The following is a 115,605-nucleotide window of genomic DNA, read 5'->3' on the forward strand; positions in this document are numbered from 1 at the left end:
GCGGTGAAGTTGTTGAAGCTGACGGTGAACGTGAAGTCGCCCGCCATGGCCGCGAAGTCGGGGATGATGGCCATCTTGTTCGTCGGGAGAGCTGTACGCACACCCCCTACCTGGCGCGCCACTCTCGACGAAAGCTAGTCGGCAGTCTACCTTGGGGTATACCCACGGTAGTAGTTTATCGGTAGACGGTGCGCAAACTACGAACTCGATGGTGACGCAAGACACGGACAAGCTTTTTATCCAGGTTCGGCCGCCGAGTTGGCGTAATACCTACGTCCTGCGTCTGGTTGTATTGATTTGTGCTGAGAGAATATGATCTGTATGACTTATCCTCTAGGGGACCCCTGCCCCTCCTTATATATCCTGAAGGGACAGAGTTACAAGCAAAGTATCCTATTTGGTACAAAATCTTGTAGCCTTGCGGTGCACGCCGACCAGTCGTGCGCCGCACGTCTTCATCTTGTGGGCCGAGCCACCTCTGATGGTGTGGCCCATATAGGCCCATGAGGGTATAGGGGTTTATACCCCCACACGCATAAGGGTACACCTTATCAACGCTGCCGTCCTCCAGAGTCTTCGACGCGGCGGGGGTTTTCACGTAGAACCAGGCCCTCATCCAATCCTTCTCCCACTTGCCCTTTTGGCAATAAGAGATCTCGCACCTAGACCCAGGCATTGTGCGGCGCGGCATGAACGCGCAGCTTCCAAACTGCGCAATGTGTTCGACTCCTTCGGCATCCTTCACCTTCTTAGGCTGACGCTGGAGTTCAAAGTACGAGCAAAAGGTATCAATGTGAGGCACGGCTCCGTATGATTCACACGCCCAGGCAAATTTGCTAAGGGTCAGTATCCCATTGGGGCTGAAATGCTGTAGCTCCACATTGAAACTCTCCATCACTTCGCGAAGGAAATGATACGGAGGCATCCGAAGTCCGCAGGTGAAGAAATCCCTGAATACCATCGCATAACCCTCTTCAGGCGCAGGTACCGTCTGACCCGCAGGAGGAGCCTTCGCTTGACCTTCCTTGAAGAACCTAGCCTCGACCATGTCGGCAATGTCCTCCGTCCTCACAGTCGACTCACCAAACTCAAAAGTGATCGCAGACATCTTCTCAAACTCCTTCGCACTGACTAAATCACCAACAGAAGCTTCGACGTCAGACAACGTCTCTTCCAGATCTTGAGCCGCAGCCACCTCAAGCATCCAATCTTCGAACCTCCGCAACCAACCACCTGACCTCACACTAAGGAAATTACGCAAAGGACCAGAAAAATCTGACCTTGAAGGACGAGACGAAGGAAGATGAGCCACCTTAGATTCTCTGATCACACTTGGAACTAAAATCAACAAAAACGCACGCGAGCAACTCAGAGAGCAATATGTGGCGAAGGAATGTATGCAAAGAGCAGGCAGCAGGGGTGAGAGCCAAGAGCCCCTCCCCCACCCCCTTTTATAGGGGGGGCCTGCAGCAACATGACCGTTGCGATTCCCCGCGCCCAATGTCTATAAGCGGAGGAATCGGCCGGACCGTTGCAATTCCCCAATGCCAAACGGCTCACTCCAACGGCTATAAAATCCTCCGCACTCTAACGCGCGAAGGATATCAGGCTATCAGAACAACAATGATCGGAGGATCCTGGCAAAAAAAATGGCTAAATAAAAGAAACATTTTTCCAACAATGCTAACAAACACATCCTGCGCACCAGGGGGGAAGGCAGCAACCATGCTCATAGCCTCTACATCGTGGCATGTTTTTGAGCATATGGACCGTAGGAGTGCCATTAGCCCAAAAAGGGGGGAACTGTTGGGGGATGGCCGCATCCTTCCCCCTGGTAGCGTCTAAGGATACCCTTCTCCCGAGGAACCTCCGACTTCTGAGGCGTCGAAGGATATCCTTCACCCTGGGAGAGACTGACGTTGATGACTCGTCTCGTCGTGCTAAGTGTGTGCAGGGACTGACGTCGGCGGAGGCCCGCAAGCGGGGAAAGGAGGGACCTCCGACCCTCCCAGGTCCGAGGATGGCTAAAGACGCGGCGAGGGCAGGGAACCTTCGATGCGTCCAAGCTGAGGAACCTCCAACAGAGAAGCGTCGAAGGATCGGCGACCGAGCGGGCTGAGGAACCTCCAGGGCGGCCTAGCCGAGGAATCTCCGACGCGCCCAAACCAAGGAACCTTCGACCTTTGAAGCGCCAAAGGATCTGCGATCGGGCGGAGGATCCGAGCCTCCAACCGGCTGAAGCCCTAGATAGGGAACCCGTGTGGAGTTTGTAGTGTGAAATTACGCATACGATTTAGGGCCAGTAGACTGTAATTGGAGAATATGCCGGAATATTCCCCCGCCGTCACGGGGCATTTTTGTAAATGTCATTAGGTCGGTTTCTGAGCCCTATATAAGGGGCGTGATGCCGTCATTAATAAAGGGAGAGAGGGCATTCATTGTTTTCATCCACTGTAGTGCTCAGTGTTTGTTACTGTTCATCCTCTCACGGCACCGAGTGAGAAGGTTCTCGTTCAGCCGCGCTGCTGGGGAGTGCGGTGAGCATTTTCCCAACACCCACCTAAAGCATGTGGCTTTTGAACTATTCTAAACATGAGAGTTCAACTCCATATAGCTTCAACTAACTTCAAATGTTTATGATTCAAATGATTACTGCTTTTCAATATATGATTTCTCATAGCTTGGTTGGCCTCTCTAAATTTAGCTAATCTTTTCTTCCTCTCCATCACATGGGCACCCTAGTGCCAAGACCTTTGATTTCCACTTCACTTGCACGGTCCTCACTGCCAAGTCATTGCCAACCCTTCATCATTTTATTATCTCTTGTCAAATATAGATTTTGCATTGCAATAAACATTCATTTAAAATTTGTGTCTTCAATCTTGATCAATATCAAAACATGTTGGGTATCTTTTACACTTTGACATTGTTGACCAAGCATGCTTTCAACTTGAACATCCTTGATATATACCCTCTTGGTCATCGATCGTATTCTTTGAACAAATTTCACTCATGTCATCATCAAGTAAACACCTTCCTTAGTATATATTGTCTTGTCATATCTCTTGATCACATATATCATCATCATTTCCTCAAACTTCAATGTTAGCCAATATCAATGAACTTTTAATGTCTGTTTCTATGTCTCATATCCCTTTATTCTTGGGTTGACACAACTTCAATTAATATAATATTTATATTCATATACCAAGTCTTATAGATAAGTATTTTATGTAAATAGATCAATCAACATGTTTATAACCATGTGTTCTTTATACTTTTGTCGTAGTATCTTGTCATTCCTTCACATGTTTATACTTGATGAGATCTTTCACTTGTTTTATCCTATTAAAATATTTAGTCCTTCACGTAATATAGATTAACTATATGTTGATCATAATTATATTATAGGATTTACATGCATCTTCCACAACACTTAGCAAACAAGTTAGCCATTTAATCATGTTGTAATTTAATCCACAAAACTCCATAAGGAACCCTAGACACACTTTGTAGTTTTCTATTTCTTGACAATGCAAACCTACAATCCTTCCAATGGGTCATTTATTAGAGCAATAAGTTGGCCAAAATAGAACTCAAATATACAAATTCACAACTTGGCCACAATAGAACTCAAATATGCAAATTCGCAATGACAGAGATCATTCACCAAAAGGGTGAGTTCCATGAGGACAGTTTAAGGGGTTAGATTGATTGCCAATTTAAATAGGTAAGTGGGGTAATTTTCAAGTTTTCCTCGTGCATGCAAGGATATTTTCAACCGATATTCTAATAAGAGTTCCTATGTTAGTGTATGATATCATTTATGCATTGGATGGTACAAAATTGATTTCTACGTCTTGGATAAAATCATATGTCATTCCTACTTATCATGCTTATCATGCTAACACCTTGCACCCAACGTATATCATGTTATTTCACTTTTAGAGCTAAATAGTTTTTGCTGCTATTAGCTGGATTTAGCGCTAATCAGGTGGGAAAACCAAACAAGACTACCAAACCAATTGGACAAAGATAATCATGTATGAACTTATGTGTTTGTCATATGTATCTTGTATAAAACTGATATGGTTGTCAGACTATAACTTATTAGTAGGTATTTATAGTATTTAGTTCATCTTTTAGGTTTATATATATGTTAAACTCTCTAATGTTTAATATTCTTTTTTCAACTATACAATGGGTTTAGCCCACAATAGCTTTTTTAGCCTCTAAAAAAATAGTTGCTAAAGGCTATAGCCCGCTATTTAAAATATTGGTTCCTACATTTTTCTTATATACGTGCATTTGGCATCTTTTCTCTACAACTAAAAAGTAGCAAAGGGAATCATCCACCCGACTTTGCTTAGTCTCCCCCACACGATTGCTTCCCCTAGCCTTGTCTTGCCTCCCCACACGAGCACACCACCCGGCTAATTCCACTATCACCACTCTGTAAAAAATGAAGGCATCCCAATCTCCACTCTAAGTCTCATCGGTTGGCCCCACCCTCGACCCTCTCACTCTCGGGGGGACTTGGTTGTCCTATGATGTTGACCTTGCCATTGCATGCCACACTTGCTCCTCACATGCCTTAGTTGGCAATTTTCATGCCCTCGCTGACCACCTGCGCATCCATAGCTTTTTTTGCCATTTGTCATATATATATAATATTATGTATTGTGAACCTAGCAATATATAGTTGCTGCTCCTACCAACAAGATCAAACTATATCCCGTGTCCCCACCCCCGTATTTAAACTATCAATTAAATAAACATTCTACTTCATTTGTTCTAAATTATAAGTCGCTTTGATTTTTTTGGTACATCCATTTTGCTATACATCTAAATATAATAGCATGTCTAAATACATAGTAAAATGGATGAACCAAAAAATTCAAAGCGACTTATAATTTGGAGCGAAGGAAGTACAATTATAGGTGGTTCATCAATATCAAATACAATAATATGTACACCATGCCATCCAAAAACTAGAAAATGATACTAAAAAAGAAATGTTTCTGAATACGACAGAAGCAGTGAGTTTTTTAAATGTCAATGAGTTTCTGAATTCGATTTAGGATAAAGACAAAGTGAGATATAATTTAGAATATGAAAGAAAATAAGTATTATGTGTCTTAAATTGTTAGACGACCATGCAGCAAGAGCACAAGTTTTGATAGACTAGACTAGTAATAAGATGTATTATAATTGATGAAGCAGCATGGTCAAATGACAATCTACTAATGCAATACCAACCCCATGTGAGAACAAAATTACATGCAAGCGTAGAATAACCTTTTTTAAAAAATATATATTGATTGCACGACTGTGTAGCGCATTGTAATGTCACGTGGGACTTATGCTGGGCGTGTTCACCAGTTCGCGGTGCCTGAATTTTTTTTTCAAAAAGGAGCACCCTACATCAAGTTTTTTATGTATGATCACATCAGTGAGCATGCTTTTATTTTATATTTATTAAAAATTACAGGTACAATAATAGAAAAAAGATGTGTGCTGGTTAAAAACCCGTGGCACGAATGAGCAGTTTGGTTTAATTAAGACCATGTGATACGTGATTGCCAACTCCGTAGAACTGAACCGAGGTGGAAGACTTGTAATGTGGGCTGAATGGATTGACCCTGGCCCATGTAGTTACAGTGACAAAGAGAGGGCTACTAAAGCCCAGGGCCACCTTGTAATGGCATTGCTTCATTGAATGGGGGGAAGACCCAACGACTGGGCCGGGGCCGCTACCTGGGCCTTATATGAGCAGATGTGAAGGTCGCCAGGAGAACTATAGGAGTTTCCTCTCAAAAAAAAAAAAGGAGAACTATAGGAGGTGCATTTTCTTCGTGATTAATTAGTGTTTGCATATGTTTCAAAAAAGAGTTAGTTAGTGTGTATGCATGCAATTTGTGGAAGGCATTATATACAGTTTTTATCTTAGGAATGTGCATCATCTCTTGCTAGCTGCATCCCATATAACAAATGCACATTTATATGTATAATATATTTCTAAGTTATTGCAGTGATCGAGTGCTACTCTCCTCAACGCAATTTCTTTATTAACAAAATATATATGGCTGGAATGAACATGTGTTATACCGCGCACGTAACACAAGCTAGCTTAAGTTTACTACATGATTAGAGGCTAGCTAGGTATAGGCGCGCACACGCACATACACGCACGAGATTATGAGTGGGCTAGTAGTAGCTACAATAATTGCCCATTCCGATCGAGGCTTGGAAGGAAGGAACAAAAGTGCAGTGGACTATATACATTGGCATCCAGGATGCCACTCAGACTCATCAGCAGTGTCACGCCGGCCCTAGTAGATGGAACGCGCTCGCATGGGCATGGCCGCATGGCTGGCCGGCAATCCCATGTCGATCGAGAGCAGGGGGAGGCACGAGAAGCCGCACGCGCGATGGTGATGAGCGAACCGGGCGCATGCACGTGCGCATGCGATGCCGTACGGTGCTACTAGAAACCCATCGTTCCTTTAGCCCGGCCGGCGGCCGCCGCCGCCGCTGCACGACATGCCGGCCGGCTGCCGCCGTGCATATATGGGGCTCTCTCGGCACGGCCGCGCGCCCGCCTAACACGTTGCGACACGTATATATCGCCTTGGCCGCCAATGCAAGCAAATGATCGGGCCACCGGCTACGTACGCCATGCATGATGCATCCATCCAAAGCTAGCGGCAACGGGGCCGCATGATGGGACGAAACAGATGAAAAGGGCCGGGGGAGCATCAGGGGCACTAGCACACAATGCAAAAGGTGGATGCCGCGCGCGCATTATTCGTCCCGATATCACGGCCCAATCACTTTTGTTTAGCTGAAAAAATTACGGACTAAAACTACTGTTCGCTGATCTATTGTACGAGAAAAACACGGTTAAAAAATTGATAAATTTTTGATAAATAAGCTCAAGCAAAAGCTAGGTCGCCCTCGAGGCCTCCGGCGCCGGCCGCTGCTTTGCGTTGCTTGCTGGTGCCGGTGCGGGTGCCGGTGCGGGTGCCTGGTGGGGTTGCCGCAATACATTGCGCATGGCCGTGGCCGGGGAGCACGGATTCCCTCCCCTGCCCGCCTTTTGTCACTTCTCAAAATAATCCTGCCCTTTTTCCCCCGGACCTTATTAGCTTTTTCCGGAGTGATGTTCGGGATGGGGCTAGCTAAGCCTAAGCTATGGCGACGCAAGCATGCACGCACGAAAATAAGTCTCTAGCAAGCACATCTCCATCTCCATCCATCCATCACTTTTCTTTTTCTTTTTTGGATGGTCACCTGGTCTTGTTTACTTCCAAATTTTTTTACAAAATGTGAATAGTAGCACTTTCGTTTGTATTTGACAAATATTGTCTAATTATAGACTAACTAGGCTCAAAAGATTCGTCTCGTCAATTCCGACCAAACTGTGTAATTAGTTTTTATTTTCATCTATATTTAATACTTCATGCATACGTCTAAAGATTCGATATGACGGAGAATCTGAAAAGTTTTGTAAAATTTTTGGGAACTCAACGAATGCTTCGGAGATGCACTAGCTCGGTTCTAAAAAGAATGTAACTAAAGTGGTTCACGTTTGATAAAGTTTCTAATGAATAGTACGTACTCACATTTATAACTCCAAATTAATTTATTATAAAAAATACATTTTGTAATTAATCTAACAGAATTTATTTGGCATCAATCATATATTGATACTTTTTATCTATATATAATTGGTCAAATTTAAGGTACTAAAACGTGACACTATGTAAAAATTATATTTTTTTTCTAGGATGAGGGTGTATACTGCTTGGTTTTTCAATGTCGAATTGGCTTTGTTACATAATTCTTTGATCCGTCAGCTATATATATGCTCAAATTAATGAGGAGACTAGGTTGTGCGAAACTCACTACTACAGAATTGATTTTGCGTGATGTTGCATTCTAATTACGGAGACTATCATAAAAATCCAACCACCTCAGCAAAATTCAGGACGATTAACGGAGGCGAGCATTTTTATTTATAGAGGCGGTTATTTTTTGTCGTCTTATAAAATCGATTTATGGATACGGGCAAAATATTAACCCCCTCCTAAAATCAATTTACGGAGGTGGGTACCTTAAGATGCTGCCTCCAAAAATAATCTATTTTCGAGTCAGTCATCTTAAGGTACTCGCCTCTGTAAATTTATTCTTAGAAGCTTGCACATTATAAGGTCCTCCTCCAAAAATGCTACCCCAGCTTGGAGCCTAAGCAAAAAGCCCATATATGTTCGCCTATCAGGCTTAAATATAAAATCAAACTTAGGGTTTTTGTCTGGTCAGTTCATTACTCTCCCCCACTCACAGTCGACGCTCACTCCCTCTTGATCTTAACGACGCACCCTATCTATCCTCTCCCCCTTCAGCTCTCACTACCACATAAATTATTTTCCAAGGCGGGCATTTTGGATTAACCGAGGCAGGCAATCAAAACGCCTCGGATGAAAGGTCACGGTAAATAGAGGTATTTTCTAAGGCGTTTTGCTACCCGCCTCTGTTAATCAAATAAAAAATCCATGGATAGGCCCGGAGAGCCCATCCACACGCCGCCAAGCCAATCTACGAGTCACTGCCGCCGTAGCTGCTCGTCGGCGCCTGCCACCACCAGGGAAGGCCTCCCTGAGCACCGACGAGGGGGGGACAGGCGACGCCTCGCCATGCCATGGATCCAGGCACTGCGAGGCCACACATCACCGCACCGAAGGAGGAGGCCGGCCCCAGAGAGCCACGCCAGAAGAGGAGGCCAGTCCCTGCGTGGTGAAGGCCTAGATCCGGCCCAAGAAGAGTGCCAGCGGAATAGATCTGGTCGTAGGTAAAGAGAGGTGGTCGGAGGAGGGGCATCGGGGTGCCGATGGTTGGTGGAAGAGGGAGCTGGAGCTCATCGTCAGGGCACGGCCTCCTGTTCGTCGAGGGCAGGGCCTCCAACCTGCCGACCGTGTGGCCTCCTGCCTGACGGGGTTGGCATGGGGGAGAGGGTGAGGTGGGGAGAGGGAGAGGGGGCGCCTAGGAGAGAGTGGATGAGGCTGAGAGACCAACATAGGGAGAGGGAGTCGCGGGGAGAGAGAGGTCGACGCCTGGGAGAGAGTGGTTGCGGGGGTGAGTGAAAGAGTGGAGTGACTTAGGGTTTGTGTTTGGTTTTATATGCTAGAGTGGTAGTGGGCTGATTTGGGCTTGGAAATGTTAGCGGGCTAGGCAAGATTATAGGAGGTGGGTCTTATAATATAATCGCCTCAGTCAATGATTTACCGAGGCAGTTGAGTTAAGATGACCGCCTCGGTTAATATACATTAATCGAGGCAGCTACGTTATAATGCTCGCCTTAGTCAAGGGATTTTCGAAGGCAGTTTCTTCCAACCGCCTCGGTTAATAAAAAGTAACCACCTCGGTTATTGTCAGACATTAACCGAGGCAGTTCACATTCTTGCCTGCCTCGAAGGGGCTTTTGAAAAAGTCACATTCTTCTCCAACGTCGGATGCTCTCTCTCCCTTCATCACGAGCCCGATGGTGTTAGCAAAGAGCTCTCTCCCTCCCTCCTTCCCAGTGCCGAAGGGATTCCCGCTACCTTTGGTAGCCGCCCCTCTCCGACACGTGCAGCTCTCTCCCTCCCTCCCCGTCGGCAACACCGTAGGTATCCTCTCTGTAACACCCGGCCGAGGGATTAATAGGATTAATATGAGACTCATACCAGCAAGTTGCAACTCCTTTTCTCGAAGCCACTCCAAAGAATTCTAAAGTTAAGCGTGCTTGGCCTAGAGACATTTAGGGATGGGTGACCGACTGGGAAGTACTTTCCGGATGCGCGCGAGTGAGGACAAAGTGTCCAGAAAAAACTAGAGTTGGTTTTTAGGAACTAACTATATCCTAAAAAAGTTGTCAGATGTAAGTGGGCCCGGTCTCGTGGAGGCGGGACGTTACACTCTCCCTCCCTCCAAGATCCACTATCTCAGGTGGCTCCCCCTCTCCAAATGGTGGCGCAGCACCATCTCCCACCCCCCCCCCCCCCCGTCGGTGGTGGCACAGGGAGCCTCTCCCTCCCTCCCATATCCGGTGGGTGGCGGCCTCCCTCTCTCTCCCGACTGCCTCTCTCCCTCTTGCGGCGCACCTCCCGAGACCATCGATGGCGCGGCAAGGCCCCTAGAGGCAGAGGCCCTGGATTGGAGGGTAGGAGATCCAGCGCGAGGAGTGGATCCAGTAGTGGGGGCCGCACGCGCCCCATACAACGAGCAACGACGGCGTTGCTCAACCTCCACGGCCTCCAGATCCGGCTGCAAGTGCTCCACCGACACAGATCTAGTGGCCACGACGCGTCCAGATGCGGATATAGTGGTGGCGGATGCAGGACGGTGGTGGTGTGGCTGGGCTCAACATCGGGCCTGTATGGGCTGGCATTGGGCTCATTTTTAATTATATTAATTTAATTTATAAAGGTGGACAAAGCAACCATCTTCGAAGGTTGCGGATTAACTGTGACCTTTGATTGAAGGTTATTGCAAAGTCCGCCTCCATAAATGAAAAAATAGTGACTGTGTGAATCATTGATACACAGAACATGCATTATATATTGGGTCGTTGAAGCCTATTCCCTATTTCCCACGGGTGTCAAGTCATCAGATTCTCTCTCGTTTATTAACACTTGTAGTCCACATGTAGAATGACCTGCGTAACCCCTGAGTAATGCTACATAGCAGTATGTACAATACAAAGCATGCAGCTGCAGGATAAGAAATTCGCACTACTCCATTATTAGGGCCGGGCAAGCTGAAAAGAAAAGCACAGCTTAGCTTGTTGGACGGTCCAACCAATTAAGCCCTAGACTTGTCAAAAAAAAACCCATTAAGCCCTAGCTAGTAAATACTAATCGCAGCACGTACGCATGGGTGCGCTGTACATACGTGATTCACATCAGCACTTAAACAAGTAGTATAATAACATTAACAGATCGATGAGCACCAAAACCCACCCATGCATGCATGCATAGTTCATCGATCGATCGAGTACCGACTAACAAAAGCACAATATATACGCTGTTCGCTGTGCGCCATATCCTTGTGAACCAAATAAAAATAAATAAAAGCCGAGAGAGAGAGAGAGAGAGAGAGAGAGAGAGAGAGAGAGAGAGAGAGAGAGAGAGAGAGAGAGAGAGGAGAAGAAGCCGCCGGCCGCCGGCGCGCGCGGCCTCGAAACGTTACTCTCATTGACGACGAACACATACACATCGTTAATCAAAGTAGTAGTATAGAAAAATCCTCCTTATCCGCACGCGGAGGCCGCGGGCGACACGTCGCGTCAACACCTACACAGCCACCTTTTTGCGATTGCATGCGAGCAGTAATCCTATATTTATATTAGTCGGCGGCTAAAGACAGGGGTTAGTCGCATCATTGACGAACACACACACACACAGACGGAGGTCGTCAGACACAGACTATCTATAAGTACATAGGCCTTGTTTAGTTCCTCAAAAATTTTGCAAAAATTTTCAGATTCTCCGTCACATCGAATCTTTATACGTATGCATGGAGTATTAAATATAGATGAAAATAAAAATTAATTGCATAGTTTGGTCGGAATTGACGAGACGAATCTTTTGAGCTTAGTTAGTCTATAATTGGACAATATTTGTCAAATACAAACAAAAGTGCTACTATTTTTATTTTGCAAAAGTTTTTGGAAGTAAACAAGGCCATAGGATTAGTCTGGTGTGCATGCAATGCAATCACAGCGCTAGCTTAGCTTAGCTGCTGGCTTTAATAAAGCTACCTCATCAGCTGGCCCGGCCGGCCGGCCCTCGCGCACGCACTACTCATATGCTTTTTCTTTTCTTTTCTTTGCGCTGCAGATTAAGCAACCTAAGAATAATAATGCAGGCAGCAGCAGCAGCATTAGCGGATCGGAGCGACCAAAACCAAAAAGGGTAGAGGCCGGTGTGCGTGCCCCCACGACGGATTGACTCGCGCGGCCGCCTGCGTGCGTGCCTTTTGTTTTGCTGCATTGTTTTGTTTCCCTAGTAGCTAGCTTCAGCGGCCCACACGCACTATACACTAGTCTCAGCAGCAGCAGCAGCAACAAACGTTATCAATCCATTCATTAGTTAAAGTAGTGGCCAACCACACGCTTGCTTTAGCCTACAGGTACCTTTAATCCTTCCTGCTAATCATGCATCTCTGTTTTTGTGTGTGTGTGTGACAGTTTGAGAGAGAGAGGGTGGTAAAGTGGAAAAGCTGGAAAGGCGCAGCGGCCGGGCTAGCAGGCAAGGAGGAGTGCCAATGTAATGACGGTGGGGGGAAATAAACTATTAGTGCCCAAATCTTCTGCTTTAGAGGTTCTTTAGATTCGGCTGCATCGGCGTGCGCATCGCCTCCGATCCCTTTAATTTTCTGCCGGCCTCTGTTTTAAACAATCTTGAATGGTTTCTCTATAAATTGATATGGGGGCACCCCGCACCCTACTACACAAATTGAGTCATTGACATATTTGTGGCGGTACATACTCAACAAGATTTTTGACACGAATTTGGGGGTTGTTTGAATGGCAGCCATCATTTGCTACCCCATGTTTGGCGCACTGCGGCGGCGCCACAGCATGTGGCGTGGAAATCGTCCGCCACACTAGCCACAGACCGTGGCAAGTTTTCTCTCTGGAAGAACTGTGGTAGCCTAAAGTCGGCTCGTCAACCAAACGACTGACAAAAGTTGTATGGCGGACACACATGTGGCGTGACGTGTGAGGGCTGCCAACCAAATAGCCCCTAGATGAGTATAACATGTTGAATATGTGATACTCATCAAAGCTCTTGTATAATTGACTTCTGTTTGATGAAATATGGAATGGTACAAAAGTTAAAGTTACATAAACGCTCGTTTTCTTCGGCAACAGTAAGAACATGGCTAAAACTACATCCAATATTCCAATGTAATGGCTAAACTAGTTTGAATAATAAATTAAGTCAGAAATAAGCGCCATCTTCATGTCCCTAGTGGGATATTAAAAATTTTCACATCATATTTTATAACAAATTGGATGAAGAAAAAAAATTATAAAAAGGTAGCTCTCAACAAGGTCACATATTTATGATTGACAAATTTGCTAGTTAAATCATTTCAATGCCATGCCAAATGATTTTTATAAAATTTTTAGGGGCCCTTTATAACACAAAAGTTTCATGTACATTATACAACGATTCATAGAGATCAGTTCATTTTTTACGGTAAAAACATAGGGACAAGAGAAAAAAATCCCTTCGGTAAAGGGGACTTATAATTGACAAATGTGTTAGCGAAATGTTACATAAGTATTAATATTTTTTAATATATATTTAAGTAAAGTTATTTTCGAAAAACAAGAACGGCACCTATCTTGGGATAAGTACTCCGTACGGGAGCCATCGCAGCCTGGTACTGGCGGGGGCTATAGGCACGTTGTAGTTGTAGTACGGCGCACCAGGCGAAATGGAAAACGCTTGCGCCTGCGACTACTGAGGTCTCGTTTAGTTCACCCTGAAAACCAAAAAGTTTTTAAGATTTCTCGTCACATCGAATCTTGTGGCACATACATGAAACATTAAATATAGACGAAAACAAAAACTAATTACACAGTTTAACTGGAAATCACGAGACGAATCTTTTGATCCTAGCTAGTCCATAATTAGATAATATTTGTCACAAACAAACGAAAGTGCTACAGTACCGAAAATTTTTTCACTTTTCGGAACTAAACAAGGCCTGATAGACGGGAGGCTCGGGTTGGGATACGCGTGCAAGTACCGCACGAATCACGAAGCCGAGTACTCCTAGTACTCCTCCTCCCTTTGTTTGTAGTACGGTGTTGTGCATGCAGCAGGCCAGCGAAAGCGGGCGGAGCCGGAGGCCGACGACGACGACGACGACGGCGCGCGTGGCAGCATTGGCGTCCCACCCAGGGATCCATGCCATGCCATCTGACTGCACATCCATCTCGTTTGTGTACGCGCACTGCCCTGCACTGCACTACTCCTCGTACTACCGCTGTCGATGGGTATGGGCAAAAGTAAAAAAAAAATAACAAGTTGCCCAGCTTTGACCTAAAACTCGAGTAGAGTACGATCGCTGTCGATCCGGGACTTGTTTAGTTCCAAAAAATTTTGCAAAATTTTTCGGATTTTTCGTCACATCGAATCTTTAGACGCATGCATGGAGTATTAAATATAGACGAAAATAAAAACTAATTACACAGTTTGATCGAAATTGACGAGACGAATCTTTTGAGTCTAATTAGTCCATGATTGGACAATATTTGTCAAATACAAACAAAAATGCTACAGTGCCGATTTTGTAAAAAATTTTAAAACTAAACAAGGCCGGAAGTGGTTGGCGATGGCCAGGAGCTAGCTACTCCTACTCCTCCTCTCTGTGTTGGTAGTGGTAGCTTTGTGAAAAGCAGCGCGCGCGCCCGCCCGGGGGAAAAAGCAGGGGGGGGGGGGGGAAAGAAATGGCCGCCGTGGCCCGTGGGGTGCCCACCACCGAGTGTTCTGTTCCTCGTCGTGAAAGCGTGATAGCGCCCGATTCGAATGCTGCTGCATGGATTGTCAAAGGCTTGACACTTTTACTACTCGTGGCCCTTGCTTTCTCAACAGCTGATAAGGTCCACACACACATTATTTCCCACGCAGCGCGAAATTTGAGATACAAGGAGCGGCGCACAAACGAATGGCCATTAAGGCCCTGTTTAGTTTACACTGAAATCTAAAAAATTTTCAAGATTTCCTGTCACATCGAATCTTGCGGCACATGCATGAAGCATTAAATATAGACGAAAATAAAAACTAATCACACAATTTGACTGTAAATCACGAGACGAATCTTTTGACCTTAATTAGTCTATGATTGGATAATATTTACCACAAACAAACGAAAGTACTACAGTTCCGAAAACTTTTTAGTTTTCGGAACTAAACAAGGCCTAAGTATTGTTTTTCTTTTTGTTACTAGTACTATCTGCGAATAGTTGTTGTTATTTGCTTATTTTCTTACAATTCTATAGCTTCTCCGTCGAGGATCTTCAATTACTCCGTAACAATAAGGCATTGTTTAGATCCAAATTTTTTTTTATTTTGACACTGTAGCATTTTTTTGTTTTTATTTGACAAACATTATCAAATCATGACGTAACTAGGCTTATAAGATTCGTCTCGCGATTTACAGACAAACTGTGCAATTAGTTTTTGTTTTCATCTATATTTAATGCTCCATACATGTGCCGTAAGATTCGGTGTGACATGGAATCTTAAAAAGTTTTTTATTTTTGTGGTGAACTAAACAAGACCTAAGTCACATAAAGCCAAAAGGTGTTCACTAAACTTTAGTCACCTTATTAAACCAAACGTGTCCTTAAGGCCTCGTTCGATTCCACCTAGTAGTCGATCGATCAAGATGATCAAAGACTATACAGTACTATAAGGCTACATTCGATTACCTTGGATTTGGTCCAGAAATAATTCTAAATTATTAAAACTATATAAATTACTGAAACAGTTCCGGCTGGAATCATTCAGGGGTTCATGCACGGTCTATTGCTGGAAGCTACTGAACTTCCTAATCCGAGGGTGAACTTAATTTGAGCGTTGTCGCAGCTAACGCTAGGAAATAGGAGTTCCACAGTGCAGCGCAAAGTCGGCGGAGGTCCACATGCATATGCGTGGTGCACTGCCACAGCGATCGATAGCTACAGTACACTGCGAGATTGACGACTCCAAAAGAAAAAGCAGGCGCGGGCACACGCTGACACGCACACGCATTTAGACCAGTACACATGTACAAAAATGCGCGTGGCTTTACTGACCGGCACCGGCGCCACGGCAGGCGCCGTCCCTTGCGTTGCATGCTTTCCTTGTTCCTTTTGCTGTTTTGCACCACCCCGTCCCTCGCTGAGCGGTGAGGCCTTGTTTAGTTCCAATTTAAAAAAAAACAGATTTTTTTTATCATATTAAACCTTAGACACATGCATGAAGTATTAAATATAAACTAGTATATTGCTCGTGCTAATGCTACGGTAATATTTAGGTATATGCAAATTAGAATAGAAATATTATTATTGAAAAATCTTGACAATAGTGCAAAATGTTATTGTTGGCTTAAAATTTGAGAGACCAATAAAAATAATAACTAATTGTATAATTTGTCTATAATTTGCGAGACAAATCTTTAAAGCCTAGTTAGTCCATGATTGGACAATATTTGTCAAATAAAAATAAAAATGTTACAATATCAAAACCTTTTTATCTAAACAAAGCCTTAGAACAACTCTAGAAGTTGAATCTTTTAGAGATAGAGAGAGGAGCCTGTTCGCTGGTCTGAAAAGTCATGACTGAAAATATTATTCGCTAATTTATTATGAGAGAAAAGCACTGTTGGCTGGCAGAAAAAATAGGCATATAAGAAAAAGTACATGGAAATAAGAGATAAAAGTAAAGATTATTTTTATATATTTTTATTTTTCTATTTATTATTAGACTCGCATATTGCTCTTACCGATTTTTAAACTACGTAAAATAGATAAGTTATTTATTTATTGCTAGAAACCATTCTCTGTTACTTTTTCACATCATATCATTGGGACACCCTCGCAGCTGCTTCGAGTTCGACGGTCGTCTTCAATTCGTCTTACATCACAGGCGTAGTGGCGGATCTATGATTTTATCACAGGGTATACCGTTAAGTTTTTTTTCTGATATACAACGAATGTTGGAGTGCAGACTTATAAAGCAGACACGACATTATACACACATAGCTACCAATTTCCATTCAATTACATGGCGCATATCTCACGGGACACAACAAGATGGAATGAAAAAATTACAAAATAAAGAATGAAATATAATATTTTAGTTATCGTTTCTAGAGGTGATAAAAAATGAAAAAATAAATAAAACAAAGACTTAATTTTAAAAATTGAAAAAATAAATAAAGAATGAAATATATTATCTATACTTAATTTTAAAGGAGTCAAAAGAAAATGAAAATTTAGAATGGACATAGATGCAAAGAATGCAAAATGGATGAAGTATATATAGTTGCAAAGGAATGCAAAATGAAAAATGAAACAAAAGTTGAGGCAACCTACAACCTCTTCTCTTCTGGGTTATAAAGCAAGAGGCTTACAACTAGACCACTAAGTTGTACAAGTAACTCTTGTTGCAAATTTATCTATGTAAAGAGTTGTAATCCTGTGTTAAGTAGTATAGGGCTGACCATAGGATATGTCGCCCCACAAATCTTTTCTTGTCACATCAAATATGTGGAAAGGATATTGAATGAGGTTTTTAGATACTAAGGCCACCCTTAAGCCATTCCTAGTAAGGGTTTCATGATATAGTTTTCAATACATACATATTTTGGAAACAGTGTAGAGGAGTTTCATCCCCATAAAACTGTCTCTGCTCCCAAAAAACTTTTATTACCTCTCTCTTCATTAATACAGTGCAACATCAACATACTTAATATCCATGAAACTACAATGAAACACCATTGAGACTAGCCTTATTGGGATTTCATGACACAGTTTCTAACACATCCATGTTTTGAAAACAGTGTAGAAGAGTTTTATGCCATAAAACTCTCTCTGCACCCATAAAACTCTCATCACCTCTCTTCGTTAATACGATGTCATATCAACATATTTAATATCCATAAAACTAAAATGAAACACGATTGAGACTGCCCTAATAAAAAAACAAATTACCACTACTAAAAAAATTGGGAGACGTTTACAAAAGGGTCTAAGAGGCGGGCACAAATCTAAACTATCTCGGTTAATGCCTAGGATTAACCGAAGCGGTCACTTTTTATTAACTGAGGTGGTTATGAAAAACTGCCTCGCCAAATCGATTTACGGAGGCGGTTAAAAATAAGAAGCCCGCGTCAAAAAATACTCCTATTTTCGGATGCGGGCTTTTTATACGGCTTGCCTCGGTTAATCAAGGTTGAGCCCAATAGCAATCGAAAAAGCCCACCCATCGCGATATGAACCCTTGGGTATATACGATCACCTAGGGTTTTGGACAACTAGCAGCCGCTTTGGTTCTCTTGCCTGTCTTGCAGCCACTTCCCTCCCGACGACGCCTGTCTCTGAATCAGGAGACTCGCAACGCCCCTTCTCCCTCCCGTGCTCGCACCTCTCCCTCCCTCCTAAGACTCCCTCCCACTGGCACCCCTCCTCATAGCCGGTGCCCTTCTCCCTCTCGTCGGTGAGCATCTCCCTCCTCCTGCCCGACGCCCTTTCTTCCCTGTGGATCCAAGGCGAGAGATCCAGTAGCTGGTGGCGGTGGCGGCACGGCCCTACTCCCTCCAGATTTGATGGCAGCGTGCCCGAGGGAAGAAGGGCGTCAGATTGAGGTCGGTTGCGCCCCCTCCGGCAATGGATGTCGTGCAGGCCGTCCCAGGGGGTGAATGCAGGTGGTGGTGCTCAGATCCCTGTGGCCAGAGGCCGGATTTGGCTGCGGGGCAACCAAATCTAGAGGCCAGCAGGCGGATGGGTTCACCAGCAAGCGGCGACGTGTGGATGGGCTCGACAGGCCTGTGGATGGGTTCGCTGGGCCTGTCCATGGATTTTTTTCTTTTTATATTATTAACCGAGATGGGCATCAAACCGTCTCGAAAAAGGTCTCATGAACCGTGACCTTTGATCCGAGACGGTTGGCCAAAACACCTCGGTTAACTGTTTTTCGCTCGCTTCTGTTAAAATTAGTGTAGTAGTGTACATAGCCCGCCTGAAAATTGTGACAAATTTATTAAGACTAACTAATCCATCATTAGCACATATGGGGTACTGTAGCAATTATTGGTTTTGTCTTTGATTACTGTAGCAGTTATAGAAGAAACAAATTAAGACTAATTCGGCTGAAAAGATTCGTCTCGTGATTTACAACCAAATTATGTAATTAGGTCTTGTTTAGTTCGTGAAAATTTTCTTTGGTTATGTAGCACTTTCATTTATATTTTATAATTATTGTCCAATCATGGACTAACTGGGTTCAAAAGATTCGTCTTGTAAATTATAGTTAATTGTGCAATGAGTTTTATTTTCGTTTATATGTAATACTTTTTGCATGCGTTCAAAGATTCGATGTGATAGTGAATCTTGAAAATTTTTGGAACTAAATCCGATTTTTTTTTCTGTCTATATTTAATACTCATACATATGTTTAAAGATTCGACGAGACAAATCAAATTTTTGTTTTTGAGAACTAAACAGGGCCGCCACGAGTATTTGGCTCGCTCCTGAGGCCGATTGACGAGCCTCGAGGTATGCGGTTGTTTTCATGCAGGCGGCCAGCGTGCCTCTCCGGGCCGCGGGACAAGTAGTGGATCCATCGGAGAGGGAGATGCATCGTGCATGGATCATGCTTACAAAACAATTCAACATGTATGCATGGTCCTGCCAAAAACGGCTGCACGCGTGCCCTGTGCTTCTTTTTTTTTTTTCCCTCACAACCCCAGCCTTTTCTTTCTTCTCTTATCTCTATTCTCTCGTACGTACGTATCCTCTCTTGTCAGCTGCTACATATCCTTCTTGACAGCGACGTTGAAAACAAAGCAGCTACACAAAGCTTTTTTTTTAATCACACTATATATATCACCTTTTATTTTGGGAAAAAAGGAGACACTATAAAGTTTTTCAGACCTGATATTCATTACGGAAAACAAGAGACATGCATCGTGTGATTCCATCCCCATCCCCATCCCCATACGCATATGCATCATGCCTGGAGCTAGAAGGTGGCTTGCCACGCACGTACAAAAAGGGGGCAGGTCGTTTTACATCATGTTTGCGGGTATTGCAAACTCGTCAACGTCTGTGCAAGTATCCATTGCGCGTGCGGACGGTTTGGTGCTCCCTAGCTAGGCCAAAAGAACTTGCCTCCGAGACTTCATGCCATGCAGCATGCGCGTATCCTACCACTCCTACCTAGCTAGTAGCACTACCAAACCTTGCCATTCACCCCACAGTAAACTATACCTTCCCCCTCCAAATCCAAAGGAAAAGAAAAGCAATGAATTCCGTTGCCGGCATCTTTCCCACCCTAAAAGAATTGGAGTAACATGATGACTAGATCATCGTGCACCAACTTTATAAATTAAATTCACAAGCGTCTCCGTATGTGTGTGTGACAACGTATAGTAAGGTTCACATACATACTCCAAGATTCAAAAAACTTGTGGCGTGCGCATCTGTTGGCTTGGCATATTGAGACGGGGAACCAAACAACATCTAAGTCATTTTAATTTTATCATAGATAAAGCTTACCAGATGGTCGTCAAATGACTAGAAACATAAATGCGCCAACCTAAATTAGTAATCTAAGAAACTACTACAGTAACATTAATCTTGTCATAATTTTGTACCCAAGAAAATAACCAAATAATCTTAGTCAAGGTTAGTAAAAAATTGAATCAATGACAGCTAGGCTAGGAGGTTAAAAAGTTAGGTATATTAGCTAACTTGTGGCTACAACGCCGTCCGGTTAATTAAAACCGTATCTAAGCTTATTTGTGTCGACATTAGATCATCTACAAGAGACTATATAGAGCTCTTTATCATAAACTTTAGGAAACAAACTAAAAAAAAATGTTGCAATAGACTCACTAAATCACTCTCTCTGGACCTGTTCGCTTGAGCTGGCTGTAGCTATGGTAGTTTTCTTAACAAGGCTCTCTAACTGCAACAAGGCAGCTTTCTTATGAACAAGGCTCTCTAACTGCAACAAGGCAGTTTTTTATGTACAAGGCTCTCTAAATGCATCAAGGTAGCTTTCTTATGATTTTTTTTTGTATAAAGAAAATTATGATAAATACTGGAGTATAGAGAAGAAAAAATGAAGACAGGGGTGAAGCCACATTGATTTTCACTGGTGCACGTGCATCGTGATAAAATGATAGTACACTAATATCTGCCTCAAAATTTTCATGTATTTCCTTTTAAATTTATAAATTCCTTTTTGCTTGATAGTGTGCGCACCGGGGTCGGTTTTGACATGGCTTCGCCCCTGATTGAAGAAGCTATTAAAATCTCGAAGGCACAAGAAAAATACAAAGAAAAATATTCATTAATAAGTCTCCTAGTAGAGATGTAATAAAGATCAAAGTTTATAAGCTCTTATTACATCATCAGTTCTACTCAAATAATTTGACTACGAGTAGAAACCAAATAGGACAGGGAAGGCACGGCCAACTGTGACCATTTATTTACAATACGTACCAGCTCCAGCTGCCAATCACGCTCATCAACAGTACAACACCGTCTACAGTATGTGTTACCATTTCTAACCAAGCTATAGCTTTCAAGTGTGACTAATCATACGCTGGACGTGCCCGTTTGTGGTATTCTAGAATTTCTAGAAATTTTACGTCGCGGGAGCTGGGAGAAATGATAGCGCAGCGCCAGCGGGTCCGGGTGGCCGGCCTCCTCAAAACCAAAAGCCACCGGGCACTCGGGCAGGCTTGCCGTGGCATGGCATGGCATGGCATGGCATGACTCGGACAGCCGGACGGACAGTGCACGCGCGGAAATACCAGCACTCCGCAGGGGCATTTCCGTCAAGCGCCGCCCCATAAGAGCCCTCCAGTCCACACGCTTGCCCTGCCCAGCCCTCCTCCCCTGCCTGCCTCCCGCAGCCGCCCTTTCTTTCTCGTGAGCAGCGCAGAGCAGAGCAGAGCAGAGCAGAGCAGGTGGCGAGGCAGCCACAGCCACAGCCAGCCAGCCAGCACGCGCGGCCGCTTCCACGCCCACAGAGACGCGGCACGCCTCCACCACCTCCTCCGAGTCTCCGACACCGAGGCGAGAGAGCACGCTCCGCCTCGCAGTCGCAGCCGCGCCTTCTTTCGCGCGCGTGCTCTACTACTTCCTCTTCTCCGTCCAGCTTGTCGCCCGCTTCTTCTTCCTCGCTCGGAAGGGCTCGCCTCGATCTGGTGAGTTCTGTGGCCTGCTCGGCTGCTCGTGTGGGGGGTTTTGAGTGCGGTGGTCGCCGCGATACTGATACTCGTGTGGGGGTTTTGAGTGCGGTGTCGGCGCGATACTGATAGGACAGGTTCGGGGCCAAATTTGTGGGTGCCGTCTTGAAGAATGGCTTAGTGATTCGGGAATTTCTTCTAGGTAAACTGGTGGGTTTAGGCATTGGTTTCCGTTTGCGCCCCCTTCCTCCCAATTTCATTTTTTAGATAATGGGAAGGGTTCCGGCTTCAGCTCTACGGCCACATCGATCGATCTGTTACATAGTTGCTAGAATCGGCCCTTTCAAGGCCTAGTACTGATTTTTAGTCTCATTTGGGAGTGTTCTGTGTATATACAACGGCCAACGCTACTGTAGGAAAAGCGTGCTGTTGGCATTTATGGTTGTCAACACGTGCTAATGTCAATTTTGCTCTTAATTAATCCTTTCGTTGAGCTACTGCAAGGGTTTAGAAGCTTATGCAATATTCCGCTCTATGGTCACCCGGATCTTGGAGCTGCCTGCCAATTTCACCCTGGATTGATTGCACATTACTGCCCAAAATCCAGTCAATTTGCCTCATTTTCTCAAATGGCTCTCAAAATCACATTCACATATGTAGTAGATTAGTAGACAGCAGTAGTCTAACGGATTGCAGAGCATAAATCTGATACCAGCACACTTTAGTTACGTTTCCTATGAAAGTATTGTTGTGTCCTTCAGTATATAAGGAAACTCATCAAGAACCTGGGTTTTCCATTCGCGCAGGTAGCTCTGGTGGGGAATCAATCAGAAGAACTGAAGACTTTACACTAGCACAGTCTGCTCATCAAGAGCCTTGGCAGAATGAGGTGGCTTGGTCTTTCCGTTGATGTGTTCCGCAGGGGGATCTCCTTGAACCTTTACTGCCGTGTGATTCTGTAAATCGTCTCCCCGGCTACCGGAGACCTTCCTTCCTTCGCACGCCTCCTGATTTATAGGCTTGTGAAGGCACCCCCCACCCGGTTGTTGGCGTTGCTGTTAGGCCGTTGTGGTTGTTTGGCCAAAGCTTTTGAGGAGAACGGAGTGGAGTACTAATGGTGTGGAAAGCAGCTGCTCAGCCGAGATTCCGCGTGTTTAAGCATGAGAACGGAATCACAGTGAGAGTAATTGCTTGCTTCCAGCTGCTGCAAAATTGCCAGGTAATGTAGCAAAATGCAAACATTTGTTAAGGATTTCCTTTCTTCACTTGATGGTCCTGACATTGCTTTGGTATATCTGCTGTAGGCCGAGTACTTCCGTCATCTCCTCAAGCCTGTGACGTAGCTTCTCTCTCTGCTCTCCATCTGCTGCTGAATAAGCTTGCTGCTTTAGGTTCTTCTCCATTACAATTGAAGTGGGAGAACTTCCCATTCATCTGAAATTTCTGCTGGTAAAACCATCATTCTTTCACTCATGTTGCTGCTACTACCTGCTTCTATTTGATATTGATATACTGACACTCAGTTTCTTCTTGATAATCTCAGGTAGTTCTGTCCGGTAGTTGTTTCATTTGTTCATGGGGGACAAGGTTAATCCCTGGTGCCATTGGCATAATCCTCCATGGAAATTCAACACTGAAGGTTCTGGCGGCAATCTCCGCCCACCTGATGTTGGGCTTGTTAACACCAATTCGGTGGCATTGCCTGCATATCTGAACACAGTTGCTGCACCTGTGCCATTTTTCACAGCATCAATTGCTGAGAGACCTCTTTCAATAGCTCCAAGATATGCCACAACATTGGCACCAAGTTTGGAGTTGCCTGCACTGTATCCCTCACGTAAGAGACCTCTAGTTTTCTACCAGAAGGAAAACCATGCTCCTAGTGCAGCTCCTTTGCTGAGCAAAGGGCCACTGGATCCTGTGCCAGAGCTCCAAGGTAGCAACGAGACTAATGTAACTGATGTTGGAGCAGAAGAAACTGAGGGTATTCATGAGAACTCAGATGAGATCAATGCACTCCTGGACTCTGACTCAGATGAAGGGTATGAAAAACTGCAAGAACTCGACAGAGTCAGAAGGCAATCTGCTGCAGAGAATGACACCCTGAGCGTTGAGTCAGTGGGCAGTGCTGGTGCTGCCGCAGGTTCTGCACCACCAGCCAAGAAGAGAAGACTCAGCTCCTGTACTGACAAGTCTGTTGTTGACACTGCCAGTTCAGCAAGGCCTGATCATTCCATCGAGCAGAAGCTTCTTGTGAACGACTGTGATGCGCAGTCATGCTGCGTCGGTGAAGTGGAAAGTGACCACAAGTTTTCTCTGGGGGAGGTAGAAGCAGCAGAAGGTGACAGCCCCGATGATCAGAAGCGAAGAAGAGAGAGGATCCAAGAGACTGTTGCTGCGCTCAGGAATATTGTCCCTGGGGGCATTGCCAAAGACGCCACTGCTGTTCTTGATGAAGCAATCTGTTACTTGCAGTATCTGAAGCTGAAGGTCAAGACGCTGGGAGCCGTCTCCCTCTAGCTCCTGGACAATTGTGATTTAGTTCTCAAAGCCGCTTGCTTCTGCTGTTCTACATATACGAAGTATCACATTGGTAATAAGGTGAAGATGCCAAAGATAGCTCAGGTTGGTGCTTCAGGACGCGCCAGAGGTGAATAACGGAAGAAGAAAAGGTTCAATGCTGCTTTCTTGGCTTCCCTTGTACCCACATGGCTCTAATGATATTTGTGGGCAAATGACTGGCACGCAGCATTGCAGTAGTACTTCATCTGAAGCAAAGGCGTGCGAGTTTTCCTTCCATTGTGGTTGTGGCGGAGCACCACGGAGCGACGCTGCGCTCCTGGCCACCTATGCTGCTCTCCAGTAAGCTAGCCTACCACCATCTTTGTGTCTGAGAGCTCCAGATCTTCTCATACCAGCAGCTAACAAGTATGTCACTGTCGGTGCCCCAGTAGTACCTGCCTGTATCACTCACTCACTCACCTTCCTCAAAAGGCCCTCGTGGGTCGGAGCAACATCTGTATGTTATGCAAAGCTAGAAACATCTTTTTGCTGAGCGTGATCCAAAGCAGAGTGGGGGAAAGGAAAGGAAAGGAGGCCCATTGCATGCAAAGCGCCCTGCCGTGGTGTTTCGCCGTCCATGGCTTTTGACCCAGCTACCAAAGGCGATGACACATGAGATGGCTGGAGGTTGGGTTCGTGTGGTATAGAGTTCCTTCCTGCGGGTCCAGCCGGTCCAACAAAGTGTTGTGTGCCTGATGTGGAGCTCAACTTCAGCACACACACACACACCGGTTGCGCTGCGCCTTTCATCATCTGCTGCCGCTGCCGCTGCTTTACTTTCTGTCATCAAACCCGCTGATGCATATGCCACCACTACCATTATAGAGTACGTATGTATGTATGTATTGCTTGTGGAATGGCTTTGCCACGCCTTTATACGCGCTGTAATGATACCATATACTCGTTGCTTTGGCTCTGACCTGCCCAGAATAATGTTTGCTTTGGTAGCTATTAGCTTGGTGTGCGTACTACTGTTTATACTAGTACGCCAGTGGAGGAGGCGCAGCATTATTGTACAGGTAGTCCTGTTTTGCGTGCACGTCCTGGAGCCAGGAGGAGGAGCCTTGCTCGTCAAGTGTGCGTGCGTCTATGCTGTCTCCTGTTGTCCTGTTGGCAATGATTGTTTGGGGCTGCATGATGAATCATCCTCTCTCTCTCCCTCGTCCCGTCGTCGTCCGTTGTTGAGGGTGCGTGCGTGCCACTGTCGCTGCCGCTGCCACTGCCACTGCCAGGTTGGGAACCACCGCCTGGGGTCTGCCGGCCGGGAACGGAGGGATTCCGAGTGCGGGTGTGGGCAGCGGCAGCAGCAGCACCGGGCGGCACGCGTGGGGGGACGGAGCGTGCAGCGACCGTCGCGGCGGAATGAGTGTCGTGGCAGGCGGGGGCGCCTGCTTTTCTTCGGTTTGGTTCGGTGCGCCGAGGGAGAGAGGTGGGGGCCAAAGCGGAGGGAGGGTAGGAGGAGCACGGGAGAGGCATGCATCATCGCATTCGCATGCGATGGAACGGAGGGCGGGCGGGCCGCGGATCCCGCCCGCCCGCCCGCCCGCCTTGGCAATGTTGGCATCATCGCATGCGATGGCTCGTCGCTCGCTCGTGCGCCCTCATCTGACATCGGGGATGTAGCTTTCAGCGTGCATGCGACGGCCGCACCATGAGCGATGGATCGGCACGCGGCACGCCACGCTTTGCTTGCGGTTTCCCACTGTCTGTCACCTCGGCGCGTGTGCCGCCCGCCATTCCGCTTCCGCCGTGTGCGCGGTGGCTCCAAATTAACACATTCCCTCCGGTTTTTTTTTTTTTTTTCTCTCGATCTCTGATCGGAAGTCACGCAACGGCGAAGCCAGGCCAGGCCTTATGGGTGCGGCCCGCGCTGGCCTGCGATGGGCCGGCCGGAACCCAAGTCTCCACAGTGAGAACAAGCTCGCAAGTTCCACATCTAACCCAAAATAACTTTCTTCTCCTGCGGTCTCTAAAAACAAGGGGGAGTTCGTTTGGTTGATAAGTCATGATACAAAATACTATTAGTTAATTTATTGTGAGAGAAAAACGAATGATTGACATATTCGGCTGAAGTCTTTCATTGTTTTTAGTATATGTTCGCTTGGCTGAAAAAGTCATGACTGAAAGTATTATTCGCTAATTTGTTTTAAAGAAAAAATAAATGACCAGAACCATATAGAGACATCTGAACAGGGATGGAAACTAGTGAGATACGTCTAAATTGAGCTTCACTCTCGGGCTTGGCTTGGTGGATGCCGGATGAAGGTTCTAGACCTAGTCTCATAAGACAGACAGGTCGTATCCATTCATATAGTCAACCAAATAGCATCCCATCTTTGTTGTATCCGCTCATGCAACTTCACCAGACACCTTCTTTTCTAAAATATGATATATACAATGCAAACCTAATTCGGCAATCGAACAAACCCACATTGTATATTTAAATGCATGATAAAAGCTACGTGTATCTAAAAAATTCAAAAACCGGCGAATAATATTGGAATGGAGGGAGTGTTAGATATTAGGAATTTTTAATGTTTTTATAAAAAAAATAATATGTTGGATGCAAGATGAAGGTTTTGGACCCACACATTAGTCTCTTAAATACATGATGAAGCTCTCATGTTGGAAGTCTTCTGTAGCAGAAGGTTTTTACAAAATTGTTGCTCTTTTTGTTACTGAGTAGTCCATAATCTTTCCATCCCCAAAATCTACTGGTCGTAGACGCAACTTGCCAGAAACTCTCATCTTCTTAAATACTATATATGTTGATACTCAACATGTATCTTAAAAAAACCTCTTAGAGCAACTCTAAGAGATTCTCTATATTCTTTTTAATAATTGTTAGGAATAGATATTTTGGTGAACAGATACCCTCCATTAGCTTCGCTAATTGGATATCTAAATATAGACACCCTCTATTCTGGATTACTCGATAGCTAAAGGTGGACATCGAGCTTGCCTCTCTAGATTGTGCACAAAATATAGAAAAACTGTTAAAGAATGAAAATGTATAAAAGTGATTTTTATTTAAATGATTTTCTGAACGATAGTTAGAGAATGAGTCTTAGGAAAACTTTCGAAGATGCTCTTGGTTGAAAGCCAACAATCATGTGAGGTGTTTGTTCGGAAACAGGAACAAGAGGGTTCAGGTTTCAGCTTTTAAATTATTCTGCTTTTGTTAACATATGAATCACAACACACGTCGATGGTATTTACAATAGTTGCATTACCACTTGACACTTGTCACACACACGCTGCTTCTCTCACTTGCGCTTCATAACAATAAATTAAACAACAATTCCACGGCGGGTGGTCAATATAATCGATGATTAAATCATGTGGTGAGGATGGGCGGGAGGATGTCGGACTTGTTGCCGAGCACCTTGGCGTTGTTGGTGTCCGGGAAGGATTCCGTCGTCGCCACGACGCTGCCGTCGTCGAGCACGCTGACCGGGTACGCCATGAGGTGGCCCGGGAGGTCGCCCCGGAACGCGTCGCTCGCGAACATGTCCCAGTGCTGCTTCGCCACCTGGTTCATCCGGCGCACGCAGGCCAGGCTCGACGGACGGAGGAGATCTCCGCCCGCCGCCGCCGCCGCCGCCTGGGCCAGGTGCTCCTGCCACAGGGAGACTCGGAAGCCGTGGACCTGGCCCCTCGCCGGCCGGTTCCTGGTCGCCAGGTATCCCGGCTGGTACGCGCCCATCGCGATCTCCGTGTCGCGGCCGCCGTCCATGGAGCGCTGGTTGATGTTGGCCGATCCCACGATGATGTACTCGTCGTCCACTGCAAACAAACATGAACCATCCTAATCAGCATATTGTTTGTTTCGTAATTGTAGACTAGATGAATCGGGACTAACTGACTGAACCTATCATTGTCTTGGCATGGACGTAGATCATGAAGCGCCTGGCCTGCTGCGCCCTCTCGTAGTCGGTGTTGGGGTCCGGGTGGTCCGGCGGCACGTACTCGCCGGGGCTCGGCGCCTCGCGGTTGCCGAGGCAGAAGAAGGTGAGGTAGTCCCTGGGGTCGTCCTGGAGCCCCTTGGCGCGAATGGCCAGCGTGACGTCCCTGTACATCATCTCCATGGTGCGGCGCTGCCAGTCGAGGATGGCCTGCACGGAGCCGCTCTCCGGCACGCCCTCCGGCCAGAGGGGCACCACCACGTAGACGGCGAACCGCTCGCCGGCCTCGATCTTGCTGACGATCTTGAGCGACAGCTCCTTGGGGATGAGGTGCAGCGCGTTGATGTCCTCCACCGTCACGCCGTCGTTCTGCCGCCGCCACGCGTAGGAGCTCCCCAGGAAGTACTGGTTCTCGATGTAGACGAAGTCCCGCGCCCGGCGGATGGCGTGGATGTACGCGTCCTGGATGCTGCGCTCGATCACGTGGTCCTTGCCGCTCACCAGCCCCAGCGCCGCGGCCTCCCTGGGCGCGTCGGCGGAGCCCTCCGGGAACCCCGCCGCCGCGCCGCCGTCGATGGACCGGAACACCTGCACGTTCCACGACTCTGCGTCGCCGGCGGCCGCCTCGCGCTCCGCCCACGCCTTGTTGAGCGCCACCAGCATGTTGTCGCCCTTGCCCTGCTTCTTCCACCTCTGCTCGAAGTTCTCCAGCACGTCCCACGCCGCGGGGCCCTCGACGCGGCAGTGGATGTCGTGCCACGGCTCCCTCGGCCCGCCCTTGCTGATGGACGCGCCGGGGAAGTTTGGCTGGTGGAAGTCCCTGCTGTGCGTGGTGCCCAGCGTGCGGAACAGCGGGTGGTCCTGCGTGTCGTACCTCCCGTCGCACAGGTCGATGCCGCCGAGGAAGCTCACGAGCCCCGGCGGCGACTCCGGCCCCGTCCTGCCGCCGCCGCCGTCGACGATCACCGTCTTCTGGTGGTGCGTGAACATGGTGGCCGTCTCGATGTCCTGCACGTAGCTCCGGTCCTTGTCGGGGTTCCGCGGGCACAGCACGCACTGCACGCGCGTGTCGCGGAAGAAGCTCTCCGTGTCCTGGTCGTGCGTGGCCATCAGCCCGTCGCGCTTGATGGGGCCGAGCCCCACCGAGGTGCGGTCGTCCCACACCAGCATCAGCACCGCGACGCCCTCGTTCGCCTTCCGGATGAGCAGCTCGCCGAGGTTCTCGGACGACGCCGACGACGGCTCCCGCGGGTCGCGCACCAGCACGACGTCCGTGTTCACGGACCACCCGGCGACGTACACCATCCGCCGGGCCCTGTTGATGGCGTCGAACACGTCCACCCAGCACCGGCGCGGCTCGTAGAAGCTGCCGTCCGCGAGCCGGACGCGCGGCGCGAAGTCGCCGGCGACGTGGGCGTCCTCGTACAGCCGAACCCGGCAGCCGCGGCGCTGCTTGAAGAAGGTGTAGGGAACGCCGCCGTACGCGCCGCTGCCGACGCCGGTGCCCCACCCGGCGGTCGGGTCGGCGGCGACGTTGGTGAACTGGAGCTGGACGCGTATCTGGTCACCGCCTTCCAGCGGCTGCCGCTTCTCGTCGCGGATGGGGAGCCACAGGTCCACCTTCTGGCCGGCGACGACGCCCTCCGTGGGAAGGTAGGCGCGGCCGATGAGCGTGGCGCCGATGGCGTTGTCGGCCTTGACGGTGAAGATGATGTTGCTGGCGTCGTGCGCGCAGTAGATGTGGAAGGACTCGTCCCACTTGGGGGAGTGCACGGGGGGCACCATGCGCGTCCGCCCCACGCGCGCCTTGTCGATGTCCACCGTCGCGTACAGCTTGCCGTCCGTGCCCAGGCCGATGGCATTCTCCAGCTGTTGCTGCGCCCAAAACGCATAGCGAGGGGGGGTTCATGTACCGTGCCATGGCAAGGATGGCAGGTGTAGTACCAAGTACCACAATTCAAGAATCGAGGATGTGAGAAAAACCTGGCCTTTGCAGAAGGTCAGCTTCCTGATCCATGAGAAGACCTTCTTCTTCATCAAAGTCTGATTGCAAACAAGTTCAAAATATTTGAGGAATATGATTGTTCCCGTTTGTACCAGCCAAACTTTCCAAGCTCGTATCATCATATATCAGTGTATAAACTGATAGACTGACAATGAAATGCTAGTATATCTAGTATATTCATCGTTAAAAACACACCTTTGTTTTAAATATCACATTTCCGTAAAAATCTACTAATATAATTTCAACCTTGTATAAATGTAGTCCATTATTGGAGCGAGTACTTATTGTACTCTAAGCAGTTTTTTTTTTAAAAAAAAATTACACGGTATACAACGCGGACGTACACCGGTTCAACGTATCACAAAATTATACTTAAACCCTCTATAAGGAGTATATAGTTGACACAAAAATTAATAAAGGTCGATTTATTTTTTGTGATGCATACAATTGACATTGCTGTAGTTCTATGACACGACCGGTGGCTAAAATTTCTAGTTTCCTCAAAGTGGCCATAGTTTCGGAAAAGTTGTTTGTACAAAGAAGGCCGAAAGTGCGTGGCTCTCCGTCGACCCAGCCCAACAAAAATCAGTTGGCTCCACTCAGCTGGCAGCAGGGTCATTCATACCAAAAGAGAGATCGTTATGAACTTATGATCAGCAGCAAGATCGACTAAGGATTTATATTTAAAATCTATATATATAGCTTTGTCTATATCTAGATAACTCAGTCTATATTTATATGTATATCTTTATGACTCTATATATCTATCTGTCTATTTATCTATCTATATTTATATTTACTCCGTATATCTATATTTATATCTAATCCGCCGCTTTTAGAAACCCACCTCGGTCCATCCTTCACATATATATAGACCTAATTCAAATTTGATATAGCAACCTTGTCTTTAATTACACCATCCGTGTCAAGTATGTGATTCAAAGTCAAGATTTATTATTGATGCTCATATGACTTAGAGCAATTAGCAATAGTACGAAGTACGATTCCGTATTGGGTATTACATTATAACACACGAACATGTTTGATATGCTAGTAAAAAAAAGAAAAAAATGTTTTTCTTATGATACTTGTGATTTCCTCTCTAAATTAGGTCAGTCTAGATAGAGAGTTGGACATCCTAGGGAGTTCCAGTCACTACTAGCCTACTCCCTCTTCTGTCTTAAAAAAAAGAGTCATTCTCGCTTCTCAAAAAGTTAGCAACTTTAAACTTTGACAAAATATATTTAACAAAATATTAATATCTATGATACATAATTAGTACCATTAGTTAGATCACTAAATATGCTTTTATAATAAACTTATCTAGAGATGTAAATATTGCATATTTTCTAAAAATTTAGTCAAAGTTGAAAACGTTTGACGAATACGTTTCCATAGCGACTCTATTTAGTAGATGGGTAAGGGCATCCTCCAATGGTTAGCTATTTGGCTAGCTAGATCTAACATGGCGAGAAAAAAGTAAAAGAGAGTAGTCACCGAATAAATAAATAGCTGATATATTTCACATAGTCTAAGAACATGTAAGGGCTTGTTTAGATCCAAAAACTTTTTAGATTTTGATACTGTAGCACTTTCGTTTTTATTTGACAAATATTGTCCAATCATAGAGTAACTAGGCTTAAAAGATTCATCTCGCGATTTACAGACAAACTGTGTAATTAGTTTTTATTTTTATTTATATTTAATACTCCATGCATGTGCCGCAAGATTCGATGTGATAGAGAATCTTGTAAAGTTTTGGGTTTTTGGGTGCATCTAAACAAGGCCTAAGATGAGCATACGGGTCCAATAATACAAGAATGTAGAAAATAGTTCTTAGTTATATCTGTTACCTCCACATTAACTAACTACGTAACTAATATATCATTGCGGACGCCCTAAGTGAGGCCTTTTGCTTTCTCTCAAGAAACAACATGCACAAGTAGAGCAGAGCGTAGCAGAGCATATACAGTGTATATACGTACCTTCTTGGTCGGCTGCAGCTTGCCGTCCGTGGTGACGGACAGGTCGGCCTCGAGGATCCTGGCGTCGATCACCCCGTGCAGCAGCAGCTGCGTCGTCTGTGGCTGCTGTGCCATCATCATGTTGGTTGGGCGCGGCTTCTTCGATCGAGATCTCCTCCTCCGACCCGATCCTCTTCCGCCGCCGCCTTAGCTAGACTCTGCTGCCTGCCCAAGCTAGCTTCTTGTGGAGGGCAGCCGGGCGGGCGAGCCGATGAGCATGAGGGAGGCCAACACAAGGTATACGCGCAGTATATATATACACACTAGCTACTGCCGCGCCCCTCCAGCACGACGATACGATAGCCGCCGACCCCAAGAAAGCACGCTACCTACCTGCGGGCTGCGGCTGGCTGCAAGGATATGATCTACTCCTACCATATAATATCCATGGTCCCATATGGATGCTGAGATGAGAGCAAAGCGGCGAGGAGAAGCTAGAGAACAAACAGAAACAGGGTGCTGTGGGCTGTGGGTCAGTCACTTGGCGCTAGCTTTCCCTCCTTCCTTGCTTCAGCGACAATCCGAGAATACAAGAGAAGCCCCGACAAGCTAATGAGAGGACTGCTCCTGATGGAGTATCGGGGCAAGGGATCGGACCATGACTATGAGCACGCACACGCAGAGAAGTAAAGGACAAGTCCGCCGATACTACTGCCTTTTCGTTTCCACCGGGACCGGGGTAGTTTCGCGAGATGCGCGTCGTCGTCGCGCTTGCTTTCTCCTCTTCGTTCTGGGTGCCTCGGAAGTCTTCGTCAGAATTCAGAAAGGTACCGAGGCCTTGTTTAGATCTGCGGTATCATTTTCGTTTTTATTTGATAAAAAATATCTAATTATAGAATAACTAGACTTAAAAGCTCCGTTAATTATGGACAAACTATATAATTAGTTTTTATTTTTATCTATATTTAATACTCTATGTATATGTCGCAAAATTTGATGTGACAAAAAATCTTGAGGCATTTTTTAGATGTTGTCGGATTCACCTCAATCCACATGTATTGAAGTGAATTGAGGTGGAATTTAGTTTAAGTTTCACTCCAATCCACTCTAATATATATATATGGATTGATGTGAATCCGACTACATCCAAATAAAGCCTGAAAAAGTTTTTAGTTTTTTAGGGTGAACTAGGCCCTAGATGATCAATCCAAGACGCGCACGCAGAGAGGCGTGCTATGACCAATCGCGCGCGCAGCGCGATCATACAGGGGTGACAGCTCACGTCGTCGTCGCTCCATCTTTTCCTCTCTTTCTCTCGATCCGGGAGACGACGGAATTTGACCCAGGCTGCTGAATCCTGGTTTTCCACAAAAAGATGCAGAAGAAACTACCTTTTTTTTTTAGCTAGCGTTGTTTGTTGTTCATGCATCGTGCAAAAAGATCGTATAGCTAATGTTCCAGGTTCAATGCTCCCGGCCGGCCGGGTCCACACGCTCCGGACCACTTTGCGAGCTGGGGCGACCTCATGGGCTACAACTACAACTACAACTACAACCGATGAGGCCTTGTTTAGTTTTTTTTTTTAAAAAATCAAGATTCTCTATCGCATCGAATCTTTGGATATATACATCGTTTAGTTTTTTAAAAAAATTCAAGATTCTTCGTCACATCGAATATTTGGATACGTACATAGAGCATTAAATATAAATAAAACAAAAACAAATTATAAAATTTGTCTATAATTTACGAGCGAAATCTTTTGAACATAGTTAATACATAATTGAATAATATTTATGAAATGCAAACGAAAATGCTACATTGACTAAAACCAAAACTTTTGGCGAACTAAACAAGGCGTGAGTAGTGAGGCCTTGTTTAGTTCACCCCAAAAACCAAAAAGTTTTCAAGATTCTCGTCACATCGAATTTTACGGCACATACACAAAGCATTAAATATAGACGAAAACAAAAACTAATTACACAGTTTGCCTGTAAATCATGAGACGAATCTTTTGACCTTAGTTAGTATATGATTAGACAATATTTGCCACAAACAAACGAAAATGGTACAATAGTGAAATCAAAAAGATTTCACATCTAAACAAGTCCTGAGTGGGCAAGCTCGTTTGGTCCTGAAAGGTTCACACACTTTTCCCTTTTACTTTTTTTTGGCTATCTTCCACCTGTTGCCGGGTGTGGTCAATACTGCATTATATTCTAGACTCTTATCTTCTTCGTAACCTTTTTGTGTTTCGTGATTTTGGTTTCTACACTCTTGTATTTGTTTGTTTTGCAATAAAGCACAGTAGAAAGCTCACATCCCTCCTGTTTTGGATATAGTGCATTCTAGAAATTTGTCCAGAATTTCATCGAGCCAAGGACCGAAATGACAACCACATAGAGGCGAATGAGAGCCAACCAAAATTTGTTTTAAGAATTTTGTCTATATCCCATACTTCATCAAATCTCCTCTCCTCTAAAAAAAAACTCAAGTCCCCATATCCATGACAGGGTTATAGAGATAATGGTAGGAAAGCCCAAAGATCAAGTAGAAGCAAAGACCACATAGAGAAACACTTAGGAACCTCATAAACTCAACATTTAGTACAGTACACTACTCCATAAATCTTTACAAAGGTGGGTATTTTTTATTTTTCAAGGCGGGCATTGTAAAACGCCTCGGATAAAAGGTCACTGTAGATCCGACCTTTTCCGAGGCGTTTGGAAGCCCGCCTCGGTAAATAGAATTAAAAAACAAAAAAAGCTTGCAGCCCTACTGGGCTTGGATATGGGCCTCGCTGTTGACACCCCTACTCGCGGGATCCACACGTCCACCACCATCCGAGGGGACCTGTGATGGCCGGAGACTTGTGCTAGCCGGATCCACAGCCGCTGGGACCGGATTTGACTCGAGAAGGAGGAGGAGCTGCTGCGCCATGACCGGATCTGCGTGCTGCCATGCCGAATCTGTGTGTTGCTGCATGCCGGATCCGTCGGGAAAGGAGTCGCCGCGAGGAGAGGCTGTAGAGGAGAATCCGCGCACGCCGGCCACCACCTACCCCGTGCTTGTCGGCCCACCTCCGCCAGGTTAGGGGCGCCGTTGGAAGGAGCCGCTCGATGTCGTTGTTGGTGGTGCCGCGCCGTGCGGGAGATCGAGAGGCGCGGGGAGGGGAGGGGAGTGAACGTTGGTGGGAGAGAGGGGCGCCGGTAGCGGAGGGAGCCACGAGGAGGAGAGGGGAGGGAGCGCGTTGAGCTCCGCACTCGACTTCATGAGAGAGAGAGAAGGGCGCAGCGGCTCTGAGAGAGAGAGAGAGAGAGAGAGAGAGAGAGAGAGAGAGAGAGAGAGAGAGAGAGAGAGAGAGAGAGAGAGAGAGAGAGAGAGAGAGAGAGAGAGAGGAGTGCGGGTGCGACCGGTGGTTCAGAGAGAGGGAGTGAGGAGTGGAAACCCTAGGCTTAGTATATATATGTGACTTTGGAACTGGGTCTCTTGACGTGGCGGGCTAAGCCTGATTTACCGAGGCGGTTGGTGTTAAAATGTCCGCCTTGGTTAATGATTTTCTGAGGCAGTTACGTTAGGATGCCCATCTCGGTTAATTTATTTTGTGAGACGATTGTTGTAGGCAGTTGAAATTCCTGCGGAGGGTCTTTTCAATAGGTCGCGGTAAATCATTTTTGTTGTTAGTGGTAGTTGCGATAGTTCGACTAAGGTCTTGTCTAGTTGAGGAGATGAAAAATTTTTGGGTAAACTTTCGTTTTTATTTGATAATTATTATTCAACTATGGTCTAACTAGACTCAAAAGATTCGTCTCATAAATTGCAGGTAAACTGTGTAATTAGTTATTTTTTATATATATTTAATGTTCCATACATGTGCCGCAAGATTCGATATGACAGGGAATTTTGAAAAGTTTTTAGGTTTTGGAGTGAACTAAACAAGACCTAAGGGGGTGAAAGGTTGACCGGATGACTATCTTGGACAGCCCCTTCCTTTATTTACAGGGCTGTTACACGGAGAGGGTACACTCTAGCCTTCTCCAATATCAGTTTTGGAGTTCCATACTCAGGCATGAATAGCAGAGGGCGGTTGCTAGAGTAATTATATATACTAATACTCATACAGGCTACTACAGCTTTAGCTGAAGAATAAAAAAGATGTACATGTGCTACTCTCCACCAGGTGATCTACTCCTCTTGTGGACTGGGAGGATGAAACCTTGGGATGAGGAGGAGCTTCTCTTTCCGGCGCACTGTCAACCCGAACACCTCGGTCATATCAATATTATGCACATCTTCAGGCAGCTCCCAGTCAAAGTGGTATACAAGGTTTGCCAACATGATCTCAATGGAAGCCAATGCAAAGTTTACCCCAGGGCATATCCTCCGCCCTGACCCGAACGGCAAAAACTGGAAGTCGTTTCCTCTGAAGTCCGCACCAGTTATGTCTCCCTTACTGTCTATGAACCTCTCTGGCATGAACTCTTCTGGGGCATTCCACATCCTCGGGTCACGCCCAATTGCCCAGGCGTTGATGAACACAGTTGTGCCAGCAGGAACCGTGTAGTTGTCCACATCACAATCCTCCAGGGAGAGATGTGGAACAAGGAGCGGCGATGGCGGATGGAGGCGGAGTGTCTCTTTGATGACTGCCTTTAGATAGGTCATTCCAGCTAGGTTTTCCTCACTGATTGTTTCCTGGCCGTCAGGCATTGTCTTCCTCACCTCGGCTTGTAGCTTGGCCAGAGCATCTTGATGCAGCATCAGCTCAGCCATGGCAAACTCTAGGACCAGATATGCCGTGTCAGTGCCCGCTGTAAACATATCCTGTACGTGGTTCATTTGATCATTTCAAGGTCAGAAAAGATTAGTCATGAGCAGATGTTTCAGATTGCAAATTCTGCTCTCCAAGAAATTGAGGAGGAAAACGTATGCATTTGGTCAACTCACAGCTAGGATACCCTTGATGCTGTTTCTGGTGAGTCCATACTCTTCTTGTACGGACAAGAGCACATGTATGAAGTCACTCTCTTGCAGGTCTCCGCGACCATCTGCACCTGCCATCTCTCTCGCGTGCTCGTCGATGAGGGCGTCAAGGATGTCGTCCCACCGGCGCCTCAGCCTCTCTGCTCCCCGGCGCGCTGGCCACGTGAGCACGCCGCCGGCTACCTTTGCCAGACGAGGGTAGAAGTTCTCGAGGTTGAATCCCCCCACGACGGCCATCCCGACATCGATCAGCTCACGGAACACCTTGTTCCGGCCCTCCACCCTGAACGACCTCCCTGCCACCGCGCGGCAGATTATGTCGTTGGTGAACGAGCTCAGGAGCTCGCTCATGTCCACAGGCGCGTGTGCCGCGGCCGCGCCACGGGTCCTGGCTATCACTGCGCCCACCTGAAATCATCATGCAATTGGGCTAGGCATCTATGAGATGAGCACGGTCAATCGACGATCAGGCAGTGAATCGCCGTGGATCTTGACGATGAGTTACCTCCTCCTCTCGGGCGGCGCGGTTGGACTGCACCTTCTTCGCGGAGAGCAGGTGCGTGGTGACCAGCTTCTTGCCCTGCCGCCACCACTCGCCGTAGGGCGCGAACCCGACGTCCGACGGCCCGTACGAGAGTATGTCGCCGACGACGGACCCCGGCCGCGAGGCGAAGGACGCGTCGTGCGTGCGCAGGATCTGCTGCGCGGCGTGCGAGGACGAGACCACCAGCGTCGGGACCGTTCCGAGGCGGAGCAGCATGAGGCCCCCCTCACCCTGCTGCCGCGCGGCGAGGTCTCGCAGGGAGACGTGCGGGAGCCCACCGGCGATGAGGTGGAGGTGCCCGATCAGCGGCATCGCTGAAGGGGAAGGAGGCGTCCTCTTGTGTTCTCGGTTGCTATTGCTTCTTGCGGCATCACTGAAGTGGCGCAGCACAATGAAGAGTAGGAGAGGGAGGAACAGCGCCAGAGCAGCCTTCACCGCCGGCAAGCCGTCGGCGAATCCATCAAGAACTACAGCCAGAGCCATTGCCCCTTCCCTAGCCTACCAAAAGTCTTCGGCGCCAGCAGTGGGTTCCCTAGGTGATAACACAGAATAAGGTGGTCTACAATAAGACAACACCTAAACAGCTCTAGAGCACCAGTGGATAACAAAATAAGGTTTTTTTTTGACAAAGAGGATAACAAAATAAGGTTGTTAATTTGTTATTTTACAGTAACATGACAATGAAGGGAAACAACAAATCGTTGTGTCACTTCTTGCTGCAGACAGAGGGATTTACTTGTCCTGTGCTCACCTACTCTTTTTGTTCTATAATGGGACCTTGGGATGCTTTTCTACTCTGTTCTCTCCTTATAAACTGCTCCTGCTCTTCCAAGTGGCTATTGTTATTGCAGAGCCCTCAATGGGCTTCATGCTACAAATCATTGTTGGCGCTGACATCACCAGCACAGTAGATTTACTGCTTCAAGTAAAAAAAAAAGGACAGAGTAGCATTTGGTCTAAGGTACAGGTACAAATCCATATATACTGCTAGCAGTGATCACATTGTCAAAGCACCAGGGAAAAAAAATAGATCCATCCTAGATAGGCTGCAATTTCCATGAGACAATATGACAATTGGGTTAGTTTCATGTCACCATCAAAGGATTGTATATGAATACTCAGATCAATGCAATGAAAAACAGAGGAGACAGCAGACGCTAATGGAACACATACAACAGTCAGATCTATGTAACGAAATCTCTACACCATGTCACTAGATTATGCCATTACGCACCTCGCAGTTAAGCCTACAGATAAAGTAGGCCATAAATACCATATGATGTTTAACCAGGAACTACTATGGTATTTCTCTTGTGCATGAGTTGGCTTTAATTATGACATTTGAACTTGTTAGTTGGATAAGAGATGACAGGCAATCAAAAAAAATATTTAATCCACATTTTCATGATTTCATCCTTGTATCTCTGCTTAAATGGGAAATTTTAGACCAAACTCCTTCAGAATCCTAAAATTCCCTAAGGAAGTTTACTCACTCCACCATTCCAATCAAGATAAAATGGCAAGTCCTTGTAGGCAAATGTAATTCACACTTCCCCAATCAACTAACAGCTCACATTATTTCAGAAATAAGGAGATAAACTTTTTTTTGCGAACAAAATAAGGAGATAAACTTAAGTATTCACATTCATTGCATTGATCTCAACTTCATTCAATTGGATATATTGAACAACTGCAACATAGCAAGATCTTATTGTAAAGTACTGTGAAGAAAAATTGAAGCAAGGCTTGTACCTTATTGCATCTAACCAAGATTGGTATGCTGCAAAAATTGCATGTCCCAACAAATCTTATCAGTATTAGCATCCACATTTTAGTCTTGTGGTCTGAATCTTTTTCCCCACTTAATAAGGAGCTCTTCAATATTAGCATCCATTCTTGTACCCCTACCTCCCCACACCAACATGTGAGCAAGATCACCGATTGATGACCCATCAACCTCATGAACTGCTTTGAAGCCCATCCTCGTGTAGAATCTAACAAGCTGACAACAATGAAAAAAAATATCAAATGTGTTGCTCGATTCTACCATGGGAAGTATCATTCAAAATGTGACATCTTGTGTCGAGATCAGGTACTCCAAAAAGCAAGCATTGATTTATGGATCTGTAATAATCTAAGTCTAGTAGTTGCAGTTTACAATTTTGATCATTGCATCCCATTAACTAGTAAGGAGTTAATAGCAAGAATGACTGGGAATTGACAAGAACAGGGACCGATGTTTAGTTTTCAAGCAAAAACGTATGAAGTAACTGTTCAAATACTGTGAGGCCACTTTCTTCTGGACGGACAGCTGGCTGCAGGGCTCCTGCATCCGTTTAATCGCGCCGGCAGTCTTTGAGGCAGTACCAAAGCGGAAGTGAGGGGTCACCGTCTCTGAAGCGCTCAACAACCACTCCTGGGTAAATCACATCTCTGGAGCTCGCACGAAGAGGTTGCTGACAGATTTCATTTGCCTCTGCCGTCGCCTGGAGCAGATCCACCTCTCGCCGGGGACACCTGATACTTTCATTTGGAAGCTTACTGCCTCACAACAATACTCGGCAGCTTCAGCATATGGCGCTATGTTCATCGGCTGCTCTAGTCCCTTGGGAGCAACTCAGATTTGGAAAACCTCAGCGCCTCCGCGTGTTAAGCTGTTCTTTTGGCTTGTCTTACATAAGAAGTGTTGGACGGCAGACAGAAGGTGGCGCCATGGCCTCCAGGAAGATAATCTGTGCATCATGTGTGACCAATTGGCGGAGACGATGGACCATATCATCTTAGGCTGCGTCTTTAGCCGAGAGGTATGGGCTGCCTGCCTTGGTAGACTGCGCCTGCAGCAGGTCTCTGTCGTCCAGGATCAGGATGTCATGTCTTGGTGGATTGATTCAAGAAAGCGTCTTCCCAAGCAAATTCGTCGAGGCTTTGATTCCTTGTTCTTCCTCGTCGGCTGGAGCCTTTGGAAAGAAAGGAATGCGAGGACTTTCGACCGTTCTTCCAGGCAGCCGGCGGCTCTTCTTCAGGCCATTCTCGAGGAGGCGTCCCTTTGGGTGGCAGCCGGTTACAGGCCTTTGCGGGAGGTCCTCGCCCTGTGACTCCGGTGTCCCCCCCTAGTGCAAGTTTGCTGTTTGTAATTTGTGTTCTCGCTGTTGCTTTGGTGTGGTCTGTTGGAGTTTGGGGGTAATCCTTGGATTACCGGCTCTAAAGTTGTTCTAAAACTCTTTTTCTCTGCTTAATGAAATACATGCCACGCATGTTCTTGAAAAAAAATACTGAAACTATTTATTGTGAATTATTATAATTCAAATAGTATTTTTAAACTGCATGAATCCTTGCTTCTTCTCCATGTAAAACATTTGCCACAGAAACTAAAGTAAATTTATAGGCCACAACACCACACTGCCAATACTGATTGATGTCGCGACTGAATTTAATGTCAGAACAAGTGAATTTTGACCACTACACTGCGAACTCTGAAGCTAACAAACAAAGGTATTTCATGGCATGCCTACACCAAGTCACCAACATTACAAAATCAACAAACATCTGAAGCACCAAGCGCTCACAAAAGTTATTCATCTAGGGGATAGAGACTGCAGTTATACCTTGTCGTGGTAGAGCGGCGTGTCGTTGATAGCGAGCAGCTCAGCGCGCTTGCAACCGGCGTCGAAGCCGTGCCTCACGGCGACGGCGCCGAGGAACATTCCCAGCCCGAACAGTGGCCGGTCGGGGACGCTCAGCGTGGCGCGCGTCATGCGCATGGAGTCAAGGTGCAGCACGGCGCCACCAGGCCACGGCCGGACGCCGCCCTCGGCGCGGCCAAGCTCCACGGCGTCCTCCCCCTCACCGCGGGTGGCCGTGACGCGGAAGAAAGGGCCGGCCGTGCGAAGGCACACGCGCAGACCCTGCGCGCGCGACGCCGCCATGATGTCCGCCATGGTCGGGAGGGGCGCCGTCGGCCGCGCGGCGGGGGCGGGGCTCGCTGGGGAGGTCGGTGCGGCCATATGAGAGAAGTGGAGCAGGGAGTGGTGGTGAGAGTGGGCGCGTCTGCACTCTCTGCAGTCGGGTGGATAATATGATTTGAAAAAAAAAAGTGTACTATGCTACTCTAGTAAATTCCGGACCTAAGGCCTTGTTCAGTTCGCGAAAACAAAACTTTTTAGTGTTATATGAGATATATCGACACATATTTAAAGTATAGACTAATCAAAAATACATTACATAACTCGTCTGAAAACTACGAGATGAATTTATTACCTAATTAGTCTATAGCACTTATGACTAATTATGAATTAATTAGTCTTAAAAAATTTGTCTTGCGTTTTATAATCAAATTGTGCAATTAGTTTTTTGTCTACACTTAATGCTCCATACATGTGTCGAAAAATTCAATGAGATGAATGAAAAGTTTTTAGGTAGAAAACTAAACAAAGCCTAAGTTAACATTTATATATCTCTGCCAATGCCCGTGCATCACAAACTTACGTACTAGTGCTATGCTTAGATGTTCATATACAAAATAGTTTTATTTTTTTAATTATGATGTTTGTATATTTACTCTCTCCATCCTAAAAATAGATTGAGTATATGTAACTTTTAAAATTTATATTAAAGTGTAATGCATTCTACACAGACTATGTTTCGATTTGACAAAGTTTGTTAAAAAGAAAGCCACGATTTGAGAAGACACTCTTTAATTAGAATAATCTATAAGTATATGCGTCATGAGTGTTCTCTTAAGTTGTCTTAAAATTTATAACATATTATATAACGGAGAGAGTATCTCGTAAGCATACCGTAGCCCCACGCATACCATGACCAAAGGTTTATCTAGATTTGTTTCAAATGTTTTTAAACTTAGTTTTGAATGAAATCTTATTTTTAGGTCTTGATGAGAAAATTACACCTCCGGAAAGATCAACACCTGTGGAAACCATCAGTTAGTTATGTCACCGTAAAACCAAATTAGAGTTGTTTTTTACATGAATTATAAGATTTTTCGACCACAGAGATGAGAAAGTTCACCCTACCCAATAAATATAAAGGTCACATCTGATTGAGGGAATGCAATGATACCAAAACAAATCAATTTACTGTATTTACCCTTATTCTCTTCATCCAATCCTTATATGTTGTTCATTCCCTAATCTTGAAGACTGGTGGTGGCCTAGCCTTGTTGGCTAACCTTGGCTGACCTATCAATGTCCATATCCTAATGGATCCGCTCTCAGGCAAGAGCTTCCAATATAAGATTCAATATATAGTTTAAAACGTTGATCTTTTTGAAATTCTTCGGATCAATGTTTATTTTCAACTCTCTGAAGTATCTCATCACTTGCTACACACTTTCTTGTCTATGGGGGCCTAGGTATCCATAGCAAGTCTTTTCTCTTTTGAAGCTCACCATTAATGTCAAGAGTCAAGACTATGTCGTGATAAGGTGCTACTAAATGAAAGGATCTTATCAATGTATATGAATATAAAATCATATATTGAACTAATAAATTGGACAAAATTGTCAGTTCGCTAGGTTGTCTCTTGCCTATTCATGAATTCAGTAGGCAATTAAAAAGCTTGACCTATCTAGGAATCTTTGAATCTATGCTTATTTTCAACTTGCCAAAGCATTTTGTCATTTGCTACGTCCTTCCTTATCTCTCAATGTCTAGGAATCCACCACAAGCTTTTTCTCTTTTAAACCTTTCCATTGAAATTAAGGCTATGCCATCCCAAGGGGCTACAATCACTTTGTTAGTTTGCCTGAAAACTATAGTCGCTTATTGCTGTAAAGTGTGATATTTATCTTTTGTTGGTTTGCTAATATACCTAGCCATCCCTCACCACAAAAGTGTGACAAACATCTTTCTCATTGCTTACACATTTAGTAACCATTATTTTTTTTGCAAATACAATAATCATTAAATTGAGATAGAAAAAACCGACCTAGTCGATTCCTCGGTCTAGCCAAGCCAGTTTCAGCAACAAATGCGGTGAGGGCGTGCTCAAGTGTCTGACGTGTTTCAGCGTTAACACCCACCTTATGCCTTGTTTGGATGTATGTGTATTCTCTTAGTCCATATGTATTGGAGTGGATTAGAATAAAATTTAATTTAATCGACTTTAATGTATGTGGATTGAGATGAATACATTGGCATCCAAGTAAGGCCTCATGGAGGGGAATTTTCTATAAAATTTCTATGAGACGGCACCACATACTGCTCTCCTATAAACAGCCGACATGTGTCCCCGTGGCCCAAACACCGTCCTGACATTTGAAGCGCTGGTAATTGTGAGTAGAGGAGTTTGAGCCATGCTTTCATGTCCCATGCTGACGCCTAGTGGGGCACCGTGACATATGTCAGCTATATATTGGGTGTCAATACATGAGTAGTACGTGGTGTCATCGCATAATTTCCATGAATAGCTTTAGGGGCTGGTTTGCATATCCTAAAGTTTAGTACTTTAGTCACCTCCTATTTTGGTGGACTAAAAATCTCTCTTTTAGTCTTTTTTATTCACCAAACGAAACATAGGGTGACTAAAATATAGGAGTTGGTTTAGGTTAACTTTAGGAGGTGTGAACCAAACATGTCCTAAAAGATACTAAAAGAGGCCATGTATTGGGCTCCAAAGTGACTAAAACTCTAAAAGGTGAGGTTTAGTTCCATTTAGCAACATTTTGTTGACTAGTTGGCTAAAGCCCATTCAATTATAGTGTTTAAGTAAAAAATGACTAAATAGGATTATTTAGCTGACTAAATTTTAGAAGGGGCTAATAGGCCCTTAGAATTCAATATTACATTGTAAAACAATAATTTAACTCTGTATACATGTATATGAACTACTTGATCTATATTGATCTATTTCTCGTCGCCTGTCTCTTCGGAATAAAATAAAATAAAATGAAATAAAATACAACAAGAGCTGCCACTCCAATTAAAATACACAATTGTTGCAAACTTTATACTCCCTCTGTTCCAAAATAGATGGCGCTATGGGATAAGCGGGTCAATTTTTCTCAACTTTGACTAGGTTTGTAGTATGTGCAATATTATATCTTCAAATAAGTTTATTAGAAAATATATTCAACGATCAATCTAATGATATTAATCATGTATTATAAATATTAATAATCTTTTATATATATTTAGTCAAAGTTAAAAGTGTTTGACTTCTCAGGAAACGAGAATGTCATCTATTTATATCCAACTGCTAATTGTAGACTCCAAACGGTCAACACGGAAGGCTAGATCTTAGTCAACTCTTGTGTATTTTAACCTTAATTTATTATGTTCTTGCATTGCTGTAAAACACGGAACCTTTTCTAGTTCAATTCTCCTACCGAATTAGTAGTTGGATATATATACAATACATTTCATTGCATTTTGCTGCCTAGGTAATCAAGTTTTCAAGTCTTCTTGACTTGGGTTTGGTTAGTCTAGGATGTATTAGTACGCTTGTAATGACCTGGATATCTAACAGTTTTTTTCCCTGAAATAATGTACTCCTAGTATATCATTATTTGAAAGAGTAGTCTCTGTCGGTATGGTTTAAAAACAAATTCTCTGCATCTGTATCATGCAAGATCATAAAGTATGAAGCTTACTTGTCTAAGAGGCCTTCTTTTTTGCCTAGATATGGGGGCCAATGGATCCACTGGCACTAGCTCATAGACTGCAACAGGTCAATTGCCATCTCAGCTGCATAATTAAACAGAGCACTTAACATTATTCAAGCTTAGCACCTTGACTTTAGATGCATAACTTGCTGTCAGCCTGATGGTTTTTACTGCTAATGAGGATCATGTCGGGCTTGTGAAGCATAATCGCTGTCTTCTGATTTTGAGATCTCAGGCGCGACAAGCTGCTGACTTTTTCCCAGGATTGTGATCTGTTACTTTACTCGAGAAATGTAAACAACCAGTTTCCAGAGTGCTAAGTGCTAACTGCTGATGAGCTAAGGGCACTCCAGCAGGTAAACTGAAATGGTGCCTCGATGGAATGAACAAAATCGTTACACTGAATCTGTTCGCTTAGCAGAACATACGGGGAAAGAAACCAGCAATTAGTAACCATAGCTCTACGTTTAGTATATTCTTCATAAGTAGGATTGGAGTATTATTCAACAACTCGGTTATACCTATGTACAAATTAATAGCGCACTTTCCATGGACAACTAATTAACATAACTCTAAGTGTACAGTTGCTGTGTATATTCATCGAACATGGCACAATTAATCTCACTACCTCTTCTAACTCTAGGATCACTGAAATGAACAAACATCCTTGTGATGCCTTTTTCACCGCTGCGACGTTGCCGCCGCGACGGCCGAAACGTCAGTCTTGACCTGAAAAACCTCCGGGTTCCAGTCGCCAGCCGCCACGTCGCCGTCGATGACGAAGCCAGCGAACGTGAGGCTGTGCGCGTAGTACTTGTCCACCTCGTCTCGCACCACCACCACCTCCACCTCCCCGTCGCCGGTACCGGTGGTAGGCAGCGGCACCACCCTCCGATAGCCGCCGTCCGGCTCACTCGTCATCCGTCGAGACGATCCCGACAACGCCCGGAACAACCCCGACCATCGCCGGCTCGGCAGTGGGCGAGCCGCCGACATTGTGCGCAGCGCTGCCGACGACGCCAACGGCCCGCCGCAGGTCGGTAGCGCCGTCGACGACGCGGTCACCGCGCTCAGTGCCCTGCGGAGGCGCTTGGCCTCGTCGATCTCCCGTCTGAGCCGCTCCGGCAGCCGCAGCGTGAAGCGGTCCACCCGCTCCTCGGCCGTCTCCTCCGCCTGCTGCTCCTCGTCCGACGACGTGGTGCCGTGTCCTGCTCCTGCTCCTGCTCCTGCAGCTGGAGGAGTTGACCCGTCGACCACGTTGACAATGACAACCGTGTCGGCGGTGGGCGCGCCCGCGTCCGCCTGGGCAGCGAGGTCAGCGGCCAGGACGTGGCCGGCGTCGGCGACGGCCGGGTCGGAGAGGTCGGCGCGGCAGACGGGGCAGGTGACGTGCGCGGCCAGCCACGCGTCGATGCACGCGGCGTGGAACACGTGGCAGCACCCGGGGAGGAGGCGGAGCTTCTCGCCGGCGTCGTCGAACGCGGAGAGGCAGACGGCGCACTCGAGCGCGCCGCGCCCGGCCTTCACCGCCCGCGCCGTCGCGTACGTGAGCACCGGCAGCGCCTCCATCGCGGCGGCGTCCAGCCCCGCCCCCGCGGCGCGCCTCCTCCCGCCGGCGGACGCGAACGCGGCGGCGGCCGCCGCCGCGACGGCGGCGTTGGCGGCGAGGGCGGCTCCGCCGCGGCGCGCCGTGTTCGTGTCGGCTCCGGAGCAGCGGCGGAGGAAGGACGAGAAGAAGCCGAGCACGAAGAGCGCGACGATCAGACCGACGAAGAGGAGCGAGGTGGTGAGGGTAAACCTACCCCCTCCTCCTCCTCCTCCGCCTCCGCCGCCGCCAGCGTCCATGAGTGGTGGCGACGGTGGTGAGAATGCACTGGAGACGGCGGCGCCGGGCGGCGGCTGGAGGAGCTGCGACGAGACGGGGCGGACAATGGCGAGCACGATCAGTACCACCAGCGGCCGGAGGAATGTGCGGTGTGGTGGAGAGAACGAAATGCGTGGTGCGTGCCTGGTCGGCGGTGGCTGGTGCGCGCGCGTGACGACGGTGATGTGATGATGAGGGGGAGAAAAATATGAAGAGGCGGAGGAGGAGGAGGAGGTGGTGGTGGAGACGTGGGACGGTGGGAGCGAGGAGTGACGTGGGAACGGTCGAGTAGGTAGCAGCCAGAGCTCTCAGCTCTCTCTCTCTCTCTCATTTGTTTGAGGCCAGCCATAGAATATATTTATATATACCCAAGGGAAAGGGAAGGAGTATCTAATTCATGGCGTATGTTTGGTATGGGTGCTGCGTTTGACATTGTTAACGCAGGAGAACCCCAGAGAGTTCAATGCTGGCATGAGTGGTTAGGCCAAAGTCAAACTCCTCCAATTCCGTGGGCAGCCGCGTGATAGATGCATGGCATGGGAAACCCTTTTCCGTTTTGTGGACACTAGACCTCCTTCTCACGTTGTCCTGACATCATTTTGGTTGCAGAGTTTTTGCTCTTTTCTTTTTTGATTGATTGACATAAACGAGGGTGCATGCATGTGCATATAATATATATGCAGCAAATAAGCTGTATATAATATGCTTAGTCTCTGGTTAATTATAAATATTTCATGCTTAGTCTTTGTGTGGTCTTACTTCAAGCTTTAAATTTAACCACCATTTTCTTTAGATGTGAGAGTACTTGTAGATAATTAATCAGATCTAGCATGTAGTATTAGATTGTGAAAGTACTCCCTCCATTCCAAACTATAAGTCACTCCAAGAATCTTGGAGAGTCAAACCATCTCAAGTTTGACCAAATTTATATGGTAAGATAATAATATTTATGGTGTCAACTTAGTATCATTATATTCTTCATTAATTATATTTTCATAGTGTATCTATTTGATATTATAAATCTTTGTAATTATTTCTATAATTTTGGTCAAAGTTGAGATGCTTTGACTCTCCAACATTTTTAGAATGACTTATAATTTAGGATGTAGGGAGTACACTTTCCGGATAAAACCACGCATATGGCTTTCATGTGTCCGAACAAACTAAATATTTTGAAACTAAAACGGATGGGTTAAAGCTTTAGGCAAGTCTCAATGCATGTTTCATGAAAGTGTTATGCACATTAAATAGGGTGCCACACAAGCATAATTGCTGACTTGGCAGAGTCATTAAATGAAGGAGTTTCATCAGATGAGAGAGGAGTTTCATCCCCATGAAACTTCTATAGCTCGGTTACCTAGTTTATAGTCTTGATAACTGTGCCATGAAAATATGCATTGAGATATAGATGTATTGCCGGATTTTGTTCAAAGGGCAAAGTATTTCTTGGCTAGTGTGGGAGCATGTGATGAAAATATCATCGTCATTATCCTCATCATCGTGGTAACTGAGAAGGAAGGCGTTTTCAACATGAGCTTGGATCACTATTTCTTGGCATTGAATCTAATTTATTTTATCTGATTTAACAATTCCATCTCGAAAAAAAAAACTGATTTAACAATTCATTAGACCCTGCTATTTTTACTAGCCAATCACCACAAGATACAACGCTTACCAATCCCATATTTGAGATGTGATCTATACTATGTGTCCAAGAGGCTTACTACCATATATACGGTAACTGACCCAAATCGTGCCATGATCCAGCCCCATGACAGCCCTCGATTTAAATTTATCATTTAGATCAAGCTTTAGATCATAGCTCAATAATTTGATGTTGATTATAAGTGGACAAGCAATTCTTATATCACGCGAATAGTGAGAAATCCATTGTCAATTTGTCTTCTACACAGTATCTAAGCAAGTGTTAATTTTTTGTTTAAAAAAAGTGAAAACAATCAATACTTCAAGGTAATGATATGAAGAACAAGGATAGAGGACCAACTGCTAGTGCTCATAGGTTCTAGTCATATTGTACATATAGAAATGCTTATATAACAATTATGCAACACTGTTATATTATGCTTAGGTGCCTACAATGCTTTCAGCCAACACTGTTATTAGAGCAAGTATTATGGTGAGCTGTAAGCTGGCTAAATGCTGATGTGGAGGAGAGAAGGGAGGAGAGAGAGGAGAAGCAGGCTGTAAGCTTACAGCCAGCTTAGACACAATAACCAAAAAACTTTATGAGAGAGATAAGTGGGTCATGTATTAACAGTGAATAGCTAACTATTGTATGGATGGGCTGGGAGAAGGCTGTAAATAACCTTACAGCCAGCAAGTAGGCTGTATTATTAAACTTGCTCTTATGGCACCTTGAAACAGACTATCTTGAGACTCGTTGTTCGTTTGGCTAATAAATTATGACTGAAAATATTATTCGCTGATTTGTAAAAATATTGTTGAATAACTAGTAGATTCGACGGTTATTCGAGCGAATAGACGTGTTTCAAGAGTGATATAGAGATTCGGCAGATTCAGGAGTGATATAGGTTTCTCATGTGCAATACGAAACACGCGCATTAATTAAACTGCAACACAAAACATGTCCTACCGTTTGCAAGTCCTGTGCTACAGAACAGCGTGCGGTATAGAGATGGACACAGCCACACAGAGGGGGGGGGGGTTCGTGTCGTTTACACTAGTTCCGTTGTTGGCTATTGCGCGTGCACGTCCGATCCGTCCGGTCATCATGACTCAGTTGTGTGGAGGCTGCTGGCATGCCACGCGACCCGACTTATTTCAGACTGTCGCGTGCAGCTCTTGCTGTTTTTTTTAGGGTTTTAGCTCGATGAATTGGAGCCAGAGCTGTTTTAGTAAATTATTTAGTAAAATACTCCCTCCATCTCAAATTAAATCAAATTATAAAACATTCTAAGAATTTTAGAGAGTCAAAAGTTTTTCAAGTTTGACCAAACTTATATAGCAAAATAATAACATTTTTGGTACCAACTAAATATCATTAAATTCTTTGTTAGTTATATTTTCATAGCGTACCTATTTTATGACATAGATCTTTATATTTGTCTCTATATTTTTTGTCAAACTTGAAAATGCTTTGACTTTGTAAGATTCTTGGAATGACTTATAATTTAGAATGGAGGGAGTAGTTTTTTTAAATATAGTATTACACAACGTCACATAGTATGAGGTGAAGCCGGAAGAAATCACTTTTTTTTTGACTCTTTCGCACTCATAAGCTCTGTGAGAGCATGTTTTTAGGGACTTTATTATCGGTGAAGCCATTTTATTTATCCCTTTGGTAGAAAACGGCTCTAAATAACTTTTGAAGTCGCTAGGGAAGCTCTATCAAACCGGTCTTAGGCCTTGTTTAGATGCGAAAAGATTTTAGATTTCGCTACCGTAGCATTTTCGTTTATTTGTGGTAAATATTGTCCAATTATGGACTAACTAGGATCAAAAGATTCATCTCGTGATTTATAAATAAATTGTGCAATTAGTTTTTATTTTTATATATATTTAATGTTTCATGCATGTGTCGAAAGATTCGATGTGACTGGGAATCTTGAATACTTTTGTTTTCGGGGGCCAATCGATCGGGCCACGGGCGATGAGTATACCAATAATCCACGCAACTTCTTTTCCCAGAAGCATGAGAATTAATTGCATATACAAAAGTGTTATTAATTGGCTGCGCCGTCCGGCGTGATTGACGAGCCGGGCGTGTACGAAGTAGATCTGGACGCGTGTGCGGTAGCAAGAGCAGCGCGCGACGACGTACGACGACGGATCGGCTGCAGGCAGCGTACAGTACGTCGAACGCACGTACGGCATCGAGCCCACCAGCCAGTACGGTGGCCGTGCTCCATGCATGAGCTAGCTAGCGCCACACGTACGCGGTGGTGGCCTGGCCGGCCGGTGGCTGTAGACCGTCGTGGGCGGTACCGGGAGTGGGCGCGTGGCGCTGCCGCTCTCGGTGAGACCATGCATGCATGACCATCCGACAATATGGACGAGGACACGCCGGTCTGACCATCGCTTTTAGATCCTACCCTGGTTAACAACCTATTAAGGAAAAAATGGGAGACCACACCCCTCTGGTGACCTAGGTGTTGACAAAATGCGCATTGCACTCCCTAGCTACACAGTACTCAACGAGCCCATTCAAGTGCTGCGGTGAGGGACTCAACGAACATGGACAGTAGGCTCAACAGTAGGTGGGAACAGTAAATGCTTTCTCTCTCTCGTAATGGTGGTTTCACTCCCTTTATGTAGGGCTCGCGAACCAACCTAAGACTATTACAAAAATGTCCCGTGACGGTGGGGGAATATTCCGATATATTCCTATGTGACTGCCTACTGACCAAAAGTCATTTATGTAATTTCATACTACGAGCTCCTCACGTGCTCCTCGCCATGGGCTTCAGCTTGTCGAACGCTTGAATCCTTCCTTCGTCCGCTGAACCTTCGTCGCTTTTTTCGCTGGAGGTTCTTTGTTCCAGGTGCACCGAAGGCTTGCCAGCTCCGCTGCGTCCTCCGTCCTTCCTTCGGCCATCCTTCATCGTGGGGAGATCCGAAGGTTTCGTCCTTCTCCGCTCGCGACCTCCGTCGTCGTCTTAGTCCCTGCATTTACTCAGTATTACAAGAGATGCATCAGCATTAGTTTTGCCCAGATCCTCCGTACTGTTTTATTCGAAGGTTCCCAAAGCGAAGGTTATGTCCGGAGGAAATCCTCCGGAGCAGCCAACCGGGGGAAGGTGGCGTCCATCCCCCAACACTAGGCCTTATCGTGGAGGTTGGTGGAGGCATAGACACCTGGCCCTCATGGAACATCACCTAGGAAACCCTCTTCTTCTCTGCGGTCAAGCGTGATGGAGGGGGCCAGTCGACCACATGCACCCACCACTCATCGGAGCAAAGCAGCATCGTCACTAGATGCCTCACAGCGAATCCACAGCCACCTATCACCATGCACCACCTCCCATCGCCTACATCTCCCTTTCTGTCATCACCGTCGCTTGAAGCCAGATACAATGAGGCAGACACAACCATAGTCACAAAGATTTCAGGTCGACGGGGTCAAGGTAGGTGTCACGGGACGTGGTATGCTACTCGTGAGATATTTTTACACTTTGGATCGAAAATAAACCCATGAACCCGGGTCGAGGGTCGAAGGTAGTGAACCTGTTTTATGTGACTATGGACACACCACTACGTGGCTATGATGATTGCCATGTGCCGAATCTGGAGCTATCCCATCTAACCTCTACCCGTGATCCAATCTATGGCTTACTAGCTTTTTTGGTATATAAGCCTAGTGCTCCAATGGGTCCGGTTTGTCAGTGGTTTCTTCATATTTCCCTCCCATAGACTTGAACAAATTGAGCTTAGCCAGCTCAGGCCGATCCCGACAGGTGGCTCTCCCATAAATATTAGTGGACAGGGCCTGGACATAGATCATGCTAAAAAATATTGGCCCAAGCACGGCCCGGAAGACTATTTTTAGCTATTTTACACTATCAAATGCGCAGGCGACCCGACTTGCCCAATAGGACAGTCATGGGTGGGACTTTGTCATCCTAAAATAACTAGATTTTGTTGCATAGCCCAAACCCAGCCCACATGTAAAATGCTTAGGTCTACTCCTCCGTTTGCAAAGAAGCCAACTATGATGAATCTCAAGCATTTCAACATTAGTGTGATACAAATATTTTCAAAGTTTAGCTCTACTAGCAGCTTTATTAATAGAGTTGAACCTATTGTGATCAAATAGTTGGTTGAACATTTTTATTCTTTTATTTATTTATTTTCCCTTCATCCTATTCATCCATCCACCATCCATTTCTGTGACTCGGTGACTCCAACTCTGCTCCGTCCTACTACCTTGGTTTGGTCTTGGGCCATGCCCCTCGCAACTCTGCCCCCACGCATGACTCCACTCCTACACTATGCATGTCTTGGTGAGGCTATTTATTGGGCTCTACGTTGGTTTTCTACTGCCAAATGTGCAATTCATGGAAGGAGCAAATCAAATGATTCAGTAGGTGGAGTCGTGGAGCTTCTCCCAGAGTGGCTCAAGGAGCACTACCAAACAAGACCCTAGTCATTCTATCGTTGAAATTTTTGGTATCGCTTTTTGTTGGAATAATTAACTACTTGCTACCCTAACAATATGAACAATAGTCCAATCAACACTTAGTCTAGTGTTAATGACTTAAAGTGCTCGACATGTTAGTGAGAAAGTGAACTGGGTGCTAGTTAAGGGTGTCTAATAATAACTAAATGTCCCATTCTTGTTCAACTAGACTAGGGCCTTATTTGAATACTACATACTATGAAATTAGATTATAAAAGCTAGATTAGAAGGCTCTTTGGATCAATAAACTCAACATAGTACCCTCATTATTTGCCAATTAGCTAGTGCTCTGTGCATAGTGAAATGTGAATGAAAGCTAGTTTTTTCAACTTCTCATATTGTGGACTCTTGACCGCTCTAGATTGTTAAAGTTGGGCATAAAGCGTGCATGTTTGGATCTCTACCTTGGGCCCACTTTGGTCTATAGGTTTCTCAAAATCTCCTATAGAGGTTAGTTCACCAAATAACATAGTATGGACTTTGTTTGAAAATGAAATGTCATGATCATGCTATGGTCATCGCTTTACTTTAGAGATATTGATGGTCAGAATTAGGGTTTAGTGACTGTCAACAATAGTATAACCCCAATTAAGCATGTCCATCATCAACCACTTGATACAAGAAACATATAACCCAAGCCCACCCCGTGGGAATACTTGAAACATCAAAAGTTTTCTCTAGGATCATATCCATAAGTATTTCATAAGCACTTCAAATCAAATGCATTTGAAATATATTACTATGTAATGTGAACATATAATTTACTTCAAGGGTATAATGAAAGAGTTATATGCATGTAACAGAAGTATGAATAATTTTATGATAGGGTTAACATAGTTTTTACACCAGTTCTAGAAACCAATTAGAAGTACAAAATAGCTCTTAACATAAAACTACTACTCCATGGGACTTGGAAAATAAAAAAAAACTACTACAACTACATAAGAATGATAGTCACGGCACGCTGCACCCACCACCAGCCTCTTGAACACCAGACTATGTTAGTCAAGTGAATGCAAGTGCCAGCCACTTCGGACATGCATTTGGCTCACTATCAAGGAGTGGCTCCTCCACTTGGGTCTTCATCTGCAACATGTAAGCACAAAACCCTGAGTACTCACTCAATATACTCAGCAAAACTTACTCAACCAAATGGGTATATACATAGCGCAAGTGTCAAGGGGATGTTGGGGGTTTCCAGAAAACTTGCTATTTTTGGATCCTTAACTTGCAAGTTTAAGTAGTAATTTTTTGTTTTTTACCTAATAGACTAAATGTGCAACCAATGCTAATCCAACCATGTTGATAGATAAGCATCCAACAATAATGTAAGTACCACTTAATTATCATCTATATTCAAATAAAATGTTTCACTTGTTTACACTATGATGTTGGAAATTAGACAAGGTTCTTGTTATTTGTGGGAGATGGCAATTCGAATTGATTTATTGTCTACTTGGGTAAACTAAAATCACATGACATGTGCACCTGAGTGGATCACATGCAATAACTTTTCCCTTGTACTCACAAGAATAAGGCCTATAAACTCACCCAACCACCCTGAAGAATCCATTTCCATGGATCATGTCCCAGACAAGTCTCTCAACCACGAGTTACAACTATGAATCTCTGCCTCCGACTACCACCAAAGGAGCTAGTGATACAATTTAGTAAACCGCATAGCAGACACCTTAGGGTGAGGAAGGTACATTGGTTTCCTAGTCTAATATTAGGTCATTATGCAATTAGTACATTCAATCTTGTCCAAGACACTCCAAAGATTGGAACAATCCTTAATCAATTCAAATGGGACTATTGCAATCAGAACCCATGCAACTCCATTTGCCTATAGTGACCATAACATTTCTTACCCAGTCTCAAGTTTACCATTCATCATCATGTACTACTATCTAGGAAATGATCATAATAGTAAGGGAGAATTGGCTGTGGGACATGCAGAATGGTGGCCATTTGCCAGCGGACACTAGGAAAAATTAGATTACTCAAAGACACTCCGTTTCTTAATAATGAGAGTAATGAAATCCTATCTCTCGCTAGTGATGAAAGCACTGCTTGGCTTCTACCAAGTTTTACTAGCATGGCAACAACTCGACTCTATATTCTAGTAAGACAATTCACTTTGGATCTTTTTGTGCAACTCTACACAACCAAATGTGTGTCATACATACAACTTGATAATTATAATTGTAGGGCAAAAAGTAATGGCATGCATTGGGGCTTCCCTTGGTTCAAGTCAAGGTTAATAGTTAACTCGAGGGTGGCAATTGGTATGGTATCACCATATATATCCTCCTCGACCACCTCCTCCATGAACTACTATTCTTCTAGTGGGAACTAGTTAGCCACAAGGGTTCCTAAATGCATGAAGATGCAATGCAATGAATATGAATAGATGCACTAATGCAATGGTCAATGAAGTTGGATTTTAGGAATACAAGAAGCCTAGTTAAATTTATTAGGTTTGGTTATCCCTGACTCTGCTAAGTTGTTGCCTTATGCCAACAAGTTTATACTCATGAAACATAGTTGTTATATACTTATGGTCTCCTACTTATATGATTTTACTTGGCTTATGCGATTTCACTAGGCTCATGTACAACTTACTCGAGGTTCTAGGAATCTAGTCGGTAGTACCTAAGAATGTCATAAGTATTATTTATACTTATGTTCACTCAAAGGCTTTAGAGCTCTATCAGAGAGTTTGTTAACTCAACTATAGGTGCAGCGTCAGCATCCAACATGTACCTATGTCTCCTTTTGATGATTTGCTACAAGGCAAAGATCACATCAGCAATTTCGACCACGTCTAGCTCAAGGCCAATGACAGGCCATGACCTAAGAGGAAGCCCAAGCCAAGTACCAAGGTGTTTGGGCCCATGTGGCAAGGTAGTATAAGTACTAGATCTAAGAGCTAAGAGGAACTATGAAAATTGTATCAAACCTATTACTATTAATGCAATCCTATCCTACTTCCTAAGCTCCTCTGCTTCCCCTTTGTCCAATTCCCTTTCCCTACTATTACCCTATTAACATGCAGTCTACTACTTATATTAGTTATCAGCTAGGTTCTCATTTTAGGATTCAACTTTTCCTTGTGGGTAAAACATTGGGAGGATTCAAAGGAAGGGCAAATTCTATATGAGCAATGGGCCATACAAGTCAAGGATGTTTACCTTGGTCTTTTGTTTGGGCCAAGCAAAGTAAAAGAACTCCAAACTTGATGGTCCCATGGGACTTCGGTGGTTGAAGATGGCAAATGTAGCTCTGACTGTGATCATTTATTACCACCCACAAGTGATGGTGGTCTATTAAAGAGTCATAGGTAGTAGTGGTGCTGAAGGCAAGGTGGAGTTGTACCTATGAGGCTTGAGCTGAGGAGGGGTTACAACTATGATAGTGGAAAAGCTTCTATGAGCGCGAACGAGGGTGAGTGAAAGGAAGAAGAAAATGCATGCTAGGGAACAAAGTGTGTGGGCGACTGAAGAGATGGTATTTGTAGGCGTGCTAGCTAGGGCATATAATGTAAGCCAAGCAAGAGTCACAAACATATCCTCAATCTGTGCATATCAGTGCAATGTGGTAGTGTCACACACTAGCTGAACGGAGTTTTTTTGCCCTCAAGGGCATATGCTCCCACTCTCTCCACCACTAGATTCGCATTGAGAAGTGTGCAAACACACATCTCAAAGCAGATTCGCATTGAGATGTGTGTTTGCAGACTTCTCAATGCGAATCCAGTGGTAGAGAGAGTGGGAGCACATGCCCTTGAGAGCAAAAATAACTTTCCCCACACTAGCTAGTAAACATATGCATCCATTTGTCAGATTTGAGCCGACATTAGGGATTGTGTGGACTGTGATGGTTAGATAGAATAATAGTTGTTGTAATAGTGGATAATATGGCTGGTGCGTACCTGTTCATGTAGAGTGGTGGTGGTATAGTGCTTTGCATAGTGATAGAATATTGTCTCATACTTTGTTCTCTTTATACCAGGAACATACATCCATAAGTTTGGTATTTAAAACTCTACCAACTAGGGACTTCCAACAATAGTAAGGTTGGCAATAGTCGGGCACACTACTCAGCCTAGTCGACTAAATGTATATAGGCACTCGGCTTGACTAACTGACTGAAAGCTCAGACTTACTTGAATCAGGGTAAGGCTCATTCTCTACACTCATGAGTCACTCTACTAGATGGGGCTAGTGCCTACGTGATGAAGACAAAATTATCACTTGACCATAGCCATAGCATCTCAACATGATGCCAGTTGATTTGACAATGACCTTATATTTTCATGGAAGATGATTTGGTTGATGGGCATGGCATGTTGAAAAGTGTTTGAGTTGATGTGTGAAATGATATGCATTTTAGCGTGGGGCTTTAGCGAGGTCATGATTGGTTGAGTTGAAAAGTATTTTAGCATGGGGCTTTAGCGTGGGCAAGGCATGTTGAAAAGTGTTTGAGTTGATGTTGATTTATACTATCTTTTCCTTTATCCTTAATGCAAAAAAGCCTAATTATGCACAATATTGACAATGCTCATGAAATAAATATGCTTAATACTTGGGCTGTTACAACTTGCTTGGAGTTCAATTCAACTATCTGATTACAATATCTGGAGGAATCAGACTAATGAAAACATCATTATATATTCCTAAGGCGATATTGGAACCACTGGTTAGGTATATATGATGGCTAAGGATGTGTCCCTCCTAAACCCAACCATATAGCTTGATGCTACCCATTTATTTGTTGTGTTACCATCCCTATTAGTAGTAATGTTTGAAGTTCTTCCATAATAAACTTTAATGATACATATCTCAGGAACAAAGAAGTTACTAATCATAAGATATCTTGGATAAGGTTTTATAAGTCATAATTGAATATGGGCAATTGTTTTTATTTGGACTTTTGATCTTACAAGCAAGCACATCCATTAGTTGCACGTTGCGTATTTGTATTGAAAATAGTATTACATACTATGACTCTAATATGGTCAACTTTTACTTCAAACAAGGAGGATAATGTGATAGATTACAAAGGAGAAATTAATTCAAAAAACATACCTTTATCTCTTTAAGATAAATTCATATTTTTGGACTGAATATATGAGTTAACTGCTATCTTTAGACCATCCTACATTATAATTTAGGAAAGTGTCAGCATATAAAGGGTTGTAATAACAAAAAAATAATTATGTAGAGACACCAAAAGGATTTAAGTTTAACCATGAGTGTCACAGTAGGTTTGTAGCCAAGTTCTTCAACAGCTCTGTTACAACTAAATGTTCTGTTAAGTGTCATATACTTAATCCTTGCTGGTGTTACCCTTTGAGTTTGGCATATTCCATAACGATGTAGAATCATGTATGCCCACTCAACCAAATAGCTTACTAGCTTCATGAGAGACAAAGGTATCCTTATCGTGAACAGTCTACAATAAACTTAAAACATGTTAGCAAAATCGTGTATCATGTGCTTTGAATTATGAAAAGTATTTAATAAATAAAACAAATAAACTATTTATCATATGCATAAATTAAAGTACAATTTTTTTTGAAAGAGCACCTTTTATGTCCAAGTTCTTCTTGAACCATATGTAGAAAGTCCCACAAATTGATTGGCTCCATATTAGTTATAAAGTAGGCCTAAAACATTCAAATATATATGTGATATTTTTTTATAGAAGAAACTCGAGTTCCCACTCAAATTAAAAACATACTTTTCCACCACTGGTTTTTGCACCCTCTATAGTAGAAAGAGTCGTATCAGCACATATGTGACCATATACCACATTTTCAACGTACACAAAATCATCACAATTCTTCCCATCGCCAATAATAAACTGCAGCAACTTAAAGCTGATTAGAACTGGATATTCTAACAGAGCATAAACTTTTTAATTAGTAGTCTCATTAGCTCCAATTGAGTTACAAAGGGTTAATAGTGTCTGCTGTTGATTTTTTGGGTTGATTTGGTATGGTATTTGGTCTGCCAAGCCCTATATGTAGTCCGCAGTCCAGGCTGAATCAAGCTAGATGTGATAATAAAGTTTGTCCCATGACTAAGGCTTGCACAACATCCACCACCTCTCTCTATTTGGGCAAAGGAGAAAAGACGCAACACATGGAGAAGAAGAAAGAGAATTTAAGGCTTGCTTTCTTATCATGCATGCTGGTTCCTAGGAAAAAATGAGCTACCTCTGTCCTCTATCTTTGTTTTACCATTAATTTTATCTAACTCATGGTTGCGGTATGTAGAGGCATCACTATGTAGTGTCAATGATAAATATAGGTATTATTTATTTTATTCAAAATAGTTTTATAATTTACTTTTCCTTGTTAGTTTTATAACATAAACCATAGCATAGAATATAATCCCTTACATTTGTCCTTCCATAACTATCTAAAGTTGGCATCACCATGTCACCTGGGCCAAATATGCTACCAGGACGTAAGCAACAAGTTAGAAGGTCATTAATGTCATTGGCCTTGATGACTAACTTCTCTGCTTCTGCCTTTGTTTGTGTATATGCATCAGGAAACTGCCAATAAAAAAGTGTTTGGTCAAAAATGTATACACGCATTCTAAGCAAAATAGTATAGGCAACATTCCAAAATTAAATCTCTTCATCAAATAAATAGTAACTTTGTCATCTCGTGAAGCATAGCTATATTGAAGAGAAAGATGCAGCGTAGGTAGTATAAAACATTGAGTGCCTGACTGATTATCAATATTTCTAATGCTTTTTCAGAATATGTATATAACGCTTTTTGAGTAAATCTTTAGGTGTAACCTTATCTGGGTATGGCAATGACTCATTTACATCAAAAAGTCCATGAACACCGTCAAACACAACACCACTAGAACTGGTGTGTATAAGCCTTTTCACCTTGCAGATCTTACAAGCATCAATCACACTCTTTGTTCCTATGTATGTGGTATACATAAAAGCTAATTAGTAAATTTAACTTCCTATATATGCTACTTTATAAAAGTGAACAAAAATATCCTTATGGATTCAATTGATTTTCTCTACTAAAAAGTTTATATATATATATATACATATATATATATATGTTAGTTATATGCAGTTGCCTAGTATAGCAGTAGCATAACATTTTCTTAGGCTTAAATTTAAGCTGAATACACATACAAAAGGAATGCTACCAATTTATGTTTTGATATAACATATTCCTTTTAAGCAACTCTCATGATAAACAAACTAATATGTGGCTCTCAAAGAATGCTAGCGCAGATATTCTCAACACATTTATATGTGAATAAAAAACAACTTTATCGAGTACCATGTTATAGAGAAAAACAACATAGGTAGAACCAATCAGGCATGGAATATATATAGCTAAATTCATGGAATAGTGAAAAACAATATAGGTAGAACAAATCTTTTTATTTACTAACCCTCGACATTGACCTTGTAGTGAAGTGGCAAGTTGTTCTTGATAGGATCCGCGGTAGCTGTGTGGAAAACAACATCTACCCCTTCAAAAGCTGCATACAAAAGAAAAAAATGAGCTTATATAACTAAGAAAACAACAAACTACCATATGTTGCATATTAAGGGAATGCATCACAACTGCAGTCTGTGGGCAGATGTGTTGTTAAACTATTATTTAGTTGAGTGGTGGTTTAGTCCAAAGAGTGCTCCAGATAATGGTTACCTATTAATGGCCAAAAGTTATCACCCTTTTTTCTATACATGGATGTTAATCACATAAATGCAAACAATGTTTAGGTCCGTATGTGTAGTGTAAAGACTTCGTTTCAATCATTCATTTCCTTTTAGGGCATGTTATAGCCAATGTAGAGTGCATTGTGTATTTGTGCGTCTAAATGGCACAATCCCTCTATATGTAAATTTATTTTAAATAAATGGTAATCTCATTTTTTATATCGGTGAGTCATGCCAAGTATAGTTGTGTTATGCGCAAAAAGTTAGGTTGTCAAATGATGATGATATGTTCATGTGTAATTTTGGTCACATGTCTATATGGTTGCAGTATAAATAAAGTATATGCTTATAATTGTGGATACTAATATTTATGAATACTCCATTACAAAATGTTACTTAGGCATGTATATTGCAAATAAAACTAGAAATTAACTAATGGTGTTACCTTTCGATTATTATATTACTACATACCACCATAATATGCCATCCTCGTTTATTGTGACACTATGAAACATAGATATAATCATGTACCCCATGATTCAAGTTTATTTTTGTTACAAAACTAAACAAAAAAGCATGTAAGGTTGAAGAGAACAACAAGCAGGCGCTAGTTTTTTTCCGTGTGTGGGTTTTGGCTACTCTTGCTGAACAAGCCTAAACTCCAAGCAACTGGAAATGCTACAATTTTGAGTCCACCGGTGTGAATAGGTGTGTGTATCATATCGAGAAGAGCAGAGTTCATGAGTTTAGAGGGTGTATGTGTGAAACGGCTAGCTTAGAGGCAATGGGTAGTGGATGAAGTATAGAGTAGGAAGGTGTGGCTATGCTGGTCTAGGCGGGGAACAAAGGAAGTATAATAATTTAGGCCCCTATGGCAAGTGATAAGTTTGGAGGTTAATGACAAATATGTTATTGTAACTAATTTTGTTTTGAAGGAACAAATCTGAAGTTAGATAATACAACACATGATGATTGTGATCCTCAACTTTGGTTGCAAGGCAATCAACGACTCAATCAAAAGGTAAGGACTTTTCTAGAGTTAAGTGTCACAAAGGAGATGAAGGATACTTAGGCAAATATGTTTTTCTAGTTTTTAGTCTTTGACTAGTTATAAAGGAGGGAATAAAGGAGATAGTAGTTTGACTAAGTGACCACGATAAAAAAGGGAGGACTTAAGCTTTCTACCCCTGAAGTTTTGAAGTGTGGTGATTTTGTCCTCGTCTTTTTTTTTTTACTTTGTGATCTTACCCCCGCGGTTTTTAAAAGGAGAGTTGACCCCTACTCCATGAAGTCTCTCTAATGGTGTTAACTTTTGGACAAAAGAACAGGCTTAGGTTCTGGACGAACGAATTGTCTATGTTTAACACTTTATTTTTTTTAAAAAAATAGTGTCTCCTCTTTTTAGTTAGTTTTTGTTAGGTCATGTCGCTGAACAAACTAATAAATAACATTTATATTCAGTATCAGGAGCAGAATATATATCTTTCGTTGGTTCAAAGAAACACACACACACAAGAGAGAGAGAGAGAGAGAGAGAGAGATGGATTTTAATTAGTTTATAATGAATCCAAGAGTATATCACCTGTAGTAAGCTGCTCGAAGTTGCAGACATCCACGGAGGCATAGACGGCTCGGCCGTCGCCGAGGGCATCCCGGAGGAGGTCCTCCGTCTCGCCGGGGCCGAGCACCAAGGAGGGTGCGAGGTCGGTAACCCGAACATGCCAACCGGAACGGAGCAACGCGGCCACCAGGTGCCTGGCCATGAATCCCCGGCCGCCGGTCACCGCGCACCACCTGGTCGCCTTCGCCTCTCGTCGGCCATCGTCAGAACGCGGCGATCCCATTTTTGCTATAGGACACAGTACAGTCACACGTTGTTAGAGCTGTGTGTATGTGTGTCCAAAAACATATACCTCTCTTGTAGGTGTTAGGTGTATCATATATACAGCCTGGACGAGGACGACCAAGGTTACATGAATCCGCTAAATCCAACGTCCACAAGAAAAACTTGGCAGGCACCAGGCAAGAAGGCCGGCCGGCCGGCCTATAAATTAAAGGTGCCTCCGTGCATTGTTATTTATATTGAAAGGGCAATCATTGTGATGCTTCTAGATCATCCAATCATATTATTATATTGAAACCTGCGAACCCAAATCCTTAATCCCTCCCTGATGAGGTAAGTAGCTGGGTCACCAATGACTCTGTTGATGTAAGCTTGCTGCGGTGTGACGTGGAGTTGGTTTGGTGTTCAGCTGTGGAGGCGGGAGAACCGGAGAAGCACATTACAATTCGAGTCAAACAAGACGCAGCGGGAGCGCTCAGCGCGCGCCGGGGAGCGGGGAGGCTGGTGACCGCGCCCACGGCGCGCTCTGGAGCATTGCATTGGCATCCCTTTGTATCTTGTTTTAGCAGTTTTTATTCTGTGTAACCAATGTATGTAAGCTATTGGTATAAATAGCTGGATCTTATATGTGTGTGTTAGCGCATTTAACTGATGTAATCGTGTCCTGTACTGCACATTAAAATCGGTGGAAAATAACACTGTTCGCCGATAGTTGCCGTTCGTGTTCACCTCTGTTCTTGCGTGTTCTTGCTTTTTCTAGGATAGCCACCGCGCGCGTGATATTGTGTGTGATTTGATCCTCGGTCCCAATAGACTCTGACCTTAATCCTCCAGTTATCGTTGCACCAGTGCCTGCATAGAGATTGACATTGACTTCATGATGAAACAAGCCTAAGGACAAAAAGGACAGAACCTTGGAATTGATCACAGATGGTTCAAAAACATTGCGGTAGCAAAGCCGGCAACGGATTCGCAGCTGGTGGAGGCTAGACGGCTAGCTAGGCCATGTACAAGTACAACGCAGAGATGCTTGAGCAGGCGCTTCAAAATAGAAGCTAATTTGGTTTTAGACAAACGTCCTAACCTGTACAATGGAACAAATTACTTCTGCTGCTAGGTGCTAACAACCCCCTCTCTCTCCCCGACCCGGCATCGCGCAGAAGCACTGCTGCCCCATGAGGGTTCGCAGCATGGACCACCAGCAAGAGAACAAGCAACCTTGCGAGGACCACTGCCAGGTGAAGCACAGCCAGACTCCCTTCCCTGCAAACAATGCTGGAGTGCCACCATGCCATGGGTCTCTAATGGCGAGAAGCAGAAGGCTTGTCAAGTCCGTTCTCCGTACAGTCCCAATCTATGCAATGATGGTAGAGAACCTACCGTCGTGACAAGGAAAGAAATCGATGTCATATGTAAGAAACTTTTTTGGATAGGATCAGACGCGTCTGTTCAAGGGAAATGCATATATGGTGGCTTGGCCAGCATTGACGCAGCTGGTAGGGCTAGGAGTTAGCAACCTCATCAAACTCGTAGGGTTCGCACTCCAAACAAGATAGTTCTGGCTACAAAAGACCGATCAAGATTTGACATGGAGCTGCTCATCCAAACGGCTCCTCAAGTGCTAGCCTTCTTCAGGGCTTCAACCTATAACCTGATTGGAGACGGGCGCGCCAAACCCTTCTTTGGGAAAACAGATGGATCAATACAGGATCGGTCAAGGACATTGCGATTGCGACATGCCTATACCAGCTAGTGCCCAGACGAACATGCAAGAGACAATTGGTGAGGGAAGGATTGACAAATAGGTCGGATTTGTAGTAGCATATCCAGGGGCTATCGACACTAGCAATTGCTAGCGCTAGACTCAGGACGGGGTTTACTCCGCGAAGTTGACATACAAAATGCTACATGTAGGCTCTACACCGATCCTTAGTCACAAATTGATTTGGAAGATATGGGCTGCCCTACGGATCAAAATCTTCAACTGACAGAACAGCGAGGCACGGCCTAGAGGCGAGAGGGGAAGCTATTTCTGCTATCAAGAGAAACGATCGACCTCACTAGAGAGGTTTGGTCAAACTTAAAATCTTTTAACTCTCCAAGTTTTTTGAAGTGGCTTATAATAGAGAGAGTACATTTGAAGTAATATTATATAAATAAGTTCACACATAAATTATTTCACATGTCTCTCTTTCTTTCTAGCTATTGCGCCATCTCTAGTCCACGATAGCTTTGCTCTGACGTGAGACTATTATCTCTCCTGGAGCGTTGGGCTTGGCCTATGAGTGTGAATGGTACTTTGCCGAGTGTTTGTGGCACTTGACAAATGCCCAAATACACTCGGCAAAACTTTTGCAGAGTGCCATACTTAGCAAAGATCACACGGCAAAATTTTAATCGGCAAATGGATATTTACTGAGTGTTATTTTTCGGGTACTCGGTAAAGCTTTTACCGCGTGCCCGGCACTCGGGAAAGATAGAAACAAAAAAAATCCAAAAAAAATAAGAAAAAAAGGGGGAAAATTATTCTTCACAGTAGGCTTGTGCCCACCCGACCTCTCTATCACATGTCTTTCTCTTTAACCACTACACCACACTATCACTCATGTTTATATTGCATTTCGGTTCCTCATATATTATATCAAATCATGTGTAAATTGATTATTTGAAGTTCTAAACGATTTCAAATCAAAAAGTTGTCAATTATAAAGTTTCATAACTTTTTAGGACCTACAATTTTCATTTAAAGAGTTTATCCATCCAAGGTCATTTATAAAATTTGAATTTCAAATTTAAGAAATTCAAACGTAGTTTTTGCATGACAAGATGATTTAAAAACAAAAGGTTATCAACTATAAAGCATTACAACTTTTTAAGATATACAAAGAGTATTTAGTGAGTTTTTCTATCCGAGGTCGTTTAAAAAATTCGAATTTTCAAAATTTTCAATTAAAGACGTAGTTTTGCATGATAAGATGAATTCAAATAAAAAGTTGGCAAATATAAAATTTCATAACTTTTCGAGATCTAAAAGAGTTTATTTTGGTTTTTGTCATTTGTTCATCCGACATAGTGATTCTAATATTTTTCATAAATCTTATATATCTCTCTTGTAGTTTTATAAACTATAAGAAAGATATGTAATATTTATGAATAAATTTATTTTGACTTTGTTAAATGAAGAAATAACCAAAATAAATATTGTAGATTTTGAGAAGTTATAATGAAAACTTTTTTATTTGAATTCGTTTAGAACTTTAAAATTCAATTTGAAATATTCTTTGCCGAGTTTTTTTTACACTTGATAAAGGTCTTTGCTATGTGTAAAAAAAACATTCGGCAAAGAAACTTCTTTACTAAAAATCAAAAGAACATTCAACAAAGAAGCTCTTTGTCGAGTGTTTTTTTTTACACTCGACAAAAAAGACTCTTTGTTGAGTGTTTTTTTTTGCCAAGTATTTTTCTTTTAGCACTTGATAAATAGTTTTTTCGTCAAATGATCGAAAAAAATACTCGCTAAAGTATTTAACACTCGAGTACTCGACGAAGACTGGATTCCGGTAGTGCGCCGGGAGCAAGCGTTGAGTCTGACGCGCGGGGCAGCCGCTGCCATGCCCCCCTGTGCAGGCGTTATCTGCGGCGAGTGGTGGCGCGAGACGTACGCCGCATGCATGCCATTTGCCATGGCCAGCCTGCCTTCCCCATCGTCGCCGGCACACGCGCGCGCGTCGTCGCTGACAGCGAGCGCCCGGCTGACCAGACGTGCGCACACATGCAAACAAATAGTACACGTACGCGATGTTTGGTTGCTAGCCATAATCTACCAAAGTAATTTTAGTTAAGTGTGGCAAGCTAAAAAAAAGTATGGTTAGCAAATTGGTTGCCACACTTTGCCATGTCTAAAGAAATTTTGTCATATTTTTTAACTCTACGACATGTGGAGCCCAAAAAAATCATGCCTAAGCTTAGTTGTCAACCAAACATTTGTCAACTTGATCAAACTTGTCTAAATTAAAGTATGGTAAATTATGGCTAACAAAACCCCTAGTCCATCAAAGCGCGCTCACGAACCAAGTACGTACACACTCCTACGTCACAGTGGCTTGCGTCAGCGGAGCCACGCAAGCCGTGCTCCGTATACATACAGTATATATACGTACGTATGTGATATACGACTGCATACATCGTCAGAAGACACGTCTCTGCCGCAAGCTCTGCACGCGAAAAAACCGTGCGTGAAATGTGAATAAGCACCGGCTGCATCTAAAAATATACATGTGTCGTCAGGAGTTATCCGATCCTAAACCTAACGAGGCGCCGTGGCCCAGGCCAGCAAAAGCCAAAATATCTCATATTCTCAGGCGTGCATGTATGTATGGAGTCAAAAAAAAAGTGTGGATACAAAACCATTGTACTATGTATCATCAGTTTAATTGTATATCGCATAAAGTAGGTAAGTACTGTATGTACATCATGAACGACATGTCATCAGTGTCCTACATTCTGTGGACATGTTTGTCGCCAGCATCTTCGCATAGCCCTAGCCCGGTGACGGGGTGAACTTTCCCAATCTATATATAGCTAGATCCCTCCTTATCTGTACAAGTACATAAACAGGCAACATATATATGTGCTTTTCTGCTACAGCAGGAGCTCGATACGAGCTAGCCGACCACATCTAGCTAGATCTCTCTCCTTATAATTATCTGTACGCACAGGCATCACCATTAGCTGAACTACATGCTAGCTTAGCCACTTGCTAACTTCGCCGCTTTCACCATTAGCTGGATGCATTGGCCATTTTTAGCCTGACATTTGCAGTTCTCGTGGCCCAGATCGATCTGTCGGACTGTGACAGTCAGCACTTGATCAGCAGGGAGAGGCTGCAGGGCTGTTGGTGAGAGAGATGAACACTAATAATAAGACAAACAGCAGAAGCGGCGGCGGTACAACAGGGAGGAGATCAAGGAGCAGGAGCAACAGCAACAATGCCAGCACCGGCACCGCCACGACGACGACGGCGGCGGCGGCGGCGGCTATGGAGAGGAAGGAGATCGAGAGGAACAGGAGGCTGCACATGAAGAGCCTCTGCTTAAAGCTCGCCTCCCTCATCCCCAAGGAAGAACACTGCTCTTCCAAGGACGCCATGACCCAGCTGGGTTGCCTGGACGACGCGGCGGCGTACATCAGGAAGCTCAAGGCGAGAGTGGACGAGCTGCAGCGCGCGCAGCTCTCGCTTAGCAACAAGAGAGGAGAAGACTACGACGGAGCCGTCAGAACAACAACTTCTTCTTCCGGCACGGCAACGGGGTTGTCGTCGTCAGAAGCCGCCGCCGGTGTTGCTGCGGAGCCGGCGGCGGTGGTGGAGGTGCGGCACAGCCACGACGGGTCCAGCCTGGAGGTGGTGCTCATCAGCAGCGTGCGGCGGCCGTTCAAGCTGCACCAGGTGGCCACCGTGCTGGAAGAGGAAGGCGCCGAGATCATCAGCGCCAACGTCTCCGTCGACGGCCGCAGAATGTTCCACACCATCCACTCCCGGGTACGTACGTGCCTCACAACACTGATTCTCTATGTAGGATAGTGACAAAAGTTTGGGATCCACGTAGTATTCACTATTCAGCTGTAAAGACACTACTGTTGTCTCTCTATTTAGGCCACACACGTCTTCCCTAGCTTTCAAAGTCTTATATTCTTTTGTTCAAAAAAAAAAACTCTGATAAACTCATCGGTCGTGGTCATTGTTTTCTCTAAACGCCATTTACAAATTAAACTAAACTGGTGTGTCCATACATCTGCATGTTTTCACTCTCTGTCTTTGGTGAACAAAAATCACCCAACAAATACTAAATTTAGTGTCTGCTATACAACTTCTAACTTGCACGCAATTCCATTTCTTTCCCTTGGTAACTGCAGGCCTTTAGCTCAAGAATAGGCATAGATGTTTCAAGAGTTTCTGAAAGACTCAGAGCATTGGTATGATGTTACATTTCCCAAAAGTATATGACCTATAGTAGTAGTTACTAAAAGGGCCGTCAGTATCTCTATTTGTTATCTAAAAGTTTTCCATGTCCAGTCTCCAGAATGTATTTCCGTAATACACTTAACTGGTGTCAATAATATTGATACTCTGTTCTATAAACTTGGGCAAACTTTCGATAGTTTGACTAGATCAGATAGAACTAGAATTGCATTCTTTTCCGGACGGGGAAGTATATATAACTGGTAGAAAGATTGACACGACAATAATTGCCGTTTAATCATAGGTAACAACAATACTTCTTATTAAAAGCTTACATGGAACCAGCTTATTTATCACAATGGAAGTGTCAAGTTTACATAGTTGTTTTGAACATCCCAACAGAGGTAATTACACGTAAATTAACAACTTAGCTTCCACGGTAAGTGGTGAATGAGAAAGGGGAATGCAAGAGAGGAACATGAAAATGCTCTGCCGTCTGGTTCTCCTTGATCTCAAATATGATGCTGACATAAGGGAAGAACCCTGCAGGCGAATACTTGCTAGTGTTGAAGCTTATGCGGTAGAAGCCTGGAGCAATGTTGTCCACGATGTCCATCAGCTGGCCACTGCGTCCATCATTGTTTGTAACTGAATAGCCTAGAGTTGCCCATCCGCTGAAATCTTTGTTGCTGAATGATGGAGGAGCTGAAGAATCCTTCCACATCTCCAAGTGAACTTCAATTCCAGATGCAGGTGATCCACGGGCAGTGTCCAGCACATGGGTTGTAATGGGAGGCCGACTTCGGTTGGAGCTACCTGTAATTTCAGGAGCTTTATTGGCACAAGGCTGAGGGAGAGCTCCAAGATGTGCTCCAATAATCCGTATGCGATCTTTTTGAAAATTTAGTTGGTGAGAAAGAAGAATAACCCAAATTGTATACGTATAGCAAATAATTATAGTATGCTAGTAAAGCACATGAATCAATGAGAATGAGAATGAAAAGTATATAATGATGATGGAGACAGATCAATTGTTAAATAGATGAAACTCAATGTCCTCTACAACAAATGCCCATTCAACAACACAATTCGTTAGTTTTTTCATGGTCATAGCTGTAAACTATGTGGTTCTTGTTTCAAAATATTTCTTGCAAAATGATGCAAGTCTTAGTAGATGCATCAATATTTTTCTTCTGTTTGTATTTATTAATACAAAATTCAATTAGATTATTTCAACTAGCAAAGAAGATGACAATATCAAAATCTTAACACTAACTCAATGCAAATATTCATTTTTAGCATTACACAATATTGTGACTACTAGTCAAACTAGATCACAAAGGTACATGTCCTACTATAAGAAGGCGAACAAACTCCATATCCAGCTGCTCACTCAACAGTAGCTAAGGTGAATGAAAGAACAGAAATTCCAGATATAAGTAAAAATTGAACGGAATCGATGGCGTTCATAGTATGCTATATGGTGTGGGCATTTGACTCTGTGAACATTGCATACAGATATAGGATAGATATAACAAAACTCACAAACATGTAATAAAGTAAAAAAGGGAGACATTTTTTGTATAACATACAAACAGATAGAGTGATTTGATACCTGCCGCTTTATCTGATTGGGTGGCAGGGCCTTCAGTTGTAGTGGAGGGAACAGTAGGCTCTGATGAGAAAAGCTTTGCAAGACGTAGTTCAGTTATCTTAAGTTCTTCCTGTGCTGCAGCCTCAAGTTCAACAATTGGCCTATTCGTGTAACGCCTCTGAAATAGGAGGATAATACTAAGGCACTATAAGGATACAAGGAAATATAGTGTTTCAATCTTTAAGTTGATGCATGAGACATGAAGTATGCTAAAGCTTACAAAATGTAGTATAACAAGGAAGTAAATATAAAAATAAGAATTATGTCCCAACAGTGGATCATAAACATCATCCGAATTTAATTTTGATTAGGTTTGAGATTGATAGGAACTTTTATTTTAACAATGAAGCTACAGACATGTGGAGGGATGGCCTTATCATGTATTATCATCAATCCCTAAACAACAATACATGGGTGTTTTAACTTTGCCGAGAGTCCAAATAGTACAACACCTCATTACCCAAGTCAAAGGCAAGGACAATAGCAAGGATCCAAACATAATTCTGTATGTTTTGAGTCCTTCTGGAAGTAGAACTACGTTGCAAAAATATCAAGTGCAGAAAACAGACACTGAATCTGAAGATGAACATGACGTATTCATACCTTAAGCTCAGCCAAGACCTCAGGCGCAGTCCTCCTGGATGCGCAAATCATGAACACGAAGCCAAACTTCTCCCTGTACCTGGCATTCCACTCTGCCAGCTCCTGCAGCAGATGGAGGGGAAAAAAACTAAATTAAGTCCAGAGTTTATCTATGATAGACGCAAGGAAAGCTGCGAGCTGATGTAGCACCTGGGCTGTCGAATCCGTGGCTGTTGAGAGCGCTGCCGATTGCTCCTCCTTGCTCCACCTAAACCAGAAAGCAAACAGAGATTACCAACACACGACTGGCGCCATTTTGTTTGTCCTGTGTCATGCTGAGTGAAACGACTCGCCAGTTCAATTCACTGATTTTATCAACAATTAAATTAAATTAAACTGGCCATAACGCAGTGTCAGGTGAACAAACAGCAAGATGAGGATAACTGATTAAGCAGAGGAATTGAGTGGAAAGGAGGGTGGTGACTGGTGAGAGGGCAAAAACTCCACCGACTTGGAGACAGATGAGGAGGTGGTTCCGATCGCCGGGTGCGCCGCGAAGGCCTCGAGCCATCCGCTGACATCCACCTTGATCCGATTCGTAGCGCGCGCACGGTCAGCAAAGCACGCCGTCAGTACAGCAGGAAACGAAGGCCCGCGGATGGACAGAAATTTTAAGTAGAGATATATACAGATACAGGGAGGTAGGAGAGGCGACAGCGAGTAGGGCGACACACCTCGTCGAGCCAGATGCGTCGAGCGGCGAGGAGGGCGTCGGCAAGGGACGCGAAGGGGGAGGCGGCCGCCATCGCGGCGGCGAAGCGGCGGCTGCCGTTGACGCGCAGCACGTCCTCCGCGGAAAGAGGCATCGGCGCGGCCATCTCGCCGGCGGCCAATTCGACTGCGCAGGGGGAGGGGGAGGGGGAGGGGGAGGCCGGAGGCGGAGTGCGGTGGGGGTTCTTCTGGTTAGGCGTCGTGATCGATCCAGTCATCTAGTGAAGTAGCTTGGCTGTTTGTTCCTGCTCTGCATTTCCTTTATTTTAGGGAATCTAATCCTATGTCATCCCACGAACTGGAAACTTGCAAACGATGTCACTGCGCACTGGAAATTTGTTGTTTAAGGGAAGCTAATGCGATTTGATCTCACGCACTGGAAATTTTGGGTCGGAAGAAACAAACTGCCATCCAAAGGCTACAGAGAAATGATACGATCATACAAACCAGACCAGTTATCAATCAAAATTGTAGCTTCTATGATAACTATACCGGTTTGTCATCCAAAGGCTAAAGAGAAATGATAAGCTAACTACGACCTGTTTGAGACTCTGGCATAGTATCATGCTATGACATGATTCCCATTATTCCTAATCTTGTAGCTTATTGGGTCAAAAGCTAACTAGAAGTTATAAGGAAATGATATTATTATGGCATGATTCACATGATTCCTTACCAATGAAAATATGTCAACCTGTTTGAGAATGCCAGAATTTTCAACTTGGCTAAAAAAACCACTAGGTCTAGGGCTCAAAAAAAATTGCAACGATGCACAAATATACACTCACTGTAACACAATTCTTGACATTAACGAACAAATCAGCCACAGCAATGAGGCGCAAGATCCAGCAGCGCAGACAACACTACTAGTCAGTGCCTACATCGCATACACGTCACAGACTGTCAGCGCATTACATGACTAGACAATTTAAGCATTCGACACTAGTAATAACACCAGCAAAGGTAGCAGCAACACATAGTGCGGCAGTAGAGAAACTTATGATCCACAAAACAAACCCTACTCATATGTCCTTACAACGGCACCAGATTAAATTCATTGCTACGACACAAGACTTCATTTTTGTCACAATGATTTGAGGGGGGGATTAGGCCCTCTCGCCACGGATCCTCCTTGCCAGCTGAATGTCCTTGGGCATGATGGTCACACGCTTAGCATGGATGGCGCACAGGTTGGTGTCCTCAAACAGCCCAACAAGGTATGCCTCAGCAGCCTCCTGGAGGGCAAGCACGGCATGGCTCTGGAAACGCAGATCAGTCTGCAAAACAACAGGTTCCATTAACAACATGAAACGAGTACATAACAGAACCTCTGGAAGTTGAATTCAGAGATAAATACCTTGAAGTCCTGTGCAATTTCCCTGACAAGCCTCTGGAAGGGCAGCTTCCTGATCAGCAGCTCAGTGCTCTTCTGGTACTTCCGGATCTCACTGATAAATTACATTTGCAAAAACAAACATATCAATAGTGCAGCACAATAACAGATTCAACAGAAAAAACCAAGGATGTTCTACTGACCGGAGGGCAACAGTTCCAGGGCGGTAGCGGTGAGGCTTCTTCACTCCTCCAGTGGTGGGGGCCGACTTACGAGCAGCCTATGAAGCAATATGTCAAAGGGACAAATTCAGTCATGGCTTGAATCCAATATCAGGGCCAAATCAAACATCAAAGAAAGGAAAATAAGGCACCACTATCTAAATAATGTTACCTTGGTTGCAAGCTGCTTCCTGGGAGCCTTCCCTCCCGTGGACTTGCGAGCAGTCTGCTTGGTACGAGCCATCTGCATTAATTAAGAAAGGAAAGCATCACAACATGTTCAGGGCCACAAAAACCTAACACAAATGTGGCCAGTAAACTTCAGTTTTCATATCAGCACATGCACATATTTCTTAATTTCAGCATGGTATGAAGATAAGGCTATTAATAAAGATGAATCATAGAAACCAATAACATACTAAAGAGACCCAACAACATAAGTGATAATTGCAACAAGAATCTAGGATTCTTGTGATGCAGTCAATTAACATGTATCAGTGTATCACCATGTGAACCAAAATTCTTTATCAATCTGTTACATTCAGATTCAGACAAGTTGTTCAGAAGCAAGTTAAACAATATAGATACAATCGTTAAAGCACTGAAGCAGGAAGTTAAATATGGCCATGAAAACACAACCATATGACATTTGCTGCAGATTACAATAACATCTTATTTTATATTTGTCAGACTCAATACCTAGCACTATAATTGGACCACCCTATAACAGGGCTACAAATTAGCAACTACATGTCCTACAGTAATGGCTCTTAACAAGAATGCAGAATTCATAACATACATAAGTTTGCATAGCAAAAGCCTTAATTAGTACTGAAATCAGATGCCATATTAGCAGACACAACTTCGCAGATAATATCATGAGTGACTTGATGAAATCAAATAGGAAGCATCAGCAGCCTAACAGCGACAAGTACATGACAGGAACAATAACAAAATCCACTAAATTCACCAGAGAACAGAAAATCAAATGTAATATTACAAAATAAACTCTGATGTGGACAATCGAGTACAATCACAGTTAACTTTCATAACGTCCATGTGTTGAATTTCCAGTATATGACAATATACATCTCAGAGAGGGAGGGAACTATGTGAACAAGCACTAAATCCCTAAACTCACCTAGAATCAGTTTAATAAATGCAATTCTGCAAGAGCCAGGGAGGGAAATATGTGAACAAGCACTAAATCCCTAAACTCACCTAGAATCAGTTTATTAGATGCAATTCTGCAAGACACATAACAACTCAAGCTATCATAGATGGCAACCTGTGTATGACAACTAAATGGAAGAACAATAGAGTCCACTAAATTCGCCAGCGAATACAAATCAGAAGTTCTATTCCACAACAAACTCACGTACAAACTACTGAGTACTATCCCATATGTTAACCCTCAATAACACTAAATTCGAGAGGGCGATGGAACAATGAGAACAAGCGCTCCTAAATTCACCTATAGTTCCGAGCAGGACCACGATTCCGCACGAGATCGGAACAGCTCCACCTAAACCACCCGCCACAATCACTATAGTGCCCAACCATTAGACATCTAGACCCAAGCCGAGTCGAAACTACGCCTACCAGCACGCGACAAGCAGTATCCGCTAACATCAAAGTAGACCGCTCGAGTCAACCCTAACACCCCATAGCCGCCGTCACCCGGCCGCTGTCGCTGCAGGGCAACCCGCCGAAGCCCTAACCCGTCGATCCCCAAACCGAACGTCCCTATCTAATCAAAAACAAAACAAGCAAAATCCGCACGACCGCGAGAAACGCGGTAACGGCGCCTTCTCGAATCAGGGAAACCGCCGAAGATGGGAAAGAGGGGGAAGGGCTCGAGGCATACCTGTCCCGCCGCTGCTTCGCTCGCTCCGCACGCTTCAAATCGGTGGGGGAGTGTCGCCGCGCGAGGAAGAGGAGGCCGGAAGAAAATGAGATAGCCAGGCCGCGGGGTCTTATTTATAGAGCGGCATCCGTCTGGTATATTCCGGCTCGCGCTGGGTGGACGGTCCGGATCGGTTGTGAGTGTGTTTCTTCCCGTCTGATCGGACGGCCAGGACCGCTCCCGGGCTCGTGGCGAGGATCGCCAGCGTGGAACGGTGCGCTCTGATTGGTGGTGGCCTGCGCTCGCGGATCCCGGATTCGGAGGGCTCGGTGCCGTGACGTGAAGAGTTGTGTGGTGTCGGGGAGAGCTGGAGGACGGGAGGTTGCCGCGTCGCTGTAGGCCAGTAGCAGCCGTTGGATTTGGTGGGACCCGGAGAGGATGGGTGACCAGTGTATTTCGTCATGTGCTACTTTCCGAGCATGCGTTTGCAGCTGCAGACGCATAGGATAGGACAGGACAGGACACGCCGACAGGGTATCCAATTACTGCTCCTCTGTCATCGGTTACTAGCTTCAAAAACCAAAAGAAATTTTAAATTTCTCGTCGCATCGAATCTTTCGGTACATATATATAGTATTAAATATAAATAAAAATAAAAACTAATTATACATTAGATAAATCTTTTAAGCCTAGTTACTCTATGATTAGACAATATTTATCAAATAAAAACAAAAGTGTTATAGTGACAAAATCCAAAAACCTTTTGGATCTAAACAAGACCATAATTATGAGGTCTTCTTTTTTATATTCAAAATTTAAACCTTTTAAGATTTCTGGTACATCAAATCTTACGTTATACTTGTGAACCTAGTTAATTTATTGTTGAACAATAACTATCATATACTAACGAAAATATTATAGTACTAAAAAAATTATCAAGAGAACTAAATAAGGCCTGAGTTACCTATCGAATAAAGTTAGGCATTTCTATTAAAAACTAAAAACTTTTCAAGATTCTCTGTCCCATCGAATCTTACGTCACATGTATAAAGTATTAAATATAGATGAAAACAAAAACTAATTTCACAGTATACCTATAAATCGCGAGACAAATCTTTTAAGCCTAGTTATTCCATAATTAGACGATGTTTATCAAATAAAAACGAATGTACTACAGTAGCGAAATTCAAAAAAAAATCGCAACTAAACAAAGCCTTACTTATTAAGTTTTATTAGTGAATAATATTCATATTTATGATGACTCTAATTAATTCATTATAAAAAATATATTTTATATTCGATATAATGATTGTATCTATAATTGGTCAAATATGATACACTAAAATATGGTACTATGCTAGAATTGTATGTTTTCGTGAATAGAGGAAGTGGTTGGAGATTTGCTTTTACGAAATACTAGTAACAGAAAAGGCGACGCTACATCGGTTATTTTTGTTTTCGCCTCCTTTCAATAGGTCTCACAAGATTCACATCTCTTTTAGCTCTTTTTTTACTAAGGCTCTCTTTTTATGCTATTTAGAGTTCTCTCAATGGTGTCTTAAAAAATAATTCAAAAAAAAATCTAATTTTGCAATCTTTCAATCAATAATGAAAATGATAAAATAACCTGTCACCAACAATTTTCAATAATTTGTGTCTAGAAAATAGCAAAAAAATAGACTCACTTAAAAGTTTCTTCTCATCTCGTGTGATACACAGATGACGCCGTCAACTGCCCCACAGCTGGTTCATTACCTGCGCTACCTCTCACTATTCTCGGATCTAAAAAATTATGGCGAGTGGAGAGAAACCACAACCGTCATTCATAGCACCCTAGCTCACACATAAAGTCTACAAAATTGAATCACATTTGATTGTTCACTGGTCTGAAAAGTCATGACTAAAATTACTGTTTATTGTAAGAGAAAACACTGCTGGCTGACAGAAAAATACGACTGAAAAGAAAAGAGAACAGGCTAGCCACGCAGAGGGAGCAGTGAATGCCTTTGTTTTTCCAAGCACATATAGATTAGGAGTGAAGCTAGGGAGCTATTGGAGTGCTTCATCTTGCCAAAAAAAATCAAGATTGGTAGTGGTTTTAACAAACGTTTGGAAATTCTCTTGTGTGCAGGATCTATTGCTTGATAGGAGTTTGGTTCGAGATTAGCAACTTTAGGTACAATGACCGCTGAAAACGCATGGACAAGGCGCACAATGCCTATAGCCCAATTCCGCAAAGGGGTCAAAGAGAGAGGAGGAAGAATATAATAGATAGCCATTGTATCAACATCTATGAAAAATCTAAGTGAGAGATTTAAGGTTTGTTTAAGATGCAGTATTTGGTCTTTTAGCTCAAAAGCTGACTTTCTGTATTTTGGCTTTTTAGTTGTTGGTTTTTTGCTATTGATCTTTGTTATAAAAACTCCTCTCAACTTCCGACTTGTACAAGCCAGAAAAAAAAATTAAAATAGGCAGGCCCTTATGCTCCTGTAATATGGAAGCCAAGAGCCCACAAGGGTATCCACAAACAATTTAAGTAAATCATTTTTTTAACTAGTAGCAGGATATTGATTAAAGGTAACCTTGAAATCTTGTGTGTGTGTGTGTTGGGAGGTTGGGGTTGAGGAAGGGGAGAAGGTATGTCTTGCATTTTTTTGCGATGAACAAGAGTGTTAAACATATATTTACTTAAATTGTTTGTGGCAAAGTTCATTTGGCAAAAGATAATAGGAAAAGTCTATTTTTAGCCCTTGAATTATTGTTGAAGTATCACTTTAGGTGTCGAACTATAAAACCAAACTTTGAAGGCACTTTTAAAATTATTGTTGTTGATCATTTGACAGGGGTTCCTTAAACAATACGGGTGAAAAATACTTAAATGTACTCGCTCTGCTCCGTCCTTAAACAAGTGTACTTTTAAATTTTAAAATTTGTCTCAAAATAAGTGCAATAAACTATAGTCTTTTCTAGCTCTCTTTTAGCAAGGTGCAACTATTACATGTTGAACTTTATTTATAAAAGATATTCTCAATGACAACTTGCAAATAACTAGCTAAATAAAGCTTAGTAACAATATAAAAAAAATACTGTTTAAACTGTTGTGAAACGATGTCTCCTCTGAAGAGACACCTCTTCATCATCTAATCGGTGATCTCATCTGGTGATAGGATTAGCAGTTAGCCTAGCAGTTAGCATGCCATCCGAAGGGGCATGTCCTTTGGCCAAGAGCAGTTGCTCTTCCTGTACTCAAACACCAAGGAGTCACGTCCGTACGACGTGATCTCTCACTTGTATATAATCTAACAAGATCAATGAAAGCAGCAGTTGTTCACTGTTCATTTACATTCACTCTTAACACGTTATCAGACACGTTGCTCTACGAGAACAGACAGAGGAACAGAAAGACGACGCCCAACAGAGGCATTTACATGTCTCTGAACCCCCATCGGTAAGCATGGCCAAGATTAACTTACCGTCTCACATCATTCGTGGTCTGTTCTTCGCCCTCCGTCGCATCAGTGGAGTACGTCGTGGCCCGATCCGTCACCACGGCCACCATGCACAGCGTCACAGCGTCTTCGAGCGCCTTGGGCCTCGTGTTCGTCGCAACGCTGGCAATGGAGGCCATGGTTCTTTCGGCCGCCTCTTCGACTCCGCTGCTCGTGGCATCCGTGCAGATGCTGTTCCTCGCCGTCGCTGGAGCCCAATTCGCCGTGTCCGCCAGGCTTCTCCGCAAGAACTTCGTCTGCAGAGCCAGCCACCGTCCCCTCGCCTCGGCGTGGATGGCGCTGGCCCAAGCAACGCGGCGCCACCAGCAGTTGAAGGTCCGGCGCCACCAGTCGTTGAGGCCCCGGCGCCGCTCGTCGAAGAAGTTGGTGCTGAGCCCGTCGCCGCGCCCGCGTACATCCCCATGGAGCCAATGTCGCCGGCACCAGCGCCACCGCGCTACTGGTGCGACTTCTGCAAGGAGTTCGCCTTGATGCCGCACACACTGGAGTACAACTACTCGCTGCCGTCGCCCACACCGGTCACTCCGACGACTCCAGTGGCGACCCCGCTCCATCCGTGGTACCTCGCCACGCAGGCTGCCCCTGCGCTCGACGCTGTGAAGGTCGAAGAAGAGGAAGTGGTGACCGGCCCCGGCATCGGCTACCTCATCAACCCAGGAGGCACGCGTGCGGCAAGGACCGGCGTCCCACCATACTACGTCATGGACTTCGCCGGGCCCTCCGCACCTCCTCTCGCAGCAGCACCGGCCACTCCGCATGCGACGCGTGCGGAAGCCGCTGCCCGCATGAAAGCGCAGGCACTCCCAGACCCTCCTCCGGCGGAGACGCTGCCGACTCCGACACTCCGGCGCCTCCTAGGCCGCAAGACGGCGGCAATGGACCAGCGTCCCGGTGTTCGTCGCACAGGTGCCTGGAACCCAGCGGATCTTGGCCTCCCGAGCGCGGAGGTCCTGAACATGGCGGTCGGCGGTGCTGGCTTCTACTCTCCCGACGAGGGGGAGTCCTCTTCGATCTGAAGGCAAGCAGCGGCGGCGGCGTGGTGGAAAAGAGACCTGGAGCAGTGGCGGCTGTAAGCAGTTAGGGATTTTACCCTGCTGACGAGCGGCCTAAATTGCCCTTTGCACGCTTTGGGCTGATGGCCTAAATCCACCTGCTCCTTGGTCCCACTCTACTGCACGCACGAACATGTTTCCAAGGGCCCGAATGTGATGAAACCAGTCCCAATTGGTCCAGCCGATTAGTTATTTTACTTATTTATTTTCAGCATTAATTCGTATAAGACTCTGTTAGTCTCCTATAAATTATGTGCTGTAAAATATAAGTACTAATTATGCTTAGTCGTTGACATTTATAATTGTACTTGTGATACTTTATATTGTTATAAAATATCTGTTTGTGATATTATTCAAAATGTTTGTTCCGGTATGAATGACAAATCCAATAAATAATATTCTTGTTATTGTGACCATGATCTTGCAATTATTTATTTATTTCGCAATCGATCATTTTTTTTATTTAAGTTCCTTTACGCTTTTAACTTTAAAGCACTACGCGCTTAAATAATGGATGCGACAATTTATGTGTAATTTTCTTAACAGTTATATAACACGCATGTTTTAGAGTCGTTTTGTTGGCCACTCCACAAGGTAGCACCATAGTTGCTACTGCGGGATCTACACTAAGCAATATTTAGTGACTATCCTCAACGTGCGTACCCAACATTACCACTTAGAACATTTGGTCTACATCTTTTTCCAAAGATGACTACCATTAATTTGCATCCCTATTGGCCATACACAAGGTAGCAACATTGTTGCTACTGTGGGATCTACACTAAGTATACTACTTAGTGACTATCCTCCACGTGCGTACCCAATTCGTTTGCAAATTAAATTAAGGTCTACATCAATTCTTGATGACTACCTTCAGACGCGTTATACAATTTGCATAATTAATTGGCATCTATTATTTACACATAATATGCCCAATTAGAGGTCTACACCCTTTTCTTTTTTGGTGACTACCTCCATTATTTTATTATGCATATAAGAATTTTACACCATTACCGATACAAGATTTATCTTGTTTTTAATTTGCATCCCATAATTACAACACACCTCAACATTTTAATAACTTAAAATGTTTCGATGGTTTTTATATCATGTAGGATCAATGACTGTCAAAGAGTTTGAATTACTAGCTCTAGACGGCCACAATTATCCCACATGGGCTATAGACGTAAAAGTTAGTCTTTCGTCCCGTGGACTTTATCGAGCTGTGTTACCACCCGAAGATGGGGTTGCACCGCTTGAAGATCAACACGTTTATACAGCCCTATACCTTATTAGGAGCCACATTCACCCTGATCTTAAGGCTGAATATTTGTTGGAAGAAAATCCACACAATCTATGGACTTCACTTAAGCAACGCTATGAACAGCAAAAGGCACTTGTCTTGCCCGCGGCCAACTATGAGTGGACGCAACTTCGCTTACAGGATTTCAAAACTGTGAGTGACTACAATCATGCTGTCCATAGGATTTGCTCAAAGTTGCAATTCTGCGAGAAAGAACCTACAGATGCGGATAAGATAGAAAAGACTTTGTCTACTATGCTTCCCTCTGAAAGGATTCTTCAACAACAATACCGTGAAAGACGTTTCCAAGTTTATTCAGAGCTTATCCAAACTTTACTTGAGGCCGAAAAACATTCTGAACTTATGGTTTGGAATAATCAACAGCGCCCTGTTGGGTCTGCTCCATTGCCTGAAGTACATGCATATACTCAGAATAAACCCATGTCTAATGATAGATCTGAAAAGAACTATCAACAAGGAAACTCCAAGAAGGGTAAAAACAAGCGCAGACGCAATAAGAAGCCCCAAAAAGGTGACTCCAACAAAGGTAAACCTTACAAAAAGGGTAAGAACATTTCCAAGAACAGGGATGATAAACCTGTGTGTCAAAAATGTGGTTGTTATAACCATACTACAAAGAAATGTCGTACCCCAAGTCATCTAGTTGATCTTTACTTAAAGTCTGTGGGTCGTGGACGAGCTACACCAGGACAGAAGTATGAAGCCCATTTCAATCTTCGACCTGACACCACCAGGGAAGAGGCTGGTTGTTCGCAACAAGTTCCTGAGGAACCAAGCAACAACATCATACGAGGAGGCGAGGATCTTGCTGATACAGGGAATATGATCGTGGAATATGCATCCAACGATATATTTGGAGACTTTCACTAGGCTCCCAATCCCTTAGATTCTAATGTCTTTATGTTCTAGTGATTGTAATAATAAACACAATTTATGTCCTATGTGTTGTAAATATTTAATGATATCATCACTACTTAGTTTGGATATCCAATAAATGTATTGTACACATTTGATATTCAATAAATAAAGTATGTATTCTATATATTATCAGAGAGTTTTATATCAAATTCTTTATTTATATATAGTTTCTACGGGGGTCGATCTGATGGAAGAGGAATTATGCCTAGTGGACAGCGGTACCACTAATTCTATTCTTAGGGAAACAAAATATTTCCAAACTCTTACTAAAAGACAAGGAAATATTTTGACAATCGCTGGGCGCGATGCTACGATAATTGGTTCAGGTCGTGCCATTATCGTACTCCCTATGGGTACCCAAATTACAATTGAGGATGCATTATTATATCCCGATTCAAAGCGTACCTTATTAAGTTATAGAGATATCCGTCAAAATGGTTTCCATATAGAAACCCTTGATGACAATAATGAGGAAATTCTCCTTGTTACTAAAAACAATGGATATGGCAAACAAATTGTTGAGAAAATTCCCTCTTTCCCATCCGGATTGTACTACACATACATCAAACCCGTATCACATGTTGCGTACAAGGTAATTTTCCAGAATGTTGATGCATTCAAAACTTGGCATGATCGCCTTGGTCATCCTGGTATAGGGATGATGCGGAAAATTATCAGCAATTCAAATGGTCATGAGTTAAATACTGCTAAATTTCCGAAATATTCAGATTTTATGTGCACTTCATGCGCTACAGGAAAATTGATCTTGCGTCCATCGCCCGTCAAGATCCAAAATGAGCCACTAAAATTTCTTGAACGCATTCAAGGAGATATTTGTGGCCCTATACAACCAACATCTGGACCGTTCAGGTATTTCATGGTTCTAATAGACGCATCTACTAGATGGTCTCATGTGTGTCTTTTGTCCACACGTAATCATGCTTTCGCAAAAATTATTGCTCAAGTTATTAAACTTAGAGCACATAATCCTGAACATCAAATTCAATCAATTCGAATGGACAATGCTGCTGAATTTTCCTCAAAGGCTTTCAATGATTATTGTATGGCCTTAGGAATTCAAGTTCAACACTCGGTCCCATATGTCCATACACAAAATGGTTTAGCAGAATCTCTTATTAAAAGAATTAAACTCATTGCAAGACCACTACTACAAAATTGCAATCTACCAACTTCATGTTGGGGTCATGCAGTCTTACACGCTGCTGACTTAATTCAATTGCGTCCAACTGCATACCATGTTGTCTCCCCATTGCAATTAGTACGTGGGAATATGCCAAATATTTCCCATCTGCGAAAATTTGGTTGCGCTGTATACGTACCGATCTCACTACCTAAGCGTACCTCTATGGGTCCACATAGGAAACTTGGTATCTATGTGGGATATCAATCCCCATCGATTATCAAATACCTCGAGCCTCTTACAGGGGACTTATTCACGGCCCGGTATGCTGACTGCATATTCAATGAGGACCATTTCCCAGCATTAGGGGGAGATTTCAAGTACCAAAGTGAATGCCAGGAAATCAACTGGAATGCCCAAGGCAATTCCCCCTCAGATCCACGTACTCAAGAAACTGAACAACAAGTTCAGAAAATCATAAATTTGCAACATATTGCAAATAACCTGCCAGAAGCATTTACTGATTATAAGGGTGTCACTAAATCCTCTTATCCTGCTCGCAATGCGCCCGAAAGAGTGGAGGTACCAATAAAAACCATTCAACTCCCACTTCCAAAGAAGAGGGGGAGAAGTACGGCCGCTCCTAAGGATAATGCTCCAAGTAAGCGTCTGAGGAAATCAAGAGCTAAATCCTCCAAATCAGTAAATCCAAGCCAACCTCAAGTTGGTAGACACCTAATAGTGGATAAAAATCTAACACCAGGACCAAATCCACAACCCGGATCAACGGTGCATCCAAATTCTGATCCTGGGACATCGGAACACCCTGACTCCATAGTTTTGGGAAATGTTGAGTCAAATAATGGGGTGAAAGAAATTTCCATCAATTATATTGATTCTGGAGAATCATACGATCGTAAGACTACTGTTGTAGACATGTATTTCTCCGCAGCAATTGCAGAAATCTTTCTCAATGATCCAGATCCTAAGACCATGGCAGAGTGCAAAAAGCGCTCAGACTGGGCTCAATGGAAAGAAGCAATTCAAGCTGAGATAGCCTCGCTCACTAAAAGAGGGGTATTCACAAAAGCTATGCCCACACCCTCCAAAGTCTTTCCTATAGGCTTTAAATGGGTTTTCGTCCGGAAACGGAATGAGAACAATGAGGTGGTGAGATATAAAGCAAGGCTCGTAGCACAAGGGTTCACGCAGAGACCCGGCATTGATTATAATGAAACTTATTCTCCAGTAATGAGTGGAATTACTTTCCGATACTTAATATCATTGGCAGTTCAAAATCATCTATCTATGCAGTTGATGGATGTGGTGACAGCATATTTATATGGGTCACTTGATTCGGACATATATATGAAGGTTCCCGATGGAATCCAAATTCCGAATCCAAACGCAAATCGTAACATGTATTGTGTAAAACTACAAAAGTCATTATATGGCTTGAAGCAGTCGGGACGAATGTGGTACAACCGACTGAGTGAATTCCTTTTAAACAAAGGATACACCAATAATGATGATTGCCCATGTGTTTTCATTAAGAAATCTCAAACGGGATTTTGTATTATATCTGTATATGTTGATGATTTAAATATCATTGGCAGTCCAAAGGATATAGAAGAAGCACGCAAACATCTAAAGACGGAATTCGAGATGAAGGATTTGGGAAAGACCAAATATTGCCTAGGCTTACAAATTGAGCACCGTCCTTTAGGGATTTTAGTGCATCAATCAGCCTATATCCAGAAAATATTGGAGAAATTCAATATGGATAAATCATACCCTAATAAAACCCCGATGGTTGTTCGTTCCTTAGAATTAGGGAAAGATCCATTTAGACCACGGGATGTTGGGGAGAAGACGTTGGGACCAGAAATCCCATATCTCAGTGTTATTGGCGCACTTATGTATCTTGCAAATTGCACCAGGCCTGATATCGCATTTGCAGTGAACTTACTAGCTAGGCATAGTGCGGACCCGACTCACCGTCATTGGACGGGAGCAAAGTGTATCCTCAGATACCTTAATGGCACAAAGGATCTTGGTTTATTCTTCAAGAAAAATCATGATTCCAGTATGATTGGCTATACAGATGCTGGTTACTTATCTGATCCTCATAACGGAAAATCCCAAACAGGATTTGTATTCCTCATAACGGAAAATCCCAAACAGGATTTGTATTCCTACATGGAGGTACAGCTATTTCATGGAAGTCTTCTAAGCAGACTCTAACAGCCACCTCTACTAATCATTCTGAAATTATTGCTTTATACGAGGCATCACGAGAATGTGTGTGGCTTCGCAGAATGATTAACCACATACAACAGACATGTGGTATTGGTTCAATTGAATCACCAACAATTATCTATGAAGATAATTCCGCTTGTGTTACACAGATGCAAACAGGTTACATAAAGAGCAATATCACTAAGCATATTGTTCCTAAATTGTTTTATCCCCATGAATTACAAGAAAGTGGGGAAATAAACATCTTGCAAATCAAGTCATGTGATAATCTCGCTGACCTATTTACTAAGTCCTTACCAACTTCTGTGTTTCAAAAATTGGTACATGGAATTGGTATGAGGCGACTTCGAGATTTACCAGAATCAGGGGGAGACATCTCCTAGATGCCACCTATACCAGCATCATATTATACTCTTTTCTTTCACAAGTTTTACTCAAAAGGTTTCTTGTTAAAGTTTTTAATGAGGTAATATTAACATAAGCATGTGTCATATTTTCTATTTTCCCCACCGGGGTTTTTGTGGGAAATATCAAAGACACATATTGCCCTCCCAACTCATCCATGGTTTTTCCTTGAAAAAGGTTTTTCATGAGAGTTATTTCAAGAGGCAATACTTATAGTATGTCGTCATATTTTTCTCCTGATTTTCCCACTGGGTTTTTATAGGAGTTTTAGCGACATATCTCTTAATATGGCTCCTCACATTTTTCCTAAACGGTTTTTTAGAGGAGTTATCTTTATGTCGTATCTCCAATATTTTTCCCCACTAGGGTTTTTAATTGGAATACCAATGACATAGTGGTTTGTTTAAATCACACAAATATATGCTACCTTCTCCTTGTTTTCCTATAAAGGTTTAAAGGAGTTTTACAGCATATCCATACATACATATTCCTCAGATTTTTCCCACAGGGTTTTTCGAGGAATCCAAGATTACAGCTACATTGATCTTAAGAATGATTCGATCAAGGGGGAGTGTTGTGAAACGATGTCTCCTCTGAAGAGACACCTCTTCATCATCTAATCGGTGATCTCATCTGGTGATAGGATTAGCAGTTAGCCTAGCAGTTAGCATGCCATCCGAAGGGGCATGTCCTTTGGCCAAGAGCAGTTGCTCTTCCTGTACTCAAACACCAAGGAGTCACGTCCGTACGACGTGATCTCTCACTTGTATATAATCTAACAAGATCAATGAAAGCAGCAGTTGTTCACTGTTCATTTACATTCACTCTTAACATAAACGTTGCTAATTTTTCATAGCCAACAAAATTCTTCCTAATTCTTCTTAAATTAGCTATTTAGAAACCATTTGAGACACCATGATATATGTAATTTTCCTTGTAGCATTCGTATCCCCAAGAAAACTAGAAGTGCATTTATTTTAGAACAGAGTGAACAGTCGGCTATCTTTAGAACACACAATGCAAACTTTATCATAGAGTCTAAAGTTATTTATTACCTCGAACAATGTAGACCTAGAGTCTAAATAAGATTTGAAAGTCTTATTTTTTTTCTACCTCTTTTTTCAATAAATATGCTACCACATCAACAAAATACCATAAATAATATATAATTAATTGTCTTAGACTCTATGATAAAGTTTGGCATTGTGAGTGCCCTTATATTCCTTAAATAACTAACCCAAGCAAGCTACAATGACAGTAGATATAAAGGCTTATAATAAACAAACCCAAACCTTGCAACTTCCGAAAATTGGTAAACACTGGATGCAGCAGCAACGTTCCTTCGCAGCGGTGCAAAACTCTAGACTACTTTATTATGCATGTGAGCATGTCTATCGCCACGGAGGCGCTAACTACTTTGAAAAAGATTATCTCAGTGCATCAAATTTGCATCGTAAGCCCACTCAAACTGCATTACAGTGCAAAGATGGGGAATCATGAATCATATTTTTAACTGTATAAGGAAAATTGTAACTGTGACGCTAGTTTCTCAGCAGCACAGAACATGACCGTTAGGAAGAGCAACACGGCATTCTTCAAGTCAAAAAGAATCTCTTATTTTGTAGAGAGCTCCAAAAAGGATGATTTATCTGTCCCTGATAACTTGGCGCCAGTTACCAAGGAAGCAAGAGAAGCCGGCACAACATCGTGAGTTCATAGTTCTTTTGCATTGTAGCATTACAGAGGTCCAGGGAAGGTGCCATTTTCACGTTGCTCATTCCAGCGATCAACCTGCATATTGAACACAATTCAGTGAGCTTAAGATTCCAAGACAGTAACAGGACAAGCTGCGGGACTGAGCATTGTTTGGAAACAGGTCAGTTATTAGTGTTCTGGGTGCAATCAGACAATAGAGTTACACGAAACTCTTGTTCAGTTATGCATAATTGATGTGTGCAAGGTCAGCTATTTACAAAATATGTTTAGACCATTAGATGTTTAATATGCATATGGGCAAAAGACAGCATATGGAATGGAACATTGTCCTGTGAATCTGTTGTTCACTATGCTAATGCTGTAGTACTGTGAACTATCAATTCGCATCAATAAAGCCAATAAGATATTGGACTGAAGCTCCACGTTGACTAACCCATATTATTCACAACTTGAACAAATTCAAATGCTAATACTGCCTAGCATCCTTAAAATTACTTTATATACAAATATGAAGCTATTGAATAGGAAGTCCAGAAAGAACAACCATATCGGTTTTCATTCGCTAGGCAAACATATTAAATACAAAGAATGCAACTATGGGTTGCATGAAGTTTAACTCTGACCGAGTTTATAATGAATAGTATTAACATTTATGTCTTTTTTGCCAACTAGGTTACTACAAAAATATACTTCGTAATCAATTTAATGATACTTGTTTTGTATAAATGTTAGTATATTTTTATATAATTTTGCTCAAACTTTAAATCGTAAGACTTCTTGAAAAAACGAAAATTGCATTCTTGTGGATGGAGCACTTGAATCTCGGTTAAGCAGTTCTGTTCAGATGGTTAACCTTTCACTGAAAAAATTCAATATATCATGAACCAAGACTATTTTTTACATCACTGTACTCATGGTTATTAAAGAGAAAATTAATATCCAAAGCACTACAGTATCAGGTTTATTATGAACTCATAAGATTATGCCCGATCTCTATATAACCTTTGCCTAGCCTTGATAATGGAAAAATGGAAACCTTGCTAGTAAAGGCGAATCAATTTGGCTCAGTCCTGAAGCTAAGAAATCCATGCCCACCTGACCCACCAAAGCCCACGTAGGCAAAAAAAAAAAAAAACAAACAAAAACAAAATTATACTCCTCCATGACTTCACTAAGCAAGGACAAGGTGAAGCAGCATATCCAACCATTTAGAAGTCTATAAAATCCAAGCATGTCCTAAAGTTCACGTATTTTATCTAGGTAAAACACAGTAATAGTATTAGACAGCTAAACATTGTGTGCTACTGTAAAGTGAATGCTTATCAACTCGAAATGTGTAATCCACATGCCTCAGAAAGTATTTTTTTCTAATCTCAACACCACAACAAGCAACAAGGGCAGAATGTAAACCATAGTGGTGAAAGCAATAAATACATACCCATTCACCTGGGCACAGGGATCGATAGTACTTGGCAAACTTATCACACTCAGGTGCATCCTCACCTTTTGCAGCAACACACCTGATTAAATAACCAGTGTTATTGAGAAGACTAATCATGGCGATCCTTATTTATATTGACTTTATTAAAATCACAATGACAAACCCTACCTGTGGTATTCAACATAGCGTGTGAAACAGTGCCTCGTTTGATTTGTTGTTGGGAAACGAAAATCTGCTGGAGCTGTTTCAATCTGTATATTGAAATTTCAAAGCATTTAGCATCCATCAACATGAAACTACAGAGTGTATCACCATCAGGTTTTTTTTTACAGCAACAAACCTTGATCTCAGGTTTCTCAGCCTCTTCCTCCTCAGTGGTCTCACTTGCTTCCTCTGCAGCAGGTGTTTCCTCTGCAGCAGTGTTAGTTTCTTCTGCTTCTGACTTTTCAGCAGTATCTTGTACTTCAGAAGTTTCATTCTTGTCTTCTACAGATGGAGGAGCTTCATCATTGGTTGAGGGAGCAGCTTCAGTCTCAGTACCACTAGAGGGCTTCTCCTCAGCTGCCTTTTCCACTGCAACTTCTTGTGGTGGAAGTGAATATTCCTACAAATGAAGCATGAATTCAATAACACTTCTATGGATCATAAATTTTGAAATAAATGTGCAAATCAAAGAGGAATGAGCTTGCAGAAGAACTAGAGTATTATTCATCGCATATAGCTAGTGAAGTTTAAGACAAGCAATTCACATCAAAAGAGATCATTTTTTGCATCTAAGATCTAACATTGAAAGTTGGCCAACATGCATTGCAACTTTGAGAAATGAACCTATTGACACATATGTAGCCATGATGGTGTACTACACTTGAGATTCCTTACAAGTTCTTGCAAGCCACAGACAATGAAATTGTCGTAACTTGTAAGTGAAAACTGTATTCAAGAAGGGAGCACATGTAGGAGCCTTACTCAATAACAACCAAATTGCCCCAATTCATATACAACTAGTGCAGTGTAGCAATTACCAAGCAAGAAGTACATGAACCCATAATACCAGCCCCATCAGATTAAAATATATAACAACACAACCAACTTCAACATAGGAGACCAATTACATGTGCACTCAAAAGTTCCATACAAAGATTGTAGATATGAGCACATCCGGACACTATGATCTTGGTAAATATTGGACAGTATAGATAAACAATGTCCTATGCTCATGACCACATAAAGAAAATGGTACATATGCATCAGAACAATCTTGTACAGAAAAAAAATCAAAAAATGGCCACCTTTGGGACTGCCACCTAATGTACCCAATTAGAACCTACCCTAGTGCTTTCTAAACCACTGATACGAAAACTAAGAGATCTGAAAGTGAAAGGTACTTTCCATTGCTAAAAGGAAACACTCTGCTTTCTCCTGAGAAATCTGAGCCTTTGAGCATACTACCAAAAACCTATACAGGAAGTTATCCTCTCTATAAACTCCAATTCACATGCAAAACCACCGACTCTATACTTAAACCACCTACATCATATTCGATTCTCCTAACAACAGTTAGTGAAGATCTATTTTGTGATTCTCCCTCCAGACCATCCACAGGTTCAAACTAATACTGTCTAAAGCAACTATTGAGAACCATCCTATCCATTTACAATCTACTATTCAAACTTTGACTGGGTTTCTTATGCTCATGCAAATTGTTATAAGTATAATTCTTCATGGTGATTCTAGTACATCTTTTTGCGGCTTTAAATAACTATATATTTGAAAATTATTAACAGACAAAGTTTGAATAATAAAAGTCAAAGTTAACAGAAATTTGCAAACGAGGTGAGTACCACTCATAATTCTTCTAACATTCTAGAAGAATTCAGACACCAAGTGGTCAATACTTAGCTACAAAAATCCTAGGAATCAAAATAAAGAATAATAAGTTTTCTATAAACTAGAAATTTGAAAAGAATCAGGTAATAAGAACACATGTCCTTTGTAAAAGACTAAATGAAAAGATATTAGCATAGTGGCACTATTCTTTCCTTACAAAGAACATATCTAATACTAAAAAAATTGTCTCAAAATATCTAATCACAAGAAAAGTCCTTAAACTATTTTGATACCACAGGACTCATAGCAAAATGCATAGTGTTGCATAACCGCCAGCTCTTCTGGAGCATTTATGCGTCACCATCTCTTTTCTAGATTACCAGAAATCCTTATAGCCGATCAGCCTTGATGGCTTTCATCCTAAACTCTACAAGACTACTCAGAAGCTTCTACGCGCTTAGGCACCAAACTTGCACGAGAGACTACTAAGCACCACCACCAACTACGGCATACCTAACACAAACTTCGAATCTATCAGCATTCCACAAGGGCCTAATTAACATGTAACACGACTACCAAACAAAATCGAAACTAGCAGCAGGTAACCTGATGTTCCTCCTCAACTCAAAACCCTGAACATCTACGCATACAAGTCCCAAAAATCCCACTAAATCGACCACTCGCCATTTCGGAATCAACAGCGGCAAGCAAATGGTCCCTACTACTAGCAAACCCAAATCCGAACGCCTAGCGTAACCCGATGACCCGCACGGTGCCAGATCTGGGGGGGCGCCCGCTAGATCCGTCCCAACGGGGTCGCGAAGTACAGATCGGGAGGTCCGGTGCACCAGACGAGATGATGGACTTAGAGGAGTCCGGGTGCTGCGTACCTCAGCGAGGGACGGCGTCTTGGCTTCCGCGGCCATGGGCGCAGCAGCAGCCTCGAAGCTTCTAGAAGTGGCGGCTGCGAGGAGTGAGGGAGAAGAGGGGAAGGAGTCGACTCAGGCCTCGGAGCGATAGAAAAGGGTGGGTGGCGAGGGCCGAAGCGAGGGACTTTTCCGGGGGCCTGCGAAGTGTACGAGTGATCTGGGCCGTTCTATCAGAAAGCAACCGACATGAGGCAAATGGGCCGTTCTCTCTCTTTGCAACTGGTTAGTAGGGCCTTGTTTAGTTCACCCCGAAATCAAAAAGTTTTCAAAATTCCCCGTCACATCGAATCTTGCGGCGCATGTATGAAGCATTAAATATAGATAAAAACAAAAACTAATTACACAATTTGTCTGTAAATCGCGAGACGAATCTTTTGATCCTAGTTAGTTCATGATTGGACAATATTTGTTAAATAAAAACGAAAGTGCTACAGTAGCGAAATCCGAAATTTTTTCGGAACTAAACAAGGCCTAGGTAGGTAAAGTTTACCGTCTGTCACATCGAATATTTGGACACATACATAGAGTACTAAATATAGAATATTTACAAAACTAAAAACATAGATAGAGAGTAATTTACGAGACGAATCTTTTGAGCCTAATTAGTCCATAATTGGACACTAATTTTTAAATAAGACGAAAATGCTACTCCCTCCATCCCAAATTGTAAGTCATTCCAAGAATCTTGGAGAGTCAAAACATTTTCACGTTTGACCAAAATTATAGAGAAAAATACTAAGATTTGTAACGTAAAGTGAATATACTATGAAAATATAATTAAGAAAGAATCTAATGATACTTAGTTAGTACCATAATAATTATTATTTTATAATATAAAATTGGTCAAACTTAGAACACCAAGATTCTTGGAATGACTTACAATTTGGGATGGAAGAAGTATATGTTAAACTTTAACACACCCCAAACACCCCGCTGTCGACAAAGAATATAATTATAGAAAACACGTCGATCAAACTAGCTTAAGTCTTATTTGGTGAATTTCGGCTCCTGCTGCTATACTGATTTATTATGATAGAAAAGTAATATTATATGTTGAAATTAGTGCTAATAAGTTCAAACAAACGGTGTGTAAATTTAACCAAATTTATAGTAAATACCATTAGCATTTATGTCTCTAAATAAATTTATTATAAAATTATATTGTATAACTAATTTAATGATACTTATTTTGTTTCATAAGTATAAGTATTTTTTATATAGTTTCAATCAAACTTTAAAGTGTTTAAATCCTTGGAATGCGAGAATTACATCTTTTTGTGGGCAGAGAGAGTATTTTCTAACTTCAACTTTAGAAAAAATCATTTTATTAAAATAACTTCTTCTTATCATAGAAAATAGCAAATGTCTAGAATATTTTTTTCTATATCCACTTTATCTCTCCCACGCTCGCCACACTACACACATCTCTTCCTTCTTCTCGCATGCTTCCGCTGGATGCTACACCACCGTTGCAAGTCCGTTCGCTTGTCTTATCAGTCGTATTTTTTCTATCAGTCAACAATATTTTTCTTTCACGATAAATCAACGAATAATATTTTCAGTCATAGCTTTTCAAACCAGCGAACATGCTTGCGTGGCCCTGCGTTGACTCGTCTTTGGTCCTCCCATCGTTGGGCCACCCTCATGTCGAGAAATGAATTTTGACAAATAGTTGGAGATGTTTAGCATCCTAATCTTCGGGTGCCATGCAATCTAGCACTCCACTATTACGCAAATCAAAGATAGAAAGTTTCTTTGTTTTAGGATATGCCTCAGAAGCGTAGCCAAATTGATCTCGGAACTCTGGTAAGCTAGCTACCATGCACAGACGACCTGGTGAGAGTCTGAGATGATTGTAACAACTTTTAAAAAAGGGGGTCGATTACATTTGGAAAGCCGTCATCATCATCATGCATGTGTGTAGTGCCTAACTAATTAACAACATCATCCTTTTTGCCTGCACGGCGATGTGTTTGTCGAGCCATGCGCGCTTTGGATTTGGATTTACATGCCTGCCTCCGATCTGATAATGATACTCTGTTTTCTATCGCAAAAAAAGAAACAAAAACGAGAGGGGATAGTTGTTCCTCTTTTGATGCTACATGCTCAGGGTCCGGCGTGGCGGGCACATGGTCGATACGCGCATGCCAACCTATTCTTTTGCGATTCCAAGGTCCGTCGATGTGTCTCGTTTTGGTCCCCTTGTCTGTTGTTTTCAGGCCTGGTTTAGTTCATCTTAAAATTTAAAAACTTTTTAAAATTTTCTATCGTATTAAATCTTACGATACATTAAATATAAATTAAAAATAATTAATTATACAGTTAGTCTGTAATTTACGATATGAATTTTTTTAATCTAATTAATTTATGGTTAAAATAATTATTAAATACAAACAAAAATATTACAGTACTAAAATCTAAAAACTTTTTGACGTAAAAACCAGGCATGCAAGGCTGGATGTTCTCGGCGTCCGAGGAAACTCTTGTGATAGTGCCACACTGGTGCTTTTGTTTTTATAAAAGCTAGGCCTTGTTTAGTTTAAAAAAATTATAAAATTTTTTAGATTTTCTGTCACATCAAATCTTACGGCATATGCATTGAACATTAAATATAGATAAAAAAATAACTAATTGCATATTTTACCTGTAGTTTGTGAGACGAATCTTTTAAGCCTAATTAGTTCATGATTGAACAATATTTGTCAAATACAAACGAAAATGTTACAGTGTCCTTTTTGCAAACTTTTTGGAACTACAGGTCTTGTTTACATCCAAAAAGTTTTTGGATTTTGATACTGTAGCACTTTCGTTTTATTTGTGAAACATTGTCCAATTATGGAGTAACTAGACTTAAAAGATTCGTCTCGTGATTTACGGGCAAACTGTGCAATTAGTCTTTATTTTTATCTATATTTAATGCTCCATGCATGTGCTGTAAGATTCACTGTGACAAAGAATCTTGAAAAGTTTTTTGATGTGACGGAAAATCTTGAAATACTCCAGTAATTTTGTACAGAAAGGAGAAGTAAAATTAAAATGTATTTCTCTTGTACTGTTTTATTACGTACTACGCACACGCAAAATGTACAAACTGCTTGGTTTCCCGCCGCCACACGCTACATGCTGCTTGTGGCGCCACCGAGACCGTCGTGGCATATATAGAAATTTAAGTCACGGCTGTGACAGAAAACCAACTAGTAGAAGTTTTGTGGCGTGACGCAAAATTAGCTAGTAACTTTTTTCTTTAGCAAGGAGACCTTTGCATGGCGTGGCAAAACTACGCGGGCAACTGAACGATTAATCAGGCCACTATCATTTACCTTACTGTTTTTTTTTGCGAGGATTACTGAATCTAGTTAAGATGGTTTTAGTTTCTGGAAACGAGTGAAACAAACAATGGTAAAATATAGTAGCAAATTACTATAAAAAGTACCTCTTTTTTCCCTGTCAGGAACGTAGTAATATACAAATCTCAGACCTTGTTTAGTTACACCTAAAATCTAAAAACTTCTCAAGATTCTTACACCGAATCTTACGATATATGAAGCATTAAATATAGATAAAAATAACTAATTATACAGTTTGTCTATAATTTACAAGACAATTTTTTTGAACTTAGTTACTCTATGGTTAAACAATAATTGTCAAATACAAACAAAAATGTTACAATACCAAAAAAATTTCCACCCACAAAACTAAACATGAGTGTAAAGTTAAAACCAGATATCGATGCTATTCCAAAAATTTTTGGAAAATCGACACCGTAGAAATTTCGTTTGTATTTAACAAATATTGTCTAATCATGGACTAACTACACTTAAAAGATTCGTCTCATCTTATTCCGACCAAACTGTGTAATTAGTTTTTTATTTTCGTCTATATTTAATACTCAATGCATATGTCTAAAGATTCGAGGTGACGGGGAATCTAAAAAGTTTTGTAAAATTTTTTGGGACTAAACAAGGCCTAAGTTTAATTGAAAACCGTATAAAGTTTGATTAAAAATATTCAGATATCGAAAGCTATGGCCCTGACCCCTCCCCTGTGTCTGTGTTAGACTTGGACGGCGACCCACCGGCTTGGCAACTCCCCGGACGGCAAGCGCGGCGACACATGGCCGGGGTACAGTACAGCGCTACGTCTCTTTCTCCCCGCTCGCGCGGCCCAGTGCAAGTGCCGACCTCAAACTCAACTCCGCCTCCACTCCTGGACCAGCTGACCTCCCGCTCCCGCTCCCGCTCCGCCCCATTCCCACCACCACCACCGGGGCCCAGACAGGCGCCCAATCTCCACCCCACGCCGCGCCTTCGCCGTCTTCTTCCTCTGCTGCGGTCGGTTAGCCTGGCCGTGGCCGCCTCCTGCTCTTCTTCGATCTCGCGCTGCGAGCTGCGATATGGAGCGGTACGAGGTGATTAGGGACATCGGGTCGGGCAACTTCGGGGTGGCCAAGCTCGTCCGGGACGTCACCACCAAGGAGCTCTTCGCCGTCAAGTTCATCGAGAGAGGGCAGAAGGTAATCAATCAATCGCAAATCATCGCCCGCCCTTTACCTTCCTCAATCCCCCTCTTCAAAGATCATTTTTCCCCCCTCCCCTCCTCCTCCTCCAAAGGAGTCTCCTTGGTGAACATACGCGACTAGCCTGCTTCGTCTCTTCCGCGTCGTCGTCTGATCGCGAACGCGAGCACCCCTCCAAAATGTTGGGGGATTCAGTTTCGTCCTGAAATCTCAGCGGCCTTCAGATCCATCAGACGGAGGTTTGCACTCCACGTTCGAGACTACAGATGCATCGGCCCGAGTGATTTTGTTATGCTTGTCAGAGCTTTTTTTTTTCCTTCTTCTTCAGGGTACTGATTAGTATCCCGTTTTGTCTGATTTGATACGCTGTTTATCACAAAAAAGTTTTCCCAAGAACAAAATAACTGGCGGATAGTATACAGGGAGACTCACTTCCCGGTAGTTTTGGTCCCTTTTTCCCCCGGCTAAAATTGCAACTTGACGGCTTGTGTAATTGGTCGATTCCCCAGTCTTGCTTGACCGGAGACCTCCTTGATCTTTGAGTAGTACACGTGATGGTTTAATTAATAAAGCAAGTCTTGCGTACGGCATTTAGCCCCCAAGGAAGCTACCAGAACCAGACTGATCTACAATTAGTAACTTCTTGTTATTATATAACGTATTCTAAGAGTTCCAAACTAGCATTTGCTTTCAGTGACTACTGTTTTTCGATACAGTTCGGTATCACCCTGGAACATGCTAAACTTGTTTGAGCTCATTCCCTTTACTTTAATGGTTTGGATGGCCTCTCCAAGATTAATATATACACTATCTTTTGGTGGATGTTTCTAGCATATGCGTGATCTGTTCATGCATGCCTGTGAACACGGGGAGTTCATTAATTGACGCTACAGTTTAGTATGCTACGCTGTCCATTGCTCGTTTCTTCTTTTTGTGAGGCTCTGTCCATCGCCTGAATATAATATAGGAGGAGGAGTATTCGGGGATTTCTTTCTCTATACTTTATGCCAGCTGCTGTGGTCACACGTTGTCAAGTTTATCTATACTTCCATTACAAGTTACTTTTTTTTTTGCTTGGAGGATCCTCCATATAATCATCATATTACACATTGGCCCCCTTTGGAACACGGATTTTTTTACTGTTCCTGCATTTTTCATGTGAAAAATTAAATGAACTGATTCCTGCGTTCCAAAGGGGCCTTGAACATAATCTAGCTCAGCTGATTAATCAATCTCACATCTTTTTTCTTGTCTCGTAGATTGATGAACATGTTCAGAGGGAGATTATGAACCACCGGTCCCTGAAGCACCCAAACATAATTAGATTCAAGGAGGTAAATTTCTGAGACATCTATGTTGGAAAGGACATGTTCTGATATGAGTTTGAAGTTGTGTGATTGATAGCTACATACCTAACTGTCTTGAAACTGTTACTTTTGATGCTTTGTAAACGAGAAAAAAACAAATATGTTTCTGTTCTTATGGTTTCAAGTAAGCCAGCCAACCGAACGGACCCACATGTAACAGCTAGAGTACAATAACTGATAAGCATTCATGTGCAATTATTTCTTCTCTTCTCCACAAAGACCTATTCCAGATAGAAAGTGATGGCTATCTGTAGTCCTTTATTTCCGGTACAGGGATAAACGGAATAACGTGGAAGTCTACTTGCATACTTCTAAGGCCATGTACAGTGCACAGGCTCTTACAAAAGCGCTTAGAGGGAGAGAGAAAAAATTACTGCAGCAAGCGTCTCTCAGGTAGCTAAACTTACAATGGAAAAATAAAACAAAGGCGCTTAGCTCGTTCGGTACGAACCGTTTTGTGCGGCAGTGAAGCCTGGGATCATGCAAGAGCCAGTCTAAGCGCTGCTGCTTTTCCGAGCGTCGGTGCCGTCCGCAAGCGCCTGATTTGGATCAGGCTGGAGTACACATTGGCAAAAATGCAGCCCAACGGCCCATAACTGCCCATAAGCATCGACCATTGTATAGGCCCTAAGGGTTCGTCTGATGGCAACTCCAGTGTGATAGTATCTATGATAGAAAAGTCAACAGGCTAACCAGGGTACTTGGTACTTCTATTTTTTTCCCTAATAAGTGGGACCAGTTAGGCTCTCCTTTAAATGCTTATTGACTTTATTTTTTTCCCTAATAAGTCAACGAGTTTATTTGTTGTCTACATCCCCAGGACATTTCAACACATTGTCATTGTGTAATGTATTTACAGCAGTAATGCACATTGTCATCAAGGCTCCTTTTATATCCTTTGCCTGTTGAACGAGATGTTTGAGCCACACTTGTGAATAGTGTGCTGGTGATGGCACGTTTTTAGATATGTTTTATTGTTATGCGACTCTTAGAACCCCATTCATTTACCACTTATCTCTTTTTTTAATAAAGGACTTGCCTCTGTCTTGTACTTATATCTCTGACTCTATCTGCTATTTCTTTCCATTTCATCATTGAACACCTGCTTTGAACTGATTGTCAAGGTTTAATCACCAAAAATCATTTCTAGGTTGAAAATTAAAGTAGTACTTAGTTTTTCAGGTCGTGCTAACTCCCACACATTTGGCAATAGTTATGGAATATGCTGCTGGGGGTGAACTATTTGAAAGGATTTGTAATGCGGGGAGATTCAGTGAGAATGAGGTAAAGAATGTTCTCCACAAGCTTTTGGTATTTTGTTATGACAGAGTATGTCATTGCATCCACTGATTACTACTTACTCTTAATAGGCAAGGTTCTTCTTCCAACAACTGATTTCGGGAGTGAGCTATTGTCATTCCATGGTACAAATTCTGGCAAGTTGCTTTCATGTAATAGCTTTGGTCGAACATTACTAACTCAGTGCCTTTCCCCTGCAGCAAGTATGTCATAGAGACCTGAAACTAGAAAACACTCTCTTAGATGGTAGTGTTGCACCTCGGCTCAAGATCTGCGATTTCGGTTACTCCAAGGTAATTCCTGTGTAGATTATAGTAGTCTCTCAAGGTGTCATTTTTCATCACCTGAAGTCCTGAACTACTTCCTTCCTTTTGGGCCCTTTCCATTTTCAGTCTTCTGTTCTTCACTCTCAACCAAAATCAACTGTTGGCACACCTGCATATATTGCTCCCGAGGTCCTCTCTAGAAAAGAGTATGATGGAAAGGTAATGTCTGTTGTATTAGTGCATTATTTTGATGTTCTAAGCATTGCAACTGAAACCTTGAAACACCGCATGTGAAATTTTAGGTTGCTGATGTTTGGTCTTGCGGAGTCACACTATATGTGATGCTTGTCGGCGCATATCCTTTTGAAGACCCTGATGACCCAAAGAACTTCCGCAAGACGATCACTGTGAGTACACCAATACCCCGCTTTTATGGTTTTCGCAAAAATCAGAAAGTTATTTTGTTTAGTAATAAATCTGGACAATGATATGGAACTCGTTGGTGTCTTGCACAGAGAATACTCAGCGTACAGTACTCAATTCCAGACTATGTTCGTGTTTCAACGGAGTGCAGACATCTGCTGTCTCGGATATTTGTTGGAAATCCTGAGCAGGTACTTTTTTTTTCTCCCCTCTTGAAATAATTCGGCTTACAAGTGCCAAGCTACATCATTTTTAAGTAATCTGTTACGCTCATAATTTGCCTCGCTGCCGCCGCCACAGAGAATAACCATTCCTGAGATCAAGAACCACCCGTGGTTCCTCAAGAACCTGCCCGTGGAGATGACCGACGAGTACCAGCAGAGCATGCAGCAGCTGGCAGACATGAACACCCCGGGGCAGAGCCTGGAGGAGGTCATGGCGATCATCCAGGAGGCGCAGAAGCCAGGGGACGCCGTGAGCCTCGCCGGGCAGCTGCCCTCCTGCCTGGGGAGCATGGACCTTGATGACATTGATTTGGACGATATCGATGACATTGACATCGAGAACAGCGGCGACTTCGTTTGTGCGGTGTGATGCTCTCATGCGTGCGTGATTCAGGTAGCAGAGTAGCAGAGAGCTCCCTTTGGTGGTTGGTGTATGTCTGTAGATCCTTGTTGTGTTATGTTACTTCCATTCGTTTCTGGATCACGCATGTTGTGTAACCGAGAAATTGGCGTTCCTGTGGACAACATACATGATGAACTTATATGCTGAAATCTACCGAAAATCCTCTGTGATCTGCTGAATGAGCACATCGGTTCCCCTGCGATTCCTGTTGCCAATCTGTAATGGTACAACCTTGTATTACTTTATCGATCTGCAGTTCATTTGGAAAGAATAGAATCATTTCAGGGATCCCAATATTAGTAGACAGTTGTGAATTTTGTTGTCGACATTGTGATCCTAACATAAATTTATCACTCTACGCTAGGAGCAAGTTTTTACTACAAGATATGATAGGAAGCTAGTGCATGCATACCCGATCGGAGAAATGTACTAACAAAATACAGAGTACAGACAAAAGGTCATTTATGACTTTCATTTTTCGCTCTGTTCGCTTGAGTTTATTCGTTGAATCTGAGTGTTTTTCTCTCATAGCGAACATTATTTTCAGCCATGACTTTCTTGACAGCTCCGAATTCGGTAGGGAACCTGAGTTTACAAATTATACAAAAGACACGAGCAAAACCTTTGTTACTTTCAATAAAGCACAATAGTAGAAGGCGTAGTATACAGTTGCAGTTTGTGAAATCTTCGACGACGGAAATGACAGAAACTGCACAAGTCATTTTTTTCTCTCCCTTCAGCTACAGTAGAGTATTTTCAATTGGAGCAGTGAGCCCTAAACAAAAGAACCAGTTAATGGCGCGCCCGTGCCACGTCACACAACCAAAGAATGAAGAAGGTGATCGATCACCCATCGTGGAGTGGAGACTGGAGAGACGACGTCGAAGAACGCGATCAGTCTGACCGGATCGATGCGCAAAGCCGGCGGCCACGAACGAACGCAGATCGGTTGGCTACACGCCACGGGTGTTCTTGGCGGGACGCCCGAGGTCCGCCGCCGGGGCCTACGGCGGCGCCATCGTCCTCTCGTGCTTGCGAGGCAGCAGGTGCAGCGGCGCGCGCAGGCCCAGCACAACGGTTCGCTCCACCCGTGGCGGCGGCGGCGGCGGCGCTGATGAGCCGGGTGGTGGCAGCTGAAACGGCTCGAAGACGCGCGCGCGGTGCTCCTCCTCCTCCTCCTCCTTCGGGGCTTGCTGGGCGTACTCGGCGCGGGCGTCGCGCAGCAGCAGGGTCATGAACAGCTCCATGGCCTCCTCGTCGCCCACGTTGTCGAACACGTCCTCCCAGCGCTTCACCAGCTCGGCCCTCGACATGCGCCGCGGGACACCGTCGTCTTTGCCCCCCGCCGCCGCCGCCGCCGCCATGGCTTCGAGTTCGTGATGCCGGACGATCGATCGTTACGCGTGCTCAGCGCGCGGGGCGGCGCGCTAGCTTGCTGCAAGCGTCGTCGTCGGCGGTGCGCGGATGTCTAGTTCTTTTCGATTAGAACTAGGCAGCGATGGGAGAGTTGCAACGGTGACCGCGTGGTCGTCGGCTTATATGGCGGGGAGCACGCGTGCATGCGGCGGGACGGGACTTATTCAGAAGCGGACTCGAACTCGGATCCCACACGGTTCTCAGTTGCGCCGAGTTCGGTGGTTTCGCTTCGGTTTCGGCTTTCCAAAGTGACGTTCGTGATTTCATTCTGATTTCTTCCTACTATTTGGACATTACAAACATATGGGCGCTGCGCTGCCGCGCCTGTAATAGATTTGCCCGACGTTGAATTTGCTTTTCGTCTACCAGTGGAAATTGTAGGAAGAGGAGTAATGATACTAGGCACCCGATCGAGAAAAAAAAATTTCTTTTCATTATATATGCATAAAGTATTAAATATAGATAAAAAATATCTAATTATATAGCTAGTTTACATGTAATTTGCAAGACGAATCTTTTAAAACTAAGTAATCTATGATTGAACACTAATTGCTAAATAAAACGAAATGCTACAGTAGCCTAATCTAAAAATTTTCATGACCTAAACAAGCCCTATCTGATGCTACAGTAGTGACCCAGAACTCAACCGCTGCACTGTACAGGCACTTGAAAAATTTGTATATACTATCCAATCATGTGACTCACTACTAAAATCGAGAACTGCATTGTGTTCCTAAAATTTGTATACTATGCATACTTCGGTACGATTTCACTACTGAAACCGAGTACTCGTTGGGCAATGGGCACCCAGTTTCCCACTTATCGTAAATTTAAATTTAAATGACCATCTCACTAACATTTTGCCCTGGCAGGTCTCTGCATTACGCTTCTGTTGGAGATTTGGGTTGATCAAACTCGGCGCTGACGACTTCGACAAGCAATTCTGGGTCATGTACGTCCAAGGACTCAAGGTGTTCTTGGTCCGAATGGTGTTCCTCGGCGCTGCTGCCGCCTCCAACCCAAAGGCGCAACCAAGTCGTCGTGGTGGAGGAGATCGGCGAGAACTCCATCACGATGTCGATCTCCCTAAAGTACAATCAGAGAGGCCAAGGAAATAGGCAATAGTCTGATTTTTTTTTTAGTTCGGAAGGAGCTATTTTGAGTGTCACATCAGATGTTGACGGAAATTTTATTTACAAGATGTTCTAGCACATTTTGATGAAGGTACGATTGTGAAATAAAATTACGCTGCAGAAATCTTGTATGACTAGAAGCATTGGGCGGCTTTGTCGTGCCGTTCATGGTGCTGGCCAGTGTATCATTGCTGATGGGGCCGGTGTGAGGTGTATATTTTGGTCTCTTCACTTGCTGACCATAACTTGTCTGATTGAATCGTTTCAGTTTCGTGTCCTATAATAGTAATTCTCTAATTGTATATTGAACCCATGTTTTAATCAATCTTGATCCTGTACTGAGTGCATAAATTACTTGGACCAAACTGAGTACACAGTTAGATTAGTAGGAGGAAGTACTAAAATATTGCATTTTTTAAGTTCAACGGGGGGTAGTGTACAGTATATGACGAGGTCACAATATGCTGTTGGATAGCAAGCTGCGCTATGCTACGCGGGTGCTCAAAAGCTGGAGTTCGACTAAGATTGGCAGCGTCCGGTTTCAACTTGCACTGGTGCGCGAGTTGCTGCTACGCTTTGATGAGGCACAAGATTGCAGAGTGTTATCGACACGTGAATTTGAACTACGAAAAAAAATTAAAACCACGAACCTTCGGCCTTCACGTCACTAGCAAGAACGATAGCCAGATAGAGGTCCTGCCTGCTGTTCTTAGCCGAGGGGGATGCCAACACAAAATTCTTCAACTTACAAGCTTGCCACAAGAAGAGAAAGGGCAGAATTGACTCTCTCACGGTGGAGGGATCTCTGGTTGTGAGCAGCGAGGCAATGGCCATAGCTCTGTAGTAGGAAACGCTTTGTGCATCTTTTGTGACCAAGCAGCGGAGACAATGGACCATATTATTTTAGGATGTGTTTTCAGCAGGGAAGTCTGGAATCTGTGCCTTAGTTCTTTTTGACTATAAAATCTGATGAACATCCAGGAGATGGACACCATGGAGTGGTGGATCAGCAGTAGGAAATGCTTGCCCAAACTATCCATTGAGGTTTTGACTCACTGGTGTTTCTAGTCAGTTGGAGCCTCTAGAAAGAGCGAAATGCACATACTTTCACTAGAAAAACAAGCCAACCAATGACACTCCTTCAAACCATCCTTCAAGTGTCCATGTGGATAGCTGCAGGTTTCAGAGCCCTGGGAGCTGTCCACGCCCTTCTTGTTTAGGGCTGGTGGAGTTAGTCGTTTTTTATGTCCTAATGTAATCTCAACTTTAAACTCTTGTGAGCTTGGTGTGTTTCGGTAATCTTTGGATTACCGTGAGTTGTACTTTAACTATCTTTTTCTTTTTAATGAAATACAATGCCATGCATGTTCTCAAAAAAAAAAAAAAAACATAAGGTGAAGATATAACTGTCATGGTCTACCAATCAAATGAGATCTAGTACAATAGCATAGTAGTTGTTCTTTACCACGAAGCTAGAAAAGCTATTTTGGAAGCGGTCTGATAAAACTACCAATGCAAAAACCATGGCAGCAGGAATCACAACTTTGGGACGAAAGAGGTGGTACTCCAGCACCACCCAATTGTATTTCTATTGCATTCTTCCCTTTTTTTTACCGGTAATGCCAAATCTAGCAGTTGCACAAATATTAATAACAGTTAATAATCATAATGCAAGTAATCAAATAATGGGGAAACTGATTGCAGCTTACGTCTAAATCTCGAAACCTACTTCTTCACTTTCTTCATTAGAAAAAAATGTGGAATACCTTCCATCGACAGGAACGAGCGGGTATCACCTAGTTAATATAAAAGGGCAGTTCTCTGCCAGTTTTACATATAGAGTATAATTTAACAGTTTACATACTGCAGAATTATCTGCCTACTGCCCAGGAAAATATGAACATGCCGTGTCAAGCCTTCGTTATTTTTCTACTATATTCGAAGTTACATTTGTCGGAGGAACAACATACATGTCTGTTTAGAAGGTTTTCTTTGTCTTGCTGGTGTTAGTTATGTTGCGCGAACTACAGAGTGCATGACTCCTGGTACCGATTCAGCTCTCCCCAGACTAAGTTTTCAACATCCTCCCAGGACGTTGCAGCCCTCAGCTCCTTCCACAAGCCGAATATAGCTCCCAAAACATTGTCCTCGTGTAGTATACAGTAGCACCTGCAAAGAAAAAAATGCTAGATGAGAATGTTGCTACTGTTTTGCCCAAAGGGCAGCCACCATTTTGCTACTTCCACTGATGTGGTATATCAGTCGCGCCCTCGCGTATAACAGAACATGATGGGTGAGACTTCTGTTGAAAATCCTATGTGGCTATGTGTAACACTAGTGACTTTCAAAGTGCAAAGAAATTGGAGACAGACAGAACCAAACATGGTGGCAATAATCCATTGACCTGGGATATAGATATAGCAAACAGAATGGTAAAACATATATGAAGAAAGCATTGAATTCTGAAACATGCAAAATTCTACTTACATTGCGCGATACGATGCCCTGCTGAACTTCGAATTTCGCACTGAATTGTAGACATCAGTAATTGATCCCCCCCTCAGAAGGGGAAGTTTATAGCTCCGTAGGAATTCCTTGAGAAGGTCTGTATCACCCCGGAAAATATCCAAGTGCAGCGGAATTATGTCACATATAGGATCCCCTGCTCACAAAAAAAAAAGAAATATCACAATATAACTGTAACCTTTACTCCAAACTCGAAAAAAGTGCACATATACTCATCTCTTTGGAGAAAAAAAAACAATCGGAAATTTCAGTGTTTCACACATCGAACCAGGCCACATTACAGAAACCAAGACTGTCCAGGTTCATATTATTGCTTAGGGTTATGCAAACCCCAGTTATTACATCTTTAGTTTCATCAGTCAGGGATGCATGACACGAACACAAAATGCCTTTCTTGTGTAGACATGAAAATGTAATCAATGCTAAGGAACAAAGGTAATTGTCAGCTCACCGATAGACAGATCACTGAAATCAATGATGTGAATTGCATTCATTTTTTCCTGATCTGCTTCATAAACTCTTTCCCTCTCACCAGAAGAATTCAATTTTGTGATCCCCTCAATAAGAATGTTATCATCCATTATATCTGAATGTATCCAAGAGGGGCATGGGTACACCAAGTCACCATTATCCTGTTAATTCAATCAGCAAACATCAAACCTAATGCTTGACACAAGTGACAAAGAAGGCAAACAATGCAAATTTACCTTAACAAACTTGAAGAGGAAGCCCATATTGGGAGGGAGATATTCTTCAGCTTTTTCTACTAGAACTTGTGGAACAGAGTTCCCCCTATCCAGACAAGGTAGAAAAAAAATTCATGTTCAGGTATTAAATCATTTTATCAAATTGAGTAATAACAAAAACATCGCGATTGCATATCCAGCTGAGAGAAGTCTATGCAAATCAATGCATAATTGCGACCATAGTATTGTTTATGCGGAAATTTTAACTATTAAAAACTAATTGTGATAAACCCATTATTCCACGAAGACCTATCTAACATAACTCTGGCAATTGAAGTCCAAGTACAGTGAGTGCAAAATCATAAGTTTTTTAATGAGCCTTTTTATATTTTGATTAAATTCTTATTTCACTCTGGTTGCAACTTGCAACTTAAGATTGAAAAATGACATGCTCTACACAAATAGAAACCAGAGAAAGAAACCATTGTGTTTTAGTGACCCCTTCAAACTAGTCTGAGTAAATATGTCTCACATGATTCTAACTCACCAGTTAGCTAGGTGCTTCTTTACATTTTGCTTTCTCCTATTTAGAGTAGAGACTAGTTGCTGCCATTCAGGTAGAACCGTGGCATCATCACATGTTCCTACCACTTCTTTCACATCATTGTTCCCAGATTCAGATAATTGCTCCACAGGTGGCAGGGATAATAGATGTATGTTTTGCATTTGAACTCCCAAGGATGATGCAAGATGAAGAACATCAGTCTTTGACAGCATATCACGGCTGAAAAAGAGCAGGTTCACAAAGTCATGAACTCATGATCATTACACAACTATAATTCTCTTGGGAGAACAAAAACCTGTATACTTACATGCGAGCAAAAATATCTCCTTTGCACTTTCTCGTAACCATGTAAGGCCAAATTGGTCTGTCTGAAACATCAGTTGAACTACTCATTCCAAATCGTTGCTTGCTCCAAAGCCCAAGAGGAAAGCAACTGTTTGCATAAGAAACCTCCAATGGGTAGTGTTTAACCAAAATTTCTGGTATTCCTTTTCCATTCCATGGAACCGTCCTGTAGATATCATCCTTATACTCAAGGAAGCCACTAGCAATTATCTCAGGAATGTGATTGATCAAAGGTGAACCACTTTTTTGCAGGAGATCATAGAACTCAAGCTGCAGCAGAACAATCAAGTATCACCATAACAGAAATGACATTCTGAACCACAAGAAGTTGCAAAAAAGGCAATAGCCCAATACAATACCTCTGTGCCCAAACCATGGACAGCATAGACTAATCCTCCTTCAGCATATATTTTAATCACATTGCCCGAGACAATGAAGACCTGAAAAGTTTGTAACATATGTTACAAATAACAGACACGCAAAAATGCATTGCAGCTTGAAAAAGTTGAAATTATGCCATTTGAATACTGTATTGAAATTTCACTTTCACAATTCAGATGATTTGATTGTACATCAGGGAGCAGTGACCTTACTAAGCTGAATACACAAACACATTAACAACTAAACTAGGTTGCATGACATCTGAAATGTATCTGTTTCCATGTGCAATACATAAGTGTGGAGTAAGCCTTTAAAATCAATATTGTAGTACACAGCACAGTGTTAGGAACAGCTAAGCTGATTTGTAATTATAGTTTCTTGATAGTAGTAACTCTTACACACTAATGAGAGAGTACTTACTGGGTTGCTACCAGTGCCAACAGGAAGCTTCTCATCCTCTGTGGGTGGCGGTAAACTATGGCATGCACATATCTCCTCTAAGCATGAATACCATTTGTCAACATTTATTGCAAGGCACGCACCCTGTAGGAACAGGGAGATAGTTAGCACTAGGAAAGAACATCCTCAACAAACCTTCCAAAAGTAAAAAGTAAAAAAACAAATCCCCCTATTCCAGAATGTAAGAGGTTTTAGTTTTGTCCTAAGTCAAACTTCTCTAACTTTGACCAAGTTTATAGAAAAGTGCACCAAGATCAACAACAAATTAGTTTCATTAAATCCAACATGAAATATGTCTTGATAGTGCATTTATTTGGTATTGTAGATGTTAATATATTTTTCTACAGACTTTTTTCAAAGTTAGAGAAGTTTGACTTGGGACAAAATTAAAATGTTTTACATTTTGCAACAGAGGGAGTACATGATAATTACTTGCACAGAACACTGGGGACAGTAAAATTTAAAGAAACAACAGAGCAAAACACACCTTCCATATTAGTTCTCTCAGTTCAGGTTTAAGAACCCAAAGCCTGCGCAGCCATTCTCTTGCTTCTCTCTGCCCTAATGAATTAGTTGGACTCCAGAGAGAAGAATAATGATCCCTTTCTTTCTCAAGGAATTGTGACAAGAAATCAATATCATATGAGAAATCTTGATTCTCCAAACTCTCCTGAACACCTGAGAACTCAAATGCAGAACAATGATTTATGCTATTTGAGGTTCTTAGTGGTTCAGAACTTTTAAGCCTTTTTTCCTTACGACTCATATCAGGGTGGTTCCATCCACTCATTGTGACAGATGGATGATTTTCATTATCTTTAATGAATTTTCCTGGAACAGCAAGTAAGCCAGCACGGCAAACTCCTTTGTGTCTGTGACCAGGTGCCATATCCAAACATACATGCTGAAAATTAGACTGGTTTACAAAGTTCTGTGTCACTGCAATTGTTGTCTCGAGATTCAGAACGCAATGCCACCACCCACTAGGAACAAAAATGGTCTCTCCTGGCAATTGTGTGCATTCCAATGGCTTCTCTTGTTCAGGAAGGTGTGGATAGATATCAAGCCACCACTGTAGATCAACACATGAATCTTAAATGCTCTGGAAAAAGAATAGAAACTTTTGAGAAAAGTTAATACAGTTTTAAGAAAATCACCTGCAATGACGTCGGAGTTTCAATGTCAACATCACCGTCTTCATCATTTACATGTACTGTGACACCACCAGGCACTCTTCCTGGAGGGTACAATGCCCATCTATGAAATAAGATGGATCTTGTGAGGGAAACATCAAATTTTATATTCATTAAAAAGTTAACATTATCCACACTAGGGACAATCAGCAAGAGTAGCAAAGGTTAACATACATATTCCATTGTCCAAGATACAAGTACGAAGATTGGTGAACATAAGTGAAGTTTCAAATTAATGACTAAAACATAAATAAGCACATCAAGGGGGCAACTCTTTCTCTGTCTCTGATTCTGAAAGACGAATAGAAGTAGTCCTAAAAAAATATTTTCATGACCTCAAAGCGCCACAAGTTTAGAAGTTAGCAATCCAAAAAGTGTAATAAGCACCCGTTAAGTTGCAGGTACCAGAATTTGGAATAATTAAGGCTATTAGGTAACATTTAATACAGATAACACAAGAAGGGACTCTAACCTTTTTCGGCCACAAAGAAGAGTATTCCATGCACTCGTCAGTCCTGGATCAACATGCCAAGAAGCACCTGATCTCTCTGGTCCAATAATAAGCCATCTGAATGCTGGTCGTTGGTCATAATCCAAGATATCAAAAAAATCTTCTTGGAATAAATGAGGGACACTATAATCTTCAAGTAATGTTGGTGCTGATTCTCCAAACTGCAATGATTTGCCAAATGAGTTTTTCTCTGCTGGTAACTTTTGTAGTAAATGAAATGAAATGATGAATACAGCATACCTTATCATCAAATATGTATAGAGGGTCTTCATCATGCTGGAGTTCCATGTAAGAAACATAATCCTTCAGTTTCATTGTTATCTTCTGAGGACTTCTTTGTGATATCCTGAATGGAACTTCACCAAAATCCTTAGTCAGTTGCTGCAGTGTCCATTTTGTCCTTGCAGGCCAGGTTTCAGCCAACTTTGTAAGCAAAACCTAGTATTGTAATACCAATAATATGTTTTCAGGGGTGGGTGGAACTCAAGAATAAATGCAGAAAACTCAAGTGCTGTCATTAAAATTCTATATTAAACTGAAAGGTTCACATGACTTACTGGGCCTTTTCCATCATACTGAGAACGAAATTGATCCAATAAAAGGTCATCTTTCCTTTCCACATGTCCATCGTCAAAGGAAAAACTACTCAAAGTAGTAAAACATCTATACCATCTCCTGTATAGATGCAAAGAATTGAATCCTGCAGGAAAGTAAGCATAAAAACGTAGAGGATAAGAGAAAAAACAATCAATGTCTCACCTTATCTAAAACAACAGAAATAGAAAACAAAGCGTTCATGTAAATTACCATCGAACTGACGAGGCTTCTGCAAAATCTCCATGTTTTCTGAACATAGACCAAGCCTGAAAATGAAGCAATTAGTGTCTCACCTTTTGAAAATGGTCTTCGTTGATCAATAAGGATGACATCCTAGACACTAAAATTTACACGATAGAATGGCTAGCATAAGTAAGTAAAACTTGCCAAATGTTGCAGGACTTGAATTTGCACGTACCTACATAACGTCGTCTTCTTCCACGAACCTTTGTATTCAAGAGGGCCCCCAATTGAAAGACATTTGGTCATCCAGAGAGGTTCTTCATTACAAAGTATGTACATGACACTGAAAGTGATTTAAAAATGAAACATAATTCCAAACCCTATATGAATATTAGGTATAGATACTAGCAAGACAAATCACTAAGAAAATATAGTGTAAGGAGCCTAATTTTGTGCTCACATATGAGATCGTCATATGAAGAAAGTAATTTTGAACTCTTTAAAAATTGGGTCTCTTTCATTGACCCTCAATGGATGAAACAAACCCTCCACAGCATTTGTAGTCCTGAGAGCAGGCTTAATTCCAAATAAATCCCAGGTAATGCAATCCTCAAAGGAAAAATTGAAAACATATCTAGCAGATCCAGACACATTTATGCACATCATTGGGAGGAGTGGATAAGGAGTTTTTTTCCCCTGTTTTTTAATTTTTTTTTTCTGGAGTGATCATCTTTGAGGGGGTGTTTTTAGTTCCCTTTTTCCCAAAATTTTTTTGGTTTTGCCATTTGGTGCATCATTTTGCATAATGGAACTAAACACCATGTAAAATTTTTGGCAAAAAGGTGATTATTCTCCGTTTTGGATTTTGGCAGGGCAAAAAAACCAAAAAGAGCCTCAAGAGGTTCATGAAGGGCAATAAATTCTGCATTTTGGATGGAACTAAACATGACCCTGAAAAGTTTGGCATTTTGCATTTCATCACTCCAAAGTAGTTGGCATTTTGCATTTTGTATTCCATGGGGGAACTAAACACCCCCTGAATCTGTTTGTAAAATGGTCATTTTTGAAGACTATACACTGTTTCCTTTCTCCATGCAGAGCTAACTGCGATCAAACAGATTCTGTGCTCGATCATGTATCATTCATTGACGATGCCTTCAAGCAAATCGATTCAGGATAGCACATAGCTTATGAAAAAACCACGCACTGCACTCCGCAAGGGCACCCATCCCTAGGACCTGTTCATTTCCGCACATTCTGGCGTCCATACTACCGCCTCACCTTTCAAAACTGCAAAATTCAGCTACAAGCAAAAGGCACTCACGTCCCAGGACTCGGACGCCAGAATATATATAATCCGCGATTCCTATAGCTAGAACTAGCTACCACGAGGGAGCTAATCGCGAAGATGATAATAATAAAAAAAAACCGAAGACAAAGCCAAGGGAAGGGAAGAGCTGCGGGCCGGCGGGCGGGCGGGTACCGCACCTGCTGACGCACGCGAGGCGTCCGATGTCGGCGGGCGGGAGTAGGTCGACGACGGCGCAGAGCACCTCGTCGGGGAGCACGGCAAGGGCGCCCAGCGCCGCGTCCCTCCGGCCATTGCCCGCCGCTTCCATCGCGCCCCCCGGTCTGGACGTCTGGTCGCTGGTTGGTGGGTCGGGTTGAGCAGAGAGCCCGAGGCCTCTCTTCAGATCGGTGGGAATTGCGCGTGGGAAACAAGCGAAGAAGCAGGGGACGCGGTGGACCACGCGGCGCGGCCGGCCGAGGGTCCTCTTTATTTGTAGCGGGGGAATCGGATTCGAGCCCGGGGCGCTTCCCCTTCTGCTTTGGCGCCCCGCTAAAATACGTAACCGAGGCGATAACGCGTGAATCGAAAGGAGGTCCAAAGACACGCGGTATTAATAAACGCGGAAATTGGAAGTGCCTGTTGGGTGGAGAAAGAAACTGAATAAAAGCCTCGCCAAAAGATTTTTTTATTAAAAAAAGGGAACAAAAAAGAAAAGAAAAAAAAACTGACGACAGAGCCAAACTTAGCACCACCGCACATGTGTCTCAAACAGATAGATGTTTTTTTTTTCCGAATAAGCACGAGTGTGCATATCTTTACATTAGGGCCCTGTTTAGACTCTAGATGTAGCTAAACAGCCATTTGGAGAAATGAGCACTTTTTGAAAAAATGGATCTAAAAGAGGCCTGTAAAACTTGGGCTTTAAAAATTTAAAATTTGAGACCTTGGAGCCTCAAAAATGTGTAAACTTACTTAGGGACGCGTGTCTTGTGTGTTGCAAATCAAAAAAAATTTGAAAAGCATCTAAACACCTAGTTGGAATGTAAGTTTACAGCCAAAAGTTTTGGGATGTAAAGATTTGGAATTTAAACAGGCCCTAGATGTGGTTGATGTTAGAAATCGAATCACATTCTTCTTCCATCTTCTTTTGGTGACTCGGTGTGGAATCTTAGGTTTGCTGAGATGTTTATTTACTTTTTGTGTAGAGGATGAAAATGACTTTTGCGATTTATTAAGGCATTGATACGAGTGGTATATAGCACTATATAATTGCACGACGACCATTTTGTTGTGCCAAATGAAATTTGACGGCACACAACACGAATTTTCTGGCTCTTAAAAACGACAAATATACATGCCTGCGACTAAAGTTCGTACCACATGTGGCTATCTGGCGAGCCAAGAATCTAAGGTCACGAATTGATGCTCATCTAGTCATGCGCTATGACGAGCTCTCATACTCCCATGTTTTGGTGCATATTCAAGCGAAACTTTCAGCCGGCAGGTGAGATCGACCTATTCCCTAGCTCCCTGCTGCTGTTTGGAGCCAGGGCAGGGGAAGGTGATCCCTCCTTGCTGCTGTTTGATCCCATGAATATCTTACTTGTGAAACCAAAAGAATGAACACAACGTGTCAAAAAAAAATGAACAGAAGGCTAACAATGCATCGGCATGGACTCAAAAAATACACATACAATTCTGCCAAACTCAGGGGGAGCGTAAGAAAGATAAAAAAAACAGTTACTTTACAAAATAATTACATGCCCTATAACATCATTATCACTTAAATAAATAGCTAAAAGCTAAGTACTCCATACACTACTTTGCTCTAAACATAAGTCTCAACATGGCGTTCTTCAGTTCTTGTTTCTGAAGCCTCATGAACTCAATGAGAGCACCAGACAAACTAACAAGTCAAGGATATAACAGCACTATGTTTATAACTAGGACATAATAATATATATGTGTCAAACTCCATCTTCTTTTATTGTAGCACCTTGTGTCCGGATGCAGCGGTCGCATCTTTTTCACCGTGAAATTTCCAAACCGTGTAACTCTGGACAAAACCCCACCTAATCAACTGATATTCGACTTCGCCGCTATCTATCCATGCAAGCTCATTCTTGCAACGAGAACACAGACATATGATTACCTTCCGATTCACACTTAAAGCATGCTTCCGAGCTTGTCAACAAACTTCATCACTTCTTTTTTTTTTGAGTGAACAACTTCATCACTTCTTTCACGAAAGAGAGTTCTAGCCTTGATGTGTTGTACATGCATTGTGACCTTTCCATGTTCTCCGCGGCAGACATCATGGACATGATCCACCCGGCACTGGTGCACTGATTGTCCGACGAACTCTGCAAGGCCATTCATAGGTAAGAGGATCCGACATAAAGTTCATAAGTAATATGCTGTCAAGCTACTCATTTCCCCTTACAATTTTTTTGAATGTTTGAAACTGAAGTTTATATGAAGTTGCTCCTCATGCTGCTGCTATAGTACACAGAAGATAACATGCACCATTCTACTTAACTAAAATGTTGGAGCATTAAAACCATAGCCAAGAGATCTCGCTTGTTTTCCTTGCATAGTTTAATTGGTTACTTTTTACACCATAAACATGCTTTGCTTTCCATTGAAATCTTTTGATCATATATATATCCACTAGAACTGTGCCCTCACGATTGTTGCTGGATCGTTGCAACTTCTTGATGTTTATGACTATTTGATTTGTTGCACATCTAACTGGGTTGTGCACTCATGCTATATGAATAAATTAGATCCGCACCGTTTGCAGGCCCAGACTGTTATCAGTGAGCTGTGGTACCAGGATTAATATGAATTATACAGGAAAGACACAAAGCATTGACCGATGAAATGGAAACAAACTAAGTAATTGCTGCAGGAATTAGCAATTGTTTCATTTGGTTTTCACTTGTTCACACACCAAGCAGCTAGATGCTAATCTGAATGACACTGCAGAGAATGGCGAGGGTCGATCTGTCTCAACTCTAGGGGATGTCTACGGCCTTGGCATACTGTTGCTTGAATCTGAACTGTTTGACAAATTGTACTCCAAGATCACAATCTGTCTCAACCCCAGATGCAAGAACTAATTCGACTCAGAAATCAGGTGAAGCATCTGGAAAAGGGAGGGGAGCGATTACCTTCTTGGGGCCGGATGTGACGGCGCTGAGAGAGGATGTGTCGGATGTGGTCGGTGGGCGACGGACGGCAACGGCAATTGAGGTGACGACGGCGGATGCGACCGAGGTGGAGGGGGAGGTCGTCTCGCTGGCCCCAGGAAAGGCCCAGCCTAATATGGCCCGGCCAAATTCCGCGGCCCGGCGAAAAGGCCGGAAATACCTTCCTCCGGTGGATGGAGGTTCCAAAGGAGGCCCTAGTTTATTTTCCTAAAGTTTGAGGTCTATCGCAGTTCTTGTTTTTAAACATCAATCAGTTTTGATAGCTCGAAATAAATCTGTCCAAAGCTCTAATCAAGGAATTTTTGGAATTTATAATTAGAGAGAAATGTAAAAAAATATTAATTTTGGCAAATTCTATCTGCTGCAACAATATTCAAGCGGAAGCTGATGCTAAATATATTCATGGGCCAAGCACAATATGGAATGAAGCAACAACGAGCTTCATGGAGTGCTTTGAGTTGAAAGAGAGGATTAGAAGTGTCGAGTCGTTCATCCATTGTATAAGAGAATGAAGGAATGAAGCAACAGATGTAATAGTTAGATTTTTTGTTTTTCACATAAATATGATTGCAATTGGCCCTTGAGCAACCAGATTTTATTG

At 43.0% G+C, this 115,605-nt stretch overlaps 12 protein-coding genes and 1 pseudogene across 16 annotated transcripts; 3 read left to right on the top strand and 10 right to left on the bottom strand.

Annotated features, from left to right (window-relative positions):
- LOC8080455 (transcription factor bHLH144) lies at positions 21,642-25,444 on the top strand. The gene is made up of 4 exons (XM_021450769.1): positions 21,642-21,981; positions 22,770-23,182; positions 23,268-23,412; positions 23,507-25,444. The coding sequence occupies exon 4, from the start codon at positions 23,539-23,541 to the stop codon at positions 24,481-24,483; it is 945 nt and encodes a 314-aa protein (XP_021306444.1). The 5' UTR covers positions 21,642-21,981; positions 22,770-23,182; positions 23,268-23,412; positions 23,507-23,538; the 3' UTR covers positions 24,484-25,444.
- LOC110432386 lies at positions 24,945-26,137 on the bottom strand (annotated as a pseudogene).
- LOC110432009 (phospholipase D alpha 1-like) lies at positions 27,661-33,099 on the bottom strand. 2 transcript variants are annotated; one of them, XM_021451929.1, is made up of 4 exons: positions 32,421-33,099; positions 30,414-30,473; positions 28,397-30,299; positions 27,661-28,311 (listed from the first exon to the last, which is right to left on the bottom strand). In XM_021451929.1, exons 1-4 carry the CDS (start codon positions 32,538-32,540, stop codon positions 27,863-27,865), a joined length of 2,532 nt encoding a protein of 843 aa, XP_021307604.1. In that variant the 5' UTR covers positions 32,541-33,099; the 3' UTR covers positions 27,661-27,862. The 2 variants fall into 2 exon arrangements, with proteins under 2 accessions (XP_021307604.1, XP_021307603.1); XM_021451928.1 differs by having other exon boundaries at positions 28,397-30,305.
- LOC8080456 (indole-2-monooxygenase) lies at positions 36,324-38,811 on the bottom strand. The gene is made up of 4 exons (XM_002467709.2): positions 38,675-38,811; positions 37,885-38,455; positions 37,344-37,787; positions 36,324-37,220 (listed from the first exon to the last, which is right to left on the bottom strand). The coding sequence occupies exons 2-4, from the start codon at positions 38,404-38,406 to the stop codon at positions 36,582-36,584; spliced, it is 1,605 nt and encodes a 534-aa protein (XP_002467754.1). The 5' UTR covers positions 38,407-38,455; positions 38,675-38,811; the 3' UTR covers positions 36,324-36,581.
- Positions 38,526-41,994, bottom strand: LOC8077109. Its single transcript, XM_002467710.2, has 3 exons — positions 41,529-41,994; positions 39,676-39,925; positions 38,526-38,969 (listed from the first exon to the last, which is right to left on the bottom strand). The coding sequence occupies exons 1-2, from the start codon at positions 41,925-41,927 to the stop codon at positions 39,755-39,757; spliced, it is 570 nt and encodes a 189-aa protein (XP_002467755.1). The 5' UTR covers positions 41,928-41,994; the 3' UTR covers positions 38,526-38,969; positions 39,676-39,754.
- Positions 46,109-47,951, bottom strand: LOC8077110 (E3 ubiquitin-protein ligase Os03g0188200). The gene has a single exon (XM_002467711.2). It carries the CDS (start codon positions 47,384-47,386, stop codon positions 46,223-46,225), a length of 1,164 nt encoding a protein of 387 aa, XP_002467756.2. The 5' UTR covers positions 47,387-47,951; the 3' UTR covers positions 46,109-46,222.
- On the bottom strand, positions 58,663-63,122 carry LOC8077112 (3beta-hydroxysteroid-dehydrogenase/decarboxylase). The gene is made up of 8 exons (XM_021452704.1): positions 62,861-63,122; positions 61,008-61,097; positions 60,382-60,515; positions 59,971-60,129; positions 59,308-59,430; positions 59,154-59,233; positions 58,815-59,019; positions 58,663-58,722 (listed from the first exon to the last, which is right to left on the bottom strand). Exons 1-8 carry the CDS (start codon positions 63,120-63,122, stop codon positions 58,663-58,665), a joined length of 1,113 nt encoding a protein of 370 aa, XP_021308379.1.
- LOC8077113 (transcription factor bHLH168) lies at positions 67,582-77,951 on the top strand. Of its 3 annotated transcripts, none has more exons than XM_021455431.1 (2): positions 67,582-68,660; positions 77,619-77,951. In XM_021455431.1, the coding sequence occupies exons 1-2, from the start codon at positions 68,028-68,030 to the stop codon at positions 77,652-77,654; spliced, it is 669 nt and encodes a 222-aa protein (XP_021311106.1). In that variant the 5' UTR covers positions 67,582-68,027; the 3' UTR covers positions 77,655-77,951. The 3 variants fall into 3 exon arrangements, with proteins under 3 accessions (XP_021311106.1, XP_021311110.1, XP_002465183.2); XM_021455435.1 differs by lacking the exon at positions 77,619-77,951 and adding an exon at positions 69,035-69,260 and having other exon boundaries at positions 67,584-68,664; XM_002465138.2 differs by lacking the exon at positions 77,619-77,951 and adding an exon at positions 69,035-69,260 and having other exon boundaries at positions 67,586-68,660.
- On the bottom strand, positions 69,382-72,384 carry LOC8080457 (uric acid degradation bifunctional protein TTL). 2 transcript variants are annotated; one of them, XM_002467714.2, is made up of 6 exons: positions 72,051-72,384; positions 71,828-71,901; positions 71,527-71,584; positions 71,338-71,439; positions 70,696-70,852; positions 69,382-69,971 (listed from the first exon to the last, which is right to left on the bottom strand). In XM_002467714.2, the coding sequence occupies exons 1-6, from the start codon at positions 72,303-72,305 to the stop codon at positions 69,508-69,510; spliced, it is 1,110 nt and encodes a 369-aa protein (XP_002467759.2). In that variant the 5' UTR covers positions 72,306-72,384; the 3' UTR covers positions 69,382-69,507. The 2 variants fall into 2 exon arrangements, with proteins under 2 accessions (XP_002467759.2, XP_021311095.1); XM_021455420.1 differs by having other exon boundaries at positions 69,382-69,896; positions 72,051-72,366.
- On the bottom strand, positions 72,865-75,636 carry LOC8077114 (histone H3.3). The gene is made up of 5 exons (XM_002467715.2): positions 75,509-75,636; positions 73,814-73,885; positions 73,624-73,700; positions 73,445-73,535; positions 72,865-73,364 (listed from the first exon to the last, which is right to left on the bottom strand). The coding sequence occupies exons 2-5, from the start codon at positions 73,883-73,885 to the stop codon at positions 73,194-73,196; spliced, it is 411 nt and encodes a 136-aa protein (XP_002467760.1). The 5' UTR covers positions 75,509-75,636; the 3' UTR covers positions 72,865-73,193.
- Positions 87,373-92,144, bottom strand: LOC110433404 (cytochrome c oxidase subunit 6b-1-like). The gene is made up of 5 exons (XM_021455438.1): positions 91,970-92,144; positions 89,593-89,856; positions 89,421-89,503; positions 89,250-89,331; positions 87,373-87,886 (listed from the first exon to the last, which is right to left on the bottom strand). Exons 1-5 carry the CDS (start codon positions 92,003-92,005, stop codon positions 87,833-87,835), a joined length of 519 nt encoding a protein of 172 aa, XP_021311113.1. The 5' UTR covers positions 92,006-92,144; the 3' UTR covers positions 87,373-87,832.
- LOC8077115 (serine/threonine-protein kinase SAPK1) lies at positions 96,165-100,708 on the top strand. Its single transcript, XM_002465139.2, has 9 exons — positions 96,165-96,521; positions 97,784-97,858; positions 99,074-99,175; positions 99,262-99,315; positions 99,391-99,483; positions 99,583-99,675; positions 99,759-99,863; positions 99,972-100,070; positions 100,180-100,708. Exons 1-9 carry the CDS (start codon positions 96,402-96,404, stop codon positions 100,471-100,473), a joined length of 1,035 nt encoding a protein of 344 aa, XP_002465184.1. The 5' UTR covers positions 96,165-96,401; the 3' UTR covers positions 100,474-100,708.
- Positions 104,768-112,259, bottom strand: LOC8080458 (F-box protein At1g78280). Its single transcript, XM_002467716.2, has 16 exons — positions 111,990-112,259; positions 110,737-110,844; positions 110,529-110,584; positions 110,279-110,421; positions 109,962-110,159; positions 109,683-109,882; positions 109,175-109,274; positions 108,505-109,089; positions 107,979-108,101; positions 107,537-107,617; positions 107,140-107,447; positions 106,815-107,051; positions 106,289-106,373; positions 106,033-106,213; positions 105,543-105,717; positions 104,768-105,224 (listed from the first exon to the last, which is right to left on the bottom strand). The coding sequence occupies exons 1-16, from the start codon at positions 112,118-112,120 to the stop codon at positions 105,080-105,082; spliced, it is 2,856 nt and encodes a 951-aa protein (XP_002467761.1). The 5' UTR covers positions 112,121-112,259; the 3' UTR covers positions 104,768-105,079.

Source organism: Sorghum bicolor, chromosome 1 (genome assembly GCF_000003195.3).
Source record: "Sorghum bicolor cultivar BTx623 chromosome 1, Sorghum_bicolor_NCBIv3, whole genome shotgun sequence".
In the NCBI taxonomy this organism is placed as follows: domain Eukaryota; kingdom Viridiplantae; phylum Streptophyta; class Magnoliopsida; order Poales; family Poaceae; genus Sorghum; species Sorghum bicolor.

Coding starts and splice junctions, on each gene's coding strand:
- LOC8077114 (XM_002467715.2), bottom strand. CDS start 73,885: ATGGCTCGTACCAAGCAGACTGCTCGCAAGTCCACGGGAGGGAAGGCT. Junction 73,701..73,813: donor GGAAGCAGCTTGCAACCAAG/GTAACATTATTT, acceptor ATTGCTTCATAG/GCTGCTCGTAAGTCGGCCCC. Junction 73,365..73,444: donor AAATTGCACAGGACTTCAAG/GTATTTATCTCT, acceptor GTTGTTTTGCAG/ACTGATCTGCGTTTCCAGAG.
- LOC110433404 (XM_021455438.1), bottom strand. CDS start 92,005: ATGGCCGCGGAAGCCAAGACGCCGTCCCTCGCTGAG. Junction 89,857..91,969: donor AGACGCCGTCCCTCGCTGAG/GTACGCAGCACC, acceptor CTTCATTTGTAG/GAATATTCACTTCCACCACA. Junction 89,332..89,420: donor CGCTATGTTGAATACCACAG/GTAGGGTTTGTC, acceptor TTATTTAATCAG/GTGTGTTGCTGCAAAAGGTG.
- LOC8080456 (XM_002467709.2), bottom strand. CDS start 38,406: ATGGCTCTGGCTGTAGTTCTTGATGGATTCGCCGACGGCTTGCCGGCG. Junction 37,788..37,884: donor GCGCCGCCCGAGAGGAGGAG/GTAACTCATCGT, acceptor TGATGATTTCAG/GTGGGCGCAGTGATAGCCAG. Junction 37,221..37,343: donor GCATCAAGGGTATCCTAGCT/GTGAGTTGACCA, acceptor AACCACGTACAG/GATATGTTTACAGCGGGCAC.
- LOC8077110 (XM_002467711.2), bottom strand. CDS start 47,386: ATGGACGCTGGCGGCGGCGGAGGCGGAGGAGGAGGAGGAGGGGGTAGG.
- LOC8077109 (XM_002467710.2), bottom strand. CDS start 41,927: ATGGCCGCACCGACCTCCCCAGCGAGCCCCGCCCCCGCCGCGCGGCCG. Junction 39,926..41,528: donor CGCCGCTCTACCACGACAAG/GTATAACTGCAG, acceptor CATTGTTGTCAG/CTTGTTAGATTCTACACGAG.
- LOC8080455 (XM_021450769.1), top strand. CDS start 23,539: ATGGGGGACAAGGTTAATCCCTGGTGCCATTGGCATAATCCTCCATGG.
- LOC8077112 (XM_021452704.1), bottom strand. CDS start 63,122: ATGGGATCGCCGCGTTCTGACGATGGCCGACGAGAGGCGAAGGCGACC. Junction 59,431..59,970: donor ATAGTTATGGAAGGACAAAT/GTAAGGGATTAT, acceptor AAGTTGCTGCAG/TTTATTATTGGCGATGGGAA. Junction 59,234..59,307: donor CAAAAACCAGTGGTGGAAAA/GTATGTTTTTAA, acceptor TGAATGTTTTAG/GCCTACTTTATAACTAATAT.
- LOC8080458 (XM_002467716.2), bottom strand. CDS start 112,120: ATGGAAGCGGCGGGCAATGGCCGGAGGGACGCGGCGCTGGGCGCCCTT. Junction 110,160..110,278: donor AGTATGATGGAAAAGGCCCA/GTAAGTCATGTG, acceptor TTACAATACTAG/GTTTTGCTTACAAAGTTGGC. Junction 105,225..105,542: donor AGGGCATCGTATCGCGCAAT/GTAAGTAGAATT, acceptor TTTTCTTTGCAG/GTGCTACTGTATACTACACG.
- LOC8077113 (XM_002465138.2), top strand. CDS start 68,028: ATGAACACTAATAATAAGACAAACAGCAGAAGCGGCGGCGGTACAACA. Junction 68,661..69,034: donor TCCACACCATCCACTCCCGG/GTACGTACGTGC, acceptor TGGTAACTGCAG/GCCTTTAGCTCAAGAATAGG.
- LOC110432009 (XM_021451928.1), bottom strand. CDS start 32,540: ATGATGATGGCACAGCAGCCACAGACGACGCAGCTGCTGCTGCACGGG. Junction 30,474..32,420: donor AGCTGCAGCCGACCAAGAAG/GTACGTATATAC, acceptor GTTTGCAATCAG/ACTTTGATGAAGAAGAAGGT. Junction 28,312..28,396: donor CCATGCCAAGACAATGATAG/GTTCAGTCAGTT, acceptor GTTTGTTTGCAG/TGGACGACGAGTACATCATC.
- LOC8080457 (XM_002467714.2), bottom strand. CDS start 72,305: ATGACTGGATCGATCACGACGCCTAACCAGAAGAACCCCCACCGCACT. Junction 71,902..72,050: donor GACGCATCTGGCTCGACGAG/GTGTGTCGCCCT, acceptor AATCGGATCAAG/GTGGATGTCAGCGGATGGCT. Junction 71,440..71,526: donor CCACGGATTCGACAGCCCAG/GTGCTACATCAG, acceptor CATCTGCTGCAG/GAGCTGGCAGAGTGGAATGC.
- LOC8077115 (XM_002465139.2), top strand. CDS start 96,402: ATGGAGCGGTACGAGGTGATTAGGGACATCGGGTCGGGCAACTTCGGG. Junction 99,676..99,758: donor GAAAAGAGTATGATGGAAAG/GTAATGTCTGTT, acceptor GTGAAATTTTAG/GTTGCTGATGTTTGGTCTTG. Junction 99,864..99,971: donor ACTTCCGCAAGACGATCACT/GTGAGTACACCA, acceptor TGTCTTGCACAG/AGAATACTCAGCGTACAGTA.